Raw genomic sequence first — 144,179 nt, forward strand, 5'->3', positions numbered from 1 at the left:
TTCCCACAATCAGGGTTGTTTTAACCACTCCGTGGATATTAGGATCTGAGATCTAAAATTAGAGTCTCAATCCTAGCATCACTATAATAGTAATCTAAGTTTAGATTTCTCTATTATCTCCAACAACTATGAATATTCAAATAATAAAAAAATAAAATAAAACACATCCTGAATCAACAACCTATTATAACAATTTATTTGAGCAGGTATATAGAAATGAATGTACTAAGAAGATTAACAATTTATCTCTTCTCTCTTTGCGACTGCTCTCTATTATCGCTCACAAACTCACTCCTTTGTTTATCTTCTGTTTACTAGATTGGGTTGGAGAGAATGAGCTCCTCAATTATCACCCAAGTTATTTCTACTTTGCTTTTGGTTGCCTATATTGCAGGTAACTTATTGATCTTATTTAAATGGCAAGTAACTTATTGATCTTTAAAATTTATCCATGCATTACACTTATTATCTTTTATATTCGATATTCTAATTCCCTTTTTCAACATTCTTTTAGTGATATTTTTTGGAGAGTTATGTGCATTTTTCGTAGTAGTGGTTTCTTGCATCGTCTTCCATCGTGGATGTTGTTGTAAGAGAACTGAGAGCGATGAAGAGCAAAACATCCTACAGTTTATGGACCCGCTCGCCTCTAGACCTCCCACAGTAGAAAATTTCTTAAATTATTACTCCTCACAAGTGCCTACCCAATATTCTTATGCACATCTTAGAACTTATACAAACAATTTGGCAGAGCAGCTTGGAAAAGGGGGCTTTGGAACACTTTATAGAGGGAAGCTTCCTAGTGGAAGGCTGATAGCTGTAAAGATCTTGGATGAATCCAAATAAAGTGAATAGTAATTCATTGTTGAGGTTGGTACAGTGGGGAGCATCTATCATGTCAACTGGTGTGTATGTTAGGTTTTTGTTCCGAGGGCACCATAAGAGCTTTGGTGTATGAAAGCATGGTAAATGGTTCTCTGGTAAAGTATATCCATGGAAATCATGGAGACCAATTGTATTGGAAATAGTTGTACTCAATAGCTATTGGTATAGCTCGGGGCATTTCATACCTACACAAAAACTGCAGAAATCGTATCTTACATTCTGATATAAAGCCCCATAATGTTCTCCCGGATGACAATTTTTTGCCCAAAATTGCAGACTTTGGTCTCACAAAAATATCCAAGAGAGAAGAAAGTCACATATCAGCAGCTCAGGGAGGAACAGTGGGTTGCACTTCCCAAGAGATGTGGTCAAGAATGTATAGACGTGTAACTGACAGAAGTGATATTTATAGCAATGGCGTGTTGATTATGGAGATGGTGGGAGGAAGGAATAACATTGACCACAATATAGACAGTAACGCAAGAAAATTCTTCTATGCAGAGTGAGATTTTGAGCACATAGAGAAAGGCAAGTTTGGAAATTTCAGGAGAGGACACATTTCTGAGGAAGATCAAACATTAACCAAAACATTATGTCTAGTGGGACTATGGTGTATCCAGTTCCATGCATCTCGCCATCCCCAGATGAGTAAAGTGATCCAGATGTTAGAGGGAGATGTTGAGATTACAACTCCCCCTTCTCCCTTTCCTACTAATATACCTCCAATTTCTTTCTCAGATTAGTTGTCTCATTCTAATAAATGTTCTTCAATTTATGCTCTAGAGGTTCAAATGACAATCCTAAATCCACTGTTGAAACACCTCCACTTTTGCAGTTATTTTCATCAAACAAATGTTCTTCAAGTTATGGTTTTGAGGTTGAGATGACAGATCGCATATGTACTCAAATCGACAACACTTCTGGTTGATGTATCATGTAGGCATCGCAGAAAATGTTTATTTTACTTTCGAATTAGGTAGTATGTGTTGTAAAAATAGGGGAAATAGTGAGGAAAGATACTATACACATTCAGTTATAAAATTGACCAAGAAAAACGCATAACAGATTTGAAACTGAAACCAAACACACAAATAGATACACAGGATTTATGTGGTAAAACCTCGACAGGGTGTCAAGGAAACATCCACGGGGAAAGGGATTGGAATCTCTATTAATTCAACAATGATTCTCCACGATTACATTTCTCGGGCATTCACTAGTTTTATACCAGCCGCCTTCGTTACATAACTGTTATTTCGGTATAGAACTAAATAGTTACATTTTACCCAAAATTACATAATTCATTGTCAAACTAACAAACTCCACCTTGACAACAATTTTCCTAATCCCTTGCCCATGCCCATTCATCATCTTTTCTGCAAGCCAAGAGAAGCTAAACACCATTGCAACTTCTCTACTATAACTGGCTTTGTGAATATGTCTGCACAATTATCTCGCATATGGACTTTTTGAAGAGATACTTTTCTACCATCAATCACATGTCTCAGAAAATGATACCTTACATCAATGTGCTTGGTTCTGCTGTGATAAGCAAGATTTGTAGCCAAGTGAATAGCACTTTAAATATCACAAAGTACATTCACTTTCTCCTGTGCCCTTCCAATCTCATCGAGCAGACACTTTAACCAGATTGCTTCTTTATTGGCATCTGAAGTAGCTATATATTCAGCTTCGGTAGTGGACAACGCAATTGTTTTTTGAAGCTTTGACATCCAACTAATTGCTCCACCTGCAAGAGTAAAGACATAACCTGTAGTAGATCTTCTTTTGTCCAAATCACCTGCATAGTCAGCATCTACATATCTGCAGACTGATCCTTCACTACCATTAAAGATGATGCAATGGTCACTTGTGCCTCTTAGATATCGAAGCACCCATTTAACTGCTTGCCAGTGTTCTTTACCAGGATTTGCCATGAACCTGCTGACAACTCCAACTGAATGTGAAATGTTGGGTCTTGTAGATACCATTGCATACATTAAGTTGCCTACAACATTTTCATATGGTACATGAGACATATAATGATTTTATTCATCAGTTCTAGGACTCAAAACCAAAGAAAGCTTAAAATGGGAAGCTAGTGGAACATTAACAGGTTTCAGATTATTCATAAAGAACTTTTCAAGTACTTTCTCCACATACTTCTGCTGTGATAACCAAAGGTTACCATTTTTCCTGTCTCTATGTATCTCCATGCCCAAGATATGTTTTGCTGCTCCAGGATCCTTCATATCTAACTTCTTAGAGAGTTGAGCCTTAAACCTGTTGATCTCTTCCATGCTTTTTGCTTGCAATAAGCATATCGTCGACATAGAAAGCTAAGATAATGAATATGCCATTGAAACTTTTGAAGTATACACAATGATCATACTCACTTCTTATAAAGTTCTGGCTCACCATGAAGGAATCAAACTTCTTGTGCCATTGTTTGGGAGACTGCCTCAGACCATACAATGATTTCCTGAGCTTTCAAACTAATCTTCTGTTGCGACCTTGTACAAAACCTTTTGGTTGTTCCGTATATATCTCTTCATTCAAATCACCATGTAGAAAATTTGTTTAACATCTAATTGTTCTAACTCAAGATTAAGTAACACAGTTAGTGCCAACACAGTATGAATAGAAACAAGTTTTACAACTGGAGAAAAAGTCTCATGAAAGTCTATACCTTCAACCTTAGAATACCCTTTTGCTACCAGTCTCGCCTTATACCTTTCAATACTTCCATCATCTTTCTGTTTCAGTTTGAAGGCCCATTTGCATCCAACAACACTTCTCCCTTCAGGAAGCTCTACAAGATCCCAGGTATTGTTATTGGTTAAGGAATCCATTTCTTCTTCCATAGTCATTTTCCATTTTTCGCTATCTGTATCATCTACTACTTCCTGATAACAAGAAGGTTCCCCATGTTCAGTAATCAAAGCAAAAGATGAAGCAGAATCTTCATACCTTTTGAGAGTTTTCCTTTCCCTTATAGACCTTCTTAGAGCAAGTGGTTGCTGAACTGTTTCAGAAACTTGAACTAGTTCAGAAGCTTCAACGGCTTCCTTTGTGTCTTCAACACCTTTTTCTCCAAAAGTCTCTCCTTCCTTCCGACTATCATTGAAAGGTCTAGCCTCAAACTGAACTCATTGATTTGGTGATACCTGTTCCTGTTTAATTCTTTCAACTTTTGATTTTAAAAGAGAGGATTCATCAAATATTACATCTCTACTAATGACTATCTTCCGTAATGTAGGATCCCACAACCTATATCCTTTCACTGCATAGTCATACCCAACAAAGACATAACATTTTGACTTTGGATCTAATTTTGAACGTTGATTGTTCGAAATAAGAGAATAAACATCATAGTCAAGTATCCTCAAATGTGAATAATCACAAGACTGACCTGTCCAAACTTCTTCAGGAATTTTACAATTAATTGCTACCGAAGGTGATCTGTTAACTAAATAACAAGCAATAGATACTGCTTCTAACCACAACTCCTTTTGCAAGTTAGCATTGCTGATCATGCTTCTGGCTCTTTCCATAAGAGTCTGATTCATATGCTCAGCAACAACATTTTGCTGAGGAGTATAAACAATAGTTTTGTGTCTAATAATTGCCTCATCCTTACATTATTGTTCAAATTCAACTGAAGTGAACTCACCACCATTGTCAGTTCTTAAATACTTAATAGATTTTTTCTCTACCATTGCTTTAAATTGTTTAAAGACATCGAATAAATCAACTTTCTTTTTTGGCATAAAGACCCAAACTTTACAGGAGAAATCATCAATAGACATTAAAAAATATAGAGCACCTCCATATGACATAATAGGGGATGGTCCCCATAGATTAGAATGACTATAGTCTAGAACATATTTACTATTATGATTTCCAACTTTAAATCTCTATTTACACTGTTTTCCATACACACAATGTTTACAGAAATCTAACTTCAAGGATTTCAGATCAGAAAGAGATTTACATTTCATCAGTATCGGAAGACCTTTCTCGCTCATATGACCCAATCGCTGATGCCATAGACAAGTACCTGCTTCTTCCTTTTCTTAACACAATCGCTGCTTCATTGACCTGAGTACTTCCTTTTAACTTGTAAATATTTCCGACCTTTTCTGCTTTCATAACCATGAGGGCTCCTTTAAAGACTTTCAAGACGCCATCCTGACCTGTAAACTTGTAACCATTTGAATCCAACACTCCCAAAGAAATCAAATTTTTCTTCAAATCAGGAACATGTCTAACACTAGTTAATGTTCTAACTGTGTTATCATACATCTTAATCCTGATATTTCCCATCCCAATAGTCTGACATGACACACTATTACCCATGAACACAGAACTACCGTTTACATTTTCATATGAAGTAAACCAATTTCTATGTGGGCACATGTGATGAGAAGCACCAGAGTCTAACAACCAGATATCTAAACTGCGAGAGACATTACATTCAGGTGAAGTTTCATCTATCATACATAATTCTTCAGCAAATAAAACTTCGTCTATCATACCTGAATCGACCTAATTCGCTTCCTTCTTTGGTTTTCAGATTCCATTAATTTCCAACAGTCTTTCTTCAAGTGTCCAATTTTATTGCAGTGCCAACATTTTACCTTACACTTCTCTCCCTTCGATTTCAATCTGGAAGACCCCCTTGGTTTTTCTCCTTTTTCCTTTGAGCGTCCTCTAGCTACCATGGCTTCTGATGTAGCTGTTTCAGTTCTAGATTTCCTTCGTACTTCTTCAGACAAGAGAGCTCCCACCACTAATTCAAACTTAAAATAATCAGCAGTGCTCAAGTTGATTGAAGTTATGAAGTGATCCCATGATTCAAGTAGAGAACACATCAAGGTTATGGCTTTATCTTCTTCCTGTATTTTAACTCCCATATCTGTTAATTAACATATAAGTGTATTAAAAACATTCAAATGTTCTGCAACGTTTGAACCTTCTTTCATTCGAAGACTATATAACTGTATTTTTAGATAAATTTTGTTGGTTAATGACTTTGTCATATAGAGTTTTTCCAGTTTTTCCCACAATCCTGATCCTGTAGTCTCTTCAACAATATTGAAGAGAACTTCATCTTCGAGGCATAACCAGATGGTACTGAGAGCCAGGCATAACCGGATGGTACTGAGAGTTTATTTTCTGAAGTAGTTATGGTTGCAGTTTTCTTAGTTGCCCCATCCAATGCCTTGTACAACCCTTATTACACAAGCAGATCCCTAACCTTCAGTTTCCTAAGAGAAAAATTGCTCTTTCCGGTGAATTTCTCCACCTCGAATTTTGCATTCAACATCTTGGCCATTTTTCTATTTTTCCTCCTAGGGTTTCGCTCTTTCAGTCTAGGGTTTCAATCTTTAGGCTTTCAACTAGGGTTTATTTCTTTCAAACAAACTCTTTGTACTCAAAAAATAATTCCCCCTTTTTTTTAAACAACAACCCTTCAACAGACTTTACTTTAAAAATTAATGACAAAAAAACAATTTGATTTTTACCCCTCTGTCTTTCACAAATTTTTGGAAAAAGACGTTTCTTGAACCCTTCAACAAATTTTATTGAACAAAATAAAACCCTCCTCTTTATTGGACAACTTTCTTGTCCACTGTTTTTTGAACCCAAACAAAATATTATGAGTAAAAAAGAATTGTCTTCAACAAATATTAAACAATTTCTTTAAAAAAAATAAATTATCTGGATCTTGACGCAGCCTCCGTATTCAAAAAACTGGCCTCACGCAGGCTCTCATGTAGCCTCTGTATTCAAAAAACAGCGGCATGCTATCTCTACTCTAGCACGTAGAGGGTAGTGGCTTCTTCACTCGCAGGTGGCCAGCACGGTGAGAATGGGCCACTTTTACAGCCACGCAGGGAGCAAACGGCTCTAGTAGCGTAGAACTGGGTTCAGGCAGCAAACCGTTCCACGCTCCTTCCTCGAACAACCAACACAAGGGTCCTTTAGACAACATGCTTCAATTCACGTAGGTGGCCTCGCGCTAGTTCTGCAACAGGCTCTCGCTGGTTCTATAGCCCTTCCACGCAGCTCTTCATGTCAGTTCACGGCAGCCCTTCACGCACCTGGTTTCTGTAGACACGCAGCCACCCTCAACACTCCTCACACCAGAAACAACGTATTTTCCTTCTTATGCAGAGCAGGTTGCTTTCTCAACCACACACTCAACCGTCCTTCTCTTCTTATGCAGGGTAGGTTGCTCTACGCTGAAATTATTTTTTTCAGCACAGGCAGATTCACGCTCATGCTCTGATACCAATTGTTGTTAAAAATAGGGGAAATAATGAGGAAAGATATTGTACACGTTCGATTATAAAATTGACCAAGAAAAGTGCATAATAGATTTGAAACTGAAACCAAACACATAATTAGAACACAGGATTTATGTGGTAAAACCTCGATAGGGTGTCAAGGAAACATCCACGGGGAAAGGGATTGGAATCTCTATTAATTCAACAATGATTCTCCATGATTACATTTCTCGAGCCTTCGTTTTATACCAGCTGCCTCCGTTACATAACTGCTATTTCAGTATAGAACTAATTAGTTACATTTTACCCCAAATTACATAATTCGTTGTCAAACTAATAATATGCATCAATAGCAGAAAATGTTGATTTACATTTAAAAAATTGCGTGTAGAAAATGTTTACTTCTGCATTAACTTGTAAAATAATTCTGTGTCTTCAATGAAGAAACTCATGAATGTGTACTCCTTCAAAAATTTCAAGCAAAGCATTAATTTTGTCTCTTCAATGAACAAACTCACAAATGTATACTCCAAAATTGTCAATCTTGTTTGAGGTATCCTGCTGCAGATTTTGGAAATCCAATAGGAGAGGTCAATTGTATCACTACAAATATTTTTTGAATGACTAGTTTGATTGACATGGATGATAATAATTATGTAAGAGAATGTAAAAGGAAAGGTGTACAAAATGACTGGTCGTGAATCGAAGCTTGCATCTATGGGTGCCTCAGATATCACCATAAATGATATTAACAAGTCCTAAATTTTGAGCATCAGAAATATTGATGGTGTGGTAGCGGGGCCATTGAACTCCCTCTCTAGTCCGAGTTGATGTATTCGTCGCAAGACAACATTATCAATGCAAAACAATAGTTTTACAAACAAAAATGTTTGTTAAAGCAAATCAATAGTATATATTATTATACAGTGCCGACTAAAATTGTCAACCAAGATGGTTTTCTATATATTATTATAGAAGTGTGCTAGAGGATAGAAATATCAGATAGGTAAAGAGAGTCTCTATCTTTAGTAACTTCGCTATAGGACAAAGAAATGCAGTCTTTAGAAATGGATTCAGTGTCTCTGTATTTAAGTGGAGGGCCAAATTGAGAACTTTGACTTGAGTCATTTTGTTTAGTTTATTAATGAATAAGAGTGTAGAGCATTTTTGGTTGGTTGCAATCTGATGCATGCACATTAACGTAATTATGTTTTTCTAATATAAATACAATAAATTTAAAGATATGTTTTAGATTAACTAATTTTTATGTTAAAGTATTTTTTAAATATAAATACAATCAATCTAAAGGTACGCTTTAGATTAATTAACTTTTATGTTGAATAAGTTAATTATTTTACATGAAAACAATTAACTCTTATCATTGAAGATTTTCCAATAAGAACGATACTAAAACTTGGTGTGGCTTATTCTAACTTAGAAATTTCTCGAAACCAGGGAAGAGCTGAGGGCTGAAATATATTAATCTTTGCTCAATACAGCATTGAGGTTTCGAGTAAAACACTTATTAGCACCATGTTGTCTGAGTAATCGTACTACATTTTTCCACACACTTTTGCTTGGGATTTTCCCTTATATTTGAATAAATTATAACCGGAAAAATGATTGGGCAATGGCAGTAGTGCCTAAAGACTTGGAATTATTGTTGTGTAGCTCCTTCCTTTTTTAATAAAGTTCTAACTCCCGGTAAAGTTAAAAAGGAAATTATATAGATCATTTTTTCCATTAACCAATGGAATAACATCACATGGGAAAAAAGCTTCCCCATTATCCCAAAAGTTATTGTAATAAACTAATACACGAAACTAAATAAAAAAATAAAATTATTACCATTACACTTACGAATTTTACCAAGGCATACAATGATAGAAAGATTTGGGTCATTTGGCTGTTAATGTTAAAATACCAAAGGGTATTGTTATCTATACAACAATTACTCCCTCTTTGCTTGCACAGATTTGGTAGAATGAATCTCCATAAATGCGGAGATAAACTTGAGGCCTCGCTCACACTACAGTCTTGTATTTAATGACGAGGGGACTGACCTGAAAAATCAAGACCCCAGCACCTGGCCTAACCTACACCGTTGGATCGAGAGAAATCTACAGCTTCCAAGCTTGGGGTTTTGCCATAATGGAATAATGCAAATGCTATGCGACGTTTTGGTCATTTGGACACACAATGAGGTTTTCCAGCTCAACTCTATGACTGTAGGGCGACCTCGATGGCAGACGATGGTATGGAACAACTTCCCCACAAGGACCATCTCCATAGGTCTCCAGTTATAGCATGGAGGGCCGTAAAAGCACCCAAACCCACCTAGCATTTTGATTCTTTCTTTGTTTAACATACATTCCCATTTCAACTTACTCGGCTCATGTAATAGGGAAAACCATCGCTATTTGGTCTCTTCACCTCGAAAGGATGTGTTTGGATTCCCACTGTAATCAAGAGGTAACGAAAACTGTAATAGGAATCGTTTCATGTAAGATTTACCCCTAAAGAACCCCTAACGACTGTTGACATGCTCTTTCAAGTGTGTCTCGCCTCCCCTCGCTCAATATTCCTCATCTCATGTAAACTTGCTCTCCACACAAGATCTTTTATGCTAAATACTTACTTCCACTTAGTTTAAGGGTTTAATCGTTGGCATTTCATTGACTGTAGGTACATTCACTTTAAATATTAGTATGCACATTAGTTGTATTCTATTCATTAAAATAAGATTACATATATACAGAGTGTTGTCTCAAGATAGGGAGACTATTTTGGACACACAGTCTGTTGGTTAAGGAAATCTCTCAACCACACAACAAACTAGGAACAAGTAGATATAGCCAAATCATATAGAATAGGAACTGACTCCTTACATAGAATGAATCACAACTAGGGACAAGTAGGAATTATATATTCCAACACTCCCCCTTAATGAGTACTTGTCTTGATATTGGTTTGCAAAGTCTACATCTATTCCAATCTGGTAATCACACCTTGTACCTTGTTCATTCAATTGTAGGTGTCCATATAAAGGAACAACCATCTACCAGAATGCATGGGTTCCCGACCGCTACAACAACAAGTCTACTAGGAAGTCCTTCACATACATGGTTCATCCACCTCTTAATGAACTTTCTTTGACTTGGTCCATTACACTATGAGATATGTTACATCTCTCAATTCCCCCATTAATCGAAGACTCAATTCTCCAATTACATATCAAGCTTAGATACGAGTACACCTGCCACCCTCGTACCTACCCAGTGGTTGATTCCACAACTTGATGTCACTAGGGAACACATAACAAAGGCATATGCATGCCTCTCCATTTCTTACAGTCATATGCCCTTTTAATATACTCCAAGCTTAAGAAGATGCTAGGTACATAAAACATTTTTAGGGACCAAAACTATCCAAAAAAAAAAAATATGAAACGTAGATTTGCTATGTTTACAATGTGTGACTCACACTTTATCACAATCATGAATCTGTTCTACAAACTCAAACAAACTACTTAAGCAAATTTGAGTATCGATCATGTTTTAATCGGTTATGCTAGATATACCACATGATTCATATGATGGACTGCTTTCTTGTTTGAATATTTCCATCATGGACTTTGTACTTTTCAGTCTTGGATATACTAGTCATGGATCTCCATTCTTTACCTATCATCAGTTAGAGTAGTGAATTCTAACAACATGACTGCATATTGAGGTCGCTAATCTTAGTATGTATACAAACTTCCAAGATATATTCTCCTTCAAAATAATATGGAAAAAAAACACAAGACATGATCTTAAATTGATTGTGTATTAATACAAAATCACCAACACATAATATGAGTGAAAAAATGGCTTTCCTAATTTTTCCTGCAGAAGTATCCCGTGGCCAAAAAATCGAAGGATGTCGGCCATCATTCTTCAGCAAAGCTCCAATGCTAAAGCAGTCATATGGAGGTCTGCATCACCGATAAGTGTAGGAAGTTCTGTGATAATAGCCTCAAATGTAGATGAGGTGAATTTATCACCATAAGAAACAACTAAACAATTCAGAGTCCGCAGTGAAACTTGCCGTAATGCACAATTGGCCTTCTGCAAAAATGTTGTTAGTTCTACAAAAAACATGTTCCAGTACACATGACAAATGAATCCAAAGATGAGAGCTAGAAATAATAGAAAATACCTTCACTGTTGTAAGGCATGTTATTTCATTGCCCATGAAATCAACAAGTAGAGGTAAACACATGGGTAGTTCTCCCTGAAGTTTATCACCAAATGTTGAAATGACCAACCCCATGCAAGAAATTGCACACTCCTTAACCTCCTGATCCTAATCTTGATTTTCCAATCGTGTTAATATAGCATTGTAAATGGGGTGAACATATGGCTTAAAATCTGTGGCATCTCAAAGTTTTGGCCAATTGCCCTAACCAGCTCTCTACCAAGCCCGTAGATCTGCACAATCTGGAAGCACAATCCACATTGATCCTCCATGTAGTGAACAAAGCATGCAGATCTCAGATCTGGTAGCAATTACAACCTTCATGCTTCTTCAAAGCCTGTTCTAAGGTCAAAGGCCCATGCAAATCAACGAGTTCACATCAATGAGCCTCGACTGCCATGCTCCTATCTGTAGTCACGCAGCAGCTGCAAATGATGGAAAAACAAGAAAATGAAACAAACAAAATGATCATTAAAATTTTTATTTTCTTCAGCCCAAGCGCAACCAAGCCCATTATCTATATTCTTTTCATATACAGAGTGTTGTCTCAAGATAGGGAGACTATTTTTGACACACAATCTGTTGGTTGAGGAAATCTCTCAACCACACACCAAATTAGGAACAAGTAGATATAGCCAACTCCTATAGAATAGGAACTGACTCCTTACATAGAAAGAATCACAATTAGAGACAAGTAGGAATTAAATATTCCAACACGTTCTGGCTTAAATATATATATCTAGAAGGGGGGTTTCAGAGCAAGACGACTCTCTCACAACAACTGCTATCTTCAATTTCAGGTTGGTCATTCCTCCGGCCTGTCTTGGCGATTTGTTACTCAAGCGGCAAACCTAAACCTCAATTAGTTGAGGGGTTGTTTTATTTCCTTAAGTTAAAGTCTTTGGGATTTTTTCAACTAGGATACTACGACTTTCATCGAAATTAAAAATTGTAGTTGTTGTAAATTATGGGCAATGGTTGAACCCTTTCATAAGTATGATACTAGTTTTACAATACTGTCATTGTGGGTTTAATTGATGGTTTATGTATATATATATATATATATATATATATATATATATATATATATATAGATATATATTTGTTGTTCATCCAGTTCTATATTCACCTATGAGTATTTCTATGAGGATTCATGGACATGGTTTTCTCCATTTTTGGGTTAGTCACCTGTAATTATGTATTGGGCCTTTTTTTGTTCACTGTCAGACATGTACAATTTAGATTTTCTTGTTTTCGTCTCTCTGCTAAAGTTCATGATTGTTATCCTTTTGATTTAATGAAACTTCACTTCGGTGATTTGCTCACAGGGGTTCCTTCAGAACTCAACCGAGAGGCATACGAACCCTCATGGATTAATTTATTTATCGCATAGCTCTAGTTAGAGCTCCAATGAACCTGTTATGAAACCAGCTCAAGAAAAGATAGAAAATATAGATCAACGCCTTTGAATTTAGCCTCTTCGAGGGGGAAACCTCCTTTACATTACATAAATGAACAATTCTTGGATGATTCAAATGAAAAAACCTCCTTTCTATATATAGGAGTCTAAGGAGTCATAATATAATCCAGCCGACCTAACAATAATAATATAAAGCCACAAAAATAACAATAGAGGGATTCTATGGGGCACAGTAATAACAATATGGGGGCAATAGGCGCACAACAATATTAATAAGGGGTATAACTACAATAGTAATGGGGTAATCACTAGTATTATAGGGACCCAACATGCCCCTCTCCTTCAAAAAAGTGTTCTCCTCAACGCTTGAGTAGTTTTGGATACTTCTGCATAAAATTCTCATCCTCCCATGTGGAATCTTCAGCGGATAAGTTCTTCCACTTGATAAGATACTGTGAAATTGAATGATTTCGTAGCTGTCGAGTTCTTGTTTCTGTGACTGCTTCCAATTCCAATATAATTTTTCCTTCCTCGTCAAGTTCTGGCAATATTGTTTGAACTGGGAGCTTGTCGCCTATAACCTTCTTTAAACATGAAACATGGAAAAATGGGTGCAGTCGAGAAGCTGCAGGAAGCTCCAATTTGTATGCCATAGTACCAATCTTTTGCAACACCTTGTACGGACCATAATACTTTGGTGATAATTTATTATCCTTCTTAGCTTTCTTGAGGGACATTTGCTTATATGGTTGTAGCCGTAGGAATACCCAATCACCTACATCAAAACTTCTTTCACTGCGATGTTGATCTGCCTATTGTTTCATTCTATTATGTGCCAACATGAGGTTATCCTTTAAGAGTTGGAGGACTTGTTGTTGATGTTTGATGTGATGTTCCACTACCTGAACCTTAGAATTTTCTCTTAAATATGATGTGATGGATGGTGGTTGATACCCATAAAGTGCCGTAAATGAGGTCATTTTTGTTGTTGTATGGAAGGAAGTGTTATACCACCATTCAGCTAGAGGAAACCATTTGACCCATTGTGTCTGTTTATCATATACAAAGCAATGAAGATATCCTTCCAAACATTTGTTTACTATCTCAGTTTGCCCATCAGATTGAGGATGATAAGATGAGCTATGAGCTAACTGAGTACCAAGACAAGAAAATAATTCTATCCAAAAATTTCCTATGAAAATGGGATCTCTGTCACTTACAATAATCTTTGGGTTTCCATGTAGCTTTTGAATTGTTTCCATAAATGCAGTAGAAATTGTACTAGCTTTAAATGGATGTGATAATGCACAAAAGTGTGCATACTTGGTAAGTCTGTCAACTACCACCATGATGACACTCTTTCCCTCAGAATTGGGTAAACCTGTGATAAAATCCATTGAAACCTCCTCCCAACGTTGGCTTGGAATGGATAAAGGTTGCAATAAACCTGGTGTCTTAATTGTTTCAACTTTATTTTGTTGGCAAACCAAACATTCAGCCACAATCTTTTGAATATATGATTTAAGGCCATCCCAAAAAAATTCCTTCTTAACCCTGTGGTAAGTTTTTAAAAATCCTGAGTGCCCTCCTAAGGGAGAAGTGTGTAATTCCATAAGAATCTTTTGTTTTAGCTGGGAATTCTTATAGAGGTATAAGCGATCTTTGTACCATAACGAATCATTTTTCCATCTAAATGTACCAGACGTATTGGAATCTTGTTGTAACTTTCGAAAACGTGCCCACACTTCTTCGTCATTATTCCATTCCTCCCTTGCTTCGTTTATCCAATCTGGTTGGATAATAGAAATGGCACACAACAATGCTTCCACATCCTCATCCTTTCTTGAGAGTGCATCTGCCACCACATTTTGCTTCCCCTTTTTGTAGATGATTTCAAAGTCATAACCCAACATCTTTGTGACCCACTTTTGTTGCTCTTCAGAGGATAATCTTTGTTCTAAAATGTATTTAAGGCTATCATGATCCGTTTTTACCTTGAAGTGTCTACCCATTAGGTAGGGTCGCCATTTCTTAAGTGCATGGAGTATTGCCAACATTTCCTTCTCATAAATAGCTTTGCTTAAAAACTTTCCCTTGATTGGACGACTTTCAAAAGCAATGGGTCTTTCATCTTGCATTAGAACAACACCAATTCCATTTCCTGAAGCATCACATTCCACAATAAAGGTTTTTGTGAAGTCCGATGTAGCTAAGACCGGTGCTTGGCACATTGCCTCTTTAAGATGTTCAAAGGCCTTTGTTGCTTTTGAAGTCCATGAAAATGCATCTTTCTTCAATAATGTTGTTAGAGGTGCTGCTATTCTCCCATAATTCTTAACAAACTTGTGATAATACCCTGTCAACCCGAGAAATCCTCGCAGATGCTTTATGGATGTGGGGATTTTCCATTCCTTAATGGCTTTAATTTTGCTAGGGTCTACCTTAACTCCTTCATGAGATACAATATGACCCAAATATTCCACCTCCTGGACTCCAAAGAAACATTTGGATCTTTTTGCATATAATTGTTTCTCCTTCAATAGTTGTAGCACCTTGTCAACATGTTCAACATGATCCTTCCAAGACTTGCTGTAGATTAGTATATCATCAAAAAATACTAACACAAATTTTCTAAGGAATGGTTTGAAAATTGAATTCATCAAACCTTGAAATGTTGAAGGTGCATTGGTAAGGCTAAAAGGCATGACAAAAATTCATAATGACCCTCATGAGTTCTAAATGTTGTTTTCAGAATGTCTTCAGTCTTCACTTTGATTTGATGATATCCCGAACGAAGATCCAACTTGGTGAAGTAAATTGATCCATGCAATTCATCCAGTAATTCATCAATGACAGGAATGGGGAACTTATCTTTAATAGTGAGCTTGTTGAGCTCCCTATAATCTGGACACATGCGCCATGATCCATCCTTCTTGTGCACCAATACTACTGGAGCAGAGAAAGAACTTTGACTCGTTTGAATTATACCAGCCTCTAGCATTTCTGCAACCATACGTTCAATTTCACTCTTTTGGACATAGGGATATCTGTACGGCCTGATGTTTGGAGGAACACTTCCTGGAATCAGATGAATAGCATGATCATGATCACGCATAGGTGGGAGACCTTTGGGAGTCTCAAATACCTTGGAATGATTGTCCAGGACTTTTTGGAGATCTGGAGAAATAGATGATTCCGATGTGGAAACATCTAGCGAGCATAATTGTGCAATTACACCTCTTTGCTCCTTTTTTAGAAGCTTTGTCATAATATTAGAGCTGATTATCTTTCCTGGTTTCCCTGCAATACCCCTTAATTCAACTTCCTCTCCTTCCGTAGAAAATTTGATGAAAAGTTCTTGAAAATTAAAAGCTATTGTACCCAGGGATTGTAGCCATTGGACTCCTAATACAACATCAACACCTCCCATTGGAATGGAAAGCATTGGGCTAGTCAATACATATTCTCCCATGGATAACTTGATATTATGGCACTTTCCAGAGCAATTTATTGTTCCTCCATTTGCAATCATCACTTGACACTTTGGTGTTGGATATAGGAAGCAATTCAATTCTTTTGCTACCTTACAATGAATAAAATTGTGGGTGCTTCCTGAATCAATCAACACTATTACCTTTTTCTTCTTGATTTGTCCTTCTATCTTGATGGTTTGAGGAGTGGTAATTCCCGCCAATGCATTACAAGATATGGTCGGATTTATTTGTTCTCATCTAGGCTTTGTTCCTGGAGTATATCCTCTTCTTTTGACCTTTCATGCTCCTTTTCTTCTTCCTCTTCACAATCTATGTAGAATAATTTCTTCTCAGCACACTTATGACCTTTAGTGTATTTTCTATCACAACTGTAACAAAGCCCTTTTGCTCTTTTTTCTTCCAATTGTTGTGGTGTCAACCTTATAGGTTGTGGAAGACTAGAGGCAACAACACTTCCGTCTTTATAGTTGTGATTGGTATGCTTCCTGGTTGCGATAATTTTGCTTTCCATTTTTCTTCCTAACCTAAATGCCTTCTCTAATGAATCAGGTTCCCAAAGGCGAACATCATGTTGGAGATTATCCTTTAAAGACCCTATGAACACATCAATCCTATGCTCCTCTGGAATATCTTTTACCCTTATGTTAAATTTTTGGAACTCCTCAATGTGCTCCATTATTGAACCCTTTTGTTTGAGACTTATCAATTGGGTAAAAAAAGTGTTGCTTTTTGTATCCTCATAATGTGCTATCAGTTCTTCCATAAAAATTGCCCAAGTGATAAATGGTTTACGAGAGCAAAGCCATTGATACCATACAAACTGATTTGGTTCCAAATATAAAATTTCCATACGTACCTTTTGTGTGTTTTGCACATTATTGAGATTGAATAATTGCTCCATCTGTAATATCCATGTGGCAGGATCCTTTCCATCAAACTTCCTCATATCGATTTTTTGAATATGGTGAGTCTTTGATCCAACATTAGCGTCTATGGAATCATGATTAACGTTTCTTTTGTTCTCATCATGAGTTTCCTTTAGTACCCTTTCACCCTTAGGGACTATTTCTTGTAGCAACTTATTCATATTTATCTTCAATTCGTCCATGTCTGTCTTCAAATCTATCTTCAAATCATCCATCTTAGCTTCCACGTCAATCATCTTAGCTTCTACGCCTTTTTTTAAACAGTCCATCTTAGCTTTTACACCTTTGTTTAAACCATCCATCTTAGCTTCTACATCTTTCTTTAAACCATCCATCTTAGATTCTGTTCCTTTTTGTGCAAGGGACAGTTGTTGCAGTTGGTCTTGTAATTTTGATATATCATGTTGCATTTCTTCCTCTTCTTCATGAGTCATGCTAGAACTTTCAGGTTCCTTACTAGGTGTTTGCATTTTCTTTCCTTGGGACATCAGTTACCAATAATAATGCTCTACTATGCCCTTTGAATTCCTTCAAAATAAATTTTCAAACCAAGCTTAAGCAAACATTTAAGAAAATCTACACACCTTTTTTCACTTTGTAGGAGCTCGATATTGCATCTGATGTATCTCTGTACTTTCCAATCATATAGTTCTGAATTTGTAAGATGTATTAGCCCTCTGTGTCTCTTTCCAATGCCACAAGTCTGACCCAAATTGGATTCTCCAAGGAAGAGTTATGTGAAATCTCCCATAGTGACTTGCTTATAGACTAGTTCAGTAGAGCGAACTTGTACGACATGCCACGAGTCACTTTTTCAACCTTTGGATCTGAAACATGCATAAAGGAAACTACAGTCCATCCTCTTTCTGTCCCTTCTTACGAAATTTCAATCTGATATCTATAGAGAAAGTTATGACGATTTTCCCCAGGTCACCTGTTTTGAATGTAATTCAGGAGTCTGCAAAAAGACCAAATTCTGCAGATCATATCTCCGCAAATATCACACAGAAAGCTCTGAAATTCAGACCCAAGGTTCAGCGTGATTTCTTCTCAAATGGGTTTTCTTTGCGACTTCTGAAACATCACAGAAAACAAGTTATAGCGAAAATTCCACGATGACCTGTTTGGAGCAGCGAAACCCTAGAATCCAAAGCTCTCATACCAAATGTTATGAAAGCAGCTCAAGAAAAGATAGAGAATATAGATCAACGCCTTAGAATTCAGCCTCTTCGAGGGGGCAACCTCCTTTACAGTAAATAAATGATCAATTCTTGGATGATTCAAATGACAAAACCTTATTTCTATATATAGGAGTCTAAGGAGTCATAATATAATCCAACCGACCTAACAATAATAATATAAAGCCACAAAAATAACAATAGAGGGATTCTATGGGGCACAGTAATAACAATATGGGGGCAATAGAGGCACAACATTAATAAGGGGTATAAGTACAATAGTAATGGGGTAATCACTAGTATTATAGGGACCCAACAGAACCTAAAATAGATAATACTGGGATAACATCTTTTTGAGTGAGATTTCATTGTCTATGACATTTTTTATGTTTCACGATGAGGTTAATCAAAATAGTACTTGTTAATTTCTATAAAATGACCATGATTCTAGAATTTGTGTTACGGATCTGATTACAAAGTATGTTGTTAAACTTCGGTAAGGCAATATGTATTTAGAAAGGTTAAATGGATATTTCCTCTTTCCACCATAAATTGTTCTTTCATTTATTGCTTTAAATAGCTAATGCATTTTTATTATGAAGTGGGTGAAGGTTAAATATTATCATTACTTCTTTTATGCATCGATCTCTGCAAATCATTGAATGTGCTAGAAATGTAACGGAAGGTAGAATACACATATTAATATCAAATGATAGAGTCTTACTAGTAATTAATCAACATGTTAATTTTTCATTACATAATAATCAAATCAATAATATTTTCCTACTATTGATTACCAAGCATAGAAACACTACTTATCTGTTTTCCTACTTTGATTATAAACATGCATGTATTTCCTCCGTCTAGAAGATCTCACCACCGAACCACAGATCTGGCTATTACGTCCAAAATCCCCCTCTGAGATCTTCCAACTCCTGACAGTGAATAAAATGGTGGCAATCTGGTACCTTGGGCATGAGGATTATGGTATAGCCTCAAGTCTCATACCATTCGACTGTTATCCACAATATTTTCCCACTGACTAATTTGTCCAGCTCAAGGAAACTATCAACAGCATAGTCCTCGCTCCCATCCCTTTGTATCTTCCTTTTCCAACCCCCTAGGGTTCTGTCGCTTCCCTTTTTGAGGGAAGAAATGGGAAATTACTTGTAACTATTTCAGGAGTTATTTAATTGATTCTTTGTTATGAAACTAGCTCACAAAAAGATAGAAAAGATAGTTGAATGCCTTAGAATTTATCCTCTTCGAGGGGGCAACCTCCTTTATATTATACAAATGAACAATTTTTGGATAATTCAAATGACAAAACCTCCTTTCTATATATAAGAGTTTAAGGAGTCACATTATAACCCAGCCGACCTAACAATAATAATATAAAGCCACAAAAATAACAATAGAGGGATTCTATGGGGCACAGTAATAACAATATGGGGACAATAGGGGCACAACAATATTAATAAGGAATAAAAATACAATAGTAATGGGATAATAACTAGTATTATAGGGACCTAACATGCCCCTCTCCTTCAAAAAAGTGTTGTCCTAAATGCTTGAGTAGTTCTGGATGCTTCTGTATAAAATTCTAATCCTCCCATATGGAATCTTCAGTGGATAAGTTCTTCCACTTGATGAGATACTCCGAAATTGATCGATTTGTAGCTGTCGAGTTCTTGTTTCTGTGACTGCTTCCGATTCCTATATAATTTTTCCTTCGTTGTCAGGTTCTGGTAATATTGTTTGAACTGGGATCTTGTCGCCTATAACCTTCTTTAAACATGAAACATGGAAAATTGGGTGCACTTGAGAAGCTACAGGAAGCTCCAATTTGTATGCCATCGTACCAATCTTTCGCAACACCTTGTATGGACCATACTACTTTGGTGATAATTTATTATCTTTCTTAGCCTGCTTGAGCGACATTTGTTTATATGGTTGTAGTTGTAGGAATAACCAATCACCCACATCAAAACTTCTTTCGTTGGGATGTTGATCTGCCTATTCTTTCATTCTATTCTGTGCCAACATGAGGTTATCCTTTAAGAGTTGGAGGACTTGTTGTTGATGTTCGATGTGATGTTCCACTGCTTGAACCTTAGAAATTTCTCTTAAATATGATGTGATGGATGGTGGCTGATATCCATAAAGTGCCATAAATGGGGTCATTTTTGTTTTTGTATGGAAGGAAGTGTTATACCACCATTCAGCCAGAGGCAACCATTTGACCCATTATGTATGTTTATCATATACAAAGCAACGAAGATATGCTTCCCAACATTTGTTTACTATCTCAGTTTGCCCATCAGATTGAGGATGATAAGATGAGATATGAGCTAACCGAGTACCAAGACAAGAAAATAATTATGTCCAAAAGTTTCCAATGAAAATGGGATTTGTGTCACTTACAATAATCTTTGGATTTCCATGTAGCTTTTGAATTGTTTCCCTAAATGCAGTAGAAACTATACTGGATTTAAATGGATGTAATAATGCACAAAAGTCTGCATACTTGGTAAGTTTGTCAACTACCACCATGATGAGACTCTTTCCCTCAGACTTGGGTAAACCTGTGATAAAATCCATTGAAACCTCCTCCCAACATTGGCTTTGAATGGATAAAGGTTTTAATGGACTCAAGGTCTTAATTGTTTCCACTTTATTTTGTTGGAAAATCAAACATTCCGCCACAAACTTTTGAATATCTGATTTAAGGCCATTCCAAAAAAATTCCTTCTTAACCCTGTGGTAAGTTTTTAAAAATCCTGAGTGCCCTCTTAAGGGAGAAGTGTGCAATTCCATAAGAATATTTTGTTTGAGTTGGGAATTCTTACACAAGTATAAGCGATCTTTGTGTCATAATCAATCATTTTGCCAGCTAAATGTATCAGATGTACTGGAATCTTGTTGTAATTTTCGAACAAATTCCCACACTTCTTCATCATTATTCCATTCCTCCCTTGCTTCGTTTATCCAATCTAGTTGGATAATAGAAATAGCGCACAACAATGCTTCCACATCCTCATCCTTTCTTAAGAGTGCATCTGCCACCACATTTTGCTTCCCTTTTTTGTAGATGATTTCAAAGTCATAACCCAACATCTTTGTGACCCACTTTTGTTGCTCTTCAGAGGATAATCTTTGTTCTAAAAAGTATTTAAGGATATCATGATCCGTTTTTACCTTGAAGTGTCTTCCCATTAGGTAGGGTTCCCATTTCTTAAGTGCATGTAGTATTGCCAAGATTTCCTTCTCATAAATAGCTTTGTGTAAAAAATTTCCCTTGATTGGATGACTTTCAAAAGCAATGGGTCTTCCATCTTGCATTAAAACAACAACAATTCCATTTCCTGAAGCATCACATTCCACAATAAAGGTTTTTGTGAAGTCCAGTGTAGCTAAGACCGGTGCTAGGCACATTGCCTCTTTAAGATGTTTGAAGGCCTTTGTTTCTTCTGGAGTCCATGAAAATGCATCTTTCTTCAATAATTTTGTTAGAGGTGGTTCTATTCTCCCATAATCCTTAACAAACTTGCAATAATATCCTGTCAACCGGAGAAATCCAGGTAGATGCTTTATGGATGTGGGGATTTTCCATTCCTTAATGGCTTTAATTTGGCTAGGGTCTACCTTAACTCCTTCATGAGATACAATATGACGCAGATATTCCACCTCTTGTACTCCAAAGAAAAATTTGGATCTTTGTTCATATAATTGTTTCTCCTCCAATAGTTGTAGCACCCTGTCAACATGTTCAACATGATCCTTCCAAGACTTGTTGTAGATTAGTATATCATCAAAAAATACTAACGCAAATTTTCTAAGGAATGGTTTGAAAATGGAATTCATCAAACCTTGAGATGTAGAAGGTGCATTGGTAAGGCCAAAAGTCATGACCAAAAATTCATAATGACCCTCATGAGTTCTAAATGTTGTTTTCGGAATGTATTCAGTCTTCAGTCCGATTTGATGATATCCTGAATGAAGATCAAACTTGGTGAAGTAAATTGATCCATGCAATTCATCTAGTAATTCATCAATGACAGGATTGGGAAACTTATCTTTAACAGTGAGCTTGTTGAGCTCCCTATAATCCAGACACATGCACCATGATCCATCCTTCTTGTGCACCAATACTACTGGAGAAGAGAAAGAACTTTGACTAGGTTGAATTATACCAGCCTCTAGCATTTCTGCAACTGTACGTTCAGATTCACTATTTTGGGCATAGGGATATTTGTACAGCCTGATGTTTGGAGGAACACTTCCTGGAATCAGATGAATAGCACGATCATGATCACAAATAGGTGGGAGACCTTTGGGAGTCTGAAATACCTTGAAATGATTGCCCAATACTTTTTCGAGATCTAGAGAAATAGATGATTTCGATGTGGAAACATGTAGCAAACATAATTGTGCAATTACACCTCTTTGTCGCTTTTTTAGAAGCTTTGTCATACCGTTAGAGCTGATTGTCTTTCCCAGTTTCCCTGTAATACCCCTTAATTAAACTTCCTTTCCTTCCACAGAAAATTTCATGAAAATTTCTTCAAAAGTAAAAGCTATTGTACCCAAAGATTATAGCCATTGGACTCCTAGTACAACATTAGCACCTCCCATTGGAATGGAAAGCATTGGGCTAGTCAATACATATTCTCCCATGGATAGCTTGATATTATGGCACTTTCCAAAGCAATTTATCATTACTCCATTTTCAATCATCACCTGACACTCTGGTGCTGGATATAGGAAGGAATTCAATTCTTTTGCTATCTTACAATGAATAAAATTGTGGGTGCTTCTTGAATCAATCAACACTATTAACTTTTTCTTCTTGATTTTTCCTTCTATCTTGATGGTTTGAGGAGTGGTAATTCTAGCCAATGCATTACAACATATGGTCGGATTCATTTCTTCTTTATCTAGCCTATGTTCCTAGATTATATCCTCTTCTTTTGACCTTTCTTGCTCCTTTTCTTCTTCCTCTTCACAATCTATGTAGAATAATTTCTTCTCATCACACTTATGACCTTTATTGTATTTTCTATCACAACTGTAACAAAGCCCTTTTTCTCTTTTTTCTTCCAATTGTTGTGGTGTCAACCTTATAGTTTGTGGAAGACTAGAGGCAACAACACTTCCATCTTCTTTGTTATGAGTGGTATGCTTCCTAGTTGCCATAATTTTGCTTTCCCAAAGGAAAACATCATGTTGGATATTATCCTTTAAAGTCCCTATGAACACATCAATCCTATTCTCCTCTGGAATATTTTTTACCCTTATGTTAAATTTTTGGAACTCTTCAATGTGCTCCATTATTGAACCGTTTTGTTTGAGAGTTATCAATTGGCTAAAAAAAGTGTTGCTTTTTGTATCCTCATAATTTGTTGTCAATTCTTCTGTAAAAATTTCCCAAGTGATAATCTGTTTACTAGAGCAAAGCCATTTATACCATATAAATTGATTTGGTTCCAAATATAAAGTTTCAATACATACCTTTTATGTGTTTTGCACATTATTGAGATCGAAAAATTGCTCCATCTATAATACCCATGTTGCGGGATCCTTGCCATCAAACTTCCTCATATCTATTTTTGGAATATGGTGGGTCTTCGATCCAACATTAGAGTCTATGAAATCATGATTAACATTTCTTTTGTTCTCATCATGAGTTTCCTTTACTACCCTTTCACCATTAGTAAGCATCTCTTGTAGAAACTTTGTTAAATTTGTCTTCAAATCTTCCATGCCTGTCTTCAAATCTATCTTCAAATCGTCCATCTTAGCTTCCATGTCATTCATCTTAGCTTCTACACCTTTCTTTAAACACTCCATCTTAGCTTCTATGCCTTTCTTTAAACCATCCATCTTAGCTTCTACATCTTTCTTTAAACCATGCATCTTAGATTATGTTCCTTTTTGTACAAGTGACACTTGTTGCATTTGGTCTTGTAATTTTGATATATCATGTTGCATTTCTTCCTCTTCTTCATGAGTCATGCTAGAGCTTTCAGGTTGCTTGCTAGGTGTTTGCATTTTCTTTCCTTGGGGCATCAATTACTGATAATAATGCTTTAGTATACCCTTTGAATTACTTCAAACTAATTTTTCAAACCAAGCTTATGAAAAAATTAAAAACAAACTACACACCTTTTTTCACATTGTAGGAGCTTGATATTGAATCTAATGTATCTTTGTAATTTCAAATCATCCAGTTCTGAAATTGCAAAATGCGGTAGCCCTCTGCATCCTCTTTTCAATGCCACCAGTCTGATCCAAATTGGATTCTCCAGGGAAGATTCATGCCAAATCTCCCATAGTGACTTTATTATAGACTAGTTCAGTAGAGTGAACTTGTATGACGTGCCACAAGTCATTTTTTTGACCTTTGGCTCTGAAAAATATATACAAGAAACTACATTCTATCTTCTTTCTGTACCTTTTAATGAAATTTCAATCTGATACTCATAGAGAAAGTTATGACAATTTTCCCCAGGTCACTTGCTTGGAATGTAATTCAGGAGTTTGCAAAAAGACCAACTTCCTCAGATCATATCTCTGCAAATATAGTGTGAAAAGCGTTGAAATTTGGACCCGAGGTTCAGTGCGATTTCGTCTCAAATGTGTTTTGTTTTCAGTTTTTGAAACATCGCAGAAAAAGAAGTTATAGCGAAAATTCCATGGTGACCTATCTAGAGTAGAGAAACCCTAGAATCCAAAGCTCTAATACCAAATGTTATGAAACCAGCTCACAAAAAGATAGAAAAGATAGTTGAACGCCTTAGAATTCAGCCTCTCAAGGGGGCAACCTCCTTTACGTTATACAAATGAATAATTCTTGGATGATTCAAATGACAAAACCTCCTTTCTATATATAGGAGTCTAAGGAGTCATAATATAACCTAGCCGACCTAACAATAATAGTATAAAGCCACAAAAATAACAATAGAGCGATTCTATGGTGCACAGTAATAACAATATGGGGACAACAGGAGCACATCAATATTAATAAGGGATACAACTACAATAATAATGGGGTAATCACTAGTATTATAGGGAACTAACGCTCATCCATTTCTTTTACAAACTAATCAAATTATTTTAATAATTAATTAAAAAAATATGTTCTGCATTCTCAGCCTTAATTATCCAAAAATCCAATTTAAATAGAATAAAAATTGAAAGAAGTAAGTAAAACTTGTTGATAAGTAAATGTTGGTGCATCATTGGGTGTTACATCTCCCTCCCCTTGAGAGTAACACCATCCCTAGTGTTCTTTTGAGGAAAACAATGTCGGATAGGCTTTCTGCATAGTTTCCTCCTCTTCCCAAGTAGCCTCATTCTGGGCGAAGTGCTTCCACTACACTTTAACCTAGGTGATGACTTCTTTCCACAAGATGGTTTCTCTTTAACTGAGGATACGAAGAGGCTCTACTAGAAATTCTCCCTCAGGTTCGACCTGCATAAATATAATCTACTGTGCGAAATTTTTAAAACAACAATTCATAATTTACTGATCTTATTCTTTTATTACCTATATATTCTCCCAGTTAATAATATGTTGAGGGTCATACACATATTTTTTTAACAAAGAGACACGAAAAACAATGTGGACTTGAATATGGCCTGGGAGTGCTAGCTTGTACTCTACCAGTCCAATCCGTTCGAAGATTTGAAATGGTCCGTAGTACCGAGGTGCTAATTTATCACAACCCTTCCACTGTAAGGTACTTTTCCGGGGTTTGACTTTTAGGTATGGGTGATCCCCCAACTAAAATTTCTTATAAGATCTTTTCTTATCTGCATAAATATTTTGCCTATCTTCGGCGACTTTTAAATTCTTATAGACCTTTTTAATTGTATCTTTCATTTTGGCTAACATATCAAGACCCAGTGTTAGTCTATTATCAGGGCTATTTCAATTTGTGGGTACCCTACACTTTCTCCCATTTAATACTTCAAAAGGGCTAATGCCCAGTGAGTCGTGATCTCCGTTGTTGTAGGCGAACTCCACCAGGTGGAGGTAGTCCTCCCACTTATGTGGTTGCTTCATAACAAACATTCTCAACATGTCCTCTAGACCCTGATTTACCCTCTCCGTTTGGCCATCCATTTATGGATGGTAAACTGTACTAAATTGAATCTGGGTACCCAACTCGAAGAAGAGGGTTTTCCAAAATGTGGATGTGAATTTTACATCCTTGTCAGAAATTACCACCTAGGGTATCCCGTGCAGCTGGAATATTTCCCTCATGAATATGTTTACAATCTCCACCTTATAGGTGGACTTTATGGGCATGAAATGACCAATTTTTCTCAGCTTTTCCACCACTACCATGATTGAGTCATGTTTCTTCTTAGTGCGAGGTAACTCGGTGATAGAGTCTACAGTGATTGTCTCCCACTTCCACTTAGGAATGAGTAATGGTTGCAACAGGCCAGCGGGATGCAGATGTTCTTCCTTCACCAATTGGCACTCCAAGCATTTGGATAGATATTCAACAACATCCTTCCTTAAACCTGGTCAGAAATAACTTTTTCTGATGGCAGAAAATAGATTCTGGTATACAAGGTGAGTGACATAAGGCTTCTTATGGAACTCATCCAATAATAATTTCTTGAAAAAATTCTGATTAGCAATATATATTATGTTTCTAAATGTTAACATTTTATCGAGATTAATACCATAATCAGATTGTTCCCCTTTTTCCCGAGCTTCCGAGGCTTGCTACCAAAGAAAGGCATATTATGGGTCTTTGAGGGATGCTTTGCTAATGAACTCCGACAGGTTAGATCATACTTGCCTATATTGCACCTCATAAATGCAACATAATTTTCTACTTAATGCATCAACCACTTGATTTTCCTTCCTCTTAAGGTGCTTCATGTCAAATTCAAATCTGCTCAAGAACCTGGTCCATATGGCCTATCGAGCATTCAAACTAGATTGGATAAAGAAATTTGTAAGGCTACTATGAACGATCAGTAGCAGAAATTTCTTCCCTAGTAGGTAGTGTCGCCACATTTTGAGTGCATCCACCACTGCTGTCAATTCAAGATCATAAGAAAAGTATCATTGTTCATATTATTTTAATTTGTGTGATTCATAGGCTATAACTTTCCCCTCCTAAGTTAATACCCTGCTGACACCCTCCTTGCTTGCATCCGTGCAAACCACAAAAGACTTTTCTGGATCTGCTACCTTTAGAATAGGGGCAGTAGTAAGTAACTATTTTAACTGCTCAAAACTTTGCTGACATTCAGTTGTCCATCGAAAGGTACGCCCCTTTTTCTGCAGAGAGGTCATAGGAAAGGCTATTTTCGAAAAACCTTTAATGAATCGATGGTAGTAGCTAGCTAGGCCCAAAAAGGATCTAATGTCAACGATATCCTTTGAGGTGGTCCATTCCATAATAGTTTTGATCTTTCTGGATCCACCGCTATTCCCTCGACCGTAATCACATGACCGAGATATTGTATCTAACTTTTGAAAAAGTCACACTTGCTATACTTAGTGTATAGCTTATTATCTCGCAAAATCTGCAATACTATTTTCAAGTTCTTTTCATGCTCCTCTTTGTTTTTAGAATAAATCAGTATATCATCAACGAAAATCAGCAGAAATTTATCTAAAAATGGCTGAAAGATACTATGCATTAGACACATAAAAGTAGCTAGAGCATTAGTAAGGTCAAAAGGAAATGTTACGAACTCATAATGGCCATAACGAGTTTGAAATGTAGCTTTGCAAATATCTTCTTCCTTTATCCTTATCTCGTGGTAGCCGGACCTCAGGTCAATCTTTGAGAATACACTTACTCCCTGCACTTGGTCAAATAGGTCGTCAATGTGTGGTAAGGGATATTTATTTTTGAGAGTCAGTTTATTTAACTAGTGATAATCAATGCATAGGCTCAAGGTTGCGTCCTTCTTTCACACAATATTAATATATAAATTACATTAATGAAACAATATTAATAATCCGTTGTTTATTATTATTATTTATTTATAAATAATGAAATATTTAATTTTTAATGATAAATGAATTCGTTATTTATTTAATGAATTAATAAATAATTGATAAAAAAATGATTTATTAAACTAACTATTTAATAAATGAATTAATTATTTAATGAAGTATTTAATAATGAATGCAAAATAAATCAATTATTAGTATAATGGTAAAACACATTTTCGGAGGGATGAATTCATTTAATGGTAAGCCTATATCAAAAATCTTGAAAGTGATTACAACATTTATTAATATTATTATTAAATAATTAATTTGTGTTACATAATTTAATATTAAATAATTTCTTATTAAATTAATTAAATTAAACTATAAATTAATAATTACGATTTATTCTAATGATAATAATAATATTTTTATTACAATATCTTTTATATTATTATTTCAATTGTTATATATTTATCGATGGTAAATATAAATGAAGCCTTTGGTTATATCAATCACTTTAATACTTTTAATATGGTTGTGTTAGTCATAAATATTTAATAATTCATGAACTTGACATGATTGTTAGTTATCCCAAAAAAATCATAAAATTTTCTTGTACAATTACTTAATTTAAATATCAGTATTGCATTTATTATAATATTAAGTTTAAAATGTTGTGTTATTTTTTAATTTAAAAAGTTAGATTTTAATAATATTATGTTTAAAATATTAGATTGATTCTATTAAGTTTAAAATGTTATTTTTTTAATATTAAGTTTAACATTATGATATTATATTTTTATAATTAATTTATTAATATTGTATTCTTCTCCATCTTGAATAATTTCACGTGAAAACCGGAAATTATTTGAGAGTTACATTGGTTGAAACCAATAATGTGGGTTTCTTTTCGAAAATCTAATAAAACTATTAAAAAGATTTAATTCCCCATTCCTCTCTGTTTTACACCATATTGGTAAATAATTATAATAAATATAGTTTTTCAATTAATTTCTCTATTTGTTTTTGTTAATTTTAAAGTCTTAAATATTATTATTTAAACTGTTTCTTTTAAGGTTTATTACTTATAATAATATTACATTCGATCCAGTGGTGTTAGGTTTTATATAATAATATTAATACATTTATATTAGTAAATGTAATTGATAAAAAGTGAAAAATAATAACTATTAATATTACTAATATGATTATGATAACCATATTTTGATAGATAAAAATAAGTTAACAAATGAATGAGAATGAATCATAATTATTCGCTCTAACTTCGGGTCGTGTGATTGGCAGCGGCAGAGATTTTTGACTTTGGGTCATCGGAGGGCAGTACCGAGTCACGGGGGATGAATAAGGATTACGTGTTTTGGTTGGGTTATCAGTACAAGTTAATGACATTAAACATTATTCTTAATTTTTAAAATGTTTCCCAAATTTTGAATCTTATTCAATTTAATCGTCGGAGGCTATCCCATGACTCCACCGCAGAACCTTCCTCCAATCAGTCCTCCACTTTGCTGCTGCGACAGCCCTCCTTGACTGCCATCCGATGACCCAAACCCACAATCCTCATGCATTCCTCCTTCACTTTGCTGCCGATCCTTCAATCACCAAACGCATGCTCTGCTGTTACTCACACGGAAGGTCAAAATCCTTTCTTTCTTCTTTGGCTTTACTGCTGCCCATCCAACTTTGATTTTCCCGATTAAATTACAACCCAAAAAATTATAGGGCAATGGCAGCAGGGCCACTCCTATATCCAATTTTATAGCAAAGTTAATTCGGCATGACATGGTTTGTCGATATTCAGATATAACATGTCAGGTGATGATTAGGGAAAAACTAATGTGTTATATCAGATTATCAAGCAACGACCACATTAATTTTGCTATAAGATTGGAAATAACATTTCCATCATGGCAATGCCCTTATTGTTATGTAGCTGCTTCTATTTCTTTTTTTAATAAAGTTTTAACTCTCGTCAAAGTTAAAAAGATTTATATAAATCATTTTTTCCATTAACCAATGGAATAACATAACATGGGAAAAAAGCTACCTGGTGCTAAGTTCAATTACACTAATGGGAATAATGTTATAAATTGATTATCCTAAAAGTTATTTAATATAAAATTTTGGAATAATAATTTGTTAATTGAATTAGATGTTTTTAGAAGCCCGTTCTATACATATATATAGTGAGTAAAAGGATAATTTAGTAATCTATTTAATCAAAATTTTCCTTATTTTAAATTTATTAAAAAAAATCTTGGGAAAAAATATTTTTCCCCAAAATTAATTTTATGAAATTTCAATTATAACATTGTATAAAAAAATATAAATTTAAATTCACAAATTAATTTGTGAAATAATTATAATACATAGAAAAAACTAAATTTATATGAAAAGAACAAAGAAAAGTCTCTTTCTTACTTAATTATCGAGGATTCTTATACATCAAGTGGATTATTTTTTTATTAGAAATAATACTCATCTAATACATTCATGTAGGTCAACTCTCCTAAACAATGTTCAACCTTATCAACCTTAGTTAACCATGGTTTACTAATCAACCCCGTGCACTGGCCATCTAATAGCACAACCACATTAATAAAGTGGTTGATATAGACCATCAACATCATTTTCCACTTTTTATATAGCAACCATTACTATTATAAGTTGAAATTGACACCTATTGGCATATGTCCACCACATTATTAATGTCATTGTGCTAGGTCCTAGACTCTTATGATTTTAAGAGATTATTTTTTAGTAATTTACCTAATTATTGAAAAAAAAATTATTTTAGATTAATTATGATGGATACAGTTTTAGATAATTTGATTAAATTTTATTTATAAGAATTTTATTGAAATAGTAAAAATAAAAAGTGGGAAATATTGAATAAAACATATTATAATTCATCATTATAAACATATTATAATTCATGTTGAAAATTCAATTAGTAAAACAAAACTTTAAAAAATTGAACATTTCACCACATGGATTGGGATATGACAATAACAAACCCTACAATCCAACAATTTTTTTTTATAAGGTGTTCAAATTTGACCATTGGGGATCTATTCAATTATTTCATATTAACTGGAACTTACCTCATAAGATCATCAATATCCTTAATAGAATTTCTTAGTCATTATAAAAATTGAATCAAAACTTAGCCTTCCTACCTAGTATCATCCCAAAACATAGTTGAAAAATTCTTGCATGGATTCAAATTTTTCATTAAAAAGTTGTATGACTCTTTCAATATAATTTTAGGTACAACGAAAATTACGATATTTTCTATCTAATATGACTGTTTCTTAATATTCAAGATTTATTTGACTTGTTTAATGCAACAGTTTTTGTGAATGAATACTCATGCACATTTTGTTTTTTTTTTTTTCCAAGGAAAAAAGCCGAGCTTTTCTATTATAAAAATAAAAGAGCTACAAACAGATGAGTTAACATCCAGCAGTTAGAAAACTGCCTGAAACTGAGAGGTAGAAAACCGTCCATCCCCATGCTGTCATCTAAAATGACTGAGATACAAAACAAAAAACACCAAGTTCAAAATGAAACTCGGCCTGAACACAGCCGCATCAAAAAATAACAGAGGCTGTCAAGAACAACTGGGCCTCCATTAAGGAAAACGACCCGCGACATAAACAGGAAAAACATAGTATTTATCCGGAGCTTCTCCAATACATGAGCTGTAATGAAATAGTTTGAATGATCATATAACAAAACCGCCAAAAACAATATAAAGACACAATTGTTTCTGACGCCTTCCCAGCGTGATGCACAAAAACATTAAGTATAAGGGGCCAAATCCGTCTCACGAATCTGGTCCTGAAATTGTTCCTTTATCCTCCACGAACCCACAGCCTGTTGTAAACCTGTCTTAGAATATTCGTCTGATTCAACATTCCTGTCCCTGTATATGTGATCAAGAGAGAAAACAGTGAAAGATGATTTTAGGTTTTGAATTTCTTCTAGCAGAGGCATCAATAAATAATTCCTGCATCTAAATTTCCCATTGACCCAATTTACAACATTTGATGAATCTCCAAAAATCTGAACTGTGAGGACTTGTCTATGAATGAGCCAGCAGAGGAGCAGTTTTAAAGCTGATAATTCGGCAAAGTTGTTAGTGCCCGTCCCGAGCCCCACTGAGGCTTTTAGAGAGTGAGTAGAGCTAAGGTGAATAATAATTCCTGCCCCAGTAATATTGTTTTGAGCTGCCCCATCGAAAAAGGCCCAGGGGATGCCATCTTTGATATGAATTTTTGCCCTCTGGTGTGAGGCTGAAGGGGTCTCTGGTTCGGGGATGCTGGATAAGATAGCTGTGCTCTGGATTGCTATTGCTTCCGCTGGGGTTGTTTTTTCTTTGAATATGCTGCGGTTTCGGGCTATCCAAATGCCCCAACAGAGGATAGGTGGAAGATTCCTCAGGTTCTTCTCTGGGTGATTGGACCACCAACCTTCCCATGCTGCATTGAGATCAGCCCCTTCCCATCTGGCATTGATATGCAGTAGCCTTTTCGTTTCGTCCCATACTTGATTTGTGAAGGAACATTCCACGAATAAATGATTAATGGATTCTGAAGCTACCTTACATAAAGCACATCGGCTCGGTCCCTCCTTATAACGAGCTAACAGGACATCCCAAGTAGGTATCTTCCTTTTAAGCGCACACCATAGGAAAATTCTGGCTTTTTTGGGGCATTTCAGCTTGAAAAGGGGTTTGGCCCACCAAATGGGGGGATCCCAGCCCTTTCTGTTCATCAGGAAGTTATAGCCAGCCTTTGGGGAGTATAAACCTGTCTCCGCATGTGCCCACACAAGAGAATCAGGGCGGTCCTTTATTCTGACACTTGTTCGCTTAAGCTCATGGATGAAACTCTGCCACTCATTTCTCCATAAGTTGTCAATACCGAGATCCTCTACAGATTTCCATTCCTGACCCCAAATGGACTGTAGCTCCATGTTTGCTATCTGGCTTAAACTGAGGATCCCCCTTGAATCTAGATGTGCAAGGAGACCCGGGGAAAGAGCAAAAAGGTCACTGCATCCTACCCACGGATCCCTGCCTATCCGAATGCTTTCTCCATTCCCCACTTGCCAAGCAAGACCTTGTTCTATAATGAAGAAGGCCTCTGAGGTAGCGTTCCAGACTACCGAGCAGTTTCTTCCTTTTTTGTTTGGGCTCTGAATCCAATCTTCAAGAGGAACTGGGTCAATATACTTCCTTTTTACCACTCTGGTCCACAGGATCTCATGCACATTTTGTTGAAAAGAGAAGAACACCCTTTAAGAATTTTTCTTATTATTATTTAGTAGATCTTCTGAAGTTCATTCCAATCCATTAAAAATGCCTTAAATGCCAGGTGTTTGTTTGATTAGATTTATTAGATATTGAAAATAAGTAGTTTTTAGGCTAACACTCTCAAAGCCATAATCGCCACTTTTAAACTAAGTGATTTGGCGCTAAGTACTATTGAAGTTGATGTTGCTACAGTCTATGACATTTTCAAGTTTTAAGCTTTTGAATCACACCCAACTAATATAACAAGAATGCTCACACTTACAAATACTTTGATTTACTAAATTTTACCAGGACTAGTATTTCATGATACATAAATCTATTCCTAATAAAAGGAGACTAACTTAATATTTTAAACAATTTTTGACAATTAATATATGCCAATTTATTGAAAAAAATTATAAGTGAAAAATATATTTTTGTTTGTAAATATAGAACATTTAGTTTTTTATATTCTTTAACCCTACATTATTAAAAACTAAAATATTTTATGTCATCATAAATGTTAGATTAATAATCACCCATTTAGGAAGAAAGTCATTATAAGTTTATATTATGTGAATGATTGAATGTGAATCTGTGGCTATATGTAGCGGTCTTGTATCATAGGTCCCAATGAGTCATAGCAGTGTCGTGCATTAAAGTTTCTCCTATCATGAAGCTCTAACCCAATTCAAGACTCTAAATTAAATATTATTTGTTTTTGCGGGGTGCAGGGTCGGGGTGTCATAGCTGTAAGCTAGAATGGGAGAGGGAGGGCCATGATTGATGATCATTGTCCACATATTATGAAAGATTTCCTCCGCAACCCACCTTGAAAATTAAAACTCGGCAGGCCTTAATGCCCTATTAGCTATTAAATCATGACATTATTTTTAATTTTATATCTAATGTAATATTAAATTTATTAATAATCAAAATGAATAGTCTAAACTTTAAGTTTTTTTACCCTCAAAAGCATGAGGGAAAACTAGGTCTGGTGTTGGATTTTGACATTGAAGGGTTGCCAATCTAGAGGGTTGCTTTGGCACAAAATTTATCTTGCAAAATGGCAATCAAACCCTAATTTAGCCTGCACATTTATCAGCACCACTGTGACTTGCTAATTGTAAAAACCGAATGACCAAAACACGGGGTTATCTCTAATTCGAAAAACAAAATGGAATTTTTTTCCACTTTATCATGAATTTTTTGTTAAATAAATTCATGTAACTTGAAGGTCTAAAATTTTTATTAACTTAATTCATCTAAATCGAAGTCTTGAGATTGTTATTAATCAAATTCATCTAACTCAGAGACCTCAACATAAACAATAGCAGGTACTTCATGGCATGGAATTAGACCAATTCCAACTAGTTCGAGCAATTTCTTGTATTCAAGTGGACATCTTAGATGGAATTTAGTTATGAAAGTAATTTAAATGAACTATTTTTTGCTTGACCTTGTGTCTCAATAATCAAAAAATTTTAATTCACATAATAAAATAAACATTTATAGAACAATTGTTACCACATATTTTATAATTTATGAAAGCTTAATAGATTCATATAAATAAATAGATTAAAAAGTAAAATCTTGTTGGATATTTAAGGAAACTTAACATGTGGAATTTTGCATTGAACATGTTAACTTAAATCCTACTTACATTGGCCACTTGTTCAAATCCCTTATTCCAATAATTAATAATAACATAATATGAAAATATGTAACTTTTGCCTACCACCATTCATAAAACCTATCTATATGTGTGTATTTATGAAAATAGTGTCGTGATATCGAGCATGTATCAATGTACATAGATAATGCCAAATGTATTTGTCATCATGTGTGTTCCTTTCTACTTGACAGTGGCAACAAATTATGCAACTTGAAGGTTATGTCATGGTTCTTTTTTTTTAACCTCTCACTCCTATACAAAGCACAAGTTTATTATGAAGCACCTTCTACTTAACTTATAGTGACAAACATTTTCATCTTCAATTTTCAATGGATGATCCCTAGAGAAGGGGTCTATGATAGCCAACCTCTCATGAGCAAGGAACAAATGGTTGCTGTGATATAGACTGATCCAATCAAGGTATCTATGTTGTAGTATGTGCATAGAACACAAAGAAAAATGAGGTAAAAAAAAACTAAAATTCAAAGGTACATTGGTTATACCTATATGAGAGCGCCAGCACGGAAACACAGTTAGCCTGCGAGGTGTCCAAGCAACTAAAAACTAATAGAATTTCGCACATGACCGACGATGGATTTATCTCAAAACAACAAAACCAACTGACAATTATGTGTTAAGAGGAGAAATGAGATTGCTTGTATATGCTATATGGAAGAGGGATAGACTAATCCCTAGAGATTGATGTTATCTACATCTCTATAAAAACAAATTGTTTGGATACAAAGATTTGAGCACGAGCAAGATGGAGTTTCATCTGTGTACTTTACATTAGTTATGAGAATCTATATGTTGTATTTGTTTGTTAATTGCATAATTAAAAAATTACTTAAAGGGCCAACGATAAGCGTATATTCTATATGTAGTAATTCTTATATCTGCAAATAATTTTTGATGAATTTACGATATTTGAAAATTTTGAATTTTTTTACGAAACCTACTTGAAGCTATCATTTTTTGAGGTTTGAAACATATCTTTTTCATTGTCATCAATTGAATAAAATTGATAGCTTCTCTTCATATATTTCTCATGTTTCTTTCACTTTCCATCACCCCAATTTTATACATAATCTAAGCATAAGGTAACAATGGCTTCTCTTCATGTAGTGCTCATGCTTCTTCCACTTTCCATCTCCCAAATTTTAGAGATAGCCTATGTTAAGAAATTTACTGCATAACATAAATAACTAATGAGAATTAGTGAGAGGAATAAATATAAAAATAACCAGCAACAACCATAAACACATAAACACAAATATTTATATGGGAAACCCCAAATCCGGGGAAAAACCCAACCATAATTAAATTTCATTATCCTTGGCCAAAACCCTGGCCAATCCGACCAAATGAGCCTTCACCGGTCACCTCTAGGTCTTTCATTACAATGGAGTCCTTCCAGCCTTTTATAAGCTCCATTACATATAATACCATGGGCAGAATATTATGAGTACACAATAGCATGTGTACCAAAACCATCACTGTTTAACCTAGTAAACTTTGACTCTATCCTAAGTCAAGTTTCCCCCCCTTAAACTTGACTTGGGGTTCCTTAACTAACTCTAGCCAAACCTGCTAAGTGAGACAATCCCACTCGCTACATGAATCCCGAACAATTTGTCAGCATGTTCCAAACTAGTAAATATTGCAAATGCATTGCGATCCCTTGCAATTACGACACTATCTTCCACACATTCTTCCTTGAGGTTCTTTTGCGTACGATTGTTCCACCATTACTTTCCAAACCCAGATTTGTAAAAAGGCTGCATTGATCTCATCAGGCACTATAAACCTCTGGTATCAAAGAATCCCTTTAAAGTCAATATCTCGCTCTGATACTAGTTGTTATGAAATTTACTGCATAACATAAATAATTATTGAGTGGAATAAATATTAAAATAACCAGCAACAACCATAAACACATAAACAAAAATGTTTATCTAGGAAAACCACAAATCTAGGGAAAAACCCAACCTAATAAGATCTCATTAGCATTGGCCAAAACCTTGGCCAATCTGACCAAGTGAGCCTTCACCGCTCACCTCCAGGTCTTGCATTACAATGAAGTCCTTCCAGCCTTTTATAAGCTCCATTACATATAATACCATGGGCTAAATACTATGAGTGCACAATAACATGTGTCCCAAAAGCATCACTATTTAACCTGGTCAACTTTGACTCTATCCTGAGTCAAGTTTATCTAATAGCCTAAGCATAAGGTAACAAAAAACATAGTGAGGATTTCTCAAGAAGGATATGTGCCTAATCTAGGCAATTGAGCAAACAATTGGACATCTATGTGTACCAGAGGGTCTAGGGGATTGTGGCAAGAGTCGGGGGATCATGGAAAGATTTGATGGTAGTGCCAACAACCAAGAGTTAAAAAAAAACAATTAATGTTAATGAAGTAATGCTATAATAATGATATAATTACTTCATTATGACAAAAAACCATTACCATATGCATTTTAAATTAAGTTTTCCATACTATATGTGCATCTTCACCTTGGAAAGAGGCTAAATAAGATGTACAAATTGTTCATTGGCTGATGAAGAGCATTATCAACATTTAATATGGTGAACGAAAAGCATATTATAACATTTGTCTTCAAACTTTAGGTTTGTTGTTTTAATTGGACTAATACCAATGATCCATCGATTACTATATTAGTTGTTTCCTTATGGAAGGGACTAATAATAATAATTAAAAATCATATTCAATATTTCAAAACAAAAACAAAAAGAAGATGTTTTGTGAACCAAACAAATATCGTAATTATCATAAATAATAACTAAAAATTAAAATTGATTTTTCGTTCATGAGGACCAATCCTATCAAAATCTACTTCCAATAAATTGTAAATTCATTTGGATACATATACCATGATCTTTTTATTTGTTGTATGTTATTGTAACAACTACATATCTTAAAAAAAAAACTTTTAACCGAAAATCAATGCAGCATTAATAGAATGTGGACTATATTAAATATGCATAAGCTGGATACAGAGTTTATAGGTTTTAACATTGATTTAAATATTACAATGTACACAGTTGGTTGTCATGGCATACATAACATTTAATGATCACATTAAAGTCCCGAGGTGTGAACCCATAACACGATTTGCTATTAAATTAATATTAAAGGCCAGGCCATGTGTCATGCCTAAGGCCAGTCCTTCTACCTGCCAATGTTAGTGAGATGGGATGACCAGCTATAGATGTTTTCACTCTCGACTGTCGATCTGCAGGAAGTGATCTGACGATGCGAGGGGTTTAAGGTTTACCCAACTAATCGATTCACCCTATCGGGCTGAATGATTAGTCATTTGTGTTGGTGAGCAAGAGGTTCTTGCTGCTCTGCAACTGGTTTGGCCTGCGAGTTTTCAAACTGGCATGGAACCCTTACTGCCACGAACCATAGCAAACTTTGATCACTCGATATCACAAGGTATATTATCTATTCTCCTTTGGACAGTTCAGGCTTTACATGCGACTTGGGTTGGGTTTCTATGTCCATCATTTAACTGGGTTTGAGGCTAACAGGTGGCCTTCGTCATTTAGGAATGGTTCAGGGGTACTCTGTTGCTACAAAAGGTGACCTAGAACAATGCAGGGTTAAAGAAGGTAACATATAAACACTCTACTTCCTTAGGTCAATTATATAATTATTTTTACTGTCAAGAATTCTGAATCCAAATGGTCAATGACTTTGTTGAAAGGAAGGCAGGTCGCCATCAACAGAAGGCCTCCAAACACAGGTAATTTTTCCATCCTTGGCTGTTCATTTAGTCTGCTTCCTCAGCAAGGTTTTCACCCTTAATCAATTTCTAACGAAGGTGTTGTCTTGTAGGTAAGCCACCTCAAGTGCATAAGCTTTGTTCATGGTTGCAATGGTGTATGCCAAAGTCCTAAAAGTTTGTCTATTTCAGTTTCTTTCAGGTTGGAAATCTATTCTCTGGTTGCATACTTTCTTCTCCTATCAAGTGTTAAGAAAATGGTTTTCTCGGTGATCGAGGCTTATGCCCAGAACTTGCCCTTTGGTTTTTATTTAAACTTTTGTATAAGGTTGATTTTGGGGTTTACTCGACATTTTCGAGGGTTTGAATGTAGTATGAGTTCCAAAATTATATATATATATATCTAGAGAGAGAGAGAGAGAGAGAGAGAGAGAGAGTTGTCCTTCCTTTTGTTGAGAACTTATGCAAGAGAACATGGTTTCTTTGTTAGAAATTTAATAGTTTTACTATTGATTTAGAGTTGGCACCTTTTTCCTATTCTTCCACTTCTTGCATTGTGCTTAATTGATGCAGTTGTTACAACCGATGGACATGCTTATACTTTCTTTAAAAGAATGGAAAATTTTGTATAGTTTATATGGTTCGACATTATTGTCTGTGCCTTTAAATTATCACATGTTTTCATTCCAGATTTTGTTTTATTCGAGAAACATCTATATAGATAGTTAGACAATCAATTAATAGATGTTAGGTGTGGTTTTGTATGTAATTAGTCTGGAAAGCCTAGAACTGCGATGTTTTGTTATGAAACCAGCTCACAAAAAGATAGAAAAGAGAGATAAATGCCTTAGAATTTAGCCTCTTCAAGGAGGCAACCTCCTTTACATTAGAGAAATGAACAATTCTTGGATGATACAAATGAAAATACCTCATTTATATATATAGGAGTCTAAGGGGTCATAATATAATCAGAGCCGACATAACAATAATAATGTAAGGGCGCAATAATAACAATAGTGGGCTTCTATGGGGCATAATAATAACAATATGGGGACTACATGGGCACAACAATATAATAAGGGGGTTGTACTAATAACAATAAGGGGTTACACTAGTAGTATAGGGACATAACATGCCCCTCTCCTTCAAAAAGTGTTTTCCTCAACGCTTGAGTAGTTCTTGATGCTTCTGTATAAATTCTTGTCCTCCCATGTGGAATATTCAGCGGGTAAGTTCTTCGACTTAATGAGATACTCTGAAATTGATCTATTTCATAGCTGACAATTTCTCAGTTCTGTGGTTGCTTCAGGTTCCAATATGATTTTTCCTTCTTTGTCAAGTTCTCACAACACTGTTTAAATTGGGATCTTCTGCAACTTTTGAATGAGTTCCCACTCCTTTGGGCATATGGATATCTGTAAGGCCTGATGTTTGGAGGAACAATTCCTAGAATCAAATGAATAGCATGATCATGATCACAAATAGGTGGGAGGCCTTTTGGAGTGTCAAATACCTTGGAATGATTGTCCAAAACGTTTTGGAGATCTGGAGAAATACATGATTTCGATGTGGGATCCTCTAGTGAACATAATTGTACAGTTACGCCTCATTTTTCCTTATTTAGAAGCTTTGTCATGCTATTAGAGTTGATTATCTTTCTTGGTTTCCCTTCGATACCTCTCAGTTCAAGTTCCTTTCCTTCCCAAAAAAATTTCAAGAAAATTTCTTCAAAATTAAAAGCTATCGTACCTAAAGATTGTAGCCATTGGACTCCTAGTAAAACATCAGCACCACCCACTGGAATGGAAAGAATTGGGCTATTCAATACATATTCTCCCATGGATAGCTTGATATTATGGCACTTTCCGGAGAAATTTATGGTTCCTCCACTTGCAACCCTCACTTGACCCTCTGGTGCTGGATATAGGAAAAAATTCAGTTTCTTCGCTATCTTACAATGAATAAAATTACTGGTACTACCTGAATCAATCAACACTATTACCTTTTTCTTCTTGATATTTCCTTCTATCTTGATAGTTTGAGGAGTGGTAATTTATTCCAATGCATTACAAGATATGGTCGGGCTCATTTCTTGATGCTCGATGTGATCTTTCACTTCTTGAGTATTTTTCTTCTTGATATTTCCTTCTATATTGATAGTTTGAGGAGTGGTAATTCCGGCAAATGCATTGCAAGATATGGTCGGATTCAATTCTTCTTTCTCAATGTGATCTTTCACTTTTTGAACCTTTTTCTTCTTGATATGTGCTTCTATCTTGAGAGTTTGAGGAGTGGTAATTCTTTCCAAAGCTTTACAAGATATGGTCGAATTCATTTTTTCTTTCTCTGTGGTGGGTTCCTAGTGTATATTCTCTTCTTTTGATGTTTCTTGATCCTTTTCTTCCTTCTCTTCATAATCTATGTAAAATAATTTCTTCTCAACACACTTATGACCTTTAGTGTATTTTCTATCACAATTGTAACAAAGCCCTTTTTCTCTTTTTTCTCCCAATTGTTGTGGTGTAAACGTTGTAGGTTGTTGAAGGCTAGGAGAAAAAACACTTCCATAATTATAGTCGTGAGTAGTGGCATTCCTTATTTCCATAATTTCGCTTTAAAATTTTCTTGCCAACTTGAATGCCTTCTCCAATGAATCAGGTTCTGTAACAGCCTAGTGAAAATTCCATGTAAAAATATATAAATACCACGAATGATGGGACACGTATTCCAAGATGAATGGTGGGAAAGACATCGTAGGGGGTGTTCATTTGGTTGTTTATGATTAATGAAATTGGCAAAGGAAATGGCTAAGGCATTAAAGAGGCAAAGAGGTATTTTGGCACATTTATTTATGAAAATAATGGAAATTAGGAGAAAAGGAAGTTAAAAGGTCGCAGGTTGCATGTGAGGAGAAAAATGAAGGAAAATAATGGAAATTAGGATAAAAAGGAGGTGAAATGTAATATGTTTCATGTGAGGAGGAAAAGGAAGGAAACTAATGGAAAATGAAGAAAATAGAGGTCTCACTAATATCAAGGCTTCTGAGGATTAGTGGGCAAGACTTGGTAAGTTTAGCTTTGGAGCTCTCTCAATATTCTCTCTCTTTCTGATACTCTTGGTCACTTAGAGTTTTCTTGGAGAACTTTGGCATTGAAGCAAGAAAGGGAAAGAAGGCAAGAGGAAACAAAGATCAAGCAGGGAACGACAAGATCAAGCAGCTACAACAGGATTCATTGCAGGTATCAACTTGCATGTATATTTTCCTTGTTAGATTTGGAATGCATGGGATTTCATGTGTTTCTTTTCTACCATGGCATGGGTTTTTCTAGGTGTGACAATACTTTCAGCCTAGCCTTGACATTTCCTGATACCTTTGATGAGATGGGTTCTCTCATGCTTTTTGTGGGGGATGGCCGGATTGGATTCAAAGTTGAGTGGGGTGGATCTCCAAATTGAAAAACACATGGTGGTAGTGCTCCCTGAACCAGACTGAGGATTCATGAAGCCACTGGCCTAGTAACCCCTGAACTATATTGTGGGTTGTGATAAAGCCAGATTGTGTTCCTTGGTGGGCCTAGGAATCCTTGCCGGTGAATGGCAAGATATACAGTAAATCCAAGAGATATTCTAGGATGGAATGCACAGTAAATTCTAGAGAGTATGTCTTAATGTATGGCCTAGTGATCCCTGGATCAGACTGCAGATGCACGGTAATCCCTGAGAGACTATGAGGCACTCAAATTCCTCACGGTGTAGGCAGAGAACTCCGGTGGCATCCACATTGATTGGTGTTTTTTGATGTGTTCTATGAGTCTCACATTCATGCTTGGAATATGGCATGAGGGTGATTGGCTGATGAGATACTTGGCTCAGCCAATCTATGGTTGGGTGGAATGTGGTAGTCCCGTCACTGGTTGGTTCATTGCATTTATTATTGAAAAATTCATTCCCTTGATTTTTATGTGAAAATGTACTGATATATATATGGATTTTGATGGCTGATATGTTTATTGTATTTCTGTTCCTATTATGTCTTTTTTTATGCACATTTACCTCAGAGGGTGTTACAAGTGGTATCAGAGCATGGTTCAAACACTTGGACTGGATGGGCTCTATCATAGGTAAAATGAAGAACAAAGGTTAAATTTTAGACCTTTTTGTCACATCTGTTATAACTTTTCTTTTGTGGCATATTATAAGTGGAAAATTTGTCCATACTCAAGGTAAATCCCACTGAGAATTTGGTAAAAATTTTAGATATTGGTTCAAAATACTTTAGGAACTATGATCTAAGGAAGATGACCTTCCTGAATGCAACTTTAAACAGGTCATGTTGGAAAATCTGAAATAACTTTTCTTTTGTAGGCTTTCAAAAGTTGAAAAATCGTCCAAATTGAGCAGAAATACCAATGATTATGTGGTACAAATTTCAAATATTGGATCAAAATATTTTAGGATATATGAGTAGAGGGAGTCGAGCCTTCTAAATGCTCCTAAAATATGCTCTCAAATAGGTCACACTGACATTTTTGTTATAACTTTTATTCTGGGCACTCTCATGAGATGAAATGTTTTCCAAAATCAGAGGAAAACCCGCTTATATTTTAATAAAAATTTCAGATATCTATTCACTATATTTTGGGAGATATGACCAGTGTAAATCGAGATTTCTGGATACTCCAAGAATTGTGCACCAAATATGATTGTGTTGGTATTTTTGTTATAACTTTTCATCTATGAAATCTCAAAAGCTAAAACTTGAACCATACTGAGGGATAATTCCACTGATCATATGGTTCAGTTTCCATAACTTGTGCTACTACAATTTAGGATATATGCATTGAATCATTCACTATATTAGTTTGCATGCAAACTGTTTGATGAAATGCTTAAATGGTTCAATGATTAATTGCATAAAAACTGTTTGATAAAATGCCCCAATGAGTATTTTGTTTGTGGTTGGGGATAGTATTGATGTGTAATAGTATTTATATAGTTGATATATTATTAGTTGTATCCAAATAGTTTTCTATATTAGTTTGCATGTAAAGTGTTTGAATAAATGCTTAGATGCAAATGTAATAGTATAGTAGTTGTTTGTGGAAAATGTAAAAGTATGGTAATTATTTGAAGAAAATGTTATTTTTTATTAGATGGGATAGTATTGTAGTATGATAATATGGATGTAGCTGATCTATGCCTATTTTCATGCGAATAATTTGAAGAGTTGCATGTAGGGAATTTGAAAGGTTGCATGCAAGGAATTTGAAAATTTGAATGTAAGGCAATGGGAAAGTGGCATGTTTATAGATATTATGTTACAAGTGGAATGAGTGCAATGCGTTTGACTTAGTCTCATACAAATGTATGAGAAATAAAAATCAATTTCTTTTCAAGTGTGGTTAAATTTAGTAGAGCTTTGGAGATCCCATTTCCATAATTGTACATTGGAGATCGGGACATTATAGTAGCTTCCTCCTTCTACCTTAGTGTGGACCATGGATAGTAAGGGGGTATAGGTTCTTTGTATGATTTCAAATTAATAGACATGATGTCTTGTTTTTTGGAACATGTGACTAACTGTGTATGAATTACATGTTGCTTACATTTTTGAATATTTTGATTACATGTATTAGTCTTGTAGGCTGATTACAAGGATTGATAGCTTATGTTTGACTACATGAATTTATCCGTAGGTGTAGTTCATTTGGAATTGCTTATGCATATTGTTGGTTGCATGTGGAAATGTGTACAACGAAGTAATGGTTGTTGTTATGAATGTATGGTCATGGCTATGATTATGCATGTATAGTAGGTCAAACATGCCTTGTGAAGTCATTGTATGAAATTTAGGTCATCATGCTGCTATTGGATGTTATGATGCTAATGTGTTGGCTGAGATAGAGCAGGAGATGCAAATCACTATAATGAGGTTGCAACAATGGACTTTGGGGTAATATTAGATCATCATACAGGTATTGTATGTTCGACATGTAGGTATGTAAGTTAAATATTTTATATGCATTAGGATTATATAAATTAGGTTTATGTACATGTCCTTTGATGTTATGGTTACATTCATGATAGATATTGGTTGATTAGTGTAGTTATATGCATGTGTTGGATAGTCAAGAATGATAGTAACTTGTAGTTGTATGCATTGTTATTGTTGTTTTATATTAGATAGCATGATGATTATGCTATATGTTGTTGATGAGTATGTTATAGGTTAACTTGTTGATTTTTATATGACAGATAGCTTGATGATTCGGTTTTATGTTGTTGATGAGCATGATATATAGATTATTGTTGTTATATGTTATTAACTTGATGATTAGGGTTATTTCATTGAAATATTGATGTTATAATTTGGATTGGTCATATGAGTGATGGTTATTTTATTGCCTTAAAGATATTGATGTTATATGTATTGTGTTAACCTAGTTTGACTTATGCAGATGGTTATGGTTGCGATATTCATGTATGAATCAACAAATTTGTTAGATGGTGTCATACTAATCTATATTTAATTTTCATATGCGTGAATGATAATTGTGTATGAGTTTACGATGTGAACATGTTAGCTAGATATTGTTATGGATATAATGATCTTATGAGTGCTTGAGTCGACATGTTGTAAAATTATATCTCGCTAACTAGATTCATAATGCAGACAAGTTATCCTCCCCTAAGGTACGCTAAGGTATGGGTTTTCTTATGTATTATACTTGGTGTTTCATAGTTGATTACGTCATCTAATTGGTATTTGAGTGTTTGGTGCCTATTATGTCGTCTAATTGATTTATTTGACATGGTATGTTGCAAGTTGGTATGAATGTTTGATGACTTCCTTAATATGACTATTTGTTCAAATAATTTTGTTCTAAGATGATCGTACTAATATGCATGTGTTGAGACAATTGATCTATACTTGAATGTAGTTTATAGTTGTAGCACTATGTCTAATGACTATGGATTATGACATGATGGTTAGTCTTGGTAAAGCTTGATTTCAAATTGATAGATATGATTTTCTTGATATTTGGAACATGTGGTTGACATTTGTGAGAATGATGTAGGGAGTTGCATGGAATGAGAGCTTGCCATGAAATCTTGAAGAAGGCTCAAGTTGAGCTTTCCCTGGGAACCATGGGGAATGAGTCATGGTGTTTAGTCTTGTGCTTTTGGTCTTTTATGAATTGTTGATCTTGATTTGTGTCTTTGTTTATGTCTAGTCTATGGCCATACCACTTTGTTTGCGGAGTCATGTTGTTATTGGTTTTTTTGGTCTTCTTCTTCTTGTTTCTTTCTTGTCTTTCCTTTTTTATGTTTTGAGTCTTGGGAATTGGTTGGGAAAGAAGAAAGTTGATGGAAATTGAGAGAGATTTTCGGTACCCAAAAGGTAATGTAAGATTTAGATGAAGCTCGGTGCATGAGTAAGTGCAACAGAAGGTAAGGCTATGACAGTCGGTTGGACTGGTTGGGTCCATTGTGGTAAATGGATGGTAGAAGTATAGCCATGAGAAAGGTAACATGAAAAGGTAAATTAAATGGATTCGAGGTGTTATATGCTTTGGATATGTTGGGAACTATTTCTCTCAATGCTTGTGCATAAATAAGGAAGTTCTCTTAACCTATACCTTATGTTACCTCGTAATTATTTTATGATCGTGATTATGTTGAAGTTTATATATATCTATACAGGTATGTATGTATGTCATTGTCTGACATGATCATGATTTTTTTATGCTAAGGTTTATATATGTATGTATGTATCCATGTATCTATGTTACTATCTAACAGGGTTGTTAGGGATCATTCTTGTGGAGGAATGATTGCTTATGCAGGAGAAAAACATGAAGAGGTTCATGGTCTTATGAGGAATCAATTGGGAAGAATAGTCACAAAAAATATACGAGGTCACTATCATGTGGATATGATTTGATATTGTATGCTTGTATTATGCCTATGCCTATGTTATAATAGGTAATGTTGAAGGATACATCAACAAAGTGAAAGCAATGTGGTCTACGGCATGCTAGGATAAGCATGGATAAGATACGAGAAGCAAGGTTTTTTGGTAACGACAGTATGGTTTTGGATGCGTGGTACTATTGTTGAGCATACATTGTATATGTTGTATGTGTTGAATCTATGATGTGTGCACTGGTGGTGTTGTGTATACATAGCATGTGTACATGTTATTTATGCAATGTTATGTACAGGATGGTACAAATAGGATTGTGCAAATATTGCATATGTGGTGTTGTATACATATTGTATTGTCTTCATTACGTATATGTGGCATGTGTCCATATGGTGCTATGTACATGTTGAATATGCAGTGTTCTGTACAGATGATGCTATGTATGTGTTGGTTATGCAATGTTATGTACACTTGGTGTTGTGTGCATGTTATACATACGGTGCTATGTAAATATGGTGTTGTGTGCATGATTGTACAAGTGGTGTTGTGAGCATGTGGTGTTGTGTACATGTTGTACTTAGGGTGATATGAGCATGAAGTGTTGTGTACATGTCGTGCATGTGATGATATGTACATATGGTGTCGCATACACATTGTGCATGTGTTATTGTGTACATGTGGTATCGTGTACACGTTGTACAATGATGTAGTGTACATGTGGCATTGTGTACACGTTGTGTAGGTGGCGCCATGTACATGTGATGCTGTGAAAATGTTGTGCAGGTGGTGCAATGTATAAGTGGTATTGTGTACATGTTGTACATATGGTACTATTGTACGTGTCGTATTGTGTGCATATCATCCATGATGTATTATGGGCATGCGGTATTATGTATGTGCATTATGCAGTCATGGTATCGTGACATATGCATTCATTGTGTTGCACCCTAGACATGTATTTGTGTTGGGTTGTACATCAGGTGTAGGTGCATGTATTGTGTTATACACAAGATGTAGGCATATGTATTGAGTTCTGTTGTACGCTGGTTGTAGGTGTATGTGTTGTACATCAGGTGTAAGTGCATGTATTGCATGGTGTTGTGTGTCAGGTGTGGTTGTATGTGTGTGATGCACGCTATCGTATGTGCACCTGGTAGAGGAGAAGGCACTGGGTGTTTGTTGGGTGTGGCAACCAATTCGGTCTCTATACAAAAGAACAAAGGTAGAACTAAGGATTGAGGAAATGATAACTATCATCATTTCATTTTAGTTTTATTATGCATGTGATTTATTATTATGGTATATGATGATTATATGGAATTTATGATTTTGGTTTGTGATCGTTACATGTGATTTATGATCTATGATGGTTGTGTTTGAGCTAACCTGATGTGATATGTTTATATATGTTGATTTGGTCAAATATGTTATTTTGACTTTTTGTGGCGGGAAGCGAACATGATTAAAAATGTACCTTATTGGTGACTACCAATGAGGTATGATGTCAATTTATTTCAATTTATTTTGAATCTACTGGAATTTATGTTCTTGGTACAGGAAGCATGAACATGTCGAGTTGGGTGGTTGAAATCGACTGCAAGAATTAGCAACAGTAGCAAAGGAATTGAAACATAAAGTAGTATGCTGGTAAAGCACTTCAAGAGCAGGGCCATTGTGGGACACTGGTACCCAATAGTGTCCATTGATTTCCATGAGCATGATATGACCGGTATGATGTGTGGAGGTAGGTATATTACTTAGTTTTTGTATATTCCGATGTGAGGAAGCCTTGCCAAGGGATGGACTGCCAGGGATGGGGATGCCAGCGGAACTTGGAAGGTGAGTGACTGCACGGAAGGGGTGATCTGATTCCCAAGGTTCTGTGCAGCGGAGAAGTGAACATCACAAATGGATTTGTTTTGGTCATTAGCATTGCCAGATGGAATCAGATGCACATTGGGAGTGTGCCCTCAAACAATGAGTCGATAATTGTTTGTTGAGAGGACAAGTGGCGTGAGATTATAGCGCTGGACATTAGATGCAGATTTGACTTTGTAGTGGATTATGGACTTCCTATGAAGGAGGTGGATCCTGCTATTACTTTGAGGGTGGAGGTGTGAGCCTCTGGATTTACGTGTTGTGGATGCAGGCACCATATTATTTTATTTGTTGGTTGAGAAAATGTGCATATGTGAATGTGTGTATATGTGGTTATTGTAAATACCGTAATGAGTTGTGTTATAAAGCTCCATTATGTGGTATGTTTTCATGTTGTCATGATGTTTTGATTTTGCGTAGATCTTTCATTGTAAATACTGCAATGAGCTGTCTTAAAAAGCTCCATGGGTAGTATGTCTTGTTTTCGGCAGTCATGTAGTTATAGGTGTCATTAAACACCGAGGACGGTGTTCCCTCAAGGGGGAGAGTTCTGTAACAAACCTATTGAAAATTCCATGTAAAAATATATAAATACCACAGATGATGGGACACGTATTCCAAGCTGAATGGTGGGAAAGACATCCTAGGGGGTCTTTATTTGGTTGTTTATGGTTAAGGAAATTGGCAAAGGAAATGACTAAGGCATTAAAGAGGCAAAGAGGTATTTTGGCACATTTATTTATGAAAATAATGGAAATTAGGAGAAAAGGAAGGTAAAATGTTATAGGTTGCATGTGAGGAGGAAAATGAAGGAAAATAATGGAAAGTAGGAGAAAAAGGATGTGAAAGGTCATAAGTTGCATGTGAGGAGGAAAATGAAGGAAACTAATGGAAAATGAAGAAAATAGAGGCCTCATTAATAAAATGGATTCTGAGAATCAGTGGGCATGACTTGGTCAGTTTAGCTTTGGAGCTCTCTCATTACTCTCTCCCTCTCTCATACTCTTGGTCACTCAAAGTTTTCTTGGAGTACTTCAGCATTGGAGCAAGAAAGGAAAAGAAGGCAAAAGGAAGCAAAGATCAAGTAGGGAAAAGTAGGATCAAGTAGCTACAATAGGCTTCATTGTAGGTATCAACTTGCATGTGTATTTTCCTTGCTAGATCTGGCATGCATGGGATTGCATGTGTTCCTTTTCTACCATGGCATCGGTTCTTCCAGGTGTGACAGTATTCTCAACTTATCCTTTGCCATTTCCTAATAGCTTTGATGAGATGGGTTCTCGCATGCGTTTTGTGGGGGGTGGCCGAATTGGATTCGAAGCTAAGTTGGTGGATCTCCGAATTGACAAACACATGGTGGTAGTGGTCCCTTAACAAAAATGAGGATGCATGAAGCCACTGACCTAGTAACCCTTGAACTAGACTGTGGGTTCTGGTAAAGCCAGATTGTGTGCCTCAGTGAGCCTAGGAATCCTTGACGATGAAGGGCAGGATATACGGTAAAGCCAAGAGGTTTATTTTCTCTCTATTTGGCCCGGTGATTCCGGGATGGAATGCACGGTAAAGCCTAGAGAGTATGTCTTAATGTAGGGCATAGTGATCCCTGGATTAGACTGCAAATGCACAGTAAAGCCTAAGAGACTAGGAGGCACTCAAATTCCTCATGATATAGGTAGAGAACTCTGGTGGCATCCACATTGATTGGTGTTTTTTGATGTGTTCTATGAGTCCCACATTCATTCTTGGAATATGGCATAGGGGTGATTGGCTAAAGAGAGACTTGGCTCAGCAAATCTATGGTCGGGTGGAATGTGGTAGTCCCATCACTGGTTGGTTCGTTGCATTTATTTATGAAAAATTTATTCCCTTGATTTTGATGTGAAAATGTACTGATATATATGGATTTTGATGTGAAAATGTATTGATATATATATGGATTTTATGGCTCCTATGTTTATTGTATTTCTGTTCCTATTATGTTTTTTTTATGCACATTTACCTCAAAGGATGTTAGAGGTTCCCAAATATGAACCTCTTGGTGAATGTTATCCTTTAAAGTCCCTATGAAGACATGAACCATTTTCTTCTTTGGAATGTCATTTACCCATATATTCAATTTTTGGAAGTCCTCAATGTGCTCTGCCATTGAACCCTTTTGTTTGAGCTTTATCAATTGGCTAAAGAAAGTGCTTCTCTTTGTATCCTCATAATGTGCTATCATTTCCTTCGAGAAAATTAACCATGTGATAAGTGGTTTACGAGAACAAAGCCCTTTATATCAAAAAACTTGATTCAGTTCTAAATAATTAGATGTAATACATACCTTTTGTAATAGTGGTACACCATGTAGATCAAAATATTTCTCCATCTCTAGTATCCAATTTATTGGATCCTTGCCATCAAACTTACTCATCTCACTTTCTCTTGATTTTAGGAGCTCGATCTTGAAACGACTATAACTCTGTAATTTTGGATCTTCCAATTCTGAAATCGCAATCTATAGTAGCCCTCTTCGTACTCTTTCCAATGCAACCAGTCTTATAGAAATTAGATTCTCCAAGAAATAGTTATGCAAAATCTCCCACGATGACCTGATTATATACCTTTTCAGAAGAACGAAATTGTATGAAGTGCCACGTCTCACTGTTTCGATCTTCAAATCTAAAAGAGATGCACAGAAAACTAAACTCTTTCCTCCTTTTGTAACTTCTTACAAAATTTCAATCTGATGCTCAGACAGACAATTATGATGATTTTCCCCAAGTCATTGATTTGGGATGTAATTTGGGAGACTGCAGAAACCCTAAATGTCTCATACTATATCTTCGTAAATATAATGAAACAAGATCTAGAAGTTTAGCCCGAGTTTCCCCATGATTTCGACTCAAATGGGTTTTGATTTCAGATTCTGAACCTTCGTAGAAAACAAATTATTGCAAAACTTCCACGATGACCTGTTTGAGATGAAATTCTAAAGATTGTAAAACCCTAACTTCCTTAGGTCATATCTCTGAAAATATAGCAATACAAGACCTAAAATTTGGACTCGAGGTTCAAAGGGATTTTGTCTCAAAGGGTTTTTCTTTTAGCTTCTAAAACATTTCATAAAAAAAGTTATAGCGAAAATGCCACGATGGCCTATTTGGAGCAGCGAAACCCTAGAATCCAAAGCTCTGATATCAAATGTTATGAAACCAGCTGACAAAAAGATAGAAAAGAGAGATAAACAACATAGAATTCAGCCTATTCGAGGGGGACACCTCCTTTACATTACACAAATGGACAATTCTTGGATGATAAAAATGACAAGACCTCCTTTCTATATATAGGAGTCAAGGGGTCATAATATAATCAGAGCCGACATAACAATAATAATGTAAGGTCAAAATAATAACAATAGCGGGCTTCTATGGGGCACAATAATAACAATATGGGGACTACATGGACACAAAAATACAATAAAGGGGTTGTACTAATAACAATAAGGGGTTACACTAGTAGTATAGGGACATAACATAATTATTATCATTCTATGTCCTGGTAATAATCTACCCAAGTGACTGTTTTCACCGTTTAACAAAAAGAGTTTCTATAGTTTTGAGTTTATGTACAATAACTATTGAATATGAGAAAAAAAATACATTCATTATGATATCCACATATTTATTATTTAATGTTTATGTTTTACTGTAATGTTTTACTATTTATGCTTGATCTAGAATTTTCAATTCTGTTTCGATTCAGATATAATTTCGAGAAGCTTTTCCTTAAATTGTTCAGTACTTTAACAATACTTTCTAGACTTTATTATCATTTCTGAAGGCATTCTATTTTAGTTATCTGTCTACTGCTTGTGAACATATAACCTTATGAAAGCATTCTATTTTATTTATTTGTCTACTGCTTGTGAACATACAACCTTATGAAAGAATTCTATATTACTTATCTGTCTACTGATTGTGAACATATAACCTATTTCTATCTGGAAAGTCTCTCCTCCCAGCCACGAGTCTAGCGATTATGTCCAGACTCTCCTCCGAGCACTTTCGTTTCCTTACAGTTAGTAAATGTATATCCAGCTAAATTCAGGTACCTTGGGCCTCAGGACTCCACTGTCTAGCCTGAAGTCCTATACCTTTCTATATTGTTCTTGAGTGTAACTCCCATTGGTTTATTCCACCCAGCTCTAGGAGCTCTCACTGGACACTTTCCACCTTTATATTTCCCCTTGCAGGGTAGACGGTAACTGTTTATTGATAATTGTTTCTTTTAACTATTGGAAATGGTTTTTATTTTAATTAACATATCTGAATTCCTAATTTCCATTAATCAGGTAACTAAATGTATACTGGCCTACCAGCCTCAGTCATTGTTACATTTAAATTTAATGCAGTGAAACATAAAATTAAACTCAGTAACTGCAGTAATTCTTCACGTAGCTTGGGGTGTTACATCTCCCCCCCCCTATAGAGGAACACCATCCTTGGTGTTCTTCTGATTTAAGAAAATAATGTTGGGTAAGCTTCCCGCATAAATCCCTCTTCTTCCCAGGTGGCCTCGTCTGGGCCAAAGTGCTTCCACTACACTTTAACCTGGGTGATGGCCCACTTCCTCAAGGTGGTTTCTCTCTGATTGAGAATACAAAGAGGTTCTGCCAGAAATTATCTTTCCGGTTCGACTTGCACATAAAAAATTCACAGTCATAATTTTTTCTTTCCAAAATAGTTTATCTAAAATTTAAGTATTCTCCGTAACTGATAACCTGAATATTTTCCCAGCGAATTATATGCTATGGATTGCACACATATTTTTTTTAGCAAAGAGACATGAAAAACATTATGAACCCAGATATGGCTTGGTAATGCAAGTTTATACGCGACTGGCCCAATCTATTCCAAAACTTGAAAGGGTCCATAGTACCGGTGTGCTAACTTAGCACAACCCGTCCATTGTAAGGAACATTTTTGGGGCTTCACTCTTAGATAAATGTGATCCCATAGCTGAAATTCTCTGTAGTTCCACTTTTTATCTGCATACATTTTCTGCCTATCCTGGGCAGCCCTTAGATTTTGTCGAACCTTCTTAACTATCTCTTCCATTTCTGCTAGCATGTCTGGACCCAAGGCTAACTTATTAACTGGGTTGTTCCAATCTATGGGCACTCTGCACCTTCTCCCATACAACACCTCAAAGGGGCTCATGCCTAGTGATTCATGATGTCCATTGTTATAAGCAAATTCCACTAAGTGGAGATAGTCTTCCCACTTATGTGGTTGTTGCATCACAAACATATGTATCATTTCCTCTAACACTTGATCTACTCGTTCAGTTTGTCCATCCATTTGAGGATGGTAAGATGTACTAAATTGAATCTGGGTGCCTAATCCTAAAAAGAGGGTCTTCGAGAATGTAGATGTAAATTTTACATCTCTATCAGAAATTACCACCCTGGGTATTTCATGCAGACATAATATTTCGTTCATAAATATGTCTGCAATTTCCACCATTTTATAATTGGATTTCACAGGGATAAAGTGATCTGATTTGCTCAATTTGTCCACCACCACCATAATTGAGTCATGTTGCTTCTTGGTGCGAGGTAAGCCGGTGATGAAATCTAGAGATATGGTCTCCCATTTCCATTCCAGAATGGGCAATGGTTGCAACAAACTAGTAGGGTGTTGATGTTCTGCCTTCACCAACTGACATTCTAAACATTTGGACAAGTACTCAGTGACATCCTTCCTTAACCCGGGCCAAAAATACCCTTTCTTGATGGCTGAAAACAACTTTTGGTAACCTGGGTGACCAGCACATGGTTTTCTGTGAAACTCATCCAATATCATTTGTTTGACCATGCTTTGGTTAGGAACATATATTCTGTTTTTGAAGGTAAGGAGGTTGTTAGGACTTATGTCAAAATATGATCTTCCCCCCTTAACAGAGCTACCTCTGTTTGCTGCAAAAGAAAAGTGTATTATGGATCTTTGAATGAGGCTTCCTTTATGATTTCAGGGATGTTTGAGCATACCTGACTGATTTGGACCTCATAAATACAAAGTACTTTCATGCTTAAAGTGTCTGCCACTCGATTTTCCTTCCATTTGAGATGTTTCATTTCGAAATTGAATTCACTTAAAAAATTTGTCCATCTGGCCTGGTAGGAATTTAAGCTAAATTGACTGAAGAAATTTGTAAGGCTGCTATGATCTATTAATAACATAAATTTCTTTCCCAACAGGTAGTGTCACCACATTTTAAGTGCATGCACTACTGTTGTTAATTCCAAATTGTAAGCTGAATATCATTGCTCATATTCTTTCGACTTTCATGATTCGTAAGAAATGACTTTCCCTTCTTGTGTTAAGACTCTGCCAACACCCTCTTTACTAGCATCCGTGCAAACCACAAAATATTTTTCCAGATCAACTACCTTTAACACGGGTGTAGTGGTAAGTAGGTGCTTTAATTTTTCAAAGCTTTGCTGACATTCGACTGTCCATTTGAAAGCACGTCCCTTTTTTTGTAAAGAAGTCATGGGAAAAGTGATTTTTGAAAATCCTTCGATGAACCTACGGTAGTACCCGACCAAGCCTAGGAATGATCTGATATCCACGACATTCTTTGGTGCGGTCCATTCCATAATGGTTTTGATCTTTTTCGGGTCTACGGCTATCCCATCTGCTGATATAATGTGACCCAGGTACTGAATCTGGTCTTTGAAAAAGTCACACTTGTTGTATTTAGCATATAATTGGTTTTCCCGTAGAGTTTGCAACACTATCCTTAGATGCTCTTTATGCTCCTCTTGATTCTTGGAGTATATTAATATGTCATCGATAAAAATCAGCACAAATTTATCGAGATAGGGCTGGAAAATAATGTGCATCAAACTCATGAAAGTAGCTAGGGTGTTTGTGAGACCAAAAGGCAACACCACGAACTCGTAATGACCATAACGAGTTTTGAATGCAGTCTTGTAGATGTCCTCATCCTTTATCCTTATTTGGTGGTAGCCAGACCTTAAATCGATCTTTGAGAATACTTTGGCTCCTTGCACTTGATCAAATAGATCATCAATACGTGGCAAGGGGTATTTGTTCTTGATCGTAAGTTTGTTCAACTGACAATAATTGATGCATAATCTCAAGGTTCCATCTTTCTTCTGTACAAATAATATGGGGGCTCCCCAAGGGGACACGCTGGGGCGGATATAATTTTTATCCAAAAGCTCTTGGAGCTGCATTTTGAGTTCTATTAACTCAGGTATGCTCATTTGATAAGGAGCTCTGGATACCGAGGCCGCTCTTGGAATTAATTCAATGGTGAAATTGATATCACACTTGGGTGGCAATCCAGGAAGGGATTCAGGAAATACATCTGTAAATTCCTGGATGACCGAAATGTTTTCCAAGGAGGTCATTTTATTTTTGGTGTTTGTAAATCCCACTTGAACAACATATATTTGACAGCCCTTTCTAATGCATTTTCCTAGTTGACTAACAGCAATAGGACATATCTTGGTATTGGTTTTAATTCTTTGTATTTCCTTCCTTTGGCTTGTTTGAGCGATAAAACTTATAGTTTTCTGTTTGCAATTCACTAGGGAGTAACCTTTTTCCAACCAATCCATCCCGATTATAATGCCATAAGAACCCAAAGGAAATATATTAAGGTCAACGTAAATGGGTTTTCGTGAAATTGTTATGGGACAACGTTCTATTTTTGCAATTACCCTTATTTTTGTCCCATTGGCTAATTCAACTAGCCATGGTTTTGGAAACTTACTGCTCTACAGTTGACATTTTTCTACCACCTTAGGACTAACATAGCTTAGGCTGGCACCGAGATCAAACAAAATAGAAACAGATTGCTTAGCGATCGTACCTTCACATTCGATCATGGTGGGTTGGTATTCTGCTTGATGATCATCCAACGTAGCATTAATTCTGGGCATGCTCCTTGCCACTTCACCGACCGTGGATGCTTCCTGCATGTTTGACGGTTGTTTTGTTATTGCTTTATGCAGACAATTTTTGTAATAGTGGGGTTCTTCGCATACCTAGCATTGCAATGGTGATTTTGATTGCTAATCATTAACTGATTTATTAGCTCCTTCTCATTGTCTTTTTTCAGAAGATGCAATTTTAGGGTGGTTCCTTACTAGGAATTTTCTTAGAGATTTTTTTTGTACATTTTGCTATTATTAAATTTTTCTTGCCTATTTGGGATCAGGTTCCTTCCCTTTCTGTTCACTCCTCCTTTAGGTCCCTCATTTTTCTGTTTCATTTGCTGGTAGCAGATGCGGGCTTTCCACACTACATCATCCATTGACCTTGGGTAATCGAATTCAAGCTTTTCTTTCATAAAATTGGGTAGACTACTAATGAAACGCTGAATTTTGGCCTTTTCCTCTTGCATATAAGGCACATAATGCAGTAGGGAGGTGAATCATTTTACATATTCATCCATGGTTAAGGTTCCCAATCTTAACTCATGAAATTCCTTTGCCTTTTCATCATAATAATGCTCAGTCAGATACTATCATTGAAATGATTTTGAATCTCTTCCAAGTAACTTGTTCCTTATCAATTTTCCTTACTGTTTTTATTTCCTCCCACCAAAGGGTAGCCTCATCCCTTAACTGATAGATTTCCAAACGTGCTTTTAGTTTATCAGTGTAATCATAAATCTGGAAATATTTTCTGATATCAATTAACCAAGCCTTAGCTGCTTCTTCGGATTCCCCTCTAAAGAGTGATGTCTTAATTTTTCTTAAATTCTCCTTGTAATTCAAATTTCTGTCTTTTTGTTTTGCGTTGGTTAGATACATTGTCTGAGTGCCCTTCTTTATCTTTCCCATGTTTTTATTCTAACTCAAAATTCTCTTCTCCATGCTTAGCCCTTGGGGTCTTCTCCATGTCTTCAACATTGGGGTCTGGATCTCTTTCGTGCTGCCAATTAGATAGACTTCAGAGAATTCTTTCTTCTTCCATTCGTAGTCGTTCATTGTCTATCCTTAAATTGGTCATTTTAGCACGTAGTTGTTGAACTGTTATGACTAAAAATGCATTAGCTTGATGAGATTCCTCTCCCAGATGTATCCAAATGTCAAGGTTAGCATTCATATAAGTTGTTTCCAGTGGGTTTGGTGGTCCTGGGCTCCTCTGAATTTTGACCTTCCTTGTATTGTTGTGGGTCTTTGTGTTCACATACATATTTACTTAGTTAATTTTAAGAAATCACATTCTTTTCATGTACATATATTTCCCAAAGAGTCTTAGTGTGTGAACCTGAGCTCTGATACCATTTGTAACAACTACATATCTTAAAAAAAACTTTTAACCGGAAATTAATAAAATCAATGCATCATTAATAGAATCTAAACTATATTAAATATTCATAAGATGGATACAAAGTTTATAGGTTTTAACACTGATTTAAATATTACGATGTACACAGCTAGTTGTCATGGCATACATAACATTTAACGATTGCATTAAAATTCCGAGGTGTGAGCCCGTAACTCGATTAAGTTAATATTGAAGGCCATGCCACGTGTCATGACTACGGCCACTCCTTCTGCCTCCAAATCTCAGTGAGACAGTATGGCCAGCTATAGATGGTTTCACTCTTGACCGTTGATCTGCGGGAGGCAATCCGACAATGCGAGGGGTTTAGGGTTTACCCAACTACTCGATTCACCCTATTCGGACGGATGGTTATTCATTTGTGTTGTTAAGCAGGAGGTTCTTGCTCCTCTACACCTGGTTTGACTTGCGAGTTTTCAAACTGGCTTGGAACCCTTACCACCATGAACCAATGCGACCTTTGATCACCTAGTATCACAAAGTATTATTATCTATTCGCCTTTGCACAGTTCAGGATTTACATGCGACTTGGGTTGGGTTTCCATGTCCATCGTTCGACTTGGTTGGTGGCTAACTAGTGGCCTTCCTCATTCAGGAATAGTTCGGGGGTACTCTGTTGCTACGAAAGGTGACTTGGAACAATGCAGGGTTAAAGAAGGTAACATATGAACACTCTATTTCCTCATGTCAATTATATAATTAATTTTATAATTCCGAATCCAAATGGTCAATGACTTTTGTTGCAAGGAAGGTAGGCCACCATCAATGGAGGCCCTCTAAACACAGGTAATTGTTCCACCCTTGGTCGTTCCTTTAGTCTGCTTTCTTAGCAAGCTTGGCACCCTTAATCAATTGCTAACGAAGGTGTTGTCTTACAGGTAAGCCACCTCTAGCGCGTCGGCTTTGTTCATGGTTGCAATGGTGTATGTCGAAGTCCTCAAGGTTTGTCTACTTCGGTTGCTTTCAGGTTGGAAATCTGTTCTCTGGTTCCATACTTGCTTCCGCTATGAAGTGTTAAGCAAATGGTTTGCTCGACGACCGAGGCTTATGCCCGAAACTTGCTCTCTGGTTTTTATTTAAACTTTTGTATAAGGTTGAGTTTGGGGTTTACTCAGCATGTTCGAGGGTTTGACTGTAGCAGGAGTTCCAGACTTATATATATACATACATACATATCTATATATATATATATATATATATATATATATATATAGTTGTCCTTCATTTTGTTGAGAACTTATGCAAGAGAATAGGGTTTCTCTGCTAGCAATTTAATAGTTTTACTGTTGATTTAGAGTTGGCACCTTTATATTGTTCTGCCGCTTCTTGCAATGTACTTAACTGATGTGGTTTCTACAGCCAATGGACATGCTTATACTTTCTTTAAAAGAATGGAAAATTTTGTATAGTTTGTAAGGTTCGCCATTATTGTCTTTGCCTTTGAATTACTGCATGTTTTTATTCATGTTTTTCTTTTATTCGAGCAACAACTATATAGATAGACAATCAATTAATAGGTGTTAGGCCTGATTTCGTACGTGATTAATCCGAAAACCTCGGAATTACGATGATTATTATCGTTATATGTCCTGGTAATAATCTACCCAAGGGACTATTTTCACTGTTTAACAAAAAGGGTTTCTATAGTTTTAAGTTTATGTACAATAACTCTTGAATACAAGAAACAAAATACATTCATTATGCAATGCACATATTTATAAGTTAATGTTTAGGTTTCACTGTAATGTTTTACTATTTATGCCTGATATAGCATGTTCAATTATGTTTCGTTTGAGATATAATTTCAAGAATATTTTCTTTAAATTGTTTCAATACTTTAACAAATACTCTCTAGGCTTTCTTATCATTCTAAAGGCATTCTATTTTAATTATCTGTCTACTCCTTGTGAACATATAACCTTATGAAAGCATTTTTTTTTACTTATATCTCTACTACTTGTGAACATATAACATGTTTCTCTCCTGAAAGTCTCTCCTCCCAGCCACGAGTCTCATGATTATATCTAGACTCTCCCTCGAGCACTTTCATTTCCTTACAGTCAGTAAATGTATATCTAGCTACAATCGGGTACCTTGGGTCTCAGGACTCCATTGTCCAGCCTCAAGTCCTATACCTTTCCAGACTGTTCTTCCACTGGTCTATTCTGCCCAGCTGTAGGACCTCTCACTAGATACTTTCCACATCTATATTTCCCCTTCCAAGGTAAATGATAATAAATGTTTCTTTTAACTATTGGAAACAAATTTTGTATTAATTACCATATCTGAATTCCTAATTATCCATTAATCAGGTAACAAAATGTATACTGGCTTTCTAACCTCAATCATTGTTATATTTAACAAAATTTAAAAATTTAATCCAGTGAAACATAAAACTAAACTCGGTAACTGCAATAATTCTTCATGTAACCTAACATGTTACACTCATATTATTTAAATATTAAAAAAAATGGTAATTAAAATAAATATTTAAATAACCATTTTTTAATTAGAGTGAAATGTGAATATACTTATAATAAAAATATATAATATAGGATGTTTAAATAATTTTTATCATTAAATTAATTTAATTTAATTAAATTAGTGTTTTTAACAAAATTGTGAAAAATTATATAGTAATAATCATATAAAAAACTCAAAAATTATTGGAATAAGAGGAAATAGATGATCATTATATATCATAAAATTTTCATCGTCACCCATACAATATAATTAGAGGTTTGAAACCGTCGGTCCAACTAAGTTCTGTAATGCAAAGCTCCACCATGCAAAGTGCATAGCTTCAACCATTTGAAGCAATAACCACTCATTAACTCCGAATAACAAGTTTTAGAGGAGAGAGTTATATCCAAAATACTTACAAAATTCACCCATAATTCTTAATTGAATGATTTCTTCCGTCTTCTAATTGGATTATATAAGTATGAAGTTAACACGTTTCTTATCACTTCTATTTGTATTTGTATTTATATATAGTTTATATCTTACATCCTTGTAGAATATGACATCGTGTTTCATGAGAAGTATAGGATAATATTAGCACGAAAATTGAATGTCTAAACAGCTAAATAAAGATAAAGTACTTTTGAAATCAGGATAAAGTGAACACTAAAAGTTAATGGTTTTAGAACTTTGGAAAAGAAAATAGAAACACAACATAAAATCATATTTATCAAAATAATAATATTTTTTTAAATAGTTAAATTCACAATATATGAATTCTTATAAAACTTAACTTAAAGTTTATTTAGGGGAATCACATGTTAATTTAGTGATGATGTACTAATGAATTGGGCACAAATACATGTATATAGGTAGAACTATCTTAACCGCAGATCAAGCATGTTTCAAGTGGGATCAAATATCGTTCCCTTGATGGATCCGTGAATTCGTAGTGGTTCTCTCTTTATCGATAGGAAGTGTGTAATTTTTCATTGTTTAAGTTATATTTTTGAATGTTATATAAAGTACATAACATAAATTTTTAAGTCCAAAATAACTTTTTATGGATTGGAAAAATTGACAACAGAAAGACCTAAAAAGGAACCAAAATGTAAAATAGTGAGACTTAATCCTGCATATTAAAATATTTTATTGATGGCCCATATTGAATTTTTTTATTACTATGAATGTTTTTAAATGTCACATATTTATTTTATATTAAGCACTAAAAAAATAACATGTCTCCTTATTATTTTTATTACGAATCACTTGATATTTTTTATTTTATTTTTTAACTTTTAATTACTATTTTCATTGGACATTGAATATTTTATTATATACAACATTAAAACATTTTCTTTTTATATATAGATATATATCAAATTGATATCAACATAAATTAGTTAATATAGATATTAAAATAGTTTATTTAAATTCTATGTAGAAATATTTTTCAAAAGTAAGGCTTAAGCATTTTACTCATACTCTTTTTACTTCTAACTACATTATTCTTTGTTTAAATTAGTGACGCAGGAGCGTCTAGCTGACGGGTCATCATGATAGAAGTTTGTTTGGTTTCTGAGAGGACTGAGAAGGAAATTGCAAAGTGAACATTCTAGTCGTTTCTTTTGTTGTTATTTTCATTTAGTAAAGAAACAGTATTTAGGAAGGTAGAGGATTAATTAGTCAAACTGTTACAAGTAATTATTTTTATTTTTATTTTCATGTCAACTTTTACAGGTTGTAACGTAGAAAAATAAACAGTTTTTGAACTAAAATGTAACCAACAACAATTAGGAGAACCAGTTTCTAGACAATTATTGAAAAAGAGACAAAATGCAATTGTAAGGGGTTTGACCTTTTAGAAGGATAAATATAATAATAATATCTCTGAGCACACAATCTACATTCTAATATCCTGTAGTTGTCTATCTATCATTTCTTAAATTGCCTGATACAGGGAAAGCACATTCTCTGGTACTTATTCCACAAGCATATACACATATATGGTTCTACTTCTATTGATTAAAACATGTTGATAAATCAAAGCAAGCTTGCAAATATAACCACGGAGGATGTTACAGAAATGAGGCCGCATGGTTCTAGAAATTATTAATCAAAAGAACGAAAAGGGTTGCTGGAAGTTTCGCACATTTCGAGCAGAAAAGACAGAGACAAGTCACACAGGTATTTTCTGAAGAATAAACCCTCTTTATTTTATTCACAAAGTAACCATAAAACCTTTGTTCTATATATATACAGTCACAAAATATCTATCTAATATACATACAGTCCATGTGGAATAATGTTGTACAAGTCTAAATGAGTTTGTCATAGTGGACGGGTTTAGAAACCCTAGTCGAAAAAAAAACTACAGCAACCTCCCATAAAAGAAATAATGCAAGCCTAACAGACCTCAAATACATACTGTCGGACAGTCAGCAGTCTCCACAATAGACTACTGTAACCCTAGCCAATGACGGAAATAAAAAAAGTGACAAGGATGACAAGGAGCAACCCTACCCGGGTCTAGCTAGCACGCCAAGAAGCTGAAGCTAAAACCCTCTAGAACGAACCCACCTGCAACGACAGACACCAACAACAAATCATGAGCGTTCTATGACAGAGAAAAAAGAGATGGAAAAAAATACCAAGACAAGGGTTTTGAACTTACCATTGCAGAAATAGGACATCCACATTGCAGTCACCGAGGGTCAGTCTAATCACGAAGGAGCGAGTGAGTTAGACAAAAGCATGAAGAGGAGAAAGGAATGATAGCAGAGAACGAGACCTTACCTTGTCATTGCAGAAGAAACCGAATCAGAAGACCCTGAAAGCACAACCTGTCTAAGAAACAGAGTAATCTCACCAGAGAGCTCAAAGAACAGTTCAACAGAAGAAGCCAAGACAAGAATAGTCACATAGTCCAACAAAATAACCAGTATTAACCTTGTACACAGAAAAATTCCCCAAATCTTTACAAGTAAGCTATTGTCCATAACTCAGCAGAGAGATTAAGCACCAGGCGGGGAAAACAAGCAAAAGAAAACCAGTGTCAACAGGAGTCTCTTACCAGATGGTGAACCCAAATAAGTTTCTATGTCAAAAGTCGAACCAGAATACCAAGAGCAGCATAAAGTTTTATAGCGAAAATCGCACAGAAGGACCATATCGTGAAACCCTCAACCTCAACAGCTCGACGAGAAAAATGACCGGGAGATAGGGTTTGTGGATCTATTACCAAAGCGAGAGTGATACCTTCGAGGAGTGGACACTTGTCAAAGAACTAGCAGTGCAGGTACAAGTCATAAGTACCGGGAAACAAACAAATATTAAATCATTGTAATCAACCGTTGAATGAACAAATCTTTCATTTAATTAAACTACTCATCATTTAAATCAATTTATAATCCTTTATTAATGTTGGTAAGTGTGACGAGGGGTTGGACCCATCAAGTGGTATCAGAGCTGGTTATTGAAAGTGCCAGGATATGGAAGTTGGGAGACGAGGACGTGGGAGAGGTGTGCACAGAGCAGCAGATGAAGGACTGAGGGAAGAAATAAGGATCCTTACTGCTCATTTGGAGGCAGTGGAAGCAAGAAGGAGAAGGGATCTAGAAATAGGAGATGACAGCGAGGAAGAAGAAATAGTTACAACAGACGGATCAAATGAGGAAGGTCCGAAGATGAGGTTGTTGAGTTCAGTCATGTTGGCTAGCAGCAAGCCCAAACCAGAGATTCCAAATTACGATGGCAACCTATCCACAGAAGTTCTGTTGGATTGGGTGAGTGAGTTGGACAAGTATTTTGAAAGTGAAGAAGTCAGTGAGGACCGGAGAGTCAAGTTCATTGCAACAGAGTTGAAAGGACACGCAGACCTGTTGTGGGACAGTGTCCAAGCAAAGAGAAGAAGGATGAACACGTTATTGATAAAGAAGTGGTCAAGGATGGTGGCCAAGCTGAAAGGCAGATTTTTGCCTAACGATTATCAGGTTGCACTGTATCGACAAGTGCAGAATTTAAGACAAAAAGGGATGACTGTAAGGGAGTATATAGAAGAATTCTACAGGGTGAACTTGAGAGCTGGTTACACCAATGACACCTTGGAGAAGACAACAAGATATGTAAATGGTTTGAGACTGGAAATATTGGATGAAATTAGCATTATTTCCCTGAGAAATATAGAAGAAGCCTATCAAACTGCTATGAAGGCTGAGGAAAAGATTACTAGAAAACAAAATACTAGGAGAGGACGGGGAACTAGCAGAGGACGAGGACAATCCTATGGCAGAGGGCGAACTACCAGTAATAGCGAAGAGGGTAGCAGCTGCAAGGCTTTAGGAACAATAGAAAAAGGAGACTGCACTAGAGGTGGTAGGCCATATCAGTGAGGAAGAGGGAATCACCAAGGTAGAGGAGCTAATTACCAACAGTACGGGTGCCACAAGTGGGGGCACAGATATTTTGAATGCCCTAAAGCGGAACAAGTTGGCCAGAGAGGAACGTTTGTTGCACAGCCTAAGGAAGCTGAGGCACCACCCCAAGAACCATAAAATGTATAGGAAAAGGGGGAGGCCTCAATTCTGAATAAATTGTTGCTGAAACTAGCCAAAGAAACAGTTGAATAGACCCAATGGAAAACATTATTCCAGAAAGTTTGCAAATCACACGGTAAGTGCTATAAGTTGATCATCGACAGTGGGAGTACAGATAATTTAGTTGCCACCAAGATGGTAGAGAAGTTGGGTTTGAAGTGGCTTAAGCACCCCACCCCTTACAAGGTGTTGTGGCTGCAGAAAGGCCACCAGTTGTTGGTTGACGAATAGTGTGAAGTTGAATTCCACATTGGCAGGTACAAAGACAAAGTTATCTGTGATATTATGCTAATGGACGTGTGTCACATACTGCTAGGGAGACCATGGTAGTATGATCGAAAGGTAGTACATGATGGGAAGACAAACTGCTATAAGTTTGTTAAAGATGGGATTAAGCACACGCTTGTGCCCATCAAGCAAGAGGAGACAACAAAAGCAAGTGGGACGAAAGCATTGCTAATAGCTGGAAAACAGTTTTTGAAAAAGATCGAGGAAAGTGAAGTGAACTATGTTGTTGTAAGGAGGGAAAAGACAATGTTGTTGCACACAGAAATATTTGATTTGCCTGCAGAAATTGAGCAGATGCTGCAAGAGTTTAGTGATATTGTAGTTGACGATTTTCCGGGACAAGTTGCCTCCCAAAAGAAGGATCAGTCGTCATATCAACTTTATACCCGGAGCAAGCTTACCAAATAAGGAAACATATCGGATGAGCCCCAAAGATAATGAGGAGATCAGGAAACAGGTGCAGGAGTTGCTAGATAAAGGGTTGATAAGGGAAAGCTTGAGCCCTTGTGCAGTACCAACAGTTCTCACTCCCAAGAAAGGAGAAGAATGGCAGATGTGTATGGATTCACGGGCCATCAATAAAATCATTATTAGGTACAAATTCCCACTACCACAGTTGGACGATATGATGGATTGCCTAAGTGGGGCAGCATACTTCATGAAGATTGATCTAAAAACTGGCTATCATCAAATCTGGATCAGGGAAGGAGATGAGTGGAAGATAGCCTTAAAGACTAATGAAGGGTTGTACGAGTGGTTGTTCATGTCGTTCGGTTTGAGTAACACTCCTACTACTTTCATGTGACTACTGAATGAAATGCTGAAAGAGTTCATCGGCAAGTTTGTGATAGTATACCTTGATGACATATTAATTTTCATCAGGAATAAGGAGGAGCACCTTAGACATATTTGAGGAGTGTTGGAGAAATTGTAGCAGAATAAGCTGCTGATAAATTTGAAAAAATTACTTTCCTACAAAGAGAACTTGTTTATCTGGGCTTTGTAATTGCAGAAAATGAGTTGAAGATGGACCCAGAAAAGATTGCAGCAATCATTAGCTGGCCATCTCTAAAAAGCCTGTTTGAGGTACGTAGTTTTCATGGGTTGGTGAGTTTTTATTGCAAATTTATAAGAAATTTCAGTGAAATCTGCATGCCTATGTTGGACACTATTAAAAAGGCAAGTCAACCTTTTTGTTGGACCAAGGCAGCAGAGGAAAGCTTTCAGCTCCTAAAGAAGAAAATTACAGAAAGGCCAATTTTAAAGTTACCAGATCTTAATAAGATTTTCCAGGTTCGTTGCTATGCAAGTGGTACAGTTATTGGCACTGTACTTAGCCAAGAAGACAAACCTGTTGCATTTTTCAGTGAGAAATTGAACGAAAGTAGGAAGAAGTATTCATTCTATGAGAAGGAATTCTATGTTGTCATCCAAGCACTGAAGCATTGGAGACACTATCTATTGGGGAGTGAGTTTGTGTTATTTTCTGATAATTAAACGCTGCAATATGTGATGCAACAACATAAATTGAGCCACAAGCATGCCAAATGGGTTGAATATTTGCAGAGTTTCACCTTTGTGTTGAAACACATTAGCGGGCAAGCCAACAAGGTGGCAGATGAGCTGAGGAAAAGAGCCTTGCTCTTACAGGAAAGTACGATATAAGTGCTAGGTTTTGAGCATTTGAAAGACTAGTATCAGACTGATGCAGATTTCAAAGAAGCTTATGAAGCCTGTCAAAATCCATTGCTGAGGGACAATAGTCCATGGTTGGACTATGACTTGTAGGAAAACCTACTGTTTAAAGGGGGACAGTTATGTATTCTTGATTGTTCGATGAGAGAAAATATTATTTGGGAGAAGCATAGTGGAGTTCTAGCCAGACATTTCGGCATAGACAAAACTTTAGATCAGCTTGGACACTTCTATTACTGGCCAAGAATGTGAAGGGATGTGCAGTGATATGTGAGTAGGTGTAAAATTTGCCAATTGGCAAAAGGACATAGTCAAAACACCGGACTTTACACACCACTGCTTGTTCCAAGTAGACCATGGGACTCAGTCAGCATTGACTTTGTCTTAGGACTGCCTAGAACGCAGTGAGGTTACGACTCGATGATGGTGGTGGTAGACAGGTTTTTAAAAATGGCGTATTTCATCCCTTGTCGAAAAACTAGTGATGCCACTCACGTAGCTCACCTGTTTTTCATGGAGATTGTTAGATTACACAACCTACCCAAATCTATTATTTCTGACAGGGACGTAAAATTCACGGGACACTTTTGGCGCACCCTGTGGAAGAAATTGGGCACACAATTGAACTTCAGCTCTGTATATCATCCATAGACTCACGGGAAAACAAAAGTGGTGAACTGGAGTTTGGGGAACTTGTTACGGAGCTTGACTGGGGAAAATTCAAAGTTATGGGATTGTGCGCTCGCTCAAGAAAAAACCGCTTATAACAATTCACTGAACCGCAACACTAGACACAGTCCATTTTAGATCTTGTACGGCATGCATCCTCGCAGAGTACATGAGTTGTGAGATCTAGGAAAATTTGAGAAGAGAAGTGTTGATGGGGAATATTTTACCAAAGCGATGAATGAACTACACAAACAGGGAAATCAAAGTTGCAAGACAACATTCAGAAATACAAACAGCAGGCAAACTTAAAGCGACGGGAAGTACAATTCAATGTAGGGGATGAAGTCCTTGCACACTTACACAAAGAAAGGTTTCCTAAGGGCACATATAACAAGCTGAAATTTAAGAAGATTGGTCCCTGTAAAATTCTACGTAAATTCTCAGCCAACGCTTATGAAATACAACTGCCACTAGATATACGCATATCGCTTATTTTCAACGTGGCAGACTTGTTCCCATATACTGCCAACCCAGAAGGTGACAGTGTGGCATGGCCAGAACAGGACACCTAAGTTGGAGGCAGTTCTTGGATGAGGCAAATGCCTTCGGCTCAGCCCCATGAGATCGAGAAGATTCTCGACACACAGGTGGCCAAGAGGACTCGTAGGAAGGAGTATCTGTGATACCTTGTCAAGTGGAAGAACCGTCCTATTGAGGAAAATTGGTGGCTCGACACGGAGAAAATACAGAGGGCTGTTTATTTTGTGGAGGAGCTCATGGAACGGAGCCATGAATTTTTATTACCCCGGGAACTAATGCAGGAGTATCTAGCTGACGGGTCATCATGGTAGAAGGTTGTTTGGTCTCTGAGAGGACTGAGAAGGAAATTGCAAAGTGAACACTGTAGTCGTTTCTTTTGTTGTTATTTTAATTTAGTAAAGAAACAATATTTAGGAAGGTAGAGGATTAATTAGTCAAACTGTTACAAGTAATTATTTTTATTTTTATTTTCATGTCAACTTTTACAGGTTGTAACGTAGGAAAATAAACAATTTTTGAACTAAAAATGTAACCAACAACAATTATGAGAAATAGTTTCCAGACAATTATTGAAAAAGAGACAGAATGAAATTGTAAGGGGTTCAACCTTTTAGAAGGAGAAATATAATAATAATATCTCTAAGCACACAATCTACTTTCTAATATCCTGTAGCTGTTTATCTATCATTTTTTAAATTTTTTGATACAGGGAAAGCACATTCTCTGGTACTTATTCCACAAGCATATACACATATATGGTTCTACTTGTATTGATTAAAATAGGTCGATAAATCAAAGCAAGCTTGCAAATATAACCATAGAGGATGTTATAGAAACGAGGCTGCGTGGTTCCATAAATTATTAATCAAAAGAACGAAAAGGGTTCCTGGAGGTTTCACACATTTCGAGCAGAAAAGACAGAGACAAGTCATAGAGGTATTTTCTGAAGAATAAATCCTCTTTATTTTATTCACAAAGTAACCGTAAAACCTCTGTTCTATATATATATAGTCACAAAATCTTTGTCCAATATACATATAGTCCATGCAGAATAATGTTGTATAAGTATAAATGCGTTTTTCATAGTGGATGGGTTTAGAAACCCTAGCTGAAAAACAAACTACAGTAACTACCCATAAAACAAATAATGCAAGCCTAACAAACCTCAACTACATGCTTCCGGACAGTCAAAAGTCTCTACAATAGATTACTGTAACTCTACCCAAAGACGGAAATAAAACAAGTGACAAGGATGACAAGGAGCGACCCTACCCGAGTCTAGCCAACACACCAAGAAGCTGAAGCTAAAACCCTCGAGAACGAACCCACCTGCAACCACGAAAACCAACAATAAACCGTGAGCATTCTATGACAGAGAAAGAAAAGATAGGAAAAAAAATACCAAGACAAGGGTTTCGAACTTACCATTGCAGAAACAGGACATCCACGTTGCAGTCACCGAGGGTCATTCTACTCACGAAGGAGAGAGTGAGTTAGACAAAAGCGTGAAGAGGAGAAAGGAATGATAGCAGAGAACGAGACCTTACCTTGTCATTGTAGAAGAAACCGAAGCCGAAGACCCTGAAACCACAACCTATCCAAGAAATAGAGTAATGTGACCAGAGACCTCAAAGAACAGTTGAATAGAATAAATCAAGACAAGAACAGTCGCATAGTCTAGCAAAATAACCAGTATTAACTTTGTACACAGAAAAATTCCCCAAATATTTACAAGTAAGCTACTATCCATAACTCAGTAGAGAGATTAAGCACTAGGCGGGGAAAACAAGCAAAAGAAAACCAGTGTCAGCAGGAGTCTCTTACCAGATGGTGAAGCCGAATAAGTTTCTAGGTCAAAAGCCGAACCAAAATACCAAGAACAACATAAACTTTTACAGTGAAAATCGCACAAAAGGACCATACCATGAAACCCTCAACCTCAGCAGCTCAATGAGTAAAATGACCGGGAGATAGGGTTTGTGGATCTATTACCAAAGCAAGAGTGATACCTTCGAGGAGTGGATACTTGTCCAAGAACCAACAGTGTAGGTACAAGTCATAAGTACCGGGAAACAAACAAATATTAGATCATTGTAATCAACCGCCGAATGAACAAATCTTTCATTTAATAAAACTCCTCATAATTTAAATCAATTTATAATCCTTTATTAACGTTGGTAAGTGTGACAAGGGGTTGGACCCATCAATTAGTAAGAAATTAAACATTTTACCATGCTTGGGTTGTGATATCAATAACAAATTGAATGACCATAGTGACTTTGTGAACATTTTTACCAGGTTGGGTTGTGATATCAATAACAAATTGAGTGACCATAGGGAAGTTGGTTTATTGATGATTTACAATGCTTTCAATTGAAACTAACTAGATATGAATATTCATTTTTATTTTTTCTTACCACATACATTGCATTTGTATTTAGATTTTTTTTTTTAAAAGAACATGTGTGAACTTCATGTTGAGCATGGATGAAATCACATATTTCGCTCATATTGGATGTAGATTGTGCCTATAAAAGAAATCACTTTCATACTTTCACTACAAATTATTTTATTAATATTCTACATAGTAGTAACTGATTTCTTTAAAATGATATACATTTCTTGCTATGTGACATTAGGATTAGTCACTTTTCTTAGATTTTATTATAGGAAAGTCACCTAACAATCACATATGTAATATATAAGTTTTAGTTAAAAAGTACTCTCTAAAAAAATGTCACATCATTGCTATTCAATGCTTAGACATAACATGTATGTGTTGAAAGCTTGTGGACTAATCAATTTCTTGTTTGAGATGAATTAGCTCAAATTTTCATCTCAAATAATCATCAATTATAACCCATGCACTAAAAAGCATCATGTTTTTTACTTTTAATAAAAGCAACATCTTCTTTGCTCTTTTCTTTTGATGTACTCAGACTTAATAATCTTAAGTTCCATCTCACCATTTTTCTTTATTATTTAATTGAGTTGTTCCAATTATACACAAAAATACTCAAAAAAGAAAATATCACCCTCAAGCCTACTTTAATTTATTATTTCTCCTCATATATATTTTCGTTGATAATATTTTATTTTTGAGACACTATAATCTATTAATAAATAGATAAAATTAAATAAATCCTTTACTAATCATTTTATTTGTAAGCATTTAATCATCAAATTTATTTTGACATATGCTTTTCCCTTTTACTTACTTTCGAAATTAAAATTATGGTTTTCACATAATTTTTTTTTCCCTTTTACCTACTTTAGAAATGAAAATTATGCTAATAAAAAAATTAACTTTAAAGAACGTGATTTCTTGACTTTCACATAACAGCTTTTTCTTTTTCCCTTCACTTACTTTCGAAATCAAAATTATAGTTTTCACATAAGAGCATTTTCCTTTTCAGTTTCACCTACGTTCCAAATGAAAATTATGCTAATAAAAAAAATTAATTTTCAAGAATGTGATTTTATTGAATTTATGTCTGTTACTCAATGACTTTTTCGAAATCTCTAAAACATGGTTTTCATGTAAGAGTGTGAAATGTTACGAATATTTTCAGTGTGAAATGTTACGAATAACAAAATATTCTTGGTAAATTCAAGCATTCAAGTTGTCCTGATGATGGATCCAGTTGGGATTTGAAACGTTGGCAGAAAAATGGTAAATTCAAGCATTCAAGTTGTCCTGATGATGGATCCCAGTTGGGATTTGAAACGTTGGCAGAAAAAATGGTAAATTCAAGCATTCAAGTTGTCCTGATGATGGATCCCAGTTGGGATTTGAAACGTTGGCAGAAAAATGTTATTACGGTGGAATCTCCGGTGACTAATTCGAATATATGGGAATAGTTTATTTTGATTAATTAGAGGTTAATAAATTTATTATAATTATTTTAAATTTATTATTTTTTGTAAATTTGGTAGGATTTTTTGATTTTTGTGTTTACATATCTATTATTTATTTCATTATTAAGGAGGGTAGCACAAGATTTGAACCCAAGACTTTCAGTTTAGCCAGACTTCATTTCCACTACCATTGCCAATTGAGCTAGTTTAGACAGGCAATTTTTTATTATTGTTATTATTATTGTTATTATTACTGTTGTTGTTGTTGTTGTTGTTGTTATTATTATTATTATTATTATTATTATTATTATAAATTTTTAACTATAAATTTATAGACAATTATAGTTAATTGATAAATAATTCATTATAAAATTTTCATTCAAATATTTTAATATATGAAAAATATAATAATAAATTTATTTTGAAATAGATTTTTTTAAAATTTTAATTTAATTATCAATAATTATATATAAATAATAAAGAATTAAACTTTATAAAATATTGATGAAATATTTTAGTAATAATGAAATTTAAAAGTTTTGATTTATCTAATATGAAGTTATGTTTTTTTTTACTTTTCAGTTTAATTAAAAAGAAATTATATAATTAATTAAAAAAACTTTAAAAAATAAGAATTGGTATATTTAATATAAAGTAATTATTAGGGGTTTTCTATTAAATAAACTAATTATAATAATAAAGTTTTAATAGATTTATAAAGAATAGGGTTAAGAATTGGTAAAAAATATTATATATTTATAAAGTAGTTAGGAGTTTATTTAATTATTTTAATTATATTAAATAAATTTATAATATTGCAAAAAATTATAAAGATAAAGAGTTAAGCAAATATTATAAAATACTATTTACATGAAAAGAAAATGTTAGGAGTATATTTATAATTATTACGTTAAACAAAATAAGTCATAACATAGCAAAATTTTAAATAGTAATAAAGAGATAAGGGATCATAAAAGTAAAATGCAGCATCAACAAAATATTAATTAAGTGTTAATATTAGTCTTATAGTAAAACATTTATATACAATATATTAAGTGTGAAATGAATTATAATTTTTTCCTCACCTAATATTAATAAATTATGTTATTGACTCATAATATTCTAACCAATCTTATTTATAAATTAGAAATAACAAAATGATAAATAATCTTCCCAATTAAAAAATTCTTTTCAATCTACACATATATCAATTACTTTTATAATTAATAATATTAATTTAAAATTAAAATATAATTTTATTAATTTTATTTAAATACTTTTCATAATTTATAATAAAAAATTAAAACAAATAAACAAATGCTGGGCAACACAGAACCATCGTTTGGCACGAAAGCCATTAGCTGTTTGATGAGAAAGCATCATGGGCTACACTCGAATTTATATTTTAAAACACTAGTGCTCTAACCTCACCTGTGCTAATGTTGTCGCCGACGTTTCAAATACCACTATGATATATATATATATATATATATATATATATATATATATATATATATATAATTCAAACACATCGTGAATCAATAGCCTTTTATAACAATTTATTTAAACATATATATAGAAATGAATGGATTAAGAGGATTAACAATTTTCGACTAGGCTCTATTTTCGTTCACAAACTCACTCCTTTGTGTATCTTCTGTCTGTAAGATTGGGTTGGAGAAAATGAGCTCCTGAATTATCACCCCTCTTATCTCTACTTTGCTTTTGGTTGGTTATATTTCTCTTTTTTCCTACTTTCTCTTTTTCTATAACAACGTTAACAATTCCCGGGATACATTTTATTTCCCGTCTAAATCTAGTTGTGGCAATTCCAACATCCAATATCCATTCGGAAGTACATGTTGCCTTTTATCTGCTATCTGCCTTCACAACCAGACCACTGTATTATACAACAAACCATTTTTTTTATGCCCGAGTGGTAGGAGATATCACAAAGTCATCATACTCTACCCAAACCCTTCAAATCACCTTGAGCCTTGATCTTGGCGATCCCAAAATCATGTACACTTGGCTAATCGATGTTGGATTCTTAAATGTTTCTAGGGTTCCTAGAGGATTGAAAATTACATGGTCTATATCTCATACTTGCCGATCTTGTCTAGCCACCGGGGGAAGACGTTTTTCTCAATTGCACGGCTGAATTTTGGCACAACCGAAGAATTATGAGGATCTTTGCCTTTGTCCTAACAGTAACCTTCAGTTCGGGAATTGCTTTGATGATGGTGAGGATATCCAAAACTTCACTTCTTGAGCATACTACGTTTCCCTATGTCTATCTTCTTTACGTTATCTTTTCTTCATATTGAGATATTTTTGTTTCCTTATCCAGTACCTCCAAAATATCTAGTACCTTCAAAATTAATGGTAGGTAACTTATTGATCTTTAAAATTAATCTATGTACTACACTTGTTTATCTTTTATATTCTATATTCTGATTTCCTTGTTCATCATTCTTTCAAGGATATTTTTTGGAGAGTAAGGTGCATTTTTCGTAGTAGTGGTTTCTTGCGTTGTCTTCCATCCTAGATGTCGCTGTAAGAGAACTGAGAGCAGTAAGGAGCGGACCATCCTACAGTTTATGGACCCTCTCAGCTCTAGACCTGCCACAGTGGAAAATTTCTTAAATTATTACTCCTCACAAGTGCCTACAAGATACGCTTATGCACAGATTAGAACTTATACAAACAATTTGGCAGAGCAGCTTATAAAAGGAGGCTTTGGAACAGTTTATAGAGGGAAGCTTCCCAATGGACGACTAATAGTTGTAAATATGTTGGATGAATCCAAAAAAAGTGAACAACATTTCATTGCTAAGGTTGGTACAGTGGGGAGCACCTATCACGTCAACCTGGTGTGTATGTTTGGTTTTTGTTCCGAGGGCACCATAAGAGCTTTGGTGTATGAATAGATGGTAAATGGTTCTCTGGACAAGTATATCCATGGAAATCATGGAGACCAGTTGGATTGGAAACAGTGGTATTCGATAGCTATTGGTACAGCTCCGAGCATTTCATACCTACACGAAGAATGCAAAAATCGCATCTTACATTGTGATATAAAGCCCCATAACGTTCTCCTCGATGACAATTTTTTGCCCAAAATTGTGAACTTTGGTCTCACAAAAATATGCAAGAGAGAAGAAAGTCACATATCAGTAGCTCACGGAGGTACACTAGGTTATGATGCCCCAGAGATGTGGTCAAGAATGTATGGAACTGTAACTGACATAAGTGATGTTTATAGCTATGGCGTGTTGATTATGGAGATGGTGGGAGGAAGGAAGTGTTGGAGGTACTACACACGTAGGACCCTCATTATTAGCACATGCAGACACTTAGCTACAGCATGGGACAACATGCAGGACCCTTTCTACATGATTTACTCCATGATTTGCTCCTTCTTTGACTCCATAACTGGCTAGTTCTTCTACATGATTTACTCCATGATTTGCTCTTCCTTTCACTCCGTAACTCGCTAGTTCTTCTTCATGATTTACTCCCTAATTTGCTCCTCCTTTCACTCCGCAACTCGCCAGTTCTCTCTAGAACTTGTTGTAGGTGTTGAGTCCTCTGATTGATCACCACTATGGTGCATTACCTTGGGAGCTTCACCAAGTAATGCTATATCATGAGCATTGTAACCTATTTTCTAATAATCATTCTTTTTGTTCTCGATTTTCTTTTAGTGTCTTTGCTCTGCAAAGCTGTGTGTTCAACCTTTACTAGCTAGATTCATTTGTTTAAGTATTCTAACACATTTACATGGTATTAGAGCCCACAAGTTTCTAGATAAAAGGTGCACCGGTAATTTATTTTGCATGTATTACAACTTGGAGATCAAAGATCGACAAAAAAATGGATTTTCCCATAGCATCGATCCTAACATCATACAACTATCACGAATGGAAGGACCAAATGTCTCAATACCTTCGTCAGAAAGGGTTGTATAGGATTACCATGGCTACAGAAGTGGAACCCTCTTTAGCCATAGAGAAATCCAAGTACCCAAACCTCATGGATGAGGCCCATGGATCCATATGCATGTGCATATTCCCAGAGTTGCAGTTTCATCTATCTGCCTGGAATACTCCCAATGAGATTTGAAAAAAGGTTGAAGAACTCTATGGGAAATAGGATGAGATGAAAGGACATCTGCTCGAAATGGAGCTGTTGTCATTGGATCCACGAAACTATGACACAATTCAAGACTTCTTCACCAAATATAATGATTTATTACTACAACTCAAGGGTTGTGGAATTGACAAATCCAAGGAGAAGAGTCATCGAGTTCTCTTTATTATGTCAAATGTCGGACCAGAATACTCTGTCTTTGTGTCTACATTTCATTCAGTAACTCTTGTAATAGGTAAATCCTACACTATGCCTTCTCCTAAAGAGTTCATGGAATCCCTTACTTTTGAGCAAGATAAACTCATTGGCATGGGGAAAATCAAACCTCCAAAAGCGCATGCACTTGCTGTGCATGATTTCAGCCACAATAAAAATCACAGATCTGATTCAAATCAGAAAAATCAGTAGCAAAAAGACAAGGGAAAAGCACATTCCCATCCAAAGAAGGAAGGGTACACCAAGCCCTTCAATGACTCCTCCGGCTCTAGAAATGAGAAAGGAAAGAAAGGAGACAAATGCACCTATTGTCACCAAGGATTCCATCTAGAATCCTCCAGCATGAAGAAACAAATTGACCAAATGGGAAAAATCCTTCAGAAGCACAACCTTGGGTACCACATGCCTCAGGGCACCAAGAAGAAAACTGAGGATCCGCCACACGGGAAAGGTAACAATTTTCATGCTTTAGTTGCAATTAATTCTTCCCCTGATAAGTGGATTATAGATTCTGGTGCATCACATCATATGGCTGCTGCAAAGGAAGTCTATTCCTCTTTGGATGCATGCAAAGGACCTCCCATCCTCATGGGAGATGACTCACCTATTGAGGCCACCAGAAAAGGTAGAGTGGAGCTTTTACACAAAAGCTTTGAAGATGTGATTCATGTTCCAAAAATTTCGTTAAACCTGCTTTTATTTTATTAGATCACTCATTCTGGCATCAGAAAGAGAGTGGAATTCACAAATGCAGTGAACCTATATGACCTACATAGAAGCTACAAAATTGCAACCGGTGAGGTAAACAATGGAGGCAAATTGTATACATTTTCTGAATTTATTAAATCTGAATCCTCATTAGTTCTTACACATGCTGATGATAGTAGTAGGCTTTGGCACGAGAGGTTTGGTCACTTAAATTACAGGTATATGTAGCAACTAAGAAAGCATGAGATGGTGGAAGGCTTGCCAAATATCAGTTTCTCCAAAGGAGTTTGTGAAGGGTGTGTCCTTGGCAAACATCCTATAGAAAAGTAACACACCAACAAGACTCACAGAGCATCCTCTCATCTAGATCTGATCCATAGTGATCTCATGGGGCCTTTTCCTCATATTTCCATCAACAAAGAAAGGTATGTGCTTACATTTATTGATGATTTCTCACGGTATACTTGGGTGCATCTTCTCAGGGAAAAATCTCAAGTTTCTATGCACTTCGAATATTTCAAAGCACTAGTTGAGACACAGTGAGAGAGAAAGATTAAAGTCCTCCATACAGAGAATGGGGGGGAATATGTTAACACAACACTTGAGAACCTTTGCCTTGATTCCAGCATACAGTTGCAGTACACAGTTCCATACACTCTGTAACAGAACAGAGTTACTGAGAGAAATAACTAATCTCTCAAAGAGATGGCTTCTTGCATGTTGCATGCTAAGTCACTACCTCATAAGCTATGGGCTGAAGCACTTAATTGTGCTAAATACATCTAGAACAGATCTCCTCATAGGTCTATCAAGGATCAAACCCCCTTTGAGGCTTGGAGCAGCACTAAACCGAAGGTCACCCACTTTTGTGTTTTTTGCTCCCAAGCATGGGCCAGGATCCCCTCTGAAAAGAGGAAAGCTCTTAATCGACACAGCATTGAGTGCATCTTTGTTAGGTACCCTGATGGTGTGAAGGGATACCAACTCCTAATTTCCTCTACATAAAAGCTCATCATTGAGCAAAGTGTCAAATCTGAGGAAAGTCTCTCGCATGCACCTCAATTGCCGCATGCAACACCTTTTATCTACCTCCTGTCCGAGATGATAACTCAGTGCACTTAGATGCAGATACAAAGCATGTAGACGCCGAGGTAGAGCATGTAGATGCAGAGACAGAGTCTTTAGATACAAATCCAATGCATGCATATGATGATCCACATCCAAGCCCAGATCGGTCTTCCAGCAGTGAATCAACTTCCCCTGTCATAAATCAGAGAATAAGGAGCTTACATGAGATATATGCAGAAGACCACCCAGCTGCTAGAAATGGTCTTGTGGGGGATAATTTGATCTACAGAGGACTAGCTCAGAGTTTATTGAGCCTCCTCTTACCCTCATTGCCACTGAACTAACACCATCCTCGCATTGTCATTTGGTTTAGTCTTCTGATTCATAGTATTATGCTGAGGCTATTGGACATCCCTCTTGGGAGTCCGCTATGGAGGAGGAGTATAACTCTCTCCTCGAGAACTAGACCTGGGATCTGGCCCCCCTTCCTTCAGGAAGGAATCTTGTCTGATGCAAATGGGTCTACAGGACCAAGAGTGTTGCAGAAGGGAAAATCACCAAACAAAAAGCCAGGCTACTAGCCAAAGGCTTCCAACAAATGCATGGCATTGATTATGATGAGACCTTTTCTCCAGTAGCAAATATGGATTCCATATGCCTTGCACTTGACATTGCGGCTACACAAGGATGGGAAGTACATTAGATGGATGTGAAGAATGTCTTTCTTCACAGAGACCTATCAGAGGAAATCTACATGGAATAGCCACATGGTTTCATTCATGATTCATCTTTGGTCTGCAGATTGAATAAATATCTCTACAGCCTTAAGCAGTCCCGAGAGCTTGGTATGCGATGATGGATTCTTTTCTCTTATCACAAAACTTTGAAACATGTAAGTCTAATCTGAATGTTTACATGCTCAGGACACATGATTCTCTTCTTATCTTAGTTTTGTATGTGGATGATCTCCTGATCACCGGCAGCTTGGCTTCAGCCATTGCTGCAGTCAAGAGGGCCTTGCATGATAGGTTCTTGATGATGGACATGGGTCCAGTACACTTCTTTCTTGGTCTTGAGATCAGCCAAGATGCCATAGGCATCAAACACTCTTAGGCCAAGTATGCATGGGATCTCCTCGAGAGATTTCACATGACTGACTGCAAGCTAGTACTGACTTCTTTTTTGTCTGGGGTCCACCTTGAGGATGGAGATGACACTCCATTAGTTGACAGTACTCTCTACCAACAACTAGTGAGGAGCTTATTGTACCTCACCCACTCTAGAACAGATCTCTCATATGGAGCAGGGGCAGTTTCTAGATACATGCAGGAGCCGCATGAGCTACACTTGAATGCTGCCAAGCACATCCTTCGATATATGCCAAGCACCATCAACTCTGGGATTCACTATGCAGCAAACACTGCGTTGAATCTCCTTGGCTTCACAGATTATGATTGGGTGGGCGACAACATCGATCGCAATTCCACCTCCGGATATTCACCTAGTCTAGGGTATGGCCCTATCTGTTGGTCGAGCAAGAAGCAAATTGTTATTCCTCTCTCTTCAGCTAAGGTCGAGTACAAAGGAGTAGTCAACATCACGATTTAGGCTATGTGGCTGCAGCACTTCCTCAATGAGTTGGGCATCTAGTTCCACCAGCCCATTGTCATCTGGTGTGACAACCAAAGCACTCTCAACTTTTGCAGGGATCCAGTACAACGGCAGCGGACGAAGCACATAGAGATCCATTTGCACTACATCAGAGACTTAGTACATGATCGTGTCATTGATTTGCGGTTCTGTCCTTTAGCAGAACAGACTGCAGACATCTTCACCAAGACATTCACTGAGCAGAAGTTTCGCTCTCTGCGTGATTGTCTTGGAGTGAAGGATAGAGTTGCTTGGCAACTGTCTTTTCTTCCTCTTTTCTTTTGATTACATTGTATTTTGAGGGGGGGATTTTCCCACAAGGTTTTCCCTCTTTCGTCAATTTTAGTACAAGTTGCACTGTATTTTGGGTGACCTTTGGCCTTAGTTGCTAGGGCCCATTTTCTATTTTTCCCCATAGTAGTGTTCAAGTGGGGTGTTGGAGGTACTACACACCTAGGACCTTCATTACTAGCACATGCAGACACTTAGTTAGAGCATGGGACTACATGCAAGATCCTTTCTGCATGATCTAATCCATGATTTTCTGCTTCTTTAACTCCACAACTGGCTAGTTCTTCTGCATGATTTACTCCATGATTTTCTCCTCCTTTCACTCCGCAACTGGCTAGTTCTTCTGCATTATTTACTCCCTAATTTGCTCCCCCTTTCACTCCACAACTGGCTAGTGCTCTTTGGAACTTGTTGTAGGTGTTGAGTCCTCTCATTGATCACCACTATGGTGCATTACCTTGGGATCTTCATCGCGTAATGCTATATCATGATCATTGTAACCTATTTTCTAAGAATCATTGTTTTTGTTCTTTTGATTTTCTTTTAGTGTTTTTACTCTGCAACACTATGCGTTCAACCTTTACTAGCTAGATTTATTCGTGCAGGTTTATAGCACATTTAGAGGAAGAACATTGACCAAAATAGAGACAGTAACACAAGAAAATTCTTCTATGCAAAGTGGGCTTTTAAGCAGGTAGAGAAAGGCAAGTTTGGAAATCTCGTGAGGATAGGACACATTTCAGAGGAAGATCAAAGATTAACCAAAACGTTATGTCTAGTGGGTCTATGGTGTATCCAGTTTCGTGCATCTCGTCATCCCCAGATGAGTAAAGTGATCTTGATGTTAGAGAGGGACATTGAGATTACAACTCCTCCTTCTCCCTTTCCTGTTGATACACCTCCAATTGCTTTCTAAGATCAATCATCTGATTCTGGTAAATGTTCTTCAATTTATGCTTTGGAGGTTCAAATGAGAGATCCCAAATCCACTGTTGAAACACCTCCACTTTTGCAATCATTTTCATCAAAGGAATGTTCTTCAAGTTATGGTTTGGAGGTTTAGATGAAGGATCATAGAAGTACTTAGATCGGCAACACTTTCGGTTAGTGTAGCATGTATGCATCATAGAAAATGTTTATTTTACTTCCGGATTAGGTAGTATGCATCAATAGCAGAAAATGTTGATTTACATTAAAAAAATTGCATGTAGAAAATATTTACTTCTGCATTGACTTGTAAAATAATTTTGTCTCTTCAATGAACAAACTCATGAATGTGTACTCCTTCAAAATTGTCAAGCAAGAATTAATTTTGTCTCTTCAATGAACAAACTCATGAATGTATACTTCAAAATTGTCAATCTTGTTTGACGTATCCTGCGACAGATTTTAGAAATATGCCGAAATCTAATAGGAGTGGTCAATTGTATCGCTATAAATATTTCTTGAATGACTACTATGAAATGGATGATAATAACAATGCAAAAGGAAAGGTGTACGAAATGACTGGTCGTGAATCTGAGGTTGCATCTATGGGCACCCTAGGCATCACCAGAGATGATATTTACTACCCTAAAATTTTGACCATCGAAAATATTGATGGTGTGGTAGCCAGGCCATTGAACTCGCTCTTCAGTTCTGAGTTGATGTATAAGCCATAAGACAGTGATATCAAAGAAAAACAATAGTTTCACAGACAAAAGTGGTTGTCAAAGAAAATCAATAGTTTTACAAACTCCAACAAACAGTGAGGACAAAAATTGTTGACAAAGATGGTTTTCTATATTTTGTCAGACCAGTGTTTTTAAACCCGGCCGGCTCGGAACCGACTCGGCCAAGTTGGTCTGAGTTGGTTAAAAAAAGTTTGACCCGGCCATTCAACTGGTTCGGTCGGCGACTCGGTATTAACTCGGCCGGCTCGGCCGAGTCCGTATCAACCCGATCGGGTTACAGAGAGCCGCTAGTGAACCCCAAAAAACCGTTTTTTTTTTTTTTTTTTTTTTCCAAGTGTGGGGGATGTAGGAATTTACATGGTAAGTTCCTTAGAAAGAATACCAAAAGGACACCGCTCACAACCAGATCACAGATCAATACACCAGTATTTTTGACATGGTTAAAACCCTCAAAGTGCAAGGAGGGAAACAGTCCACGGCCTGTCCCAACGTGGGTACTACAGGCAATTTATTAATCAAAGAATGAAAATTTACATAAGCTTCTCTCATGCACGGATTACCCGAACAATGACCCTCCATGCGCTTTAAATAGAACTCATGGACCAATCGGGTGTCAAGCCACGGATCAAGTGTCGGTAATACCGAGGTGAGAGTGAACCGTCGGATCAGTACATATCGTGACCGTCAGATTGTAAGTTACAAAATGTACAACGGTAAAGAAACACACTTTACCTAACTCTAACCTAACTCTATACTAGACCAAGTTGAACTTAACTATATCCTATGTGTCGGAATATCCTAACATCCCCCCTTAAGAACAACTTGGGATAGGATTGAAGGATTTACAAATATGACACAATAGGAGAAGGAAGGAGGCACTAGAGCCTATCCCCCCTTAGTGACAACTTCCTGAACTCCAAGCATATATCGAAGTTTAGTGAACTTCGCCTCTGTGAGAGCCTTTGTGAAGATGTCTGCAACCTGATCATCTGTTGGACAATATTTCACTTCAAGAACATGGTCATGAATGAGCTTTCTGATGAAGTGCATGTGTAGTTCAATGTGTTTGTTGCGCTGATGCTGGACTGGATCTTTGCATAGCTGAATGGCACTTTGATTATCACACCAAAGTGTGGTTGGATGCTGCTGCTCAAAGCCAAACTCTGATAGGATTTGACGAAGCCACAAGGCTTCCTTACTAGCTTCCACGGCACCACGATACTCTGCTTCAGCTGACGAAAGAGAAATGGCAACCTGTTTCTTACAAGCCCATGTAATAGGTCCTGAACCAAGAGTGAAGACATAACCGACAGTAGACTTCCGATCATCAGGGTCACCAGCCCAATCAGAATTAGTAAAACCAACTAATAGAGGAGCTGCTTTGGCACTGTAATGAATCCCAAACTGTACTGTACCTCGAACATAACGAAGTATTCTTTTAGCTGCTTTCCAATGACTTTCACGGGGGTTTTGCATAAAACGAGCAGCAAGGCCAACAACAAAGGAAAGATCAGGACGAGTATGGGTTAAATACAAGAGTTTTCCGACAAGTTGACGGTATAAGGTAGCATCAACTCTCTGATACCATGTAGGAATTTACAGGGTAAGTTCCTCAGAAAGAATACCAAAAGGACACCGCTCACAACCAGATCACAGATCAATACACCAGTATTTTTGACGTGGTTAAAACCCTCAAAGTGCAAGGAGGGAAACAGTCCACGGCCTATCCCAACGTGGGTACTACAGACAATTTATTAATCAAAGAATGAAAATTTACATAAGCTTCTCTCATGCACGGATTACCCGAACAATGACCCTCCATGCGCTTTAAATAGAACTCATGGACCAATCGGGTGTCAAGCCACAGATCAAGTGTCGATAATACCGAGGTGAGAGTGAACCGTCAGATCACTACATATCATGACCGTCGGATTGTAAGTTACAAAATGTACAACGGTAAAGAAACACACTTTACCTAACTCTAACCTAACTCTATACTAGACCAAGTTGAACTTAACTATATCCTATGTGTCGGAATATCCTAACAGGGGACTCCCTAGGCTTCGCTGTCTGACTCATGGGTTTCCCTGTCTGACTCTGATCCCTAAAATTGATATGTTATTCATGGTAATGTTAAATTCTTAAAGTAAAAGTGACATTCTCCTTAATTTTATTTTCATCCTTTTATTTAAGTTTTTAATATTACCATGAAATGACTCGGGATGTTTGAGAGTGGTTCCGGCCTCATTGGATTTCATATGGAGAAAGTAGAATTTTAGATTTCATTGAAAATCCAGCAAATTTATTAGTTTTTCAGGATTTCAGGATTGGGGGATTGCAAAGTTTCCATTGAATTTTGTCATGTATTAGGGTATGGAACTCATATTTAATCAAGAGCACCAATCCCTCTATGTACCTTGATGTTAGTGACATTGTTTGTCGAACTCCTCTGAGATTCGCTCCGAAACTAAGAGCTTCTGAAAATGTCGCTCCCGCTCCTGTTTTCACTCCCGCTCCGCGCTTTCGCTCCCGCTCCCAAGTAACACTGAGCCAAATGATGTTGGCAACTCTAGCAGTAGCCAGCAGTACTGGTCATAGACTTTTGTTGTAGAGGCCATTTCTAGCTTCCTTGGTTATGTATTTTTGTTTTGATCTCTATATCATCATTGTGTATGTATTGGATAGTGCATTGGGTGCCATTTTGATATAATGGATATATTCATGAGCTTACTTTGATCATATGTTGCCTTTTATCTATATTATAATGCTCTTTGTTTGGAAACATGAACGAAAATCTTTAAAATTATGCGTTTTTATAAAAAAATAAATATTTAGTATATTTTTTACAATGATTGAGTCATTAAAATCGAGTAGCCGAGTCGGAGTTGGAATCGGAGTTTTAAAACATTGTATTAAAGAGGTAATGAGACTCTCTCTTTTGTCCCTTCAACATAGGACAAAAAAATGCATTCGGCTTCTTTTTATTTAAGTAAAGCGCCAAATTGAGAACTTGTGACTTAAGTGAAGAGTCATTTTGTTTAGTTTATTAACGAATAATAGTGTAGATCATTTTTGGCCGGTTGCAATGTGATGCATCTAATTATGTTTTTTTCTAATATAAATACACTAAATTTAAAGCTATTTTTTTGATTAACTAATTTTTTATGTTATACTATATTTTAAGTGTAAATACAAAAAATTTAAATGTACGCTTTGGATTAATTAACTCTTTTGTTGAATAAAATAATTATTTTATATGAAAACGATTAATTCTTCTGGTTGGAAGCTTTTCCAATAAAACTGAGACTAAAAGTTTTGTGTGGCTTTTCCTAACGGAGAAAGTAGAGGAAACCAAAAGTAGAGGGAACCAACGCTGAGGGCTCAATTGTATTAATCATTGCTCAGTACAACATTGAGGCTCCGACTAAACACTTATCAATATGTCCAAATAATCGTGGCTACGTTGTTTTTTTATACACTTTTTACTTTGGATTTTCCCTTCTATTTGATTGACTTACAACCGAAAAAATGACAGGTTAATGGGGGCAGTGCCCAAAGAAGGGACTTATTGTTGTGTAGCTACCCTCTTTCATTTTCCTTTCAATAAAACAATAATACAGAAATTAAACAAATAAATTTTTCCATTAACCAATGGAAGAACATTATATGGAAATACGTTTTGAAGTTCAGCTACACTAATTGGAGTAATGTTATAAATGGATTATCTTAAAAGTCAGTTAATATAAAATTTTGGAATAATAATGCGTCAATAAGATTATGTTTTTTAAAATTTAGTTAATAGGTTTATGTTTTTATAAAAGTTAGTTAATATGAAATGGGTCAATTTGATTAAAAAAAATTATTTATTTTTGGGTAAAAAGAACCTATAATAATTTATTTAATTAAAAAATAAAATAATACAAAATTAATTCTATGAAATTAATTATAATATTATATATATATATATATATATATATATTTTGGTAGTTTAAGTGACAATGGTAGTGAAAATAAAGTATTATTGAACCAGAAGTTTTGGGTTCAAATATTGTACTATCCATCTTGTGTTATCCCTAGATCCGGGTGAGAAGTTGGACATAATGAAGATGTAGTCCTACCAAGGTTACAAAAAAATTATAATATATACAAAAAACTAAATTTACATGGGTGAATGTATGAAGTTGGTTTACACTTTTGGATCAAATATGAGGATGAGCACTCAAAACATGGAGAGAGCTAATTTTTTTATGCAAACTTATATTTTTATTATTTTTCAAAAGTGGCTAAATAATATTTCAATTAGGTTTAGTGACAAATGTGTTTGGATAATGATTTTTTCAACCATTTAAATAAATTTAAAAACAAGAGGACCCTTTTGATTATTCTTAGTTGTGTATATTTTATGATATTGATTTTTTTATTCAACCTTTGTTCAAAAAAAATTAAGCATTTTGTTTAAAAGAAATTAGATTGAAATATCATATCAATTTGAAAATGTCAAACTCATATGCCATTGGATAGATGACTCCTTCATGAATCCAACATTATCAACTCCACTCTGCCACCTAAGGGCGATTTTTTCCATAAGTCCACTCGGGTACAAAATGTTGTTGGGAAAATTTTGCAAAAAAAGTACTAAAATTATGGATTTTATGTTATATACCTAGGGGGGATAATATGGGGTACCAAGGGAGGTACCCAAGGTAATAATGTAATAATGGGATGGGCCATAGTAATAAATAAGGTGGTTAACCCATGTCATGTAAGGGACCACAAGTAATTAATAATAATGTAATGGACCCATGGTATTAGTTGATGGTATGACGGAACCATGGTAATGACCCATGGTATTGTATGTATGAGGCCTATATAGAGGCTAGAGACTCCACATGGAGAGATATGAAGATGAAGTGAAGTATTATTTTATGAACAAGCATATGACTTGTGGAGTGTTCTCCTTCCTTAAGGAGTGAATGTATGGTGTTGCCCTACCTTAAGGGTTTTGAGATTAATAAAGAATCATTTATCTATATTTGATCTTGTTATTCTTGGGTACTTTTATATTTTGGTATTAGATCTATAACGAAATTGCAAATCAGATCTGTACGTTTTGGTGCCAGATCTGCAGAATCTAATTACAGATCTGTATTCCTTGTGAAAAAGTACCCAAATTCAAAAAAAAAATCAGTTGAATCGGAGTCCGGATGAAGGAGATATCGCTGATTTAAAAATCAGTGGGGTTGTAGACAATTTTCAGGACAACGTGTTTGTGGCGCAGATCTAGAAGTCTTGGTGCTCCGATACCAATTGTTGTAGATCTAATACCAAATACAAATATACCCAAGAATAACAAGATAGAAATATATAGAAATGCTTCTTTATTGATCAAACCCTTAAGGTAGAGCAACACCATACATTCACTCCTTAAGGAAGGAGAGCACTCCACAAGCCATATGCCTGTTCATACAATAATACTTCACTTCATCTTCATATCTCTCCATGTGGAGTCTCTAGCCTCTATATAGGCCTCATACATACAATACCATGGGTCATTACCATGGTTCCCTCATACCATCAACTAATACCATGGGCCCATTACATTATTATTAACTACTTGTGGTCCCTTACATGACATGGGTTAACCACCTTATTTATTACTATGGCCCATCCCATTATTACATTATTACCTTGGGTACCTCCCTTGGTACCCCATATTATCCCCCCTAGGTATATAACATTTTAGGACTTCAAAAGCATGTTTAAATTTCAAATTCAAATAAGGTGACTCCTTTCAATAAGGTACATAGTAAGAGGCAGGCATCCGAAGTCAGATTGGTCCGTGAATGAATTCAAAAAAGCTCTTTTCATCAATACGGTGCTCAAGCTTTTCTTGGAAGGGAAATAAATGAAGTCTTTTCCTTCATAGTGAAGAAATTAGCCCTTCCAAATTCGAGCATTTATAGAGATAAAACCTGTTGTGCATGCTCGAGATATCAAATCTGTGATGGCAGCAGGGTTGGTAATGAGATGATATTTGGGTTGCTGCTCCTTGCTTTGCCAATATCAAAACCTTTTATGCATACTTGTTTCTTTGTGTTAAGCATTATACTAAAAATTATGTAATGCATGCTTTGATTTTTCATGTCTTTGATTCCATTGTCACTTTTTTTCCAAGCTCTATGGTTTCATAGATTTATTTCAAAATCCTAAATCGCTCTATGGTTTCATAGATTTATTTCAAAATCCTAAATCTAGTAATTTACTTAGTTAACATGATATATCTCTATCAAGCTTTTATAAAAAAAATATTGAATTCCATAATTTAGATTTTAGAATCAATAAAAATTTAAAATTAAAATTTTACACATTTTAAAATTCCAATTTTTATTATAATTTTTGCTATTATGTCACATAGAAACTTTATTAAATTTAATAGTAATGTTAATTTATTATTATTATTATTATTATAATATTAAAATACGAAATTTGATATTAATATAAAAAATTTAATATTAATATATTCTAATGTTAATATTAAGATTTTTAATTTTAGATTAATATAATATTACTGTAGAGTGTGTGTGTCTCTGTGGGTGGGAGACAGAGTCAAAGAAGGAGAGATGGAGGGAGATATGGATATAGATGGTGGGGGAGAGAAAGGGAAGAAATTTTCTTGCACTATATGCATTTATTTCAATATAAAAATGTTGATTTTTAATCCTATTTGATTTTTTGCATTAGATGAATTGATTTTAATGTAGATATTGATTTCTAATTCTATTTCATTGCTTGCAATAGATGCATTAGTTTTATTAAATATGTTACTTTACAATGTTGTTTGATTGAGCTTGCATTAGATGTGTTGATTTCAGTGTGGATGTTGATTCCTAATCCTATTTGATTGCTACCATTAGATGCACTGATTTCAGTGTAGATGTTGATTGTTAATCCTATTTGATTTCTTGTTGCATTAGATGCATTGATTTCAGTGTAGATGTTGATTGCTAATCCTATTTGATTGCTTGACCGCATGCATTATGCCTAAGATTTTGTAGATAGCCTTAAACAAAATAAAATTAAATAAAACTTGTATTTGTAACTTTTACATCTCTACATATTTTAAAATTGAATATAATTATTTCAATTTATTTGAGTTTTTAAAAATTGAATAAACCTTTTTTCAATAATAAGTAATTGATTGAAATACTTGGATAACTACTTGCAAATTTAGGAAAGTTGATAACATTATATAAAATTATAGAAATGTTGTCATATATTGGTTTTTCACCCATATATTAAATTTCAATGCATTTGACTTATATCAGTTATGACTAAGCTCTTGTAGATCGTCTCAAAAGAAATATTGTTGAATAAAATATATTTGTTGCTGACATGTCATCCTTTAAAATTGAATATATATTATTTCAATCATATTTCTGTATTTTAATTAAACCTTGAGATAAGAAATTGATTGAAATACTTAAAAACATTTTCAGTGCAATCGTATATGGATGGGTCACAAAAATTTTCATATATATACATATTTTTATTATAATATGGATGACTTTAAAATTCAAATAATTTATTTTTAAAAATGAATTCTAATAAATCAGCGTAGATCTATCTTAATCCCGAGTCTATCAAGCACCCAGAAGGAAATATTTATCAAATTTCTTGAGGTACAAACCTCCTTTTTGAGTGCAAAACCTGAGGAAAGGTTTGCACCTCGAAATATTTGATCCCTCTTGGCACTTGATAGATTCAGAGTTAAGATGTATCTAGATTGGTTATATAATACTATATAATATCTATATTTGTATCTATGTGTCTCTATCTTATTACTTTTCTGTATCTCACCCCCAAAACATACACACTCTCTATCCATATTTATCTCTCACTTCCAACTCCCTCTTCCTCTCACTCTCTCTATTCCCCTTCTCTCTCTCTATCTCTCTTCCCCTTCTCCCTCTCTCTATCTCTCTTCCCTCCCACTCTCCTCTCTCCCTCACTCTCTCTCTCTCTCTATCTCTCTTCCCCTTCTCTCTCTCTCTCTCTCTCTCTCTCTTCCCTCCCACTCTCCTCTCTCCCTCACTCTCTCTCCATCTCTCCCTTTTCACACCCTCTCTCTCTCAATCTTTTCACATCTATGCCTTTCTTGTTCCCTCTGTCTCTCTCCCCATCCATCTCCATATCTCTCTCCTTCTCCCACCACCCTTTGTCTCAACCCCCATCTCTCTCTCTCTCTCCAAATTTTTCATTGTCTCCCTCACACTCTCACCTCCATCTCTCTCTCTCTCTCTCTCTCTCTCTCTCTCTTGCTTCTCTAGCTATCTCTCTCCTATCCTCTTCTCTCTCTTCCCTTTTCTCCTCTCTCCCTCACTCTCTCTCCATCTCTCCCTTGTCACTCCATCTCTTTCTCCGCCTCTATCTATCTATGTCGTTGTTCTTTCCTCCCTCTCTTCCACTCCAACTCCATCTCTTCTTCTCTCCCTCTCTCCTTCTCTCTCTCTCCTCCTCTCTCTCTCTCTCTCTATCCCACCTCCATCTCTCTATCCCCATCACTCTCTCTCTTTTTTTCTCTTTCTTAAATTTGATCTCATTATATTGTGTTTATGAAAGTATCTAATTTTATAAAATTCAATTGGTTGTAAAATATTAAACCTGTATTTTGGATCAATCATGTCAAAGGAAAACCAATAATGAAAAAATTAAAAGAATCATCCACTATCTTCCCTCTATTATTGTTAGTCACTTTGATTGTTCTCATTTCTTGTATTCTTAGTTAAGATAGATCTATGCTCGTTCTTAATCATATTAATCATATTATATAAATTTCAAATCTTTATCTATAAAAGTATTCTCTTTTCTAATTTTATTAAACTCTTGATTTAATTTCTATGAAAATATTTTTAGTAGTCATGATGATGGAGGTTTTAGATATATCTAAAAAATAATTATAACCTTTTTCCTTTTAGATTTAATTAAAAAATGTTATTAAATAAAATTAAAATAAAATATTTATAAAATATTTTTATTATGAAATAAGTTATAGTTTTTGGGCATGCAGTATTGATAAATCATGGTATTGGCCCATGGTATTGTATCAAAGCCTATTTACAAGTTAATAATATCCATGGTTAAGAATCTTGTCATATTTTTATAAAATATTTTGATTGTGAAATAAGTTATGATTTTTGGGCATATGGTATTGATAAGCCATGGTATTGGCCCAAGGTATCATAACAAAGCTCATTCACAAGTTCATAATATCAATGGCAAAGTCACGGTGAATAATAATTTCATATTGATTGTGAAATAAGTTATGTATTGATAAGCCATGGTAAGGCCCACCGTATTGTGAGAAATCCTATTTACAAGTTAATAATATCCATGGTAAAGTGGGCATGTGGTATTGATAAGCCATTGTAATGGCCCATGGTATTGTAGCAAAACTTAGTCACTTAATAATGAAATCAAAATATAACAAATTTAATTTTAATATTTTCATTATTCTAATTTTTTATTATTAATTGAGGCAACATTTAAATGCATTTTCTTTATTTTTTAATTGATGGGACATTTCAAATTGTTTACATACTTACATTACACCTACACATCTAAACACTTTGTACAAGTCAATATGAATACTGGCCTCTACGCCCAAATACATGTTGATTGCACTAAAATACACTTTCTACAAGCCAATATGAAACATGATTGTAATTATTTCCATGTTCAATATTAAATTGATACATGATATAATTTAGTTCATTTAAAGTATAAAAGTGACTTGCATCATAACTTAAGATTGTACTTATTTTCGTAGTCTATGAAACTAGAAATCAAAATTGTTATATTTTACTAATAAAAGTTATTATATATATATATATATATATATATATATATATATATATATATATATATATAGATAGATATATAAATATTAAATTAGTGAAATAATTTTAAGAGATCCATAAACGTAAAAAAAGATTAATACAAATCAATAAATTGAAATAGTGAATGCATGTATCAATAAAATATCTATATGAAAATATATACCAAATACAAATATCACATCTAACATCCATAAATTGAAATAATAAGCATCTATAAACTAAAATAGTGTCCATGTGCATTATCACATGTGAATGTGCCCTATGAAATGAACTTGAAAATATACAAATTATCCACTCTAAGTACCACTAGAAATCTTATGTGAGTTCCACCATGCAAACTAAGTGCCCATAAGCTGGTACAACAATATAACACATTCAAATTCAAACTAACTAGAGCATTACTTTTACAAAATAAACAATATGAAAATAAGTGATTTTGAACCACATTTTTAATTACGTATACATTAATATGTCAAGTCCAAATGCAAGTGAGATAAGATGAGAGTCTGATGAATTTGGATGGGTTTGGTGCTCCCGTGCTTGTGGCTAATGATTGGGGTCATCAATGCCTCTAAAACCAACATCCCACTCATGTGTCCAAATAACAACGACATCAACTACACTCCATTAATATGTCAAGTCCAAATGCAAGTGAGATAAGATGAGAGTCTGATGAATTTGGGTGGGTTTGATGCTCCCGTGCTTGTGGCTAATGATTGGGGTCATCAATGCCTCTAAAACCAACATCCCACTAATGTGTCCAAATAACAACGACATCAACTACACTCCGCATATGAGCGTGTGTCCACAATGGCAGGGACAAATTATAATTAGTCTACAAATTAATTAGAATCTATGTAACTTAGAAAAAGAAAATATTGAAATCTTAGGAATTACAATGCTTACCTCAAGTGTTGGTCTATGTGGTTGTACATAGTGACTCTCCTCCACATTAGTCAAGAGATGAAGTGGAGGTGGAGGTAGAGGAGAATCCATGGAAATATTTTCGGGTCAAGGATGGCCTGGTTAATCAAATGCCCCTCTCATGACCTCATAAGTTCATCCATATAATTGAGTTATATCTACATGTTATCATGAACTTATTAATATAAATACAATCTAATACACATTAGAAATTAATATAAATAATTATGCTTAATTTGACAATAAGAATTAAAATTTTAGTATATATATATATGTACTTCGCATGTGTCAAGCAAGTCGTGCTCCAAGTCTCAGAAATAACATCACAATACATATATGCATATGTCAAAAATTGGTGAACGAGAAACTCGAGAACTGCATCATATAAGAGCACTGCCACGTCACCAGTTAATCAAACCAGTAAACTTGCGAGAAATACATCATCAGATAAGAGCAACGAAGCAATGGTGGTGGTTTCCTATCATCAGATAAGAGAAATGGCAGGTCACCAGGCAATGGTGATGGTCTCGTAATGGCGTCATGCAATGCACACATTGTCCAATGACGTTCACATGGTGTAAGCAATAGTCTCTCTCGTCTCACGACTAAGTAGCGAGAACTCCTCTAACTTTCATTATAATACCAAGCTCTGACTGTAATATTCCTCCTCCATAACACCATATCGTTTTTTGTTTTGTTTTGCCTATATTTTGTATGTATCTAAACATCGAAGTATGCACAAGCATGAAGTTAAATTTAATTCACCGAGCATGTTAATAGGGTTCTACATATTTACTGTATAGAAACTTCGAATTATGCATATTCGTTAACAATTAATTCTCATATGAAATAACCTGGCGGATTAACTACGGGTTACCTAACCCAGACCCTCCCAACACTCCATAATTTCAACTCCTGCGTGACAGCTCTCCCTTGATATCAGTGGTTCATCTGTAAATGTGTTAGAAAACCTGCACAGATGAATCTAGCTAGTAAAGGTTGAACACACAGCTTTGCAGAGAAAAAGCACTAAAAGAAAATCGAAAGAAGAAAAGAATGATTCAATTGAAAATTATGTTACAACGCTCATGATATAGCATTACTAGGTGAAGATCCCAAGGTAATAACTATAGTGGTGATCAATGAGAAGACTCAACACCTACAACAAGTTCCGGAGATAACTAGTCAGTTGCGGAGTTAAAGAAGGAGCAAATCAAGGAGTAAATCAAGGAGTAAATCATGCAAAAGGAATTTTGCATGCAATCCCATGCTCTAACTAAAAGTCCGCATGTAGATGTGTAGTAGTTCCAACATGCAAAAGGAATCTTGCATGCAGTCACATGCTCTAACTAAGAGTCTACATGTAGGTGTGTAGTAGTTCCAACACCCCCCCTGAACACCACTATGGGGAAAAATAGAAAATGGGCCCTGGCAACTAAGGCAAAAGGTCACCCAAAATACAATGCAACTTGTACTAAAATGGAGGAAAGAGGGAAAACCTCGTGGGAAAAACCCCCCCTCAAAATACAATGTAATCAAAAGAGAAGAGGAAGAAAAATACAATTGCTAAGCAATCGTGTCCTTCACTCCAAGACGATCACGCAAAGAGCGAAACTTCTGCTCAGCGAATGTCTTGGTGAAGATGTCTGCAGTCTGTTCTGCTGAAGGACAGAACTGCAAATCAATGACCCGATCATGTACTAAGTCTCTGATGTAGTGCATATGGATCTCTATGTGCTTCGTCCGCTGCCGCTGTACTGGATCCCTGCAAAATTTGAGAGTGCTCTGGTTGTCACACCAGATGACAATGGGCTGGTGGAACTGGACGCCCAACTCAGTGAGAAAGTGTTGTAGCCACAGAGCCTGAATGGTGATGTTGACTACTCCTCGGTACTCAGCCTCAGCTGAAGAGAGAGCAATAGCAGCCTGCTTCTTGCTCGACCAACAGATAGGGCCAGATCCTAGACTGAGTGAATATCCGGAGGTGGACTTGCGATCAATGTTGTCTCCTGCCCAATCAGAATCTGTGAAGCCAAGGAGATTCAATGCAGTGCCTGCTGCATAGTGAATCCCGAAGGTGATGGTGCCCTGCACATATCGGAGGATGCGCTTGGCAGCATTCCAGTGTAGCTCATGCGGCTCCTGCATGTATCTGGAAACTGCCCCTACTGCGTATGAGAGATCTGGTCTGGAGTGGGTGAGGTACAATAAGCTCCCCACTAGCTGTCGGTAGAGAGTGCTGTCAACTAATGGAGTGTCACCTCCATCCTCAAGGCGGACCCCAGACAAAAAAGGAGTCGGTGCTGGCTTGCAGTCAGTCATGCGAAATCTCTCGAGGAGATCCCGTGCATACTTAGCCTGAGAGAGTTTAATGCCTGTGGCATTCTGGCTGATCTCAAGACCAAGAAAGAAGTGTAATGGACCCATGTCCGTCATCAAGAACCTATCATGCAAGGCCCTCTTGACTGTAGCAATGGCTGAAGCTGAGCTGCCAGTGATTAGGAGATCATCTACATACAAAACTAAGATAAGAAGAGAATCATGTGTCCTAAGCATGTAAACATTCGGATCAGACTTACATCTTTCAAAGTTTTGTGATAAGAGAAAAGAATCCATCTTCGCGTACCAAGCTCTCGGGGCTTGCTTAAGGCCGTAGAGAGATTTCTTCAGTCTGCAGACCAAAGATGAATCCTGAATGAAACCATGTGGCTGCTCCATGTAGATCTCCTCAGATAGGTCTCCGTGAAGAAAGGCATTCTTCACATCCATCTGATGTACTTCCCACCGCTGGGCAGCCGCAATGGCAAGTGTAAGGCGTATGGAATCCATCTTTGCTACTGGAGCAAAGGTCTCGTCATAATCAATGCCATGCACTTGTTGGAAGCCTTTGGCTACTAGCCTTGCTTTCCGTCTGGTGATTTGCCCATCTGCAGCACTCTTGGTCCTGTAGACCCATTTGCATCGGACAAGTTTCCTTCCTGAAGGAAGGGGGACCAGATCCCAAGTCTGGTTCTCGAGGAGGGAGTTATACTCCTCCTCCATGGCGGACTCCCAAGATGGATGCCCAGCAGCCTCAGCATAAGACTGTGGATCAGAAGATTGAACCAAATGACAATGCCAGGAGGGCGATGGTTCAGCGGCAGTGAGGACAAGAGGAGGATCAATAAACTCTGAGCTAGTCCTCTGTAGATCAGAATTGTCCCCCACAAGACCATTTCTAGCAGCTGGTTGGTCTTGTGCATATATCTCACGTAAGCTCCTTGTTCTCTGATTTATGACAGGGGAATATGATTCACTGCTGGAAGCCCGATTTGGGCTTGGATGTGGATCATCATTTGCATGCATTAGATTTGTATCTGAAGACTCTGTCTTTGCATCTGCATGCTCTTCCTCGGCATCTGCATGATCTGTATCGGCATCTGAATGTACTGAGTCATCATCTCGGACATGAGGTAGATAAAAAGTGTCTGCATGCGGCGCTTGAGGTGCATGCGAGAGACTTTCCTCAAATTTGACACTTCGCTCAATGATGAGCTTGTCCGTAGAGGGAATCAAGAGTCGATATCCCTTCACACCATCAGGGTATCCAACAAAGATGCACTCAATGCTCTGTGGATCAAGAGCTTTCCTCTTTTCAGAGGGGATCCGGGCCCATGCTCGAGAGCCGAAAACACGGAGGTGAGTGACCTCTGGTTTAGTGCCGCTCCAAGCCTCAAAGGGGGTCTGGTCCTTGACAGACCTATGAGGAGATCTGTTCTGGATGTAGTTAGCACAATTAAGTGCTTCGGCCCAAAGCTTATGAGGCAGTGACTTGGCATGCAACATGCAGGAAGCCATCTCTTTGAGAGATCGGTTCTTTCTCTCAGCAACTTCGTTCTGCTGCGGAGTGTATGGAACTGTGTACTGCAACTGTATGCCGGACTGAAGGCAAAGGTTCTGAAGTGTTGTGTTAACATATTCCCCCCCATTGTCTGTACGGAGGGCTTTGATCTTTCTCTCTGACTGTGTCTCAACTAGTGCTTTGAAATCTTCAAAGTGCTCAAAAACTTCAGATTTGTTCCTGAGAAGATACACCCAAGTATACCGTGAGAAATCATCAATAAATGTAAGCACATACCTTGCTTTGTTGATGGAAGGATGAGGAAAAGGCCCCATGAGATCACTATGGATCAGATCTAGAGGAGAGGATGCTCTGTGAGTCTTGCCGGTGTCAAACTTTTCTCTGGGATGTTTGCCAAGAACACACCCTTCACAAACTCCTTTGGAGAAACTGATATTTGGCAAGCCTTCCACCATCTCATTCTTGCTTAGCTGCTGCATATACCTGTAATTTAAGTGACCAAACCTCTCGTGCCAAAGCCTACTACTATCATCAGCATGTGTAAGCAATAAGGAGGATTCAGATTCAATAAATTCAGAAAATGTATACAGTCTGGCTCCATTGTTTACCTCACCAGTTGCAATTTTGGCATTGCTATGTAGATCATATATGTTCACTGCATCTGGAGTGAATTCCACTCTCTTTCCGGTGCCGGAATGAGTGATCTGATAAACTGAAAGCAGGTTTACCGAAAGTTTTGGAACATGAAGCACATCTTCAAAGCTTCCGTGTAAAAGTTCCACTCTACCTTTTCCGGTGACCTCAATAGGTGAGTCATCTCCCATGAGGATGGGAGGTCCTTTGCATGCATCCAAAGAGGAATATACTTCCTTTGCAGCAGCCATATGATGTGATGCACCAGAATCTATAATCCATGCATCAGGAGAAGAATTAATTGCAACTAAAGCATGAAAATTGTTACCTTTTCCATGTGGCGGATCCTCAGTTTTCTTCTTGGCGCCCTGAGGGATGTGGTCCCCAAGGTTATGCTTTTGAAGGATTTCTGCCATTTGGTCAATTTGTTTCTTCATGCAAGAGGATTCTGGATGGAATCCTCTTTGACAGTAGGTGCATCTGTTTCCTTTCTTCCCTTTCTCATTTCTTGAGCCGGAGGAGTCATTGAAGGGCTTGGTGTACCCTTCCTTCTTTGGATGGGAATGTGCTTTTCCTTTGTATTTCTGCTGCTGATTTTTCTGATTTGAATCAGATCTGTGAATTTTATTGTGGCTGCCATCATGCACAGCAAGTGCATGTGCTTTTGGAGGTTTGATTTTCCCCATGCCAATGAGTTTATCTTGCTCAAAAATAAGAGACTCCATAAATTCTTTGAGAGAAGGCATAGTGTAGGATTTACCTGTTGCGAGCCTTACTGAATGAAATGTAGACACAAAGACGGAGTATTCCGGTCCGAGCTTTGACATAATAGAGAGAACTTGGCGACTCTCCTCCTTGGATTTGTCAATTCCACAACCCTTGAGTTGCAGCAATAAATCATTATATTTGGTGAAGAAATCTTGAATTCTGTCATAGTTCCGTGGATCCAATGATAGCAGCTCCACTTCGAGCAGATGTCCTTTCATCTCATCCTGTTTCCCGTAGAGCTCTTCAACCTTTTTCCAAATCTCATTGGGAGTATTGCAGGCAGATAGATGAAACTGCAACTCTGGAGAGATGCACATGCATATGGATCCGTGGGCCTCATCCATACGGTTGAGGTACTTGGATTTCTCTATGGCTGAAGTGGGTTCCACTTCTGTAGCCATGGTAATCCTGTACAACCCTTTATGACGAAGGTATCGAGCCATTTGATCCTTCCATTCATGATAGTTGTACGGTGTTAGAATCGATGCTTTGGGAAACTCCATTTCTCTGTCAATCTTCGATCTCCAAGCTGTAATACTTGCAAAATAAAGTACTGATGCGCCTTTTATCTAGCAACCTGTGGGCTCTGATACCATGTAAATGTGTTAGAAAACCTGCACAGATGAATCTAGCTAGTAAAGGTTGAACACACAGCTTTGCAGAGAAAAAGCACTAAAAGAAAATCGAAAGAAGAAAAGAATGATTCAATTGAAAATTATGTTACAATGCTCATGATATAGCATTACTGGGTGAAGATCCCAAGGTAATAACTATAGTGGTGATCAATGAGAAGACTCAACACCTACAACAAGTTCCGGAGATAACTAGTCAGTTGCGGAGTTAAAGAAGGAGCAAATCAAGGAGTAAATCATGCAAAAGGAATTTTGCATGCAATCCCATGCTCTAACTAAAAGTCCGCATGTAGATGTGTAGTAGTTCCAACATGCAAAAGGAATCTTGCATGCAGTCACATGCTCTAACTAAGAGTCTACATGTAGGTGTGTAGTAGTTCCAACATCATCCACGGCGGGGACCTGCTTTCGGATCAGAATCGGATTAACGACGGGTGGCGTTGGGTAGATCAACGGTGGTAATCTTGAGGAGGGAATTAGACGGTAATTACATGAATGATAAAACAGTTAAATTGCGTTTCTTATTAATTTAAACTTAAAATATAATTTTATTTATTTTATTTAACAATTGAATTTATATACTCGTCATAATTTATAAAATAAAATTAAAACAAATAAACAAATGTTGCGATACACAGAACCATCGTTTGGGAACGAAAGTCATTAGCTATCTGGTGGGAAAGCAGCATTTATATTCGAAAACACACCACGCGATTCTACATTCTAGAAGACTAGTGCTCTCACCTCACATGTAAGTTGTCGACGTTTTCAAATACGACCATAAATATTCAAATAATTGAATAAAAAAGTCAAACACATCATGAATCAATAACCTCGTATAACAATTTATTTAACCACATATATAGAAATTAATGGACTAAGCGGATTAACAATTTATCTCTTCTCTCTTTGCAACTGCTCTCAATTATCACCCTTGTCATTAAAGCCGAAAAAATGATTGGGCAACGGAAACAGTGCCCAAAGACAGGGACTTATTGTTGTGTAGCCGCTTCTTTTTTCCCTTTCTTAATAAAGTTTAACTCCCGATAAAGTTAAAAAGGAAATTATATACAAGGACAGAAATATCAGAGAGGTAAAGAGACTCTCTCTCTTTTGTCCGTTCGCCCTAGGAAAAAGAAATGAGCCTTCCGAAAGGGATACGGTGTCTCTTAATTTAGGTGAAGGGTCAAATTGAGAACTTGTGACTTAAGTGAAAAGCCTTTTTATTTAGTTTATTACTGAATAAGAGTGGACATCATTTTAGGTTCGTTGCAATGTGATGCATGCACATTAACCTAATTATGACTTTTCTAATATAATTACACTAAATCTAAAGCTATGTTTTAGATTAAATCAATTTTATGTCTTACTATTTTTATTTTAATATAAATACAGTAAATTTAAATGTACGCCTTCGATTAATTAACTTTTATGTTTGAATTTTACATGAAAACGATTAAGTCTTCTCGTTGCAAGTTTTTCCAATAAAAATGAGACAGAAAGTTAAGGAAGCCAAGCCAGCGCTGAGCGCTCAATTATATTAATAATGGCTAAATACAACATTGAGGCTCCGAGTAAACACTTATCAACAACATGTTGTCCGAGTAATCGTCGCTACCTGTTTTTCACCACACTTTTACTTGGGATTTTCCCTTCTATATGATTAACCTACAACCGAAAAAATGATACGGTAATGGCTGCAGTGCCCAAAGCCACGGACTTATCGTTGTATAGCTTCTCTTTTTTCAATTTTTTTTTTCTTTCATCTTTAAAGATTTAACTCAATAATGCTAACACAAAATATATACAAATAATATTTTCCATGGACCAACGGAAGAACATTACATGGAAAAACGTTTAGAAGTCCTAAGTTCAATTACACTAACTGCTGTAATGTTATAAATGGATTCTCTTAAAAGTCACTTAATATAAAATTTTGGAATAATAATGTGGCAATAAGATTAGGTTTATTAAAACCTTACTTAATATAAAATTAGTCAATTTGATTAAAAACTGTTTTCCATTTATTTGGGGTAAAAAAACAATGTAATAATTTATTTAATTAAAAAATTAAATAATAAAAAATTAATTTTAAGAAATTTCAAATATTGTATTAACAAAATGGTATAAATTTAAATTTACAAATTAATTATGAAATAATTATAATATATAGAAGTTTGTTTGGGGTAATTCAATTGGCATTGGTGGTTGAAATGAAGTATTACTGAACTAGAAATTGGATAAAATGAAGATGTAGTCCTAGCACGGGTAGGGAAAAAGTTATAATATATCTGAAAAACTAAATTTACATGGGTGCATGAATGAAGTTTGGTTACACTTTTGGATTAAATATGCCAATGAGTAGTCAAAATTCATGTAAGCACTATGAATTTTGATTCCGAGTAAAAATACAAATTGTGCATCTTAAGAGGTATGTGTGTGTTAAGGTAGCATAACTTAGTCTAAAATGTGTAATTTTTAATATATATATATATATATATATATATATATATATATATATATATATATAAAATTTTTCATATTAAAATTTAAATTTTTATGCAAATTTAAATTTTTATTATTTTTGGCAAATACCTCTGTTTGGGTAAGGTTTTTTTCCAACTATTTGAATAAATTTAAAAGACAAGAGTACCCTTTTAAAGAGGACTCTTAAATAAATATAGTGACATTTTTTGAATTTTTTTCATTGTGTATATTTTATGATAATGATTTTTTATTCAACTTTTTTAAGTGTTCAAAACAATTTCAACTAATATGTTTAAAAGAAATTGGATTGAAATCTCATATGAATTTGAAAATGTTAAACTCATATGCCATTGGACAGAAGATTCCTTCATGAATCCAACATGATAAACTCCACTCCACCACCTAAGGACAAATTTTCCCTAAATCCCCTAGGGTACAAAATGGTGTTGCACTAAATTTTGCAGAAAAGGTGTCGAAACTATATATTTAGGACTTAAGAGACTCAATTGTGTGTTTAAATTTCAAATCCAAATAACTGTTTAAATTTCAAATCCAAATAACTCATCGATGGTTTAGTAGATTTATTTCAAATCGATCTAATATATTTATTTCAAGTTCAAATAACTTAATCAATGATTTAGTTAATCATAAATCTAGCCATTTATATGGCTAGATATAGCTCTATCAAGCTTTTATAAAAATAAATAAATTGAATCCCATAATTTAGATTGTATAATTAACAAATATTTAAAATTTAAGTTTTTACACATTTTAAAATTGCAATTTTTATTATAATTTGTGTTATTATGTCAGGTACAGATAATATTAAAAAAATATTATTATTAATATTATTATGAAATTAAATTATGAAATGTGATATTAATATAAAAAATTATTATTATTATTATTATATTTTAATGTTAATACTAAATTTTTTATTATTTTAGATTAATATAATATTATTAATTTTAATATAATATAAAAAAAATATTATAATATATACTAGCATAATCACTTTAACAAATGTGATGATATATGTAGTAGGTATGAATAAAAGAGTAATTAACACAAAAAAATAATACAAGTTGACTCAATATGTTAATTTTATTTAGTTACCTAATTGTTTTATAAATATAACATAATAAAATATATAATATTTTTAAAAATTCTAAAGTAGTCATAACCTAAAGCTATTTAAAAAAATAAAATTTAAATAATTTCAATGAAAAAACATAAAGTATTCTATGTATCTTTAGTGAAGATAATTGGAAGACATTAATATTTTGGAAATAAATAAAACCTAAATAATTTGAATTAGAAGACCTAAAGTATTCTATGTATCTTTGATGAAGATAATTTGGAAACATTAATATTTTGGAAAAATTTAGATAATATTTTCATGGAAAATTATTGTTTTCCCTCTCGGTCAATGTACAATACACTTAAAAACAATTTGTTAATTGTTATACGACATCAGAATAAAAAAATTATTTAAACATAATATTTTATAAATACCGTCAAACTAAGAACTTGTGACTTAAGTGAAGGGTCATTTTGTTTAGTTTATTAATGTATAAGAGTGGACAGCATTTTTGTTGGTTACTTAAGTGAAGGGTCATTTCGTTTAGTTTATTAATGTATAAGAGTGGTCAGCATTTCTTTTGGTTGCAATGCGATGCATGCACATTAACCTAATTATGTTTTTCTAATATAAATATCCTAAACCTAAAGATATGTTTTAGATTAACTAATTTTTATGTTACAGGTGTGCTTTAGATTAATCAACTTTTATGTTGAATAGATTAATTGTTTTATATGAACACGATTAACTCTTCTCGTTGGAAGTTTCCAATAAAAATGAGACGAAAAGTTTTGTGCGGCCTTTTTTAATAGTTAATGTAATTGAGGGCTCAATTATATTAATCATTGCTCAATACAATATTGAGGCTCCGAGTAAACACTTATGAGCAACTTCTTGTCCGAGTGACCGTGGCTACATTTTTTTCACACTTTCACTTGGCATTTTCCGTGATATCTGATTAAATTACAACCCAAAATTACTTGGGATTTTACGTTATATCTGATTAAATTACAACCCAAAAAATGATACGGCAATGGCAGCAGTGCCCAACGACAGGCACTTATGGTTATGTAGCTACTTCTTTTTCCTTTTTTATTTAACCATTTTTAAAAAAGTTGTAACTCTCGTCAAAGTTAAAAAGAAAATCATATGAATCATTTTTTCCATTAAACAATGGAATACCGGAACATGGGAAAAAAACTTCTCCGTGGTAAGTTTAATTACATTAATGGGAATAATGTTATAAATTGATTATGTTAAAAGTTATTTAATATAAAATATATCAAAAAGTTTCGAGGCTTGGTGAAAGAATTAAACACTTACTTTATATATACATTTCTTTGCATTCTTTGCATATATTCTTTGGTGAAAGAGTTCTGAGGCTGGATGAAAGAGTTAAACATGTATATATATATATATATATATATATATATATATATATATACTTCTTCGCATTCTTCACATATATTCTTCGTTGAAAGAGTTTTGGGGCTCGGTGAAAGAGTTAAACATGTACTTTATATATACACTTCCTCGCGTTCTTCGCATATATTCTTCGGTGAAAGAGTTAAACGCGTACTTTATATGTACACTTCCTCACATTCTTGACATATATTCTTCGGTGAAATAGTTTTGAGGCTCGATGAAAGAGTTAAACACATACTTTATATACACTTTCTCTACGATATAAGACCATAAGGCTCGCATTTTTGGTGATCAGTTCTGAGGCTCACTATATGACCAAGGCAGAGGCTCTCATATAAGATAGAGGCTCGCATATATTCTTTGGCATTTAAACCGGGTTCTGAGGCCCGCATCTCTGCTCTGCGGGCTGTGGTGGGCACGGGCGATTTGCAGTCAGGTTTGCTGATATCAGGTGCACATATTACTTATCTTTTTCTTTTTCTAATACATATTTGCTCATATAATTTCATGTAGGAGTATTTCACCACAGTTACCAAAGATTACCAAGGGAAAACCTAGCACAATTACTCTACAAGGCCTTTATGAGTATGTAGAGTCTTTAGAGAAATGTAGAGAAGAAAGAGAATCCAAGCTACAAAAAGAGTTAGAAGCCATGCTAGAAAATAAATTTTCATCTCTTGAAGACACAATCCAAAAACAAATAGAAAATAAAATAGAACTACTGGAGAATAAAATGGAGGCAATGGAGACTAGATTGCAGGTTATAGAAAAACAAAACCAAGATACTAACCAACCATCCAGGCAAGGAGATGCTGATACTTTAGAGAGTCTTAAAATGAAAGACATGATTAAAGAACTACAAGAAAAATTTAATAGCCGCCTCACCCTAAATAATGTGGTAGATAAGTTAGATATCAAACCAATTAAAGATGAAATAAAAAAATTAATAGAAATAGACTATGAACGTAACAAAAGGGCCTTGAACTTTATAATCTTCGGTTTAAAAGAGGAAGTAGATGAGGATACTTTAGCCTTAGCTCAGACAGAATTACATAATAGATTACAAATTGAAACAGTGTGTCTCACAAAAGCAACAAGGTTGGGGAAATTAACCGAGAATAAAGGAAGACTAATCCGCATAAAGGTGAGCTCCACTGATCATAAGTACGACATACTTAGTAAAACCTCAAGTCTAAAAGGAAGGGGAATATTCATAAATGAAGATCTCATTCCAGAAGATCAAATAAAATTAAGAAATGAGGCTTAAAAGGTAAAAGAAACTAGAAAGGAAGGAACATGGGCAATAATTAGAAATAGAAAAGCCTTTATTCGAGATAGAAACCAAAAATATAGTAATCAATAGCAATTAAACATGCTCTAGATCCTTTCTTGGAACTGTCGGGGCTTCCATGGAACAAAGGCCCCAAGCTAAGTTGGATTTAAAATGATGTTGATATTATTTTTCTTGTTGAAACTTGGGAGCATGAAGAATCTAAGGTCACTAACATAGATGTATTTACGCTATGGTATACCTGGAATAAGAGATCCTCACGTAGAGACATTGGGGGAATAGTTTGTTACATTAAGAAGAACATTTCCCCCCATGCTAGGATTTACAAAAACGACCCTCACAACCAATATAGTTGGATAGAGATCAATGAAATTCATAATAAAATGTCCTACATAGCAATATGTTATTTTCCCCCCATCAATTCTAACTTCTATAAGAAGAAGAATATAGATAAAACCAACTCTTACAATGGTTTAGAGAATGATATTTCTAGCCTAAGGAATGACGGTAATATCCTTTTAATAGGTGATTTTAATGCTCGAACTTCAAACAACCAAGCTATTATTCTAAGCAATCATTCCAACCCTAATCCTCTTTGCTTAGATGAAAACCCTACTCTGGCTAGTAGGTACAAAAGGAGCTCTGAAGACCTCAGGGAAAATTTGTTTGGTTCAGAGCTAGTTAAGCTCTGTAGTGCTCAGGATCTCATAATTTGGAATGGTCTAAAGAAGTGACCCAATTCCAGCAAGATGACCTGCATCCATGGACTTGGTAGCAGCGTGGTAGACTACGTTATTTCCGATCTCCCATTATACAGTGAAATAATAAATTTTGACAACTTAAACGACCACGAACTTGACTTTGATCATAGGCCTTTACTTATAACTCTTAATTTTTTCATGCATAGATTTCTCATATAAAATAATACTTACAACCAAAAGAACTTAATATTTGATAGAAATAAAAATGATCTCTTTCTAAATGAATTAAAAAATAATTTGCTTCCTTCATATAGTATAGACAACATAGAAGACCTCTATCATAATTTTAATACAACCCTCTCATATTTTGTTAACAATTTCTCAATTGAAGTTTCAAATAATAAAAGAAATAGAAAAACCAACCCATGGTATGACAAAGATTGTAAAAGTGCAAGGAGATAAATTAAGTAAGTTGGTGATGAATCTCTAAAATGGAGAAGATAAAAATATACAAAGCCCTAACTAAAAGGAAAAAGAGGTAGTACATTCATCAAAGACATGTGAATCTCTTACACCTCTCTAAGGTAGCTCCTAAGAAATTTTGAAGGTAGATTCTGACTAGGAAGATTAAAGATAATAATAAAATTACTCTTCATGATTGGAATTCCTATCTTAAAACGCTTTATGAATCTCCAAATTTCATGGATAATGTGGAAACCCTGCTCATAACGAAAGAAGTTTTCTTTTTAGAAGACATTAAGTTTGGGGTTAATCGCCTGGCTAATGGGAAAGCTAAGGACATTGAAGGCTACCAAGTGGAAATCTTAAAAATTGGAGGTCCTATCCTCATCCCCCACATCCACAAGATTTTCAATCAAGTATTCAAGAAAGGGTTCCCTAAACCTTGGACAGAGAGCCTCATTATCCCTATTTTAAAAGTGGGGATACAAATAACCCCTCTAATTATCGGACAATTATGATTAGCCCTCTCTTAGCCAAGTTATATTGTAGTATTTTGGAAAATAAGTTAAGCATATCACTTGAAAGTGAAGATAAGGGAGCTGAAGGCCAAGCAGGTTTCAGAAGGCATCGCTCAACGACAGACCACCTCATTACACTTAAGATCATTGTGGAGGAATGTCATAATGATAAATCCAATTTATTTTGTTGCTTTGTGGACTTTAGAAAGGCTTTCGATACGGTTCCTATATACAACCTTTGGAATAGATTAGAAGAGCTAAAGGTTCCTCTCGAGTTGACAACTACCGCTATAAGGTTATATAAAAATGTAAATCACCAAGCTAAAGAGAAATGATGGGTGGTCAAAAGATATTAAGTGTAACATCGGATTTAAACAAGGTTGCACCCTCTCCCCTACCCTATTTGGAATTTACATCGATAAGCTCGAAGGCTATTTAGAGGAAGCAAGATGTGATGGCATGATCTTAGCTGGGATAGTCATCATCCTTCTTCTCTATGCTGATGATATTGTTCTTTTTGCAAGGTTCCCATATGATCTTGATAAGCAACTCAGGCTTCTTAATGATTTCTCCTCTACCATGGGTATGACTATTAACACTGACAAAATAAAAGTTATGATTATCAAATCCAAGAAGGACACTTACACTAATTTTATGTATGACAATAATAACTTGGAGGAGGTGTATTCTTACAAGTACCTAGGAATTGATATTCATCAGAAGCTCGATTGGGACCATAACATTGAGAAAATGATTAATGGGGGGTGGAAAGCTTATTTTGGTCTTGAAAATAATTGTAAAACAGCAAACCTCGTAATGTGGGATAAAAGGAAGTTCCTCTTTGAAACTTTAGTCACTCCTATTATCTTATATGGCTGTGAGGTTTGGGGTTGTAGCATCTCTAGAGAATCATGGAGAAAGATTGAGCAAATCCAGAAGAGTTTTATAACTTATAACATGAAAATGAAAACTACTACACCCTATGCTATTCTCCTTATAGAAGCATCTCTTTCCCCAATTGAGAGCCTAGCTATGATTAGGCTTCTATTGTACAAGCACAAACTCAATAACATAGACGATCATAGACTTCCTAAGCTAGCTTTAAATTCTAGCCAAATCTACCTAAGGCTCAATCGGAGGTGGCACAAAGACATAAGGGCCTGGTTAAACTATTGGGAGATCAACGAGAATGATGCATTGCAAAACATTAATAACATTAAAGATATTGTTACTTCTAAGTTCAAGGAAAAAATGTGGTGTGAGAAAGATTTAGCAGCTAAAAGAAAATTAAGTTATTATAAGAAGGTCATCAAACCTCCCTAGAAGATCAAAAGTATCTCTCTATTTTAACTAGCTCAAAGAAGAAAATTAATATAGCAAAGATTAAAATGAATTCTCATGAGCTCCATAGTGAAACAAGTCGTTGGGCAGTTCCTAAAACACCATGGATGGAAAGGATCTGCCATATATGTGAGCATAGGAACATCAAGGATGAAAACCACTTCCTCTTAGAGTGCCCTGCATACAACCTCATTAGATCTCAGTTTCACAATCTTTGATACTTTACTAACCTTCCTAGCCTTTTACAATGTCAAAATTATAGTGAGCTCGGGAGGCTTCTCTCCCAGCTTTTTGAGCATAGGAATAAAATATTAAATCAAAATAGATAATTTGTTTCTTTAGGTCTGATAGACCAAGTTTGGTCTCAGCGGACATCAACCATCATCATCATCATATAAATTTGTTTTGAGTAAAAAGATAATTTAATAATTTACTTAGTCAAAGTTTTGCTTATTCTAAATTTATTAAAAATCTTTGAATCAAAGTATGGCAAAAATTATTTTTTCCAAGAATTAATTTAATCAAATTTCAATTATAATATTGTATAAAAAAATATAAATTTAAATTCACAAATTAATTAGAGAAATAATTACAATACATAGAGAAAATTAAATATACATTAAAATAACAAAGAATAATCACTACCTTAATTATGGAGCATTCTCATACATCAAGTGGATTATTCCTTTATTAGAAATAATACTCATGTAATAGATTCATCTAGATAATTTTCAACTCTCCTAAACAATGGTCAACCTTATCAACCATAGTTAATCATAGTTTACTAATCAACCCAGGGCACATTGGCCATCTAATAGCAAAAACACATTAATAAAGTGGTTGATATAGGCCATCAACATAATTTTCCATTTTTTATATAGCAACCAGTGCTATTATAAGTGGAAAATTACACCTACTAGCATATATCAACCACTTTATTAATTTGATTGTGCTAGCTCCTATAGAATTTTATTGTTTTAAGAGTTATTATTTTTTGCTAATTTACCTAATTATTAAAAAAAATATTAGATTAATTTTAATCGATAAAATTTTAGATATTTTTATTAATTTTTATTTATAAGGATTTTATTAAAATAATAAAAATAAAAAGTTGGCAATATTGAATAAAACATATTATAATTCATGTTGAAAATTCAATTAGTAAAACGGAACTATAAAAAATTGAACATCTCACCATATGGATTGAGATATGACGATAACAAACCCTACAATCCCACAATATTTTTAATAAGGTGTTCAAATTTGACCACTGTTGATCTATTCAATTATTGCTTATTAAGCTGAACTTACCTCATAAGATCATCATATCTTTAATAGAATTTCTGAATCATTATGAAAATTGAATGAAAACTTAGTCTTCCTACCTAGTATTATCCCAAAATATAGTTGAAAAATTCTTGCATGGATTCCATTTTTTCATTGAAAAGTTGTGAGACTCTTTTTGTATAATTTTACATACAACGAAAATTACGATATTTTCTCTGTAATATCAATGTTTCTTAATATTTCAAGATTTATTTGACTTATTTAATGCAATAGTTTTTGTGAATGAACACTCATACACAATTTGTTGAATAGAGAATAACACCTTTTAAGAAATTTTCTTATTATTCTTTAGTATATCTTTCGAAGCTCATTCTACTCTATTAAAAATGCCTTAAATAATGAATGTGAGGTGTTTGTATGATTAGATTCATTAGATATTGAAAATAAGTAGTCTTTAGGCTAACACTCTCAAAAACATAATTGCGACTTTTAAACTAATTGTTTTGGCGCTATGTAATATTGAAGTTGTTGTTGCTACATTCTATGGCATTTTCAAGTTTTAAGCTTTTGAATCACACCCAAATAATGTAACAAGAAGGCTCACACTTACGAATACTTTAATTTTCTAAATTTTCCCAAGACTGGTCTTTCATGATACATAAATCTATTCCTAATAAAAGGAGACTAACTTAATAGTTTAAACAATTTTTGACAATTAATATATGCCAATTTATTGAAAAAATTCTAAGCAAAAAATATTTTTCTATTTGTAAATATTAAACATTTAATTTCTTATATTCTTTAACCATGCATTATTAAAAACTAAAAGATTTTATGTCATCATAAATGTTATATTAATAATCACCCATTTAAGATGAAAGTCATTATAAGTACATATTATGTGAATGATTGAATGTGAATCTGTGGCTATATGTAACAGTCTTGTATCATACGTGCCAATGAGTCATAGCAATCTCGTGCATTAAAGTCTCTCCTATCATGAAGCTCTAACTTAATGCAAGACTCTAAATTAAACATTATTTGTTTTTACGGGGTGCATGGTGGGGGTGTCATAGTTGTAAGCTAGAATGGGAGAGGGAGGGTCGTTATAGATTGTGGTTGTCCACATACTATGAAAGGTTTCCTCCACAACCCACCTTGAAAATTAAAACTCGACAGGCCTTAATTTCCTGTTAGCTATTAAATCATGACATATTATTTTTACTTTTATATATATTGTAATATTAAATTTATTAATAATAAAAATGAATTAGAGTGTAAAGTTTAACTTTTTTTATCCTCAAAAGTATAAGGGAAAACAAGTTCTGGCATTGGATTTTGGCATTGAAGGATTTCCAATCTAGAGGGTTGTTTTGTTACATAGTTTATCTTGGAAAATTGAAATCACACCCTAATTGATACTGCTTGTTTATTACCACCACTGTGACTTGTCCTGAATTGGAAAAACTGAATGACCAAAACACATGGTTATCCTAAATTCAAAAAACAAATTGGATTTTTTTTCCACTTTATCATGAAATTTTTGCTAATCAAATTCATCTAACTCGAAGTCCTAAAATTTTTATTAACTGAATTCATCTAACTCGGAGTCCTGAGATCGTTATTAATCAAATTCATCTAACTTAGAGACCTCAATAGAAACAATAGCAGGTACTCCATGGCATGGAATTAGACCAATTCAAACTAGTTCGGACACTTCTTTGTATTCAAGTGGACATCTTAGATAGAGTTTTAGTTATGATAATGTAAACGAACTATTTTTTTACATAATAAAATAAACATTTATATAACAATTGTTACCATATGTTTTATAATTTATGAAAACTTAATAGATTCATATAACCTAATAGATTAAAAATAAAAGTCTTGTTCGATACTCAAGGAAAATTAACATGTGAAAATCTGCATTGAACATGTTAACTTAAATCCTACTTACATTGGCCACTTGTTCAAATCCCTTATTCCAATAATTAATTTCAACATAATATGAAAGTATGTAACTTTTTCCTACCACAATTCATAAAACCTATCAATATGTATGTAGTTATGAAAATAGTGTCGTGATATCGAGCATGTATTAATGTACATAGATAGTGCCAAATGTATTTGTCATCATATGTGTTTCTTTCCACTTGAAAATTGCAACAAATTATGCAGCTTGAAAGTTATGTCATGGTTTATTTTTTTTTACCCCTAACTCCTCTACAAAGGACAACTCTATTACGAAGCAACTTCTGCTTCAACATATAGTGACAATAATTTTCATATTCACTTTTCAATGGATGATCCCTAGAGAAGGGGTCTATGATAGCCAACCTCTGGTGAGAAAGGAAAAAATGGTTTTTGTGATATAGACTGCTCCAATCTAGGTCTCTATGTTGCAGTATGTGCATAGAACACAGAGAAAAATGAGGGAAACAAAAAAATAAAAATCAAAGGTATGTTGGTTATACCTATATGAGAGCTCCATCATGCAAACACAGTTAGCCTACGAGGTGTCCAAGCAACCAAAAACAACTAGAATTTCGCACACGATCGACTGTTGGGTCCCTATAATACTAGTGATTAGCCCATTACTACTGTATTTGTACCCCTTATTAATATTGTTGTGCCCTTATTGTCCCCATATTGTTATTACTGTGACCCATAGAATCCCTCTATTGTTATTTTTGTGGCTTTATATTATTATTGTTAGATCGGCAAGGTTATATTGTGACTCCTTAGACTCCTATATATAGAAAGGAGGTTTTGTCATTTGAATCATCGAAGAATTGTTCATTTATGTAATGTAAAGGAGGTTGCCCCCTCGAACAGGCTGAATTTTAAGGCGTTGATCTATCTTTTCTATCTTTTTCTTGAGCTGGTCTCATAACATTTGGTATCAGAGCTTTGGATTCTAGGGTTTCGCTACTCAAAACAGGTCATCGTGGCATTTTCGCGATAAATTTTTTTCTGCGATGTTTCAGAAGATAAAAGAAACCCATTTGGAAAGACATCGTGCTGAAGCTCGGGTCCGAATTTCAGAGTTTTTTTCGCTATCTTTGCGGAGATATGATTTGAGGAAGTTGGTCTTTTTGCAGACTCCTGAATTACATTTCAAACAGGTGACATGGGGAAAATCATCATAACTTTCTCTCTGAGCATCTGATTGAAATTTTGTAAGAAGTTACAGAAAGAGGACGTACTGTGTTTTCCTTTAGATATTTTTCAGAGCCAAAGGTCAAAACAGGGACATGTGGCACGTCGTACAAGTTCGCTCTACTGAATTATTCTATAATCCAGTCACTGTGGGAGATTTGGCATAACTCTTCATTAGAGAATCCAATTGGGGTCAGACTGGTGGCATTGGAAAGAGGACACAAAGGGCTACCACAGGTCGCAATTTAAGAATTGGATGATTCGAAATTACAGAGATACATCAGAGGAAATATGAAGCTCCTACAAAGTGAAAAAAGGTGTGTAGATTTTTAAAATTTTTGCTTAAGCTTGGTTTGAAAATTTATTTCGAAGGAATTCAAAGGGCATAGTAGAGCATTAGTATAGGTAACTAATGGCGAAACACCTAGTAAGCAATTTGAAAGCTCTAGCATGACTCATCAAGAAGAGGAAGAAATGCTACATGTAATATCAAAATTACAAGACCAAGTGAAACAAAGTTCACTCTCACAAAAGCTAACAGAATTTAAGATAAATGGAGTGGAATCTAATATAAATGGCATGGAAGCCAAGATTGACGATTTGAAGATAGATTTGAAGGCAGATTTGACAAATTTTCTACAAGAAATACTTACTAATGGTGAAAAGGGAGGAAAGGAAACTCATGATGCAAACAAAAGAAATGTTAATCATGATTTCATAGACTCTAATGCTGGATCGAAGACGCACCATATTCCAAAAATGGACATGAGGAAGTTTGATGGCAAGGATCTCGCAACATGGATATTACAGATGGAGCAATTTTTTGATCTCAATAATGTGAAAAACACACAAAAGGTACGTATTGCAACTTTATATTTGGAACCAAATCAGTTTGTATGGTATCAATGGCTTTGCTCTCGTAAACAATTTATCACTTGGGCAATTTTTATGGAAGAATTGATAGCACATTATGAGGATACAAAAAGCAACACTTTTTTTAGCCAATTGATAAGTCTCAAGCAAAAGGGTTCATTAATGGAGCACATTGAGGAGTTCCAAAAATTGAACACAAGGGTAAAAATATTCTAGAGGAGCATAGGATTGATGTGTTCATAGGGTCTTTAAAGGATAATATCCAACATGATGTTCACCTTTGGGAACCTGATTCATTAGACAAAGGCATTCAGGTTAGCAAGAAAAATGGAAAGCAAAATTATGGAAACCAGGAAGAATACCACTAACAACTATAAAGACGGAAGTGTTGTTGCCGCTAGTCTTCCACAACCTATAAGGTTGAAACCACAACAATTGGAAGAAAAAATAGCAAAAGGGCTTTGTTACAGTTGTGATAGAAAATACACTAAAGGTCATAAGTGTGCTGAGAAGAAATTATTCTACATAGATTGTGAAGAGGAAGAAGAAAAGGAGCAAGAAAGGTCAAAAGAAGAGGATATACTCCAGGAAGAAAGCCTAGATGAAGAACAAATGAATCCGACCATATCTTGTAATGCATTGGCAGGAATTACCACTCCTCAAACCATGAAGATAGAAGGACAAATCAAGAAGAAAAAGGTAATAATGTTGATTGATTCAGGAAGTACCCACAATTTTATTCATTGTAAGGTAGCAAAAGAATTGAATTTCTTCTTATATCCAGCACGAGAGTGTCAAGTTATGGTTGCAAATGGAGGAACAATAAATTGCTCTGGAAAGTGCCATAATATCAAGCTATCCATGGGAGAATATGTATTGACTAGCCCAATGCTTTCCATTCCAATGGGAGGCGTTGATGTTGTATTAGGAGTCTAATGGCTACAATCGTTGGGTACAATAGCTTTTAATTTTCAAGAAATTTTCATGAAATTTTCTGTGGAAGGAAAGGAAGTTGAATTAAGGGGTATTGCAGGGAAACCGGTAAATATAATCAGCTCTAACAGTATGACAAAGCTTCTAAAAAAGGAACGAAAAGGTGTAATTTCACAATTATGTTCACTAGATGTTTCCACATTGGGATCATCTATTTCTCCAGATCTCCAAAAAGTTGTCGACAATCATTCCAAGGTATTTGAGACTCCCAAAGGTCTCCCACCTATTCTTGATCATGATCATGCTATTCATCTGATTCCATGAAGTGTTCCTCCAAACATCAGGCCGTACAGATATCGCTATGCGCAAAAGAGTGAAATTGAATGTATGGTTGTAGAAATGCTAGAGGCTGGTATAATTCAACTGAGTCAAAGTTCTTTCTCTACTCCAGTAGTATTGGTGCACAAGCAGGATGGATCATGGCGCATGTCCGGATTATAGGGTGCTCAACAAGCTCACTATTAAAGATAAGTTTCCCATTCCTGTCATTGATGAATTACTGGATGAATTGCATGAATCAATTTACTTTAACAAGTTGGATATTCGTTCAGGATATCATCAAATCAGAATGAAGACTGAAGACATTTCCAAAACAGCATCTAGAACTCATGAGGGTAATTATGAATTTTTGTTCATGCCTTTTGGCCTTACCAATGCACCCTCAACATTTCAAGGTTTGATGAATTCAATTTTCAAACCATTCCTTAGAAAATTTGTGTTAGTATTTTTTGATGATATACTAATCTACAACAAGTCTTGGAATGATCATGTTGAACATGTTGACAGGGTGCTACAACTATTAGAGGAGAAACAACTATATGAAAAAAGATCTAAATGTTTCTTTGGAGTACAAGAGGTGGAATATCTAGGTCATATTGTATCTCATGAAGGAGTTAAGGTAGACCCTAGCAAAATTAAAGCCATTAAGGAATGGAAAATCCCCACATCCATAAAGCATCTGCGAGGATTTCTCGGGTTGACAAGGTATTATCGCAAGTTTGTTAATAATTGTGTGAGAATAGCAGCACCTCTAACAACACTATTGAAGAAAGATGCATTTTCATGGACTCCAGAAGCAACAAAGGCCTTCGAACATGTTAAAGAGGAAATGTGCCAAGCACTTGTCTTAGCTACACCAGACTTCACAAAAACCTTTATTGTGGAATGTGATGCTTCAGGAAATGGAATTGGTGTTGTTTTAATGCAATATGAAAGACACATTTCTTTTGAAAGTCGTCCAATCAAGGGAAAGTTTTTACACAAAGCTATTTATGAGAAGGAAATGTCGGCAATACTCCATGCACTTAAGAAATGGCGACCCTACCTAATGGGAAGACACTTCAAGGTAAAAACAAATAATGATAGCCTTAAATACTTTTTAGAACAGAGATTATCCTCTGAAGAGCAACAAAAGTGGGTCACAAAGATGTTGGGTTATGACTTTGAAATAGTCTACAAAAAAGGGAAGCAAAATGTGGTGGCAGATGCACTCTCAAGAAAGGATGAGGATGTGGAAGCATTGTTATGCGCCGTTTCTATTATCCAACCAGATTGGATAAACGAAGCAAGGGAGGAATGGAAGAATGACGAAGAAGTGTGAGAACTTATTCTAAAGTTACAATAAGATTCCAGTACATCGGATACATTTAGCTGGAAAAATGATTCGTTATGGTACAAAGATCGCTTATACCTCTGTAAGAATTCCCAGCTAAAACAAAAGATTCTTATGGAATTGCACACTTCTCCCTTAGGAGGGCACTCAGGATTTTTAAAAACTTACCACAGGGTTAAGAAGGAATTTTTTGGGATGGCCTTAAATCAGATATTCAAAAGTTTTTGGCGGAATGTTTGGTTTGCCAACAAAATAAAGTTGAAACAATTAAGACACCGGGTCTATTACAACCTTTATCCATTCCAAGCCAGCATTGGGAGGAGGTTTCAATGGATTTTATCACAGGTTTACCCAAGTCTGAGGGAAAGAGTGTCATCATGGTGGTAGTTGACAGACTTACCATGTATGCACACTTTTGTGCATTATCACATCCATTTAAAGCCATTACAGTTTCTACTGCATTTATGGAAACAATTCAAAAGCTACATGGAAACCCAAATATTATTGTAAGTTACAGAGATCCCATTTTCACTGGAAATTTTTGGACAGAATTATTTTCTTGTCTTGGTACTCAGTTAGCTCATAGCTTATCTTATCATCCTCAATCTGATGGGCAAACTAAGATAGTAAACAAATGTTTGGAAGGATATCTTCGTTGCTTTGTATCTGATAAATAGACACAATGGGTCAAATGGTTGCCTCTGGCTGAATGGTGGTATAACACTTCCTTCCATACAGCAGCAAAAATGACCCCATTTATGGCACTTTATGGGTATCAACCACCATCCATCACATCATATTTAAGAGAAAATTCTAAGGTTCAAGCAGTGGAACATCACATCGAACATCAGCAACAATTCCTCCGACTCTTAAAGGATAACCTCCAGTTGGCACAGAATAGAATGAAAAACAGGCAGATCAACATCGCAACGAAAGAAGTTTTGATGCAGGTGATTGGGTATTCCTACGGCTACAACCATATAAGAAAATGTCCCTTAAGCAAGCTAAGAAGGATAATAAATTATCACCAAAGTATTATGGTCCGTACAAGGTGTTGCAAAAGATTGGTACTATGGCATACAAATTAGAGCTTCCTGCAGCTTCTTGATTGCACCCAGTTTTCCATGTTTCATGTTTAAAGAAGGTTATAGGCGATAAGCTCCCAGTTCAAACAATATTGCCAGAACTTGATGAGGAAGGAAAAATTATATTGGAACCAGAAGCAGTCACAGAAACAAGAACTCGATAGCTACGAAATCGATGAATTTCAGAGTATCTTATCAAGTGGAAGAACTTATCTGTTGAAGATTCCACATGGGAGGATGATAATTTTATACAGAAGCATCCAAAACTACTCAAGCGTTGAGGACAACACTTTTTTGAAGGAGAGAGGCGTGTTGGGTCCATATAATACTAGTGATAACCCCATTACTATTGTAGTTGTACCCCTTATTAATATTGTTGTGCCCCTATTGTCCTTGGATTGTTATTACTGTGCCCCATAGAATCCCTCTATTGTTATTTTTATGGCTTTATATTATTATTGCTAGGTCGGCTGGGTTATATTGTGACTCCTTAGACTCCTATATATAGAAAGGAGGTTTTGTCATTTGAATCATCGAAGAATTTTTCATTTATGTAATGTAAAGGAGGTTTCCCCCTCGAAGAAGCTGAATTTTAAGGCGTTGATGTATCTTTTCTATATTTTTATTCAGCTGGTTTCATAACATCGACGATGGATTGATCTAAAAACAACAAAACCAACTGACAATTATGTGTCAAGAGGAGCAATGGGATTGCTTGTATATGATATATGGAAGAGGGATATACTAATCCCTAGAGATTAATGTTATCTACATCTCTATAACAATAAATTATTTGGATACAAAGATTTGAGCATAAGCACGATGGAGTTTCATCTTTGTACTTTTCCATTAGTTATGAGACTCTGTCTCGAAAGAGTTTCATCTTTCTATTTTATCATTAGCTATGAGAGCCTATTGTAGCAATATGTTTCGGAAATATCTTACCTCAAAATAGGAAAGCATCAACATGTTGTCTCATTTAATAGATAATTATGTTTCATTTCAAGCATCTTAGAAAAATGAATAAGGAAGAAAATTGGGATGCGTAGTGTTGCAACCATATTAATTTGAGACTCCATTTCCCCCAACCTATTATCCTTAGATGTTTGTCTCTAATGAAATGGTTTTTTGTAGGTTTTCTTAGTTTATCTAATCAGGACTAACCAACCTAAGCCAAAAAGCCATCCTAAGCAACTAGCATAGAAACCCAATCAGTTAAGAAGAGGAAGACAAGTATCAACCACTTACCTAAAACTAGTAAACGGGGGTGGAAGAAATAGAAGAATGTTTCGAAGGTTGCAAGGGAATTAGAGTAGTTTGTAGAAGTAGCTGAGGAAACTGATCGAGTGGATGTTGCATAATAAACCACCACAGAAGCCTAACTAGTTAAGAATAAGAAGGGTATTGGCCACTTACAAGGTAAGACTCCTCACATTAAACTCTTATTTCAAAATAAACCTTCTGTAACATCCTAACCCAAAAAAAATGTTTTACGAAGACTATCATTTTTTTTTAATTAAATATCTATATTAGGTGGAATAGACCTTATCAACTATATGAATTGAATATATATGAAATCCCCAGGGCATACCAAATGTTCATTATGACTTGCTACCCTTTTTTCTGCACTTTATGCTAATTCATACATTAGGATAATGTTGCCCTGTAGCTAGTATTGACGCCTCCCATGCTAGCATCCCTCGGAAGGTGCCCCTCTATTAAGGCGGGAGAGCCCTAAGGCTATTTCCTATCACCACAGTCCTTACTTCATTGTCATTACAGTCCTGCATTAATGGTGTTCCATCTGGTAGTTCGGAATAATCACAAACCCTTGCATCTGGAAAACACTCCACCATTGGATCTAAACGAATATACGGTCTCAGTGAATTCAATTTGTAGACGGTACGTAAATGCCATTCTCGGTGAAGTCAGGGTCATTTGGTTGTGATGAAGTGGTGAGCAATGGCTTTGCAACTGCAAGTGCCCTGAAGGCAGAATTGCAGAAATGCCCTCATCATACACATAGGTAACACATAAGGAATATTACTTTCCATCTTGTCTAATTGTTTCTTTCCTATCGTTTGACACTTACATTCATTCCCTGAACCTTTTAATTGACCCCTGCACATGCGGGTTTGTTGATAGCTAGTTCTTGGTGTTGGAGCGATGTGCCATGGGTTTTCTCTATAACGAGAGGTAACATTTGTAAGCCTACATATTTCATATAGGGTTCTTGGTTGTTTTTATGAGAGCTTTATATAATAAAGTGTCAATTTCAGGCGCAGATGGATGCTTGCTGTTTGTCAACTTCATCTTCAGGTAAGCTCATTTTTCTGCATTCATGTTTCTTCCTTAATACTTCTTTCGATTACTTCTTAAGATTACATTAGCATGTTAACCGTTTGCAGGTATGCTCTTTGGAGGGTTTTAAGCATGCATACTCTGAGGTTGATCTTTGGGAGCAAAGCTGAGTCCTCACCATGGTTTCTGCCTTTGCGTATAGGTTGGTTCCTCTCCAGTTTTTGGGCGAGTTCCCTAAGGCAATCTCAGTTTTAGATGGAGGATTGATAGATCGTTAGGTTTTATTTATATTAATGTATTAGCTAGTTCGAGACCCGAAGTATTAGATCTATCCATAAGATACATACATCTTAGGGTTATGGCAGACTAAAATGATGGGGAACGTTTGCTCCCAATCTTGAGCTTGATATTTATACTGTTGTTTTGATTGTATGAACTTATGTATAAGCTATTAGATGGTTTGAATACTTCAATGTAAGTTTATACTTTTCAAATATGATTACTTTGTTCTCTTATTCTTTGAACGGCTCACCATAAGGATTTCCCCCGATATGGATTTGGCTAGCAAGCATTCATCTAACACACAGATGTTCATATAATGCATAGTTCTTGAGATCGGGTAGTTCTTAAAAGGATTGACTCTTATTTCAGTTTTCACAGTTATAATTCTGGGTTATTGATCTTTATTGTAACATGGGTTATTTCTTTTAACTTAGATATTGAATAGTTCCTGTCAGAAATCAATAAATACTTTGAAATGGAGACTGATACATGTGAAACCCACAGATTTCCATTTTCATGTTTTTCTTTGGATTAATGATGGGTTGAAGGTTTGCATATTATTGTTCATGGATTGATCGAATCATGGTTATAGGTCGAAACACGGTACATAAATTATTCTTGTTCTTTTGCTTAAGACTTGAAACAAATGTTGTATTTCATTTCAGTAGATGAAAATAAAGTTCCTTACCTTATTTTATTGATGTGATGATATATATAACTAGTTGTCTATATTGAGATTGTAAAAGCATGAAAGTCTAAAATTTATTACTGACAGAGTCATACTATTCATTCATTATCATGCCAACCTGTGCATTTCATAAAATAAAGCAGCAAACCTTTTCCTACTAGTATTTAATAAACACATAATTTCTACTTGCCTGGTTCCCTGATTTACTTGTAAGCATGCTTGTATTTTATCTACCTCAAAAATCTCACCATCCAACCATGGATTTGGTGATTACGTCTAGAATCCCCCCCTGAGCTCTTCCAGCTCCTCACAATGGCTAAAACAGCTTGGTACCTTGGGTTTCTGAACTATGTCCTGCCTCAAGTCTCATACCCTTCAGCTGTTATCCAAGGCCTTGTTCCCACTGGCTAATTTCTCGAGCTCCAGGAAGAGACCACTCAGAGTAGCATCCTCTCTCTAACAGTTTTGTTTTTCCAACCCCCACAGGGTTTTGGAACTATTTCAGTAGTTATTTTAACTGATTCTTCAATTCTTTTAAAACTAAACAAATTATTTAAATTAATTATTAACAACATATGTTCTGGCTTTCCAACCTAATATTTTTAACATCCAGGTTAATGCGAAATTAAAATTAATAGTAATAAGTAAAACTTTGTAAAAAATAAACGTTGATGCATCATTGGGTGTTACATCTCTCTCCCCTTGAGAGGAACACTGTCCCTGGTGTTCTTTTCAAGCAAACAATGTCAGGTATTATTCCCTCATAGCTTCCTCCTCTTCCCAAGTAGCCTCATCTGGGCCAAATTTGTTCCATTGCACTTTAACCTGGGTGATGGCTCATTTCTACAGGATGGTTTCTCTCTGATCGAGGATATGAAGAGGCTCTCCCAGAAACTCTCCCTTGAGTTTGACCTGCACAAATGTAATATGTTGTTAGAAGTTTATATCTAAAACAACAATTCATAAATTATTGACTTTATTCTTTTAATACCTGTAAATTTTCCTAGTTAATAACATGCCAAGGTTTGTAGACATATTTCTTTAACAAAGACACATGAAAAACATTATGGACTCAGATATGGCCTATGAGTGCTAGCTTGTATGCCATGGACCCAATCCGTTCCAATATTTAAAAGGGTCCACAATACAGCGGTGCCAATTTAGCACAACCATTCCACTGTAAAGTACTTTTCTACAGTTTAAATTTCAAATACACATGATCCCCCGACTAGAATTCTTTATGAGTTCACTTCTTATATGCATACACCTTTTCCCTATCCTGAGCAGCTTTCAAGTTTTGGTGAACTTTTTTAACTGTGGCCTCCATTTTAGTTAACATATCGGGACCCAATGCTAACTTATTAACTGGACTATTCCAATCAGTGGGCACTCGACACTTTCTTCTATACAACGACTCAAAAAGGCTCATTCCCAATGATTCATGATGTCCATTATTGCAGGCAAACTCTACCAGGTGGAGGTAGTCCTCCCACTTCTATGGTTGTTGCATTACGAACATCCTCAACATGTCTTCCAGGACTTCATTCACTCGCTCTGTCTGGCCATTTTTTTATGGATGGTATGTAGTACTGAATTGAATCTGAGTAGCTAACCCAACAAAGATGGTTTTCCAAAATGTGGATGTGAACTTGACACCCCTGTCAGAAATTAATACTCAGGGTATTCCATGTAGTTGGAAGATTTCCCTCATAAATATGTTTGCGATATCCATTGTCTTGTCGGTGGACATTACGGGTATGAAATGAGGAGTCTTGCTTAGCTTATCCACCAAAACCATGATTGAGTCATGCTGCTTCTTACTACGAGGTAACCCAGTAATAAAGTCTAGGGTGATCATCTCCCATTTCCACTCAGGAATGGGTAATGGTTGTAACAAACCAGCAGGATGTTGATGTTCTAATTTCACCAATTGGCACTCTAAGAATTTGGATAGATATTCAGCCACATCTTTCCTTAAACTTGGCCAAAAATAACTTTTTCTGACGAGAGAAAATATTTTTTGGTATCCTAGGTGAGCGGCGTAAGGATTTCTATGGAATTCATCCAATAATAATTGCTTGAAAGAATTTTGGTTAGGAATATATATTGTGTTTCTAAATGTTAGCATTTTGTGAAGATTAATACCATAATCAAATTGTTTCCCCTTCGATTGAGCTTCCAAGCCTTGCTACAAAAGGAATCCATACTCTGGGTCTTTGAGGGATGCTTCTCAGTTGACCTCCAGCAGGTTAGATTGTACATGGTTGAATTTCACTTCATAAATGCAATGTATTTTTCAGCTAAATGCATCTGCTACTATATTTTCCTTCCCCTTGAGGTGCTTCATGTCAAAGTCGAATTTGCTCAAGAACGCGGTCCATATTTCCTACCGAGCATCTAAAATAGACTCGTTAATGATGTTTGTAAGATTGCTATGATTATTTAATAGCAAAAATTTCTTTCCTAGGAGATAGTGTCGCCATATTTTGAGTGCATGTACTATTGTGGTAAATTCGAGATCATATGTTGAGTATCGGTGTTCATAATCCTTCAGTTTTCGAGATTCATAGGCTATGACCTTTCCTTGTGTTAATACACCACTGACACCTTCCTTATTCACGTTGGTGCATACCACAAATGATTTTTCTGGATCTGCTACCTTTAGCACTGGTTTGGTAGTAAGTAATTGTTTCAACTGCTCAAAACTTTACTGACATTTCGTTTTCCAGAGGAAGGTACGCCCCTTTTTTTTCTAACGAGGTCAGAGGAAAATCTATTTTTGAAAAGCCTATAATGAATTGGTGGTAATAACCTGCCAGACCCAAAAAGGATCTTATCTCAGCAATGTTTCTCATAGTGGTCCATTTTATAATAGTTTTGATCTTTTCTAGATCCACCGCTATTCCCTCACCTGATATAATGTGGCCTAAGTACTGGATTTGACTTTTGTAAAAGTCTCACTTACCATACGTTGCGTACAGCTGATTATCTCGCAAAATCAGGAATACTATCCTTAAGTATTTCTCATGCTCCAACTGATTTTTTGAATAAATCATTATATCGTCAATAAAAATCAATACAAACATATCTAAAAATGGTTGAAGAATGCCATGCATCAGGTTCATGAAAATGGCTGGAGCATTGGTAAGGCCGAAAGGAATTACGACGAACTCGTAGTGACCATAACAAGTTTGGAATATGGTTTTGCAGATGTCTTCATCCTTTATTCTAATACCTGACCTTAAGTCGATTTTTGAAAATATGCTAGCCCCCTGCACTTGATCAAATAAATCGTCAATATGTGGCAAAGGGTACATATTTTTTACTGCCATTTTATTTAGCAGATGATAATCAATGCATAGACTTAAGGTCCCATCCTTCTTTCACACAAACAACATAGGGACTCCCCAAGGAGACATGCTAGGGTGGATGTATCCCTTATCCAAAAGTTCCTGAAGCTGCATTTTGAGTTTTGTTAACTTAGGAATGCTCATGTGGTAAGGGGCTTTCGAAATAGGAGCTGCTCCAGGTATTAACTCAATGTTAAAATCAATATCACGTATAGGTGGCAACCCTGGGATGGATTCAGGGAACACATCCACAAAATCCTGAATCACAGGAATATTCTCCAATGAATTCATCTTGTTTCGGTCACTTGTATATCCTACTCGGATAGCATAAATCTAGTAACCCTTTCTAATGCAACTTCCAAGCTGGTTAGCCGTAATAGGAGGTAATTTTTAACTTTTCTTGATCCCTTGAATTTTGTTTCGTTGTCCTGATTCTGTGAGATAACTTACAAAATTTTCTTTACAGTCGACTATGGACCAATGCCCTTCCAACCAGTCCATCCCAATTAATACATCATATGAACCTAAGCGTAGTATATTCAAATCAACATGGATGGGATATCCTGAAACTGTTTTGGGGCATTTTTATGTTTTTGATGACATCCTTCTCTTCGTTCTAGTGTCTTGTTGAACTAGCCAAAAATTCTTAAATTTATTGCTTTGCAGCTGACATTTCTCTACCACTTTAGGACTAATGTATCTTTGGATAGTGCCTAGATCAAATAAAACAGAAACAGGTTGATCAACAATCATACCTTCACACTCGATCACGATGGGTTGGTATTCTTCTTGGTGATCGCCCAGAGCAGCGTTAATTCTAGGCATGCTCCTTGCTACGTCTCCAACTGTGGAGGCCTCTTGCATATTTGAGAGCTATTCTATTCTGGCCCTATGTGGAAAATTCTTGTAGTAATGAGATTCCCCACATCCCCAGCATTGCAAAGGTTGTTTTGGTAGTTGATCAGTAGTAGGTTTACTAACTCCATATGTCTTTCTATTATGAGTGTAAGATAGGATTTTGGGTGGGTTGCTTAAAATTTTCCAAAAGTTCTTTGCTCATTATTTATACTATTTGGGACTTTTGGTTGTCTGTTTTGGTGTAAGTTCCTCATTTTCCTGCCCATGGTTCCTTTGGAATGCTCATTCTTCTGTTTCATTTGCTGATAATAGATGCGGGCCTTTCGCACCACATCATCCATTATTCTAGGATAATCAAATTCTAACTATTCCTTCATGAATTTGGGTAAACTACTAATAAACCACTAAATTTTATCTTTTTCCTCGTGCATGTACGGGACATATCATAACAGGGAGGTAAACCGCTTCACATACTCGTCCATGGTCAAGTTTCTCAATCTTAACTCATCGAAATCCTTTTATTTTTCATCGTAATAATGTTTACTTAAATATTTGTCCTTTAAATGTTTCTGGAATTCTTGCCATGTCACTTGTTCTTTGTCTATTTTTCTTATATTTTTAATCTCTTCCCACCAGAGAGTATCTTTTCTCCTTAACTGGTAGACTGCCATTCATGCCATAAGTTTGTGAGTATATTCAAAAATCTAAAAATATTTTACCCATGTCGATCAGCCATGCTTCAGTTGCTTCTTCAGATTCTGCTTCAAACAATGACAGTTTTATTTTTTGAACTCACCTTGTAGTTCCACTTTCTATCTTTTGGACCTTCTTTCGTTGGAAACATTATCTGAACACCCTTCTTCATCCTCCTTATATCCCTCTACTGACTTGGCATTATCGTCATCGTGATGGACTGTTGGGTTCTTCTCCCTATTCTTTGTACTGGGATCTAGTCCTCGTTGATTATATCGGTTAGATAGGCTTTTAAGGATCTTTTCATGTTCTTGTCTCAGTCATTAATTGTCTATCCTTAAATTCATCATTTCAGCATGTAGTTGTTGCACTGTTTCAAGCAGGGCAACATTGGCTTGCTGGGTTTCTTCTCCCAGCTGTATCCATTTATCCAGGTTTGCCTCCACCTAAGGCACTTCTGGCTGGTGAGGTATTCTTGGGCTTCCTTGCATTTCTGTTCTTTGGTGTTGTCCTCTGTCTCTGTGTACACATTTACACTTACTTGGTTAGTATTACTGATTGTACAAAAACATATTTCATTTTTATATGTACACACACACACACATATATTTCTTTTGTTGTTCATATCTGTAGGTGTATATATTGAGCCCATAAGTCTCAGTGTGAAAACATGTCGCTCTGACACCATTTGTAACATCCTAACCCAAAGAAATTTTTTTATGAAGACTATCAGTAAATTCTTTTAATTAAATATTTATATTATGCGGAATAGACCTTATCAACTATATGAGTTGACTATATGTCAAATCCCCAGTGGATACCAAATGTTCATTATGGTTTTATACCCTTTTGTTTGCACTTTATGCTAATTCAGACATTGGGATAAGGCTACCACGTAGCTGGTATTAATGCCTCCCAACTGGTATCCCTCAGAAGGTGCCCCTCCATTAAGGCGGGAGAGCCCCGAGGTTGTTTCCTGTCACCATAGTCCTTACTTCACTGCCGTTATAGTCCTGCATTAATGGTCTTGCGTCCAGCTATTCAGAATAATCACGAACCCTTGCATCTAGAAAACATTCCACCATTGGATCTGAATAGATCTACGGTCTTAGTGATTTGAGGTTGTAGAGGGTGGGTAAATTCCATTATCGGCGAAGTCGGGGTCATTTGGTTGTGACGAAGTGGTGGGAAACGACTCTGAAACTGAGAGTGACCTAAACATAGAATGGTGGAAACACCCTCATCATACACACAGGTAACTCACAAGCAAGCCTACTTTCCATCTCATCTAACTATTTCTCTCCTATCATTTAGCACTTATACCTGTTCCGTGAACCCTTTAATCAACCCCTGCATAGGTGGGTTTGTTGATAGTTGGTTCTTAGTGCTATAGGGATGCGCCTTGGGTTCGCTCTATAACCAGAGGTAACATACGCAAGCCTGTGTTTTTCATATAGGGTTCTTGGTTGTTTTTATGAGAGCTTGATATAATAAAGTGTCGATTTTAGGTGCAGATGGATGCTTGTTGTTCGACAACTTCATCTTCAGGTAATCTCGTTTTTCCACATTCGTGTTTCTTCCTTAATACTTATTTCTATTACTTCTTAGGCTTATATTAGCCTTTTAACCATGTGCAGGTATGCTCTATGGAGGTTTTTAAGAATGTATACTCAGAGGTTGACCTTTTGGAGCAAAGTTGAGTCCTAACTATGGTTTTTGCCTTCGCATACAGGTTAGTTCCTCTCCATTTGTCAGCAAAGTTCCCAAAGGCAATCTCAGTTTTAGATGGAGGATTGATATATTGTTAGGTTTTATTTATATTAATCTATTAGATATTTCGACAGTCGAAGTATTAGGGCTGTCCAGAAGATACATAGATCTTAGCGTTATGGTAGACTAAAATGATGGGGAATTCCTGTGCCCAATCTTGAGCCTAATATTTATATTGTTGTTTTGATTGTATGAAATTATGTATAACCTATCAGAGGGTTTGAATACTTCACTGTACGTTTATACTTTTCAACTATGATTACTTTGTTCTCTTATTCTTTGAACGAATCACTGTCAGGATTTTCCCCAATATGGGTTTGGCTACCAAGCATTCATATAATGCATAGCTATTCATATAATGCATAACTATTCAGTTGGGGTAGTTCTTAAAAGAATTGAGTCTTATTTATGTTTTCACGGTTACAATTCTAAGTTATTAGTCTTTACTATAATAGGTTATTTCTTTTAACTTATATATTGAATAGTTCATGTCAGACATCAATAAATACTTTGAAATGGAGACTGATGCATGTGAACCCCACAACTTACCATTTTTGTGTGTTTCTTTGGATTAATGATGGGTTGAAGATTTGCATATTAGTGTTCATGGTTTGACCAAATCATGGTTACAGGTTGAAACAATTCTAAAGGTCGTTAAAATATTTAGAGTAATAAATGGTAGTTAGGACATAATATGTGTTACTATACTTCTACAGAAACCCTTCTTGTTCTTTTTCTTAAGACTTGAAACAACTGTTGTCTTTCATTTCAGTAGATGAAAATAAAGGTCCTTACCTTATTTTATTTATGTGACGATATACATAACTGGATGTCTGTATTGAGATTGTAAAATAATGACAATCTAAATTTTATTACTGACAAAATCATACTATTCATTCATTAGCATGTCAACCTATGCATTTCATAAAATAATGTGGCAAACCTTTTCCTACTCATATACAGAATTGCTACTTATTTGTTTCCCTGCTTTACTTGTAAGCATGCATGTAATTTCCCTGCCTAGAAAGTCTCACCACCCAACCGTGGATCTGGTGAGTACATCTAGAATCCACCTCCGAGCTCTTCTAGCTCCTGAGAATGGCTAAAACAGCTTGGTACCTTGGGCGTCCGGACTATGTCCCGCCTCATGTCTTGTACCTTTCAGCTGTTATCCAAAGCTTTGTTCCCATTGGCTAATTTCTCGAGCTCCAGGAAGAGACCAATCACAATAGCATCCTCTCTCTAGCAGTTTTGTTTTTCCAACCCCCTGAGGGTTCTGTCATTCCTCTTTTTCAAGGGAAAGATGGGAAAACTTGTTGGAACTGTTTCACGAGTTATTTTAACTGATTATTCAGTTCTTTTAAATGATCAAATTCTTTAAATTAATAATTAACAACATATGTTTTGGCTTTGAATCCTAATAGTTTTAACACTCTAGGTTAATACAAAAGTAAAATTAACAGTAATAAGTAAAACTTTGTAAAAAAATACATGCTCGTGCATCATTGGGTGTTACACCTTCTTATGCTACATTATTGAAAATTAGTCAGAGAATAAGGAGGATGAACAAGAGGTTATCTTAAGAATTGGTATTTCCCAAGACAAAATGAAATACTCCATAGCCAAAGAAAACTTATACACTTTGATCCATGCTATTGAGGAGCAATTTAAATGGGAATGACCACCTTCCCTTTACTTAGCCAGTTATAATGCTACGTTTAGATAAAAACACAATTCCCATTCCAAGACAATGAGTATGATTCAAATTGTTCATCATTACATAAAATTTTTTGAATGGAAATAACGAAATTCTAGCAATAATCATAGAAATGGAATGAAAATTATAAGAATTATAAATACAAAATATGAATTATAGATTACTAGACTATAGGAAGTGAGTAAAAATAAGGTTAACCATCAACGTTGTATGTGTTTTTTAATTACATAAGTAATAAATTACTCAAAGGCCCAACGAGCATCAATAAGCATATATTCTACATTTAGTAATCCCTATATCTGAAAAAAAAAATTTGATGAAGTTTACAGTATTTGAAATTTTTGAATTTTTTTGACAAAAACTACCTGATGCTATCATTTGTTTAGGTTTGAAACATATCTTTTTCATTGTCCTCAATTGAATAAAACCGATAGATTCTATTCATATATTTCTCATGTTGCTTTCACTTTCCATTTCCCCAATTTCATACATAGCCCAAGCATAAGGTAACAATGGCTTCTCTTTATATAGTGCTCATGCTTCTTCCACTTTCCATCTTCCAAATTTTAGAGATAGCCTGAGCATAAGGTAACAAAAAGCATAGCGAGTATTTCTCAAGAAGGATATGTGCCCAAGCTAGGAAATTGAGGAAACAATTGGACATCTGCGTGTACTGGAGGGTCCAGGGGATTGCGGCAAGAGTCAGGGGATCATGGAAAGACTTGATGGTAGTGCCAACAACCAAGCGTTTAAAAAAAACAATTAATGTTAATGAAGTACTGCTAGAATAGTGATATCATTACTTCATTATGAAAAAATCATTACCATATGCTTTTTAAATTAAGTTTTTCATACTATATGTGCCTCTTCACCTTGGAAAGAGGTTGAATAAAATGTAGAAATTGTTCAATGGTTGATGAAAAGCATTATCAACGTTTAATATGGTGAACGAAAAGCATACTATAAGATTTGTCTTCAAGATTTAGGTTTGTTGTTTTAATTGGACTATTACTAATGATCCATCGATGACTATATTCCTTGTTGCCTTACAAAAGGGACTAATAATAATTATTAAAAATAATATTAAACATTTCCAATCAAAAAAAGATATTTTGTGAACGAGACAAATATCGTGATTATCATAAATAATAATTAAAAATTAAAATTAATTTTTAGTTCATGCGAACCATTCGTTTCAAGATCTACTTCCAATGAATTTTAATTTCATTTGGATACATATACCATGATTTAATTAAAATAAATATTTTAAATAACATTTTTTTAATTCCAGAGAAATGTGAATATACTTATAATAAAAAGATATAATATAGAAAGTTTAAATAATTTTATCATTAAATTAAATTAACTTATTTAATGTTTTTAATAAAATTTGAAAAATTATATAATAATAATCCTATAAAGAACTTTCTAAAAATTATTGGAATAAAAGAAAATAGATGATCATTATATATCATAAAATTGTCATGGTCATCCATACAATATAATTAGAGGTTTCACACCGTCAGTCCAACTAAGTTCCATAATGCAAAGTTCCACTATGCAAAGTGCATAGCTTCAACAATTTGAAGCAATAACCACTCATTAACTCCGAATAAAAAGTTTTAGAGAAGAGAGACCAAGAAGAGATCACCCTTTTCATTCTAGAGTGTGGAGGGATCGTACCATTCGATCCTTTCCATGCTTTGTCTGGAGGTCTGGAGGAAGCACCAAAAGCAGGGCAGTTCAAGTAAGAGAGTCAAATTCATCTCTCTCTCTCTTGCTTTCCATATATCTCTTGCTAGCCCTCTCAATATGAAGAATGTGCCACCGTTTTCTTGCTGACTAGACATGTGGATAAAACTCACTAGAATGGCACCCATAACACCAATAGAAACCATTGCAGCCACCAGGAGAGATTGAGAGCCCAGTCGCCACCCGCGAGAAACTATGATTTCCCCCAAGTTGACATCGAATGAGACACGACGTGCACTGAAAGCACAAAGTTCTCGAATCAATCTGTTCTCAATCACACCCAGTGGAACCTGATGCTGCTTTTCATCTAAAGTTGTGGAACCTACCTGCTGCTGCTGTGATCGATCTATCAGCCTGCCTTCAAACTTCTCGAGGAGAGATCTTGCTCCCTGGAGATGAAAGAATAACTTGATCTAAGACATCCATAGATTTCACGGCCAATCATTTCGTACATCTTTCATTTTACATTCTTTTACATTATTATTATCATCCATGTCAATCAAACTTGTCATTCAAAAAATATTTGTAGCGATACAATTAACCTCTCCTATTAGATTTCCAAAATCTGTGGCAGGATGTCTCAAACAATATTGACAATTTTGGAGTATAAATTCATGATTTTGTTCATTGAAGAGACAAAATTAATGCTTTTCTTGACAATTTCAAAGGAGTACACATTCATGAGTTTGTTCATTGAAGACACAAAATTATTTTACAAGTCAATGCAGAAGTAAACATTTTCTACATGCAATTCTTTTAATTTAAATCAACATTTTCTGCTATTCATGCATACTACATACTACCTAATCCGGAAGTAAAATAAACATTTTTTGTGATGCCTACATCCTACATTAATCGAAAGTGTTGCCGATCTGAGTACTTCTGCGAACGGTCATCTGAACCTCCAAACCATAACTTCAAGAACATTCGTTTGATGAAAATAAGTGCAGAAGTGGAGGTGTTTCAAGAGTGGATTTGGGATCTGTCATTTGAACCTCTAGAGCATAAATTGAAGAACATTTATTAGAATCATACGATTGATATGAGAAAGTAATTGGAGGTGTATTAGCAAGAAAGGGAGAAGGACGAGTTGTAATCTCAACATCTCCCTCTAACATCTGGATCACATTACTCATCCGGGGACAGCGAGATGCACGAAACTAGATACACCATAGTCCCACTAGACATAACGTTTTGATTAATCTTTGGTCTTCCTCTGAAATGTGTCCTGTCGTCATGAGATTTCCAAACTCACCTTTCTCTACCTGCTTAAAATCCCACTCTGCATAGAATAATTTGCTTGTTTTATTGTCTATATTGTGGTCAATGTTCTTCCTTCCTCCCACCATCTCCATAATCAACACGCCATAGCTATAAACGTCACTTCTATCAGTTACAGTTCCATACATTCTTGACCACATCTCTAGGGCAGCGTAACCTAGTGTACCTTCGTGAGCTGCTGATATGTGACTTTCTTCTCTCTTGCATATTTTTTTGAGACCAAAGTCTGCAATTTTGGGCAAAAAATTGTCATCGTGGAGAACATTATGGGGCTTTATATCACAATGCAAGATGTGATTTTTGCACTCTTCGTGTAGGTATGAAATGCCCCGAGCTGTCCCAATATCTATCGAATACAACTGTTTCCAATCCAATAGATCTCCATGATTTCCATGGATACACTGGTCCAGAGAACCATTTACCATGTATTCACACACCAAAGCTCTTTTTTGTTGGGAATTTTTGGTAAATTCCAAAAAAAAATCACTGAATAGAGAGTAATACTTGTTTTTGCCACTGGATCTTTAACATAGGGAAGCAAAAAAAAAATCTCCAGAGAACAGAGTTTTACACCCAAAAAAAACTTTGTATTCATTAATCAAAATGCCTGAAACAAACTTCTTCCTCTTATAGAGGGATTCTCCAAGACTGCTTCAGATGCAGTAAAAGACTTCAATGTCTCCCTGAAAATTAATCTATCTCTTCCTGCACAAAATTACACTGTTGTGTCTATATATATATATATATATATATATATATATATAAATTTTTAAATTTACTGCTGTGTAAAATTTCTTTACATATGCCTTGTTGTTACATACATTTCAACCAAAAAAAATTCATACATTCATTCGCACTGTTGTGCGTTCTTCCCTTTTTGTTTTCAAGAAAACAATTTTTTTTTTACCATCGCACACCAGCGTGTTTCCCTTACATTGCCATATTCAACAAAAATTACATTCATTCACACTGCGAATTTCCCCTTTAGTTTTCACTCATATGCTGCCCATGTTTCCTCCTTCTTTGCACTTCTGTGCATATTACATTTCATATACAATGAACAACTAAAAACATGAAAACAAAACATAACATTTTGTTTGACTTTGTGCCGTGTAAAAAAAGAATTACATCCGTGAATTAACAAAATAATAAAATTAAAAGTTTTCACTTACATTCTATGACTACAATACATTTCGCTAAATTCTCAGCATGGCGATATATATTAATTTCCTGATCAAAGGTACTTCAACATTAATTAATTTACTGGTGGTCAAAAATCACTTCACGTCACGCAATAAGGTGCATGATGTACTTCAACTGTTGATCTTGCCCATCTTAATCGAACGACTATGGTGAATATCGGAAGGCCTCTTCTTACCGACCTTTACCTTCCAGGGAATGAGTGGTTTTGAAACTGTACTGAGGACACGCGTCAACTGGTTGGTGTGATCGGAGCCTCCAAAGGAAAAACAACTTTTGGCAAAAGGCGGTGCGGGGAATGGACTGGTGGTTTTGCAAAACAACGCTGCAATAAATGCCACAGTTGGAATTCTTAATATTTCAACACTCCCCTTTAATTTCAACTGATGGGTTATCAATGATACCCAGACATTTCCTCAAAAATTCAAAACTTTTCTGGCCCAATGGTTTGGTGAGAATGTCTGCAACCTGCTCCTAAGTCCTGCAATGTTGTAAAACAATTTCTCCATTGTTTACCAATTCCCTGATGTAATGAAACCTTGTGTCAATGTGCTTCGTTCTCTTATGAAGAACAAAATTCTTGGATAATGCAATAGTTGAGCTATTTTTACAAAAAATAACAGTTCCTTTTACTTGCTCTTGGCATAAACTCCTCATCATTCTTCTCATCCAAACTGCTTGACATGCTGCTGCTGTAGCTGCCACATATTCAGCCTCTACTGCAGACAACGCTACAATAGGTTTTTTCTTAGAATCCCATGAAATGGCTCCTGAACCCATGTGAAAAACATAACCGGATGTGCTTTTCTGATCATCTACACTTCCAACCCAATCACTATCAATGTATGTAATTAAATCTGAACATTCTGAAGTAGTATATAAAATTCCAAACCGTTTAGTACCTTTAACATACCTCAGAATCATTTTTGCTATCTGCCAATGTGCTTCTTTTGGCCTCTCCATGAAACTGGAAATTAAGCTAACAACAAACATTATATCCGGCCTAGTTGCAGTCAAATACATGAGGCTGCCAACTATGCTTTTGTACAAACTAGGATCAAAATCCTTGTTGTTGTCCTCTTTGCTGAGTTTTAATCCCATCATTGTGTGAGTGATTGCTACCTTGCACTCTTGCATATTAAATCTTTCCAACACTTCATTAACATATCTTGCTTGTTAGATAAAAATCCCATTTTCATTTTGATCTACTTCTATTCCTAAGAAGTATCTCAGCAAACCCATGTCAGTCATCTCAAATTCTTCTTTCATGAATGATTTGAAATTGTCAATGAGGTAGTCATCATTACCTATAAAAATAACATCATCAACATACAACACAAATATTAGTAATTTACCATCCTTCTTTTTGATGTACAGGGTGGGTTCTCCCTCACACTTCTCAAATCCATTTTGCAATAGATAGGAATCTATCCTACTGTACCATGGTCTTGGTTCTTCCTTCAACCCATAAAGAGCTTTCTTCAATTTGCATACTTTGTGCTCTTTGCCTTTCTTCTCATAGCCTGGAGATTGTTCAATGTAAACCTCTTCCTTTAACACTCCATTTAGGAATGCTGATTTCACGTCCATTTGGTAAACTTTCCACTTGTTTTGTGTTGCTATGGACAACATTGGTCTCACGGTTTCCATTCTTGCAACCGGTGCAAACGTTTCCTCATAGTATCTCCCATACTGTTGCTTATATCCTTTGACAACCAGTCTTGCTTTATGTCTTTCTATTTTGCCTTTAGCATTGCTCTTGGTCTTGTAGACCCATTTAACTACAATGACTTCCTTTCCTTTTGGTAGTTCAACTAACTCCCATGTCTTGTTTCTCTCTATGGCATTTATCTCCTCATCTATAGCTTCTATCCATTTCCTATCCTTAATAGCATCTTTGAAATGAATAGGATCATCAACATGACAATATAAAGCAAATAAAGAATTCATACCTTCATTTGTTGCCTCTTGTTCATAAATATCACTTAAATTTCTGAACTTCTTGCCTCTTTCATTTGGTGTGCAAGTGCTTGAAGAAGCACTTGAATTTCCTCCTCGTGGTGTGCTTGGAGAAGCACTTTCATTTCTCCTCAACGGTGTCCCTTGCTATCCTTGTGTTGGTGTTGCTATTTGGGGATGTATTTCAACCATCTCCTCATCATTTTCATCATGAGACAAACAGTTTTTAACATTCACTCTTTTCTCTATGCTTCCATCCCAAGCTTCATCCTCAATGAATTGAACATCTCTGCTCACAAAAAGCTTCTTGCTAGATGGGATATACAACTTGTAAGCTTTGGATTCCTCACTGTATCCAACGAAAATACATTTCTCCCCTTTGTTGTCCAACTTCTTCCTTAGCTGATATGGAATGTGTGCATAAGCCACACATCCAAAAACGTTCATGTGGGTGACTCCTTGCTTTCTCCCACTCCATGCTTCTTCTGACACTCTATTCATCACTGCTTTTGTATGACATCTATTCGGAATATACACTGCACAATGTACAACTTCAGCCCAATAATCATTTGGCAAATGCTTTTCCATTAGCATACTCCTCGCCATATCCATGATTGTCCTACTCTTCCTTTCGGCAACACCATTTTGCTGCGGAGTGTACCTAGTGGTAAACTGTTTGTGAATTCCATTTTCTCTACAAAAACATAGAAATTCTTTGGAGATATACTCACCTCCTCTGTCAGTTCTTAAAACTTTGATATGAAGCCCACTTTGGTTTTCTACAAGTGCTTTGAAATTTCGAAATTTTTCAAACACTTCACTTTTGTTCTTCAGGAAATAAACCCAAGTATTTTTGGTGAAATCATCAATGAATGTTAGAAAATATTGGTTGCCTGCTAGTGATGGAGTTTGCAGCGGTCCACATAAGTCTGAGTGGACAATCTCTAAGGGTGCCTTTGCCCTTATGCTTTTCCCTAATGGAAAACTTTCTCTGTGTTGTTTCTCCAAGATACAACCTTCACAAAGGCTGTCTGGTTTCTCTATCAATGGAAATCCTCTTACCATTCCTTTTCTACTCAACACGTTAAGACCTCCAAAGTTGAGATGTTCAAATCTCAAGTGCCACAACCAATTTTCATCCTTTGGTAGGCTTTGGAAAGCCTCTTGAGTCACTGCTGCTATTACTTCTTTATTTTTCAAATCTGCCTTTATTCTAATAGGGAACATCTTGTTCCTCGTCATCTTCACTTCAGCAATACATCGTTTTTTGGGTGCTCTATCCATGATGGTGCATACATCATTCATAAAGAAAACATTGTACCCCTTTTGAACAAGCTGTCCAATATTTAAGAGGTTACACTTCATTCTAGGAACATAATAGACATTTGCTATGGTTTTCTTTTCACCTTTCTTTGTAAATATTTTTACTTCTCCTTTTCCCATAACATAAACTTTACTATCAGTCCCAAGTGTGACTTGTGACTTCACACTCTAATCTAACTTAGAAAACATGGCTATGTTCCCTTTCATATGGTTTTTTCAACCGGAGTCTAGAAACCATATATCATCACTCTTTGTTTCAACCATATTACAAGCTAACAACACATTATCTTGGCTGATATTTTCTCTAGTGATATTTGCACTAGATCTATTGCTCATATCATGCTACTTCTTCCTACATTCATTTGCATAATGCCCATATTTTTTACAATAATAACATTGGACATTGGATTTTTCATACCTTTGTCCTTGAGCATGATGTTGTCCACTTTGTTGACTGTTGCCTTGGCCTTGGTTCTAATTTGTATTGCTGCATCTTCCTTGAGTATTTGCTGGATTGTTTCTTCCACCTTTGTTTTGGCTTCTGCCTTGACCTCTTCCTCTTCCAAAGGACCTCTGCGTCTTGAAGGCTTGCTCTAGAGATGATTTTTCATTTCTACTCAACCTCTGCTCATGTGTTATCAGTGATGCATGAAGTTCATCAACTAAAAAGTTTGTGAGATCCTTTGTATCTTCTATGGTGGTTACAATCACATCAAACTTTGAGGGTAGGACCCTCAATAGTTTGTCCACAATCCTCCTTTTTTCAAGAATTTCTCCATGAGATCTTATTTGTGTGACCAGACCAATCACATCTGTGAAGAATGAGTCAATAGTGTCTGACTTCTTCATGCACAGATTCTCAAAATCTCTCCTCAGCAACTGTAATTTTACTGTCTTCACTTTCTCCATGCCATGATAGGCTGTCTTGAGAGTTTGTCATGCTTCTTTGGATGTCTTGGATGCTGCTATCCTTGGAAACACACTCTCATGCACTGCTTGATACAAAAATACGAGGGTTTTTGAATCCTTCTTCTTATTGCTCTTCAACAGATCTTTCTTTTCATGAGTTAATCTTTTAAACTCTTCTTCATCTCCTGGTTCTTCAAACCCATATCCAACAAGTTCCCATAAATCTTGTGAGGCAAACAGGGATCTCATGGTTATTGCCCAATAATCATAGTTTTTCCATTAAACTGTGGGAGCTGAGTACTAAAAATACCCATGCTAGTGCTGGTGCTGGAGCGAGCCATGCTTGCACTCTTAATTATGCTTTAAAATGCTTGACTGTGTATTAAAATAACTCACTGTCTTCAACAACAATACAAAAAAAATCTTGAGAAATACCTTTGAATTTTTCTTGACTGATTCTTCACTCTGCTGGAGAAGCTGATGCAGCAAGAAACCCTTCCTTCAGCTTCTTTGAGACCTTCAAAGAGCCTGGACAAGCTCTGATACCACTATTGGGAATTTTCTGGTAAATTCCAAAACAAAATCACTGAAGAGAGAGTAATACACTGTTTTTGCCACAGGATCTTTAACACAGGGAAGCAAAAAAAAATTCTCCAGAGAACATAGTTTTACACCCAAAAAAACTTTGTATTCATTAATCAAAATGCCTGATACAAACTTCTTCCTCTCATAGAGGGATTCTCCAAGACTGCTTCAGATGCAATAAAAGACTTCATTGTCTCCCTGAAAATTACTCTGTCTCTTCTTACACAAAATTACATTGTTGTGTGTGTAATTTTTTTTATTTTTTTATTTTTTATTTTTTACATTTACTGCTTTGTAAAATTTCTTTACATATGCCCTGTCGTTACATACATTTCAACCAAAAAAATTTCATCCATTCATTCGCACTATTGTGTGTTTTTCCCTTTTTGTTTCCAACAAAACAAAAAAACTTTTTTACCATCGCACACCAGCGTGCTTCCCTTACATTGCCATATTCAACAAAAATTACATTCATTCGTTGCTGCAAATTTCCCCTTTCATTTTCACTCACACGCTGCCCCTGTTTTCTCCTTCTTTGGACTTCTGTGCATATTACATTTCATATACAATGAACAACTAAAAACATGAAAACAAAACATAACCTTTTGTTTGACTTTGTGCCGTGTAGAAAAAAACTTACATCCGTGAATTAACAAAATAAAAAAATTAAAATTTTTCACCTACATTCTACGACTACAATACATTTCATTAAATTCTCAACATGGCAATATATATTAATTTCCTGATCGAAGGTACTTCAACATCAATTAATTTACTGGCGGTCAAAAATCACTTCACGTCACGCAATAAGGTGCAGGGTGTACTTCAACCATTGATCTTGCCCATTTTAATCGAACGGCTGTGGTGAATATCAGAAGGCCTCTTCTTACCGACCTTTACCTTCCAGGGAATGAGTGGTTTTGAAACCGTGTTGTGGAGACGCGTCAACTGGTCGGTGTGATCGGAGCCTCCCGGGGAAAAACAACTTTTGGCAAGAGGCGGTGTGGGGAATGGACTGGTGGTTTTGCAAAACAGCACTGCAATAAATGCCGCAATTGGAATTATTAATATTTCAACATTTTGGTGCCCTCGGAACAAAAACCTAACATGCGCATCAGGTTGACATGATAGGTGCTCCCCACTATACCAACCTCAACAATGAATCGCTATTCACTTTGTTTGGATTCATACAAGATCATTACAGCTATCAACCGTCCACTGGGAAGCTTCCCTCTATAAATTGTTCCAAAACCTCCTTTTCCAAGTAGCTCTGCCAAATTGTTTGTATAAGTTCTAATCTGTGCATAAGAATATCGGTTAGGCACTTGTGAGGAGTAATAATTTAAGAAATTTTCCATGGTGGCAGGTCTAGAGCTGAGCGGGTCCATAAACTGTAGGATGCTCTGCTTTTCATCGCTCTCAGTTCTCTTACAGCAACCACCACGATGGAAGACAACGCAAGAAACCACTACTACGACAAAAGCACCTAACTCTCCAAAAAATATCACTAAAATAAGGTTGAACAAGGGAATAAGAATATCGAATATAAAAGATAATCAAGTCTAATGCATGGATTAATTCTAAAGATCAATAAGTTACGTGCAATTAATTATAGAGGTACTGGATTTGTTTCTATCCAATGAGATCCTTCAGGAAAGGAAACAGAAAGAGTTGAGTAAGAAGGTAAGATAACATAAAGTAGATAGACATAGGGAAAGGTGGTATGCTCAAGAAGTGAAGTTTTGGATATCCTCACCATCATCAGAGTAATTTCCCAAGTGAAGGTTTCTACTAGGACACATGCAATGTTCTTCATAATTCTTCCACTATGCCAAAATTGGGCTATGCAACTGAGAAAAAAATATTCCCCCGGTGGCTAGAAAAGATCTGCAACTATGAGATATAGACCATGTAATTTTGTATCCTCCAGGAACCCTAGAAACATTGAAGAATCCAACGTCGGTTAGCCAAGTGTACATGAATTTGAGGTCGCTATCCTAAGGGCTCAAGGTGATTTGAAGGGTGGGGTAGAGTATGACGAATTTGTGATATCTCCTACCACTCGAGCATAATATTCTGAGTTCCATAATTGAGTGGTCTTGTTGTCAAGGCAAACAGCAGATAAAAGGCCACATTTTCCGAATGGATATTGGATGATGGAATTGCCACAACTTGTAGGACCACAATCGCTGTAAGATATATCCGAAAGGGATGTTATACACGAATATTAAGCGGGAGACGACAACAATATAGGCAACCAGAAGCAAAGTAGAAATAATAGGGGTGATAATTGAGAAGCTCATTATCTCCAATCCAATCTAACAAAGAGAAGATAAACAAAGAAGTGAGTTTATGAGCGAAAATAGAGAGCAATCGCAAAGAGAGAAGAGATAAATTGTTAATCCTCTTAGTCCATTCATTTCTATATATCTGCTTAAATAAATTGTTATAAAAGGTTATTGATTCAGGATCTGTTAGATTTTTTTTTTAATCATTTGAATATTCATAGTGGTATTTGAAACGTGGACAACGTTAGCAAACGTGATGTCAGAGCACTAGTTTTCTAGAATATAAAATCATGTGGTGCGTTTTAAAATATAAATTCGCGTGTGGCGCATGATGCTTTCTCATCAAATAGCTAATGACTTTCATTCGCAAACGATAGTTCTGTGTGGTGCAACATTTGTTTATTTGTTTTAATTATTTTATTATAAATTATGACGAGTATATAAATTCAATTGTTAAATAATGTTAAGAAATTACATTTTAGTTTTAATATAAATTCGCGTGTGGCGCATGATGCTTTCTCATCAAATAGCTAATGACTTTCATTCGCAAACGATGGTTCTGTGTGGTGCAACATTTGTTTATTTGTTTTAATTATTTTATTATAAATTATGACGAGTATATAAATTCAATTGTTAAACAAAGTTAAGAAAATTACATTTTAGTTTTAAATTAATATTATTAATTATAAAAGTAATCGATATATATCTACATTTAAAGGAACTTGTTAGAGATTTTTTAATTGTGGAGATTGTTCATCATTTTATTATTTTTGTTTTATAATTAAAATTAGTTAGAATATTGTTGCTCGATATAATATTTTATTAATAATATTTCCTTTTTTTTAATAGGGTTTTAAATTAATATTATTAATTATAAAAGTAATATTAATATTAGGTGAGAAAAAATTATAATTCATTTAGGGGGGAATAGACCCTGTGTCCTCCAAATGGCGAGGCATGGTTTTTGACCAAATGGGCTAACCCTTGGGGCTATATATTATTTTTAATTTATAAATAAGCTTGATTAGAATATGATAAGTCAATATCATACTCTATTAATATTCGGTGAGAAAAAATTATGATTCATTTCACATCTAATATATTGTAGATAAATGTCCTAACATATGACTAATATTAGTAGGGAATTAATATTTCCATATTTATGGTTCTTATGCTTCATTTTACTATTTATTGTTCCTTATCTCTTTATTACTATTTAAAATTTTGATTTATTTTGTTTAACATAATTATTATAAATATACTCTTTTTTTTTTCTTTTTACATAAATAATATTTTATAACAGTTTCTTAATTCTTTATCTCTATTCATTTTTGCAATATTATAAATTTATTTAATATACTTAAAATTATTAAATACACTCCTAACTACTTTATAAATATATAATTTTTTTGGAGCAATTCTTAAACCTATTCTTTATAAATCTATTAAAATTTTGTTATTATAATTAGTTTATTTGATATAATGAAAACCTCTAACAACTACCTTATATCAAATATACTAATAGTTATATTTTAGAGGTTTTTATTTTTTATTTTTTAATTATATAATATATTTTTTAATTAAATTGAAAAGCAAAAGAAATCTAACTTCATTTTAGATAAATCAAAACTTTTAAATTTCATTATTACTAAAATATTTTATTAATATTTTATAAAATTTAACTCTTTATTATTTATCTATAATTATAACTATTGATAATTAAATTAAAAAAAATATATATATATATTTTATAATAATTTTTTATTTATATATTAAAATATTTGAATAAAATTTTTATATTAAATTATTTATCAATTAATTATATATTTCTTTAAATTTATAGTTAAAAATTTATTTAAATAAAAACAATAAAAATATATAATAAATTTTTTAATTTTTAATTAATCAAAGTAAACTATTCCCATATACTTATTTGAATATACCTACAATATTTTTTTACTCCTAACATTTCACACGCTTTTACGTGAAAACCATGTTTCAGAGATTTCGAAAAAGTTATTACAAGTTGACTAATAGGCCTAAACTACAAGGAAATATTATAACAATAACATCACATTCGTGAATGTTAATTTTTTTATTATCATAATTTTGATTTCTAAAGTTGGTGAAAGGGAAAAAGAAAATGATCTCAAGTAAAAATCATGTTCTTGAGAATTCAAATTAATTATTTAGTAATAAGAAAGGAAATATTATAACAAGAAAATCTCATTCGTGAAAGTTAAATTTTTTATTATCAATAATTTTTATTTCGAAAGCAGGTGAAAGGGAAAAAGAAAATGCTCTTCAGTGAAAACCATGTTCTTGAAAATTCGAATTAATTATTTAGTAATATAAACCATTGTCTACCTCGCCCCACAGAACATGACTATATCCCTGAGTTGATTTCCGAGACCCATCTGCCTTCTCTAATTGATCCAGCAACCAAAATGTAAAATCAAACCAAAAATCCTAATCTACTATACCTAGCCTAAAATCAACATTCATTTCAGTCATCTCAAGCCCTAGTTTCCAATATTCTAATTGAGATTGACAAGGAGAGAGCCCTCTCTCGACCTGGTAGGGCTAGCTACCAGGTTAAGCGTGGTTTGATGTTACCCTAGACTTGCCTTCCTTCAGCTTGAGGTAGATCGAGGCTCTAACAGAAATTGAATGAGAACAAGAAAAACTATTTGATGCATGATCTTGAGCTAGAAACGATTATATGTCCATTGAATATGTGGAGACATTATCTTCTGGGTAGGAGGTTTACATTGATGAGTGATCACAGTGGGTTGTGGTATTTGTTTGACCAACAAAATCTAAATTCCATGCAAGCTAGATGGTTTGCTACCCTTAGTCAGTTTGATTTCTAGATCAGATACATCAAAGGGAAGGAGAACTTGGTTATAGATGCTCTGAGAAGGAAGGTACAGGTAAATCATATAGAATCTATAAGCTCCTATGGGACAGAGTTACAAGGGAAGATCTTGCAAGCAGGACAACCGGATGACAAATACATGGAGATTATGCACAAGTTACAACAGAGTAGAGGTACAAGTGCAGGTATAGGTACATGTGATCAGGATGTAGACTATCGTCTCACAAAAAATAGTTGGGTGAGGCTTCAAGACAGGATCTATGTGCCAAATTGCAGTGAGCTAAAGAAGCTTATCTTGAGGGAATTTGATGTGAAACTATATTCAAGTCATCGAGGATATTAGAAGACATTGACGACGGTGAAGAAGTTCTATTATTGGCTGAATTTGAAGAAAGAAGTGGCTGAGTTCGTGTTTAGATGCTTATATTATCAATAGGTAAAGGTAGGATGCAAGCATCCAGGTAGTCTACTATAACCTATTTTGTTTCCAAAATGGAAATGGGAGGTCATTTCCATGGATTTCATCATAGGTATTCTGATCACAGTGAAGCATCATGACTCTATTATGGTCGTGGTTGACAAGTTGAGCAAGGTATCTCACTTCATTCCGATGAAGACTACATATTCAGCCAGTGAGGTAGCACAGGTGTTCATCAGAGAGATATTGAGGCTACATGGTGTTCCAAAGAATATTGTGTCAGAAAGGGATGCAAAGTTCACTTCCAAGTTTTGGAAGGAGATATTTGTAAGCTTGGGTACAAATTTTGTCTTTAATACAACTTATCATCCACAGGTAGATGGTCAGATAGAGAGGGTCAACAAGATCTTGAAGGACATGCTGAGGATGTACATGATGCACCAGTAGAGGAAATGGGAAGAGTATCTACCATTGGTGGAGTTCACATATAGCAGTGGTTATCAGGAGTCATTGAGGACGAGTCCTTTCTAGGCATTGTATGGATGGAGTTGTAACAGTCCCATTAGCTAGAGTGATCTAGTGTATAGGGTACTTATTGGATAGGACATGTTGGCAAACATGGAGCAGGAAATGCAGGTTATAAATAAGAATCTAAAGGTAGCATAAGATAGACTAAAGAGTTATGCATATTAGCACAAGGTGTTCAAAGAGTTTTAGG

The 144,179-nt window shown here is 35.4% G+C and overlaps 1 protein-coding gene across 1 annotated transcript; it reads right to left on the reverse strand.

Moving 5' to 3' along the window:
- Window positions 1-32,233: 32,233 nt before the first annotated feature.
- LOC149258555 (uncharacterized) lies at window positions 32,234-33,409 on the reverse strand. Its single transcript, XM_089422323.1, has one exon. The coding sequence runs from the start codon at window positions 33,407-33,409 to the stop codon at window positions 32,234-32,236; it is 1,176 nt and encodes a 391-aa protein (XP_089278449.1).
- Window positions 33,410-144,179: the final 110,770 nt, after the last annotated feature.

Source organism: Pinus tabuliformis, chromosome 6 (genome assembly GCF_031772625.1).
Source record: "Pinus tabuliformis cultivar Carrire ecotype Pingquan chromosome 6, CPIR1, whole genome shotgun sequence".
Taxonomy (NCBI): domain Eukaryota; kingdom Viridiplantae; phylum Streptophyta; class Pinopsida; order Pinales; family Pinaceae; genus Pinus; species Pinus tabuliformis.

Excerpts from the sequence above, each read along its gene's own strand:
- LOC149258555 (XM_089422323.1), bottom strand. The coding sequence starts at position 33,409 with ATGGAGCTACAGTCCATTTGGGGTCAGGAATGGAAATCTGTAGAGGAT.